At 37.7% G+C, this 144,179-nt stretch overlaps 1 protein-coding gene across 2 annotated transcripts; it reads left to right on the forward strand.

Annotated features, from left to right (window-relative positions):
• The first annotated feature begins 67,654 nt into the window (after positions 1-67,654).
• On the forward strand, positions 67,655-118,534 carry SMC2 (structural maintenance of chromosomes 2). 2 transcript variants are annotated; one of them, XM_024996295.2, is made up of 25 exons: positions 67,655-68,002; positions 69,421-69,639; positions 70,263-70,412; positions 72,351-72,473; positions 73,072-73,110; positions 76,329-76,439; positions 76,637-76,681; positions 77,937-78,170; positions 80,741-80,890; positions 83,976-84,209; positions 85,900-86,059; positions 86,449-86,566; positions 87,331-87,469; positions 88,034-88,153; positions 90,797-91,001; positions 93,109-93,244; positions 95,706-95,830; positions 99,952-100,145; positions 101,166-101,309; positions 104,403-104,597; positions 106,476-106,676; positions 109,181-109,297; positions 112,250-112,410; positions 115,561-115,708; positions 116,590-118,534. In XM_024996295.2, the coding sequence occupies exons 2-25, from the start codon at positions 69,472-69,474 to the stop codon at positions 116,746-116,748; spliced, it is 3,576 nt and encodes a 1,191-aa protein (XP_024852063.1). In that variant the 5' UTR covers positions 67,655-68,002; positions 69,421-69,471; the 3' UTR covers positions 116,749-118,534. The 2 variants fall into 2 exon arrangements, with proteins under 2 accessions (XP_024852063.1, XP_015328154.1); XM_015472668.3 differs by lacking the exon at positions 67,655-68,002 and adding an exon at positions 68,176-68,353.
• Positions 118,535-144,179: the final 25,645 nt, after the last annotated feature.

A 144,179-nucleotide genomic window follows, 5' to 3' on the forward strand; every position in this document is an offset into this window, starting at 1 on the left:
TGTAACTAACCAATTGTGTGAACCAGCCATGTTTTAGAACCTTCAGGAGAAATCTGAAGTAGAACAACCACTAACCGAGGACATTTAGAGCTAGAATTTATTTCTGCTTCACCTTATGCCTTTCCACTTCCATCTGCTAAATTATACTTCAGAATTACCAAAAAGCAACATCTTCATTTGAACACAATTCTAGCCAACTCCTGGCAGACAACCTATGGCTGTCTTGCTAAATGTTTTGTTTTTGAACTTGTCAGCTCTGAATTGTGTTGCCTCTTAGGTTCCTGTTGCCTCCATGGAAGTAATATTGATAGAATCATAGATGGGACTTCAGCCATTAGTTAACATGGCATTTCTCAGTAAGAATAATATTACCTTCCAGGAAACATTTTAGAAATTTAGGGTTAATTTTTGTGTTGCCATTACTGGGGATCTGACTGGTATTTTGTAGGTGGGAGTCAGAGGTGCTGGATGCCCTACAATGTGTGGGTCAGCTGTGAAAAATGAAAACATCGCTCATCATCTGTCACTTGCAAATATCCTTTAAAGCAGCGGGTCCCCACCCTTTTTGGCACCAGGGGCCAATTTCACGGAAGACAGATTTTTTACAGAACAGGGTAAGGGATAAGGGGATGGTTTCAGGATGATTCAAGCGCATTGCATTTATTGGGCACTTCATTTCTATTATTATTACAACAGCTCCACCTCAGATCATCAGGCGTTAGATCCTGGAGGTTGCAGACCCATGCTTTAGAGATCAGTGGTTCTCAAACACGGTTATTGTTGTTCGGTTGCTCAGTCATATCCGACACTTTACAATCTCACGGACTGCAGTGCTCCTGGCTTCCCTATCCTTCACCATCTCCTGGAGCTTGCTCAAACTCATGTCCACTGAGTCGGTGATGCCATCCAACCATCTTGTCCTCTGTCATCCCATTCTCCTCCTGCATTCAGGCTTTCCCAGATAGGGTCTTTTCCAATAAGATGGCTCTTTGCATCAAGTGGCCAAACATTTGAGCTTCAGCTTCAACATCAGCCCTTCAATGAATGTTTAGGGTTAATTGCCTTTAGGATTCATTGATTTGATCTCCTTGCAGTCCAAGAGACTCTCAAGAGTCTTCTCCAACACCACAGTTCAAAAGTATCAATTCTTTGGCACTCTGCCTTCTTTATGGTACAACTCACATACCTTACATGACTACTGGAAAAAGCATAGCTTTGACCTTTGTCAGCAAAGTAATGCCTCTGCTTTTTAATACACTGTCTAGGTTTGTCATAGCTTTTCTTCCAAGAAGCAAGCATCTTTTGACTTCATGTCTGCAGTCACCATTCACAGTGGTTTTGGAGTCCAAAAAAATAGTCTGTCACTGTTTCCATTGTTTCCCCATCTATTTACCATGAAGTGATTGGACCAGATACCATGATCTTCATTTTATAAATGCTGAGTTTTAAGCCAGCTTTTTCACTCTCTTCTATTACCTTTATCACGAGACTCTTTAGTTCCTTTTTATTTTCTGCCATAAGGATGGTGTCATCTTCATATCTGAGGTTTTTGAAGTCTCTCCTAGCAATCTTGATTCCAGTTTGTGCTTTATCCAGCCCAGCATTTTGATGATGTACTCTGCATATAAGTTAAATAAGCAGGGTGACAATATGCAGCCTTGACACATTCCTTTCCCAATTTTGAACCAGTCCATTTTTTCATATTCTGTTCTAACTGTTGCTTTTTGACCTGCATACAGGTTTCTCAGGATGCAGGTAAGGTGTTCTGGTATTCTCATCTCTTTAAGAATTTTCCACAGTTTGTTGTGATCAACACAGTCAAAGGCTTTAGCATAGTCAATGAAGCAGAAGTAGATGTTTTTCTGGAACTCTCTTTCTTTTTCTATGATCCAATGAATGTTGGCAATTTGAACTCTGGTTCTTCTGCCTTTTCTAAATCCATCTTGTACATCTGGAATTTCTCTATTCACACACTGTTGAAGCCTAGCTTGGAATATTTTGAATATGACCTTGCTAGCATGTGAAATGAGTGCAGTTGTACAGTACTTTGAACATTCTTTGGCATTGCCCTTCTTTAGTATTGGAATGAAAATTGACCTTTTCCAGTCCTGTGGCCACTACTGAGTTTTCCAAATTTGCTGGTATAACTAGTGTAGCACTTTAACAGTATCATCTTTTAGGACTTTTTTAGGACTAGAAATAGCTCAGGTGGAATTCCATCACCTCCTGTCTTTCTTTGTAGTGATGCTTCCTTCCTAAGGCCCACTTGATTTCACACTCCAGGATTTCTGGCTCTAGGTGAGTGATCACACCATCATGATTATCTGGGTAATTTTTTTGTGAATACACATTCTTCTGTGTATTCTTGCCAGCTCTTCTTTATATCTTCTGTTTCTGTTAGGTCCATCCCATTTCTGTCCTTTATTGTGTCCATCTTTGCATGACATGTTCCTTGATATTTCTAATTTTCTTGAAGAGATCTCTAGTCTTTTCCATTCTATTGTTGTCCTCTATTTCTCTGCATTGTTCATTTAGGAAGGCTTTCTTATCTCTCCAAACCTTAGCCTACATAAGAACGTTATCCTCAAAATCTTATCACCAAAAATTAGTCATTACCGGAGTCAGTGCCAGCACCAAATACTACACACCTCTACCTGGCTGCATTTACAGCTTTCACAAGTAAACATGTAACAGAAGAGATTTGAAACTTCTTTTAACATAGAACCAAATATTATTAAATTAGTAAAGAGATACAAAAATCAGAGACTTATATGCATTTCATTAATGTAAACTATTTCAAAATATTTATATATGCCGTATCACAGCAGAGATGTAAAAAGAATGTATTGAAATCATTAACTTGAGTATACTAGTTGGTTTTTAATCTTAACCTAATATTGTCCTCAGAGATCTGTCATGCATCTGTACGTCCTATATTATTGTTTATTTTTCCAGTCTGTTCGTTATGTCCACCACATGTCAAAATATATAGTTTCTAGGTCCTTTCAAGTATTAGAGGCCCATTGAAGGATTTCAAAATAGGGAATACTTTTTCTGTTAGTACCTTTATCCATACCATAAAATAAAGAATTATTTGGGTACTCACTAAAAAGATAAGGCCCATTTCATTTGCAATTATAAAACACACCCTCATTGTATTTATTTCTCCCTTTCTAATTTGTCTTGGCATGTTGACTTGTTTTCGGTTAACTTCGCTTCTCTCTTTTTTCTACCATGTACAGATAAGTCTGACCTGCTTTTACTGTCTAACTTATTTTTCTTATTTAAATGTGTACAGTTCTCTCTTACTTTTCTATATGTCTTCTATAAAATGGCTTCTGACTACCTGATAGATACCAGCTGTTTGGATAAATCCAAACATTTATTGTAAGCAAGTACAATTTTATAACCACCCCAATATGTCCTTCTGTAGAATCACACCTGAACATTTGCTGTTGAAATATATATGTTAATTTATTATAAGTTACTTTCTTAAATTTTATCTTTATTTAAAGATATTTCAACCTGTTTTGCTGGTAATCATATATGTAGTAAGTTCTTTTATATATGAATTTCTTTTCAGGGATCAAGAGGGCATCAGAAATATTTGTTATAAAAGGAGATGTTGGCTGTGATAAAGCTGAGAACACTGACCTAGTTCAATCTCTCCTGTTATTTTTGTGAAAATGCAGGTTCGTAGTAAAAAGCAAATATATTTACGTGAAAACCCAAAGCTATATAAAATCTGAGTTTACCAATTTTAAATCCAATGATCCTACAACTAGAATAAAAACAATGTAGTTGTTTTGTCCTTTTCCTCTTTCGTTGTAGAAGGTAAGAAGTTGAGTAAGAGATTTATGTAATTTCTGATCATGGATTATAACAGCTACTGAATTTTCTTCAGGGCTTCAGGTATTATATTTCTATGGAAAACTTTATGTGCTGATTTTCTCCATCTAAAACCTATAAATCCACAGGTTCTTGTTGAGCCAAAGAAATTGTGTTGTAGATGATCCTTTTTTTCATTATAGCATACCTTTGCTCTGCCTTCAAATGCTAAGAAATTGGTTCAGGCAACATTTTGAAAGGGATACACTTTCCGGGAAAAAGCACAGAAATGGAGGCAATCATCTTCAACTGACAGAAAAGTGTGGTGAACTCTGAAGGGCTGAGAACTTAATCAACACTGAATCAGACTAAGCGCAATGAACTACTAGATTATTAGATAGCAGCCTTCCAAAGGGCAATACTTACCATCCAGGAGCAGCCTGGGTGCTTTGAAAGCTTGGCTCAGCATTTATCATATATAAGCGCTCCCACTGCACACATCATTAATCGCCAACAGTTGGTCAAAAGTTTACTATCACAGGAGGCAATAATTGAATGTGTCTTTGTATATGACCTGGACAAATGAATCATTTTCAGCAGCTTATATATTTTAAACTTATTACCTTTGCCTTCCACAGAATCAGTGTCACTGTCTTAGTTTTATTGCTGTTATTGTTGTTGTTATTATTGTTTTATGGTTATAGCTTTTGTTGTTTGTAGTTTTATGTTGCTCTCTAAGCAACAGGGTCATTCTAAGAAAGAGTACCATGAAATTAGTGCAGGAAAAAGGCTTAATCATTCTAAGGAACCACAGAATTTTGTTTTCTTCTCTCTGATATTAAGAGAAGTGTAACACATGTAGGCTCTGCTTGCATCTTCTCTGCCAGAAAACTCAGAGCCCAATCTGGAATACAACTATAGGAAATAGCTGGGCCCTCATTGTAGCCATATCTACCTTTTGTTCTTCACTCCTCTAATTTTTTCCTCTTTTATTGTGATTTCATTGAATTAGTTATTTTTATTCTTGTTCAGTCACTCTGTGACCCCATGGAGTGCAGCACGCCAGGCATCCCTGTCCTTCATCATCTCCCAGAACTTGCTCAAACTCATGTCCATCGAGTCAGTGATGCCATCCAACCATCTCATCTTCTGTCACCTCTTTATCCTCCTGCCTTCACTCTTTCCCAATATCAGGGTCTTTTCTAGTGAGTCAGCTCTTCTCATCAAATGGCCAAAATATTGGAGCTTCAGCATCAATCCTTCCCTAGAATATTCAGTATTGATTTCCTTTAGGATTGAATGGTTTTATCTCCTTGCTGTCCAAGGGACTCTCAAGAGTATTCTCCAACACTACAATTCAAAAGCATCAGTCCTTCAGTGCTCACCCTTCTTTATGGTCCAACTCTCACATCCATACATGACTACTGGAAAAACCATAGCTTTGACTATACAGACCTTTGTTGGCAAAGTAATGTCTCTGCTTTTTAATATTATTATTATTGAATTGTAATAATATTAAGTTATTACAAGTTAAATAATATTAAGCTATTATTGTAGTCTACGTTCAGTTCAGTCGCTCAGTCGTGTCTGACTCTGCGACCCCATGAATCGCAGCACGCCAGGCCTCCCTGTCCATCACCAACTCCCAGAGTTCACTCAGACTCATGTCCATTGAGTCAGTGATGCCATCTAGCCATCTCATCCTCTGTCGTCCACTTCTCCTCCTGCCCCCAATCCCTCCCAGCATCAGAGTCTTTTCCAATGAGTCAACTCTTCACATGAGGTGGCCAAAGTACTGGAGTTTCAGCTTTAGCATCATTCCTTCCAAAGAAATCCCATGGCTGATCTCCTTCAGAATGGACTGGTTGGATCTCCTTGCAGTCCAAGGGACTCTCAAGAGTCTTCTCCAACACCACAGTTCAAAAGCATCAATTCTTCGGCATTCAGCTTTCTTCACAGTCCAACTCTCACATCCATACATGGCCACTGGAAAAACCACAGCCTTGACTAGACGGACCTTAGTTGGCAAAATAATGTCTTTGCTTTTCAATATGCTATCTAGGTTGGTCATAACTTTCTTCCAAGGAGTAAGCGTCTTTTAATTTCATGGCTGCAGTCACCATCTGCCATGATTTTGGAGCCCCAAAAAATAAAGTCTGACACTGTTTCCACTGTTTTCCCATCTATTTCCCATAAAGTGATGGGACCAGATGCCATGATCTTCGTTTTCTTTCTTTTTTTTTTAATAATATAAATGTGTGTTTAATAACTTCCTGCATATGTTGTGGTACACATCACACACACACATACACAGATGGAAGGCCATGACACATATTGCATTCCAAATGAATGAAGCAGACAAGTGGCACATAGTGGAGGAGACAGAACAGTGAGGATTATGGAGGCTGGACAGGCTTGACCAAGTATGTAGGAATTAAACCCGACACTGAGGAATGAGGCATCGCCAGTAATGAAAAGTCTAAGAGAGCTAGAAGTTCAGCCAAGTTGTGTCTGAATAGTATTTTCTTTTTTCTATGCAAAAATCTCCTCCCGAAGGGGCATGTGGAGGAATGGGCACAGCACATTCTAGAGAAAATACCAGGCTGTTCTGGTCCACAGGGTTAGTTTAGGTGAATAGTGGCACAGTTGTGGAGGTAGTGGGTTGCATTTTTTTTAAATTTTATTTTATTTTTAAACTTTACATAATTGTATTAGTTTTGCCAAATATCAAAATGAATCCACCACAGGTATACATGTGTTCCCCATCCTGAACCCTCCTCCCTCCTCCCTCCCCATACCATCCCTCTGGGTCGTCCCAGGGCACTAGCCCTAAATGTTGAGTTTTAAGCCAACTTTTTCATTCTCATCTTTCACTTTTATCAAGAGGCTTTTTAGTTCCTCTTCACTTTCTGCCATAAGGGTGGTGTCATCTGCATATCTGAGGTCATTGATGTTTCTCCTGGCAATCTTGATTCCAGCTTGTGCTTCTTCCAGCCCAGCGTTTCTCATGATGTACTCTGCATATAAGTTAAATAAGCAGGGTGACAATATATAGCCTTGACGTACTCCTTTTCCTATTTGGAACCAGTCTGTTATTCCATGTCCAGTTCTAACTGTTGCTTCCTGACCTGCATACAAATTTCTCAAGAGGCAGGTCAGGTGGTCTGGTATTCCCATCTCTTTAGGAATTTTCCACAGTTTATTGTGATCCACACAGTCAAAGGCTTTGGCATAGTCAATAAAGCAGAAATAGATGTTTTTATGGAACTCTCTTGCTTTATCAATGATCCAGGGGATGTTGGCAATTTGATCTCTGGTTCCTCTGCCTTTTCTAAAACCAGCTTGAACATCTGGAAGTTCACAGTTCACGTATTGCTGAAGCCTGGCCTGGAGAATTTGAGCATTACTTTACTAGCGTGTGAGATGAGTGCAATTGTGTGGTAGTTTGAGCATTCTTTGGCATTGCCTTTCTTTGGGATTGGAATGAAAACTGACCTTTTCCAGTCCCATGGCCACTGCTGAGTTTTTAAAATTTGCTGGCATATTGAGTACAGCACTTTCACAGCATCATCTTTCAGGATTTGAAATAGCTCAACTGGAATTCCATCACCTCCACTAGCTTTGTTTGTAGTGATGCTTTCTAAGGCCCACTTGACCTCACATTCCAGGATATCTGGCTCTAGGTCAGTGATCACACACCATCGTGATTATCTTGGTCATGAAGATCTTTTTTGTACAGTTCTGTGTATTCCTGCCACCTCTTCTTAATATCTTCTGCTTCTGTTAGTCCATACCATTTCTGTCCTTTATCAAGACCATCTTTGCATGAAATGTTCCCTTGGTATCTCTAATTTTCTTGAAGAGGTCTCTAGTCTTTCCCATTCTGTTGTTTTCCTCTATTTCTTTGCATTGATCATGACATTGTACAGTGGTCTACCTTAAATCCTCTATTAAAGGATATTGAGGATGGATGAATAGACTTGTGTAAATAAGATCATAACGCTTGTCTCATAGGCAACTATTTTGATTTCAATTATGTGAGAATTTGTTTCTCTTTCAAAAATTCTAGTTGCCTGGAACCAGGAAAAAAGATATGTTTTCTTAGGAAGAGTGAATACCCAAGAGTATTTGGTTGGAGCATTCAGTAAAGATAACTATGGAAGGAAACATTAGGTAACAGAATAGATTTTATATCTAATGAAAAATACTCTAGAATAAAATTATAATAAATTAACAGAAGTCTCAGTACTGAAATTTCATAACTCCTTTAGGGAAAACACAAAGGGTGTCATGAGAGAAAGGAAGAGGATTAGTAGTGGAACTGTCTTTGCAGAACATTCCAGACAGAGGATAAAGCTCTCAAGGTTAACGCACTTGAATAATAGACAAAATCAAGGTGGCAGAAATATAAGGCGCAAGAATAAAAGTAATAAAAGATTAAGTTAAAGACTCAGACACAGGGAGGGTTTAAACAAGGCAGTGGCATAATCTGATTTGTGTTTTAAAAATAGTACTTTGGCTTCCATGTATAGAGTAAACTCTGTATTGAGACAAGGAAGGTGGGCAAGAGAAGAAACATTTAGGAGTCAGTTGCAGCCCTCCAACTGAGAGAGCATGATGGTGAGGACTAAGGTGGTACCTACAAAGGTGGAGAGAGGGGGTTAGATTCTGGATGTCCTTTAAAGACAGAACTGACATATATCATGGGGACAGAATGAATATCATAGAATGTCTAAAAGTGATTCTCTGGTTTTTAGTAAGAATACCTGAATGGATTTTGTTATTTAATTTGATGGGAAGATGGAAGACATTGTGGGAATAGGGTAGGAAAAGTAGTGACTGGTTCTATTGGTGGTATACTAATACTGGTATGCCTAAGCAGAGATGCCAAGTAGTTCATTGGATAAGTAATCCTGAGGTTCACATAGGAAGTAAAGATATTCATTGTAGAGTCAATAGCGTGTACATGGTTTTTAAGGTCTTAGTAGTGAATGCTGTCACCTAATGAGAGAGTATAGAAAAAGAAAATTTAGAACAGAGTCCTGTCTTCTCCTCCTTTTATCCTTTTACTCCAAGAAGCAAGCTAAGGGGAAGAAAATATATAGAAATTCATCCCCCATTAGGTCCTGAGATTGTGACTGAGTGGGTTATAATTCCTCATCACTCACCTGTTAATTGAGTCAATGGTGGATGTGCTTGATAACTGGAGTTTAATCTTGTAAAATCTTATCTCATGGGGGGTTTTAGTTTTAATCTTGTTGTGGTTTTTGCTTTTGTATTTTTGCATTCCATTTCCTATTCATTTGAGCTGGGAAGTTACCCCAATTCCTAATTATAATTTTCCCATTATTACCATCATTGTCTTTGGACAAAATGAACAAAGATCATGGAGTCAGGAAAAAAAAAAAAAACAGCAGGACAAAGGTGTCACAACAATAGGAAGGAAATCCAGAGATAACAGGATTTTAATATGGGCTTTCAATATTTATAGAATATAGTCACCTATGCTTTTCCTATAGCAAATATTTGGAGTAGGGTTTTGACATGTTGGGCTTGCCCAAGGGCTCAGGGGTAAAGAATTTGCCTGCACTGCAGGAGATGTGGGTTAAATCCCTGGGTCAGAAAGACCCCTGGAGAAGGCAACAGCAACCTGCTCCAGTATTCTTGCCTGGGAAATTCCATGGACAGAGGAGCCTGGTGAGCTACAATCCATAGTGTTGTAAAGAATTGGATATGACTGAGTGACTGAGCATGCACATATCTGACATGTCCCAATATCCCAGGCATCAAGTGGACACTGAAGATTGGGATAAGCCTTCAAAGAGCTTAGAAGTGAAGTGAAGTGAAGTGAAGTCGCTCAGTCGTTTCCGACTCTTTGCGACCTCATGGACTGTAGCCTATCAGGCTCCTCCATATATGGGATATTCCAGGCAAGAGTGCTGGAGTGGATTGCCATTTCCTTCTCCAGGGGATCTTCCCGACCCAGGAATTGAACCTGGGTCTCCTGCATTGCAGGCAGATGCTTTACCATCTGAGCCACATTGTGTTATAATGTGTTGTACTTTATCTTTCAGAATGGCAGACACTTTTTTTAAACCTCCATTTAACAGGTACAATAATTAAGGCTAATCTGTCCTGTAACACACAAAAATTGGAATAATTAGTATAAAATTTTATAAATATCTAGGTTTAAGAGTTGAGTTATTAAGTGCTATCTACCTATCCACCTATCTATATCCTTAGTAGGCAAAATCTGGAGTTGTTTTATAGAATTAAACAGACTTCTCAATTACAAACTAAAATCTATAAGCATTTAGAAATAAGCCTGGAAGAATGAAGTACACCATACTTTCAATCTTTTCTAAATATAACAAAGAGTTTCATTTATGTCCTCAAAAAATGTTAAATGAGACTTTATACCAAATTAATTATTGAGGAAACAAAAAAGAACATTTTTTGAGAGTCGAGAGACAGCATAAATTCCTGTTCTATAAAGAGGTCCCTGTACATTAGGTTTAATACATCACCTGACTGTGTGGTTGGAGTCATCTTTTAATAAAGATGCAAAACAGGAATCTGGGCTAGTTCTAGGATAATGGCTAAGTGTTCAGCAGGGATGGATGTTAAGTAATCTGGTTTATTACATTCTGTTTATTGCATTTTGAATACTTTAAAATGACAATTTAATGTTGCTGAAATCACAAGGAGTGTATTTTCTGCCAACCACTTTTTACTGAAAACCTGTGAGATATGACCAGAGATCAGAGGCTAAATCTTTATAACATTATGGAAACTAGAATGAATTTCTAAAAATGAAAAGGCAACTCTCAGCTGTAAAGAGTTTTATGTTTGTTTTTAACAGACATTTTACTCCCAAGCCATGACTCATATTTAAGAGTTTCCCACTTCAGAACAGACCCTTGAGGCAGGAAGTTTTAAATCATAAACTTAAGAAAACATCAATTTGTTGCAACTTTTGAAATATAAGCTTTATGTGACCTTATTGATGATGCAGAAACACTGGTCAATCATGAAACACTGACTTATTGGAAGATAAAAACCTTCAATAGAATATCATGGCCAAGAAAAAAATTTCAGGTAATGAGGTGTTTTTATATTTGTTTGTAGGAAAAAGAAGTATAAAATATTATATTTTCTGGCTTATAAGAATAAGAACAGGAAATATATAACCTGTATCTTTTAACTCTCACTGTAAACAAATAAATACATTACTTTATTGACATTTAATGGAATGAGGGGAAACAGAGGCAAAAGAAAAAGAGAGATGAGTTAAACAGGAGGATGAAGGTCGAAGCAGAGGAGAGAATTCAACTGAGAAGCAGGAAAGAGAGAGAGGAAAGAACCATGTACTTAAAACACAAAAGAATATAGTTATCCTTAGGATTAGGTTTTACTGAAGATAACAGAAAATGCCAAAATAACAGTGACTTATACAAAATAGATATTCATTTCTCTCCCACATAAAGCCTACAGGCAGGACAGCTCTAGCCACAGCCATCAGTGACTCGGGCTCATTTGGTCATATTGCCCTACCCACCATAATATGGTGCCATATAGTCCAAGATGGATGCTCACATGTTCTTCAACCAAGTCCATATTCTAACCACTCTTTGGGAGCGTGGGATAAGGAAAAATGTACTTTCTTTCATTAGCTAGTTTCCCTGAAGTTGTACACTTTACTTAGTCATATGGCCAAACCTAGATGTAGATGTAAAGGAGTCCAAGAAATGTGAACATTATTTCAAGCTTAAAATTGGAGTTTCTGTTACTAAGGACAAAGAAGAGTATTATATTTCTATAGACAATTAATACTCAGTTTCCCCCAAACCCATCCTTTATTCATTTGTCTGGGATCACAAAAATTAGAGGGTTTTTTTGAAGCTATAAACAAAGTAATATTTTCCAGTTCTTGTGAAGAGTCAAATTGTTCTGTTTCTATACTTCCCCATGACATTTTGAAATTTTTCTTCAAGTGTGGAAAGGAATTACTTGAAATTTTAAAATTTATTTTGAGGTTGTACTTTATTTAGTTAATTTGCTATGCTCATATCCTTCATATTTTCTTCCTTACACAATTCCAATTTACAGTCCGAATCTAGTGATATCATTAGTTAAGGCATCCAAGTTTCATGTATTCTTTCAATAAAGGTCAATGATTAAATGTAATTAAATTGTTATTCCTTTGTAAGGCACTGCATGAAAAATAACTAAGGAGAAAATGTCATTTTAAATCCATAAGCCCCTATTTAGAATTAAGGAGCTAATACTATTCCTTCTATAGAGAATGATTCTAAAATAATATGTCAAAGAGAAAAATACACAAAAATTATATTTACTGTATGTAGTATTTACCAGTATTAAAATACATAATCACATTCTAACAAGTAGAATGCTACATGACTTCCAAGGCTGGATCTAAAAGTTGATATAGTTTCTACCTGGCGCTCTCTTTCTCCATGACATGAATGTTTGTAGCCCCGAGCTGCCCCATGAAAGTCCAACTAGTCATGCCACCATATTGGAGAGACTATGAAGAGATTCTGCATGGACACAGAGCAAGACACCCAAGAAGCCTGTCTTGGTTGTGGTAGTGACACAGAGGCTTGACATAACCATCTGTTGTTTTTCCAGAAACAGGTATGATCTAAGATGGAACCATATATGACATTTTATTAAATCCATTCACTGGCTAGTTATTTTTGCTGATTAACCTGATTAAAATCTATTCAGTAATGATCTGAGATCCATCTCAGGAAAACTTGACATATAGGTCAAAAACTGAAGACTTAAATGTCACAGGCAATATATGTTTCTTTAAAATAAAAATTTATAAAGAATTTTGTTCAATGAACAAAGACTTTTTGAGGCTTAATGCCTTAATTACTTAGCACAAAGTCCTACTCTCTTATGGAAGAGAAAGAAACATGACATACAGAGATTTAAATCCAGTGGAAATAATAACATGTAGTTCCAAAGGCCTTTCATAGATATGATCGTATTCAGACTCCACAGTAGTTCTCTATTTCTATGCTAGAGATGAACAAACTGATGTTCAGAGAAGCTAAGTGTATCTCTGTTCAAGCCCCACTTCCTCTGCAACCACCCTGGCTAAATCAAATCTCTCTAATATGAGTGTTTATGATACCATGTTCCTCTCCTTCATAGTGCTTATAACATTTACAATTTTCATTCATTCATGTGATTCAGTTCAGTTCAGTTCAGTCGCTCAGTTGTGTCTGACTCTTTGCAACCCCATGAATCACAGCACGCCAGGCCTCCCTGTCCATCACCAACTCCCGGAGTTCACTCAAACTCATGTCCAAGGAGTCGGTGATGCCATCCAGCCATCTCATCCTCTGTCATCCCCTTCTCCTCCTGCCCCCAATCCCTCCCAGCATCAGGGTCTTTTTCAATGAGTCAACTCTTTGCATGAGGTGGCCAAAGTATTGGAGTTTCAGCTTTAGCATCAGTCCTTCCAATGAACACCAAGGACTGATCTCCATCAGTCCAGGATGGACTGGTTGGATTTCCTTGCAGTCTAAGGGACTCTCAAGAGTCTTCTCCAACACCACAGTTCAAAAGCATCAATTCTTCGGCACTCAGCTTTCTTCACAGTCCAATTCTCACATCCATACATGATCACTAGAAAAACCATAGCCTTGACTAGCCGGACCTTTGTTGGCAAAGTAATGTCTCTGCTTTTGAATATGCTATCTAGGTTGGTCATAACTTTCCTTCCAAGGAATAAGTGTCTTTTAATTTCATGGCTGCAATCACCATCTGCAGTGATTTTGGAGCCCAAAAAAATAAAGTTTGACACTGTTTCCACTGTTTCCCCATCTATTTCCCATGAAGTGATGGGACCAGATGCCATGATCTTCATTTTCTGAATGTTGAGTTTTAAGCCAACTTTTTTACTCTCCTCTTTCACTTTCATCGAGAGGCTTTTTAGTTCCTTTTCACTTTCTGCCATAAGGGTGGTGTCATCTGCATATCTGAGGTTATTGATATTTCTCCTGGCAATCTTGATTCCAGCTTGTGCTTCTTTTTAGTTAGATATTAAATTTCTTTTCTCCACAAGGTTGTACATTTCACTGGAGCATGAACTGTTTCTTTTGCTCACCATTGTAACCTCTAGCACCTCTCACAGTCTAGTTTAGTACAAGGATTCAATGATAGCTTATGAATAAATGAATGAAGTGATACTCTCCATTACTGATGAAATAACATCCAAAAAGCACCAAACCTTTAAAGTGAATATGGACTTCCAAATCTGTAGCTCTTCTCATGTTTAAAGTACTTTATCTTGGGTCTATACATGATCAGAAAAATCATGCAGTCTCATCAGACTTTTAAAATGCTCTCCCACTGAGCCAGAATTCAAAATTTTAAACTCAGTCATCCAAAAGAAACAGATAATCACTAACAAATAATAAAAGTAAAGGTTTGTTTCAAATAAATTTTTTCATTTATTCAATTATTTATATATTTATTTTCCAACAAATACTTTTTGTATCTCCTACGTATTTAAAACCACATGAAAGAGGAGAGTGAAAAAGTTGGCTTAAAACTCAACATTCAGAAAATGAAGATTATGGTATCTGGTCCCATCACTTTATGGGAAATAGATGGGGAAACATTGGAAACAGTGTCAGACTTTATTTTGGGGGGCTCCAAAATCACTGCAGATGGTGACTGCAGCCATGAAATTAAAGGACGCTTACTCCTTGGAAGAAAAATTATGACCAACCTAGATAGCATATTCAAAAGCAGAGACATTACTTTGCCAACAAAGGTCCATCTAGTCAAGGCCATGGTTTCCAGTGGTCATGTATGGATGTGAGAGTTGGACTGTGAAGAAAGATGAGCACCAAAGAATTGGTGCTTTTGAACTGTGGTGTTGGAGAAGACTCTTGAGAGTCCCTTGGACTGCAAGGAGATCCAACCAGTCCATTCTGAAGGAGATCAGCCCTAGGATTTCTTTGGAAGGAATGATGCTCAAGCTGAAACTCCAGTACTTTGGCCACCTCATGCAAAGAGTTGGCTCATTGGAAAAGACTCTGATGCTGGGAGGGATTGGGGGCAGGAGGAGAAGTGGACGACAGAGGATGAGATGGCTGGATGGCATCACTGACTCGATGGACATGAGTCTGAGTGAACTCCAGGAGTTGGTGATGGACAGGGAGGCCTGGCGTGCTGCGATTCATGTTGTCTCAAGGAGTCTGACACAACTGAGCGACTGAACTGAACTGAAGTGCTACAAAAAATATAAAATTAAGCATAATATGCAGTCCCTATCTCAGGGTCCTCATAATCAATATTAAGAGACTAGAAAAACATGTCTCTTTTTAAAATGGAAGATGATAAGAAATGATTAGTTTCCAAGAGCAATGTGCAGGGAATTAGTCCTGCTAGGCATCCATTGAAGACTGAAGTTGTTAGATGTAGTTTCATGAGAAAGGCCAAACAGAAGCAGAATAAATCATTAATTAATTGTGGAAACCTCACATATGTCTGAGGCAACTAATGGGTGGATGGCAGTGCAGCTTGGAGTGGGAATTAGGCGACAGTGATGGAGAGGTAGGCAACGGCCAGATCATGAAGACCCTTACATTCTTATAATCTTGAAACCCATTGGAAGCCATGGCATAGTTTTCTAATTAGTAAGTCATCTTGGAAATAATGTAGATGTTAGAATGGGATAGATTAGGGTAGCAATGACTTATAGGAAATAAACTATGTGTATTCTAGATAATATAGCTATGAAACGTCAGAATATAGAAGTTACAGTTCTTGAGAATAGGGTGATTTGAGTGAATCCATGAGGTGGCAGGAGTTGAGTATGTTGTAGAAATAGAGTATAAGTCCTAGGATTCTTGTTTTAGAGGTTGGAAAGAGATGCTGCCATTTATTTGGAAATAAAAAAATAACGGTAAAACATGTAAATTTATAGAGTGGATAAACCATTCGGTTTATATAGATAGATAGATAGATGAAACAAGGTAGTAGGGAAAATGCAGTGGTAGATATCCTTGTGGCAACTGAATTTTAAAACATAAACTAAAATAGAAAAAAATATAGATAGACCATATAAGCAAAAGGATTGATACAAAGTAGGGCAAGAAGAGTGAAAATAAAATTTGAACATCATCAACACATCGGAAGGTATTCATTCAATGGAAACTTTAGAGTGTCATACAGGATCAGCACGTAGTTTGAGAAGATCAGAAAGATGAGGACAGAACTGAAAACTACCAAGGGTTATGGTTTGAACAGAACTAGAAGAGACTGAGAAGAATTGGCCCAAATATGTGAAGAAAAGCTGGTGAGACTAATGACACCCAAACTAAGGGAAGACAGAATGTGTGAAAGAGGAAATAGTTAACAGTGTCAGGTGCTGCTGTAAGTTCAAATAACATCAGCATGGAAAATAAAGAGGTTGAATTTGACAATTAGGAAAGTATTGGTAACCACTTTTAAAGCAGTTACAGTTGAGTGACGGATGCAGCAGGTAGATTTCAGTGGGTTGATATGGAATTGGCAGTGAGACAGCCAGTTCTTCAGTGAAAAAAGATTAATTTTCAAAAAGTTTGACTGTAAAGGCGAGGTGAGAAGTAAGCTATTGAGGACTGTGTGACAAAGGCAGGGGTCTTTTTGTTTTAATATGCCAGAACAGAGTGTGTGTATTTGCAGCAGAGATTGTGGTGAGCTGTGGGGAGGAGCTAACTGGAAGAAAGAAAACCATTGAATTAACAAGATCCGTAAAGAATTTGGAATGGATACAATCCAGATTACAGGTAGAGATATTTGTTTTGAGTAGAAAGACTGGGAAATTCAAGGAAAGTCACTGAATGTAGTACTCAATGTCATAAATCTGTTGGAGATAGCAGAGGAAATTCCTGCCTGGTGCTCTCAAAGTTCTCAGTAAAATTGAAGGTACGACAGAAAGGATTCAGCAGTAAGTAAAACAAGAAGGAAATGAATTGGTGGAAAAGAAGCACAGAGCTGTATAGAGTGGGTGGAATAAGGAGGTAGAGAAGATAAGGGTCTTCAATTTTGAATGTTGGCTGAGTTGATGTTAAAAATACCAGATACAGCATGGATCCTGTCAATTAGAGTGGACAGCCCTCAATTGAGATGTTGGAATTGGGTCCTAGAAACTCTCTGGGCTGAATTTTAACCCCTCCTTGTATCTTGAGGAGGTCCAGAGTAGCTTGGTTAGTTAAGCCAGTAGGCATTCGGGAGGCTTGAAATATTTATTTTTCAGATTATGTGCATTTATTTCATCAGTTTGACTGGTATGGTCATGGCTTCCACGGTAGTTCAAATGGTAAAGAATCTGCCTGCAATGCAGGAGACCCCAGTTCAATTCCTGGGTCAGGAAGATCCACTGGAAAAGGGATAGGCTACTCACTCCAGTATTCTTGGGCTTCCCCTCATGGCTCAGCTTGTAAAGAATCTACCTGTAATGCAGGAGACCTGGATTTGATCCCTGGGTTGGGAAGATCCCCTGGCAAAAGGAACAGCTACCCACTCCAGTATTCTGGCCTGGAGAATACCATGGACTGTACAGTCCATGGGGTTACAAAGAGTCGGACACCACTGAGTGACTCACTTTCACTTTCACAACTGTACAGTGGTCCCTTCATATCTGAGGGGTATTAATTCCAGGACTTTCAATGAATACTAAAGTTCTCAGATGTTCAGGTCCCTTATATAAAATGATGTAGCACAGGCAGCCCTCCACATCGCACAGGTTCTGCCTGCATGGGCAGAGGACCAGCTGTACAAACTGATTCAGTATCAGTCTTTGGTGTTGGCTAGGGGTAACAACGGAAAAGGCAATGGCACCCCACTCCAGTACTCTTGCCTGGGAAATCCCATGGACAGAGGGGCCTGGTAGGCTGCAGTCCATGGGGTTGCTAGGAGTCGGACACGACTGAGCGACTTCACTTTCACTTTTCACTTTCATGCATTGGAGAAGGAAATGGCAACCCACTCCAATGTTCTTGCCTGGAGAATCCCAGGGATGGGGAGCCTGGTGGGCTGCCGTCTATGGGGTCACACAGAGTCGGATACAACTGAAGTGACTTAGCAGCAGCAGCAGCAGGGGTAACAAAGACAGTCAGGCTGCGTATTTTGGGTTTTACCTGTTTTTTATGCCAGTGGGCAAAGAGGCACCAAACCCCATTGGTGGACAGTGTTGGTCTAGAAAAATTGTTTACTTGCAGTTCACTGCAAGTAAACAAGATCTTTGGTCCAGGTCAAGTAAACAAGATCTTTTGGTCCAAAATTCAAGATCTTTGCTCCAGATTTCAAATAGACAGTTGGTGAGAAAGGGTTTTTTTTTTTTTTTCTTTTTAATTTTATGACTCACCAGAGTTTATTTCTGGAGGGAGAAGATTAGAATAATAAAGTAATAGTCATAAGCATAGGCTTTTCTTATCTACCACAACTCAGCCAGACATTCCCATCATCATACTTTTGAAGTTGCTATTATCAATTATATCATCAGCACTGAAATTTTATTTTCTTGCATCCTAGTCTAGGACAAATATATCATGACTTCTTAGCATATTTCTTCTGTACTTCCACTCCAACATTATTTGACTACGTCAAGTCTTTCAACATACTATCATTTTTTCATTTTTCACTCTCCCAACCCATGTCCTCACTTATTTCTTACTCAGTTTAGATGCCATGGCCCAGCATTAAATAATCCTCTTTCAAGTATCTGCATTTTTTCCTCCTTCTTTCCCTCTGAAGAACTTACAGTGTAAAACCCCTACTCCTGTTAATCATAATTTACTTGCTTCTTCCTCTGTTCTTGAGCAGCTACATGTAATGAGAAAAAAGGCACAATCATGTTAATTGTTGTACTTTAAATTCAAAATAAAAAGCCCATGGGGATTTTTACCATTGCTGGACAAACCTGCTGCTGCTGCTGCTAAGTCACTTCAGTCGTGTCCGACTCTGTGTGACCCCATAGACGGCAACCCACCAGGCTCCTCCATCCCTGGGATTCTCCAGGCAAGAGCACTGGAGTGGGTTGCCATTTCCTTCTCCAAAGCATGAAAGTGAAAAGTGAAAGTGAAGTCACTCAGTCGTGTCTGACCCTTAGCGACCCCATGGACTGCAGCCTACCAGGCTCCTCCATCCATGGGATTTTCCAGGCAAGAGTACTGGAGTGGGGTGCCATTGACCTACATTTCCCTAATTCATTTACTCTCCCACTCTACCATACTTCTCTTTCCCATGCTTCCTTCCCTCTTTGCTCAAGATTTCTTCTTCTCCCTTTCAACAGATGCCCTTACTTATCACTTCATTGATAATACAGCACATACAGCAGAAACTGCATAGAGTTAAAATATCTTGGAAGGTTCCTCATTGGAGACTAAGACATCCTCTCATAAGAAGTCTAATAAAACCAGTTTTTCTCTCTGGCATTGAAACTTGCCTTAGTTTGGTATCAGAGAAAGTATATAGCCTATATTCACAGTCCATACTGTACCAAAAGATATGTCTTTAGATATAATCATCCTTTTCTGTAGCTAGATACCCACTCAGTGAGAGTTATATGGGAAATGACCTCAGCTGACTCTTGCTCTGGAGCATAAGCTCAAAGAATGAAATGACAGGACAAATGTTTATACTATATAGATGTTAATTTCTAGAACTATTTAAACCCTTATATTTTGAAGTGTGGGAAGCTACTGAGTGTGAGCTGTTAATTCACATTACATAACAGATGCATAATGTGGCCCCACTGAAAAATAAGATTCATTATCAATTTTTTGTTGAATTTGGTAATCTATTTAAAATGCTTAGCACAGTGACTGTCATACAGTAAACAATAAATGTTAGCTATTATTAGCAGTGTTAACATTCAAGAGTTTATGTTACACCCAGTGGAAAAGACATATGAATTTGAAGATAAATGGTGATGAATGATAAATACTAAATAACAATTATGGGTGCATAGAACAAAGTGATCACCATCAGATGCTTCCTCAATGATTAGATGTGAAATGTTATGCATAAAAATACATGAGATTATAAGAAGAAATCTAGCAGGTGCAAACCTACAGCTCAGATAAGATACAGGACAGCACCGGGAGATAATTTTCAGACCATTTCCAGAAAAAGAAGCTACAGAATCAAAGTTTACATGCATATGCTTTATGGTTTTCAAGAAATATTTACGTTCATTCTCTTTCTCATTTGATCTTCATGGAACTTAGTTAATAGAAAGACAGGTATTCCTATCTTCATTCTGCTAATGAAGAAACTGTTCATAAGAGAGTCTATGACTTGTGTAGCCTCCTTCCACTCAGTGGTAGGGCCAGAGCTACACGGTGGTCCTTCTGAATCTAAATCCAACACCTTAGCCATCGTGTTCTTCCTGTTTAGCCTGCAACAATAATTCAAAGAAAATACATATGTTATGATGGTAAGTGTCAGGCTTAATATATTGCTTAAAGTGCTTTGTTGTGTTGACAAAGTCCATTTAAGAAGAATGAGAAAATCTTTGAAAGTTGTGCAACCACCAATACTGTTATCCCATTAACTAGACACACTGGTATCATCTTAATTCAAATATTTGTAAACAGAAAAGATATGCTAATTTTTATTCACAGTGCCTTTCCTATCCCATCTGGCACAAGCAATTTCCTTTTTGTGTGCCTTTAAACTGTGTTATAAAGAAATCAATTTTACCCTGAGGGCTTTCACTATGAATCTCACAACTTTCATTCTGGTTATTTCTCAATTTCATCATCAGTAACAAATTGTTCTTGTGGGGGGGAATTGTGCTTGTCAATTTTCTAGTTTAGCCCATCAGATTTCTCATTAGTTCTTGCCACTAACAAATGCCTTTGTTTTCTTTCCAAAATTGTCAGCAGCTATTATAATTGTCTTATCATAAAAACAGTTTATATTAGTATATAAGTATTAATTGGAAAATTAACCTTTTAAACTAGTTTATAATGAGAATTACTATGTTTACTGACAGTGGCAAACAAAAAGAGTCAGTTTGACTAAATATATGTTATTAATAATTAAAATATAAATATCTGTCTTCAATTATTCAATTACATATTTCTTGCAGTTTTCTTGATGACTTCAACAGTTGATTAGAAAAAGCTGCTGATGCATAGCTTCAGCTTCCTAAAAGTCAGTGTTATCACTTTTATTAACTCCTTATTGATTCATTACTCTAAGCTGGGCTCAGGTTTGTTATCAGGGACATGGAGGTAGACAAGATATAACTCCTGACTTAAAGAAGTCAGTCTAAAAATGTGACAATATCAACAACTACCAGTTAGTCAACATTTTCTGAGTAGTAAACAGAATTTCAGCGTTTTTTTTACAAGGTACATAGCTATTTTTCCATTGAAATATCATATTAACCCTGGAAGGAAAACACATTGTAAATAATGTGAAATCCACAGAGCTCACTTATTAAAGGTTATATTCGACCTAGGGAGCGACAGGTAGATTTAGCTGTGAACCGTCTCTTGTCTCCTTCTCTCACTATGATGAGATAAGAGCTACAGTGCCGTGCAGCCACCATGCTACAGAAGCACAGAAGAATCGCTGTCTCACTTTTCTTGGCCAGTGCTGCTCAGAAAGACCTGTCCTCAAGTGTTAGTTAAAGGAAATCCCATACTCAATGGGCTCACCATTTTCCTAGCACTCACTGTCATTAGAACAAGCTGGGAGACAGTTGCCCACAGCATCCCTCTCCACAAATCAACAGGCATTACTGGGGCTTTAGGTCAAAGCTTCCAGACTTAATTCTGCTCTAAGCCCAGAGCCATGACCACTTGGCTCCCACTGCAGTATCATACCCAATTTTTAGTTCAGACAAACAAGCAGTTTTGAACCCTAACTCATGCGCCACTCTTCCTCACTGAGCCAGGAAGTTTGATAATAAATTAAATGTTAAAAATAAAGTTAATAAATGGAAGATTAATACATGATGTCCACCTTCAGAAATTCTAAAGCAGAATGCATTATAAGTTCATTTTTTATGAGGATGAAGAGTACAGTAGAATTTTTTTTTTTTGAGAGAAGTGGCAGAAATGTTTATCTTTATTAGAAACGTCCAAAGACTAAACATTTGTCATTTTCTTTGGTCAAGTTCATCAGTTACCTTTCATGTGGTCAATCCAATGATCATTTCTTAATATTCTTCTTGCTCATTCTGTCAGTAGCATTTGGCACAGTTTATCACTTCCTCTTCCATATAACATCTTACTATCCTTCAAGCAGTGGTACACTGGATCCATCTTGCAAAAGGTAACTGTTAATTTTTTTGGAATTTTGCAAGCTTATTACTAAATAGTTCATAGCTTAAATTTGGCCAAGGTAAAAGTATTTACATTTGTTAAATATTTACCATCACACCACTGACTCCACGACATTACACTTTTAGTTCTTCGTCTGCTACTGCTACTGCTAAGTCACTTCAGTGGTATCCGACTCTGTGCGACCCCATAGATGTCAGCTCACCAGGCTGCCCCATCCCTGGGATTCTCCAGGCAAGAACACTGGAGTGGGTTGCTGTTTCCTTCTCCAATGCATGAAAGTGAAAAGTGAAAGTGAAGTTGCTTAGTCGTGTCTGACTCTTAGCAATCCCATGGACTGCAGCCCACCTGGCTCCTCCATCCATGGGATTTTCCAGGCAAGAGTACTGGAGTGGGATGCCATTGCCTTCTCTGAGTTCTTCGCCTACCTTGCAACATTTTCCTGATCTTTCAACCAGTGACCCAGTGCTATCAGTTCTTGGACGTGTTCTCTCTCTCTCTCTCTCTTTTTTTTTTTAGCTATGCTCACTCTCCAGTGGATCTCATCCAGGTCCATAGTTGTTAATGATTACAAAACTTATATCTATTTTTTGTTGACTACAGAATGTTCATCTCTAACTTTGACTGTTCTGCAGAATCTCAAATTCCATCTATCCACTGGCATCTTCACTCCAGTGTCTAACCAAGCCTTCCAAACTTTTATTCCAGAAGCAAAGTATGCCAAAGTGAAAGTGAAAGTTGTTCAATCATGTTCAACTCTTTGTGACCCCATGGAGTATACAGTCCAAGAATTCTCTAGGCCAGAATACTGGAGTGGGTAGCCTTTCCCTTCTCCAGAGAATTTTCCCAGCCCAGAGATCTAACCCAGGTCTCCCACATTGCAGGCAGATTCTTTACCACTGAGCCACAAGGGAAGCCCAAGAATACTGGAGTGGGTACCCTACCCTTCTCCAGGGGATCTTCCCGACCCAGGAATCAAACCAGGATCTCCTGCATTACAGGCGGATTCTTTACCAGCTGAGCTACTAAGGAAGCCAAACTCTCCCTCAAATATGCTTCTCATGAGTCCTTCCCTGGCCAAAATCTTGGCATGATCTTGACTCTTTTCTTGATCTTATATCCTGTACCTATTCCATCAGCAACTCTTTCTACTTTCAAAATACACTCTGAATCTACTGCTCACCAGCTCCCCAGCTGTTTCCCTAGTTGAAAGTACTATAATTTCTTAAAAAAAAAAAAAATTCAGTAGCCTCCTAACTAGTATCCCTATTCCAACCTTGCCAGCCAACAATCTATTCTCCACTCCTCAGCATTAACTCCCATGGCTTTCTATTTCATTCAGTGCAAAATCTAAAGTGATCCCAATCATATCCAATGTGAACTCTGGCTATCTATCTAACCTTGTTAACCAGTCACTGGCCTCTCTTTCCTTAGAATCTAGACACATTCATCTCTTTACTATTCCTCTATGTTCTAAGAATCTTTAAGAGCCTTTGCTTTTCTATCAGGCTACAATATTCATTGCTAGGATGTCTGCAGGGTTCATTTCCTTCAGTTCTTTACTCAGACGTCACCTTATCAGAAAAGACTGGCATGATCACCCCCAAATACTTTTATTTTCCTTTTATAGTCTTTATCATAGTGTGCCTTAATATTACATTTATGTATTTAGTGTGATTCCCTCCTTTGGAATTTAAGCTCCAAGAAGGAAGAGACTTGGACTGCTTTGCTTACTGCTGATTCTTCAGCTTTTAGAACCATGCCTTGCACTTAGCAATATTTACTTAGTCAATAATGACTAAAATGCTTTTTGTGTAGTTGTTTACTTTTGTTGGGATATAAGCTCCAGCTCCATGAAAGGCTACCAAAAGATTATATACCTAATAAATTCTCAGAAGCTATTGATAAACCCCTTGATATTCTTACCCAATTTTCCCAACAGAACCAAACTCAACATGTCAAAAATGAATTCATCATTCTATCCACTGGAACAGCAGGTATGGTCCAGAACTGTTCAGGAAGACTGTGGTCACTGTAACTTTCACAGCGACTTTTGGTTGCCTACTCAATAATCATGCCTCCTTTCTTCTTTCTGAAAGAAAAACTTTTTTTTTTTTTTTTTCCTGGCATTCACTCCTCCTCAACATGTTTTCAGTTCAGTTCAGTTCAGTCACTCAGTCGTATCTGACTCTTTGCGACCCCGTGAATTGCAGCACGCCAGGCCTCCCTGTCCATCACCATCTCCTGGAGTTCACTCAGACTCACGGCCATCGAGTCAGTGATGCCATCCAGCCATCTCATCCTCTGTCGTCCCCTTCTCCTCCTGCCCCCAATCCCTCCTAGCATCAGAGTCTTTTCCAATGAGTCAACTCTTTGCATGAGGTGGCCAAAGTACTGGAGTTTCAGCTTCAGCATTATTCCCTCCAAAGAAATCCCAGGGCTGATCTCCTTCAGAATGGACTGGTTGGATCTCCTTGCAGTCCAAGGGACTCTCAAGAGTCTTCTCCAACACCACAGTTCAAAAGCATCATTCTTCAGCACTCAGCTTTCTTCACAGTCCAACTCTCACATCTATACATGACCACAGGAAAAACCATAGCCTTGACTAGATGGACCTTTGTTGGCAAAGTAATGTCTCTGCTTTTGAATATGCTATCTAGGTTGGTCATAATTTTTCTCCCAAGGAGTAAGCATGTTTTAGATGATACAAATTAAGTTATCTTAGCCAACATGATTTGTCAGTAATTGATTTGAAAGAAACATGTGATCTAATTTTAGCCTGTGAAATGTGAGAGGTAGTCTGTTCAGGGAAGGAGATTTCTGAAAGATGTGTCTATACACATATAAAGACAGTTCTTCTTCCTCTGATGGGTTATGTCTTACCTGTATTTGATGCCTGAAATTACAGTAGGTGACTTGTGATCACAAGATAGCTGGCAGAGGACAAAGCTGATATCCCTAGCTTTAGCAAAGAGAAAAATGAAAAGAACTTGGCTCTTTGATAATATTGGTGAGATACTTAATTAACCAAACCCAGGATACCCGGAATACAAAAGCAGAGTATTTTTCTGCTTATGTGAGATAACAAATTTTCCTTATTGTTTAAATGAATTAAGGCAGAGTTTTCAGTTACTTGCTGTTGAAAGCATTCCCATTTGATGCCAGCTAAATAGAAATCTTTCTTTCTGGCTTTCGAGATTCTTCACCTTATGTCTGTGTCCTCCCCCATCTATATCCTGTTTCAATACACTTCTTTGGGATACATTCTTTGATTCCCCATGACCATATCTTTGTATAGGCTGCCCCTCATTCCAGAAACACTCTCTGTTCATTTGTGCATATAAAAATCTTCAGGGCCCACTCATCTCAGAATATATCTCTTCTGAAAGATTTCCTGATTTCGGAAATAAACCTTATCCTTCACTGTTTTGAATCTATGTTGTCATAATGAGGTCCTACTTCTCTCATGACATAGATTTGATCCCATTCTATAGTATTATATACAATTCTAAATCTTACCCATACACTTACTCTTCTCTGTATGCTTTAAACACCTGACTACCTTAGTCAAACGGAATATGACTTGCCATCTGGTTCTACAAAGATTAAGTTATTAACCACTGTAGGCACTGACCTACAATACAAAATAAGGCCCTCAGATAGTTAGATATATTTCAGGAGAAATTTTTATGAACCCAGATTCTTGCTTCTCAACTTACAGCTCTTACATTGTATTTTTTTTCTTTTGACATTTCACAGAATTTTGCATATGCAGGAAATATTTCTTAAATTGAAGTCCTGAAAATATTTATCTCCAGTTATAATAAGTTAAATAATGTATTTAACTTATTTTTAACTTAATTTGAAAGGCACCACACTTAAATCATTATCTTGTGCTCAAATCACTATTTAAAAATAAAGAATAGTAAAAAAAAAATGGGTATTTAATGATCAACATATTTTGTTTTGTTTTTTTTCTTTTTTGATTGGCAAGTACATGCTACAGATAATGCAATACTTATTTTTCACACATCTGCCATAGCTAACCAGTTGGCCAAAGTAACTGTCTTATTGGCAGTGTATTTCTGCAATATATAGCAGATGCTTTAAAGAAATATAGGGAAGCTTGCCATATATGATGGCAAATTCTTCACTGAATTAAAAGTAATAGAGGGAAATATAGAAACATCTATCAGTTTATAGTTAAACTTTTTTTGGGGGGGAGTATCTTTTTATTTTTTTTAATTGTTTTAAAAAATTTATTTTAATTGGTGGCTAATTACTTTACAATATTGTATTGGTTTTGCCATACATCAACATGAATCTGCCACAGGTGTACACGTGTTCCCCATCCTGAACCCCCCTCCCACCTCCTTCCCCATACCATCCTTTTGGGTCATCCCAGTGTACAAGCCCCAAGCATCCTGTATCATGCATTGAACCTGGACTGGCAATTCATTTCATATATGATATTATACATGTTTCAATGCCATTCTCCCAGATCATCCCACCCTCGCCCTCTCCCACAGAGTCCAAAAGACTGTTCTATACATCTGTGTCTCTTTTGCTGTCTCGCATACATGGTTATCATTACCATCTATCTAAATTCCATATATATGTGTTAGTATACTGTATTGGTATTTTTCTTTCTGGCTTATTTCACTCTGTATAATAGGCTCCAGTTTCATCCACCTCATTAGAACTGATTCAAATGTATTCTTTTTAATGGCTGAGTAATACTCCATTGTGCATACGTACCACAGCTTTCTTATCCATTCATCTGCTGATGGGCATCTAGGTTGCTTCCATGTCCTGACTATTATAAACAGTGCTGTGATGAACATTGGGGTACACATGTCTCTTTCAATTCTGGTTTCCTCAGTGTGTATGCCCAGTAGTGGGATAGTTGGGTCATAAGGCAGTTCTATTTCCAGTTTTTTAAGGAATCGCCACACTGTTCTCCATAGTGGCTGTTTGCATTCCCACCAACAGTGTAAGACAGTTCCCTTTTCTCCACACCCTGTCCAGCATTTATTGCTTGTAGACTTTTGGATAGCAGCCATTCTGACTGGTGTGAAATGGTACCTCATTGTGGTTTTGATTTGCATTTCTCTGATAATTAGTGATGTTGAGCATTCATGTGTTTGTTAGCCATCTGTATGTCTTTGAAGAAATGTCTGTTTAGTTCTTTGGCCCATTTTTTGATTGAGTTGTTTATTTTCCTGGAATTGAGCTTCAGGAGTTGCTTGTATATTTTTGAGATTTTGTATGGAAATCCAAAAAACTTCAAATAGCCAAAGCAATCTTGAGAAAGAAGAATGGAACTGGAGGAATCAACCTGCCTGACTTCAGGCTCTACTACAAAGCCACAGTCATCAAGACAGTATGGTACTAACACAAAGACAGAAATATAGATCAATGGAACAAAATAGAAAGCCCAGAGATAAACCCACGCACCTATGGACACCTTATCTTTGACAAAGGAGGCAAGGCTATACAATGGAGAAAAGACAATCTCTTTAACAAGTGGTGCTGGGAAAACTGGTCAACATCTTGTAAAAGAATGAAACTAGAATACTTTCTAACACCATACACAAAAATAAACTCAAAATGGATTAAAGATCTAAATGTAAGACCAGAAACTATACAACTCCTAGAGGAGAACATAGGCAAAACACTCTCCAACATAAATCACAGCAGGATCCTCTATGACCCACCTCCCAGAATATTGGAAGTAAAGCAAAAATAAACAAATGGGACCTAATTAAAAGCTTCTGCACAACAAAGGAAACTATAAGCAAGGTGAAAAGACAGCCTTCAGAATGGGAGAAAATAATAGCAAATGAAACAACTGACAAAGAACTAATCTCAAAAATATAGTTAAACTTCTTATTCAGATGAAATGCCTCTAGTTTAGCATATTTCAAACAGACTTGAGATTCTGTTCCTGTTTTGGTTTTTTATTTTAAAAAATTGAACTTAGCAAGAAAGTGAAAGGCAGGGAGAGGCAGGAAAGGACTTATGTTGATTGAGTGCCTAATGTATGCCACATTCTATGTTATGAACTTTGGGTATATTCTTTTATTTTAGCCCTAGAAAAATCATCTAAGGAAGATTATTTTAATTTCCAGTTTACCAAAGAGAAACTGGAAGCACAGAATTCTGCCCATGAATACAGTTATTACATGATAGAATGAGGATTTAGAACCCAGGTAATTGATATACTAGATATATTGGTAACTTAATAATATTTTGAACTAAAAGTCAAAAGCTGCATTTAATAATATAGAATTTTTAAGATGTAAATTGAGGAACTAACAAGTTAGGATTAATAGATGAGACAAATGCCCATAAATAATGCAATATAAAGAAAAATCCAATAAGACCATGAGGAATTCAGAACTGAAATGCTGAACTCTCTGAATTTACATATCCCTAAAGGAATTGGATGTGGATAGTTATTTACAAAATTAGTATTGTGCGCACAGTGAGAGAGTACTGAGAGGGAAGCAAGGCTGGGCAAAACACCAGGAAATGGTGTGTTAATAAACAGATACTATGGGCAACTGATGCTTAACCCCATTGGTAGGCTCTGAGGAATTGCTGTTAGCTAATGGGGGAGCTGCAGTACTTATTATCTACCCATTCCCATCCCTTGAAGTTTGAAGATTATCCCTCAGATCAGATCAGACCAGTGGCTCAGTCGTGTCCACCTCTTTGCGACCCCATGAATCGCAGCACACCAGGCCTTCCCTGTCCATCACCAACTCCCAGAGTTCACTCAGACTCACGGCCATCAAGTCAGTGATGCCATCCAGCCATCTCATCCTCTGTCGTCCCCTTCTCCTCTTGCCCCCAATCCCTCCCAGCATCAGAGTTTTTCCCAATGAGTCAATTCTTCACATGAGGTGGCCAAAGTACTGGAATTTCAGCTTTAGCATCATTCCTTCCAAAGAAATCCCAGGGCTGATCTCCTTCAGAATGGACTGGTTGGATCTCCTTGCAGTCCAAGGGACTCTCAAGAGTCTTCTCCAACACCACAGTTCAAAAGCATCATTCTTTGGCGCTCAGCTTTCTTCACAGCCCAACTCTCACATCCATACATGACCACGGGAAAAACCATAGCCTTGACTAGACGAACCTTTGTTGGCAATGTCTCTGCTTTTGAATATGCTATCTAGGTTGGTCATAACTTTCCTTCCAAGGAGTAAACATCTTTTAATTTCATGGCTGCAATCACCATCTGCAGTGATTTTGGAGCCCAGAAAAATAAAGTCTGACATTGTTTCCACTGTTTCCCCATATATTTCCCATGAAGTGATGGGACTAGATGCCATGATCTTCGTTTTCTGAATGTTGAGCTTTAAGCCAACTTTTTACTCTCCACTTTCACTTTCATCAAGAGGCTTTTGAGTTCCTCTTCACTTTCTGCCATAAGGGTGGTGTCATCTGCATATCTGAGGTTATTGATATTTCTCCCGGCAATCTTGATTCCAGCTTGTGTTTCTTCCAGTCCAGCGTTTCTCATGATGTACTCTGCATGTAAGTTAAATAAGCAGGGTGACAATATACAGCCTTGATGTACTCCTTTTCCTATTTGGAATCAGTCTGTTGTTCCATGTCCAGTTCTAACTGTTGCTTCCTGAACTGCATACAAATTTCTCAAGAGGCAGATCAGGTGGTCTGGTATTCCCATCTCTTTAGGAATTTTTCACAATAAGTTTATTGTGATCCACATAGTCAAAGGCTTTGGCATAGTCAATAAAGAAGAAATAGATGCTTTTCTGGAACTCTATTGCTTTTTCAATGATCCAATGGATGTTGGCAATTTGATCTCTGGTTCCTCTGCCTTTTCTAAAACCAGCTTGAACATCTGGAAGTTCATGGTTCACATATTGCTGAAACCTGGCTTGGAGAATTTTGAGCATTACTTTGCTAGAGTGTGAGATGAGTGCAATTGTACCGTAGTTTGAGCATTCTTTGGCATTGCCTTTCTTTGAGATGAGAATGAAAACTGACCTTTTCCAGTCCTGTGGCCACTGCTGAGTTTTCCAAATTTGCTGGCATATTGAGTACAGCACTTTCACAGCATCATCTTTCAGGATTTGGAATAGCTTAACTGGAATTCTATCACCTCCACTAGCTTCGTTTGTAGTGATGCTTTCTAAGGCCCACTTGACTTCACATTCCAGGATGTCTGGCTCTAGGTCAGTGATCACACCATCGTGATTATCTGGGTCATGAAGATCTTTTTTGTACAGTTCTTCTGTGTATTCTTGCCATCTCTTCTTAATATCTTCTTCTTCTGTTAGGCCCATACCATTTCTGTCCTTTATTGAGCTCATCTTTGCATGAAATGTTCCTTTGATATCTCTGATTTTCTTGAAGAGATCTCTAGTCTTTCCCATTCTGTTGTTTTCCTCTATTTCTTTGCATTGATTGCTGAAGAAGGCTTTCTTATCTCTTCTTGCTATTCTTTGGAACTCTGCATTCAGATGTTTATATCTTTCCCTTTCTCCTTTGCTTTTTGCTTCTCTTCTTTTCACAGCTATTTGTAAGGCCTCCCCAGACAGCCATTTTTCGTTTTTGCATTTCTTTTCCATGGGGATGGTCTTGATCCCTGTCTCCTGTACAATGTCACGAAACTCATTCCATAGTTCATCAGGCACTCTATCAGATCTAGGCCCTTAAATCTATTTCTCACTTCCACTGTATAATCATAAGGGATTTGATTTAGGTCATACCTTAATGGTCTAGTGGTTTTCCCTACTTTCTTGAATTTAAGTCTGAATTTGGCAATAAGGAGTTCATGGTCTGAGCCACAGTCAGCTCCTGGTCTTGTTTTTTGCTGACTGTATAGAGCTTCTCCATCTTTGGCTGCAAAGAATATAATCAATCTGATTTCGGTGTTGACCATCTGGTGATGTCCATGTATAGAGTCTTCTCTTGTGTTGTTGGAAGAGGGTGTTTGTTATGACCAGTGCATTTTCTTGCCAAAACTCTGTTAGCCTTTGCCCTGCTTCATTCCGTATTCCAAGGTCAAATTTGCCTGTTATTCCAGGTGTTTCTTGACTCCCTTCTCTTGCATTTCAGTCCCCTATAATGAAAAGGACATCTTTTTTGGGTGTTAGTTCTAAAAGGTCTTGTAGGTCTTCATAGAACCGTTCAACTTCAGCTTCTTCAGCATTACTGGTTGGGGCATAGACTTGGATTACTGGGATATAGAATGGATTGCCTTGGAAACAAACAGAGATCATTCTGTCGTTTTTGAGATTGCATTCAAGTACTGCATTTTGGACTCTTTTGTTGACCATGATGGCTACTCCATTTCTTCTGAGGGATTCCTGCCCTCAGTAGTAGATATAATGGTCATCTGAGTTAAATTCACCCATTCCAGTCCATTTGAGTTCGCTGATTCCTAGAATGTCGACATTCACTCTTGCCATCTCTTGTTTGACCACTTCCAGTTTGCCTTGATTCATGGACCTGACATTCCAGGTTCCTATGCAATATTGCTCTTTACAGCATTGGACCTTGCTTCTATCACCAGTCACATCCACAACTGGGTATTGTTTTTGCTTTGGCTCCATCCCTTCATTCTTTCTGAAGTTATTTCTCCACTGATCTCCAGTAGCATATTGGGCACCTACTGACCTGGGGAGTTTCTCTTTCAGTATCCTATCATTTTGCCTTTTCATACTGATTATCCCTGGGAGGTGGTAAATCCCCAGGACTTTGGGGCTTGCTTGCACTCCAAGCACTCACACTGGGTTAAGAACGTGCCTAAGTCCTAAGGCAGAGAAGCAGAGATGCAAGTACTTGAGATGGGAACCTGTCAGATGCATATGCACAGGCACAGGATGTGTCTACAACTCAGGGGAGGTGAGGTGAGTAACAGTCAGCCACATAGGGGGATACAAAGGAGAAATGTTGAAGACATACTAAGCAAATCAGGGCAGGCTTCACAAAGGAGATGTCATTTGAACAGGGCATTGAAGAGTAATTAGAATCTAACTCAGCTAGGTCTGGCAAGAGGTAAGGAAGAAGAGCAGGAAGTAGAGTTGAGTTTTGTTCAGTTCAGTCTATCCTGCCCACTCAGTTTAAAATTGCAACCCATCCTTCCCACCATTCTTTCCCACAATTCTGATCCCCTTTATTTGACTTCCCATTGCATTTATTAAAACAGTACATAATTCAATTATTTCTTATTTACTCTTTACTGTCCAAACTATCTGGAGGAGGGCACGGAAATCCACTTCAGTATTCTTGCCTAGAAAATTCCATGGACAGGGGAGCCTGGCAGGCTACAGTCAGTAGGATTGCAAAGAGTTGAACACAAGCTACTTAGCATGCATGCATGCATGTCCATACTATTCATCTCATTAGAATACAAGTTCAAGGAAGGCAGGAATGTTTGTTTGTCTTGTTCACAAATGTATCCTAAATATTTCGAACAATGCTCAGATCTTCAGAGTAGTTTTGATTTGTTAAATGAAAGAATGAACCTGATCGTTCAGCTCTTGAGTTAAGGGATGGCTATCCCTAAATTTACTGAAGATGGAGAATCTGAAAAGAGAAAAAAATATGAGAAAAGAATTAATGAATTCAGATTGGAACCCCATTGAATTGAAGGTACCTGGGAGACATCCCAGCCTTATTTCAGTACCCTGTGGAGGAGGAAGGGCAGGAATCGATGCTCAGTTGGCACTCTGTGTCTTTGCTATTTAGCTTGATATTCAACATCATACATTTGATACATCTTCAAGGATCTTTTTCCTCAGGAAATTATCTATATTTACAGCATTAATATACTCTGGCAGGCACAATAATCTCACATTTTTCTGGCATCATCTATCCTCAAGGGCCTCTAGGATTTTGTGCTAAAAAGTTATTTCTCTTATGATTTTGCCTTTACTTCTTTAAACTAAGAGCATCTATCACAGGAGCTGATTCTACTTGGCAGCCAGTTACTCAGTATTCCTCTTACCATCACTGCGAAACTCAGGGATCCGCTTTCCCTTGGACTCACTCCTCTGCTCTAATATATCACAGGATTCTCCTCTGACCCTACATCCTGGGTGGAACTTGGGGATGCCAAGTTTTTAGAGGTGAACTCTGTTCTCTGACTCTGTGTGTTAGTCAGTCTTACAATCAAGATTATTCTACCCAGTACTGACACATTTTCTAGTTCTTGGGTGATCAGATATAAATAATAAAGGTTCAAGTGATAGCCAATGTCTGTTTCTGACATCTAAGTTTACACCTACTTTGCCCTGACAGTGAAATTTGCTTGTATGAATTACCATAATTTGGAAATATTCTTAATTGTGTTGAAGTTTATCTTCACTCTAATGATAAAGAAATGGTTTCTTAAGCAAATTAATAGAGAAAAAACCATTGTGAACAGAATGCTTAAACTTTATAACTAATTCAAAGATGAAATTACTTTCAAGCAAACTTGAATGCTTTAAAAGCATCATTTACATTTATATGTAATACCTATATGTAATAGGCTAATTACAGTTGTTTTTCTTTATTCATTGAGCCTATTTCCCAAAGCGTTCTCTTAAACTGTGCTCTCATATTCTATCATCTAGCTTCCCTGATAGTAAAACGAGTAGTTTTTAAAAATATACAATACTTTAGATTCTTCCCTAAATCTGCTTCCACCCAATCAATGAGGTTTGCCAAAAGTGAATTCACCAGCCAAGAAGCAACATCCCCAAATTAAAATGTCTAAAGCCCAATGCTGTAAGCTTCAACATGAAGAAATTTCAAGTTTTATAGCCTTGTTTGAAAAGAACAAATAAGCACTGAGAGAATATTATTTAAGCCAGAGGCTAAGAGCTTCCTCATTGGCCATAGCACAGTGAGGGGACCCATAGCCATGTAAAGCAATCCTTTGGAGGAACCTTATGCCTTTAGCGATAAAGGAGCAAACAGAAGAATGACTTTCTTGAAGGGTCTCGTTGTCTGACTATTGGTATTTCCATTTCTTATTTCATACTGCAAACACTAATGTATTTTTGTCTTGATAATTACTGGTGCTGAAAGGCATCTCTTCTGAATATTGTGTGGCTGTGTTCCTCCCTCAAAATATGATTCTGTTTCAGTGAGAAATTTTCCTTACTTATCTACTTTGTATGAGATTGTTTGAAGAAAGAACTTGAAAAAACATGTCTTTAGTTTTTGTCCTAGTAATTAGTGTGATGCCTTTAGTTTTTGTGTTTTAACTCTACAATGTAATTATATATGACATTACTCATTGGTGTATAGATTCACCGAATGAATTTTTCTACTAAAAATGGTTATTCATACTAATCTTTCTTTGCTCACATTTTTCTATTTATTCTACAAGGAAAATAGTTGCAAGCCAAAGACAGATGGGAAATAGAAGGGCATCTGTGGACAATCACTGACTGGCACCCTAGGGTGAAATTAGAGGAGGGCAAATGGGTCAGGCTTACACAAGGCTGAACAGCCGTGTCTATGCCAAAATTAGCTCCAGTATCTACTAAACACCTGAGGAAGGCAATTCATTTGATGATGCTTGGTTTAAACTCTCTTCTATGTTACACCCACCATTGAGACCCCCTACACTGACTGGCTCAGAGACTCTCTGGTTCTGTTTCTCTAGAAAAAAATTTCTTATTTCCTGCAGGATGTGGGGGCTTCCCAAGAGGCACTAATAGTAAAGATCCCACCTGCCAATGCAGGAGATATAAGAGATGTGGGTTTGAGCCCTGGGTAGGGAAGATCCCCTACCCAGGATCTACCCTACCCCATGCCCAGGAGTGCATAGCAACCCACTACAGTTTTCTAGCTTAGAGAATCCCATGGATGGAGGAGCCTGTTGGGCTACCGTCCATGGGGTCACAAACAGTTGGACAGGGGATGTAGAGGAAGGTTAGGTACCTGAAACACCACGGTCAGGTTGACACCCTAGAGTAGTAACTGGTCTTCATCAGTTCAGTTGAGTCACTCATTCATGTCTGACTCTTTGCAACCCCATGGACTACAGCACACCAGGCTTCCCTGTCCACCACCAACTCCCAGAGCTTGCTCAAACTCATGTCCATCGAAGTGGTGATGCCATCCAACCATCTCATCCTCTGTCATCCCCTCCACCTCCTGCCTTCAATCTTTCCCAGCATCAGGGTCTTTTCAAGTGAGTCAGTTCTTCACATCAGGTGGCCAATGTATTGGAGCTTCAGCTTCAGCATCACTCCTTCCAATGAATATTCAGGACTGATCTCCTTTAGGATGGACTAGTTGGATCTTTTTGCAGTCCAAGGGACTCTCAAGAGTCTTCTCCAACACCACAGTTCAAAAGCATCAGTTCTTCAGTGCTCAGCTTTATTTATGGTCCAACTCTCACATCCATACATGACTACTGGAAAAACCACAGCTTTGACTACACAGACCTTGGTCAGCAAAGTAATGTCTCTGCTTTTTAATATGCTGTCTAGGTTTGCACAGCTTTTCTTCCAAGGAGAAAGCATCTTTTAATTTCATTTAGTATTGCCCTTCTTGGGAATTGGGATGAAAATTGAGCTTTTCTAGTCCTTTTGCCACTACTGAGTCTTCCAAATTTGCTGGCATATTGAGTGCAGCACTCTGATAGCATCATCTCAGGATTTTCAATAGCTCTGCTGGAATTCCATCACCTCAACTAGCTTTGATGACAGCAGGGCTTCCTAAGGCCCACTTGACTTCACACTCCAGAATGTCTGGCTCCATGTGTGTGTGTTTCTGTACACGTATAGGAAAAATCAGAGACAGGAAAGGTGAGTGTGTAGTCAGGTGGAAAACAGTGAAGAGTTGGGATAACAAGGTAAGAAATTTGTTTTATCCTGGATAATATGATCATTGAGAGATTTTAAGCATGAGAGTTTCACAATTAATTTTACACTGTAAGTTTTCCACTGCAACAACAATTTGGATGGAGAGTAAATTGGAGAGGTCAAAACCAGAAGCACATAAGTCAAGTTGGAAACTATCTCTGTAATCCAGTCAATGAAATGCTATATTCACTAGCTAAAATCATCATAGGAATGGAGAAAAGATAATAAACTGAAGATATACTAGAATGTCAGATTATATATGAAATACTAATAAAAAGCAGGGTTCTAAATGACTCACTAATTCTGTGATAAGGAGGATAACTTCATTTTTATTTGTTTGAAAGTAAAGAATGGAAACACAGGATGGGGTTTGGTAAAGATAGGAGGTGGATTTTAGATATTCTGTCTCTGAGGTACCCACAAGTCTAACAAGTAAAAAGATATTCAATAGCAGTTGGATACATGGTAAACAGATTGGGCTTTTCAACACCCAAATAAATGATAAAAAGGGAAAAAATTACATAAAGAATAATTTAGAAAAACTTCCCACATCTTTTAACCTCATTTATACCTATGATTTTACATGATATTTATAAACTAATGGTTCTGAATACATAACGGGCTCTAATCCTTATAATTCACCTGAGCTGAATCCCTGCTCAACTGTTTTCTAGGCAATAGTACCTTGACATCTAAAGACATACTAAGCCTTATCCTTTATTTATCCTGGTTAATAGATTGATCACTCCTTAGTTTCCAAGGTAGAAACCTCATTTCATTTCAACAACTCCTGTTCTCTGACTCATTGTATCAAATCAATTATCAATTCCTTTCAATATTAATCAAGTAAATATTTCTGGAACCCCTTCTACCCATTCTACCCTCACTGATAATTCCTCGGTTCGGACTCATATAACAACCTTCAGTCCATCTATTGCACTGGCCCAGAAGAGACATGATAATATCATGGTTCCAATATGGCTTTAGCATCAGATACCCACGGAGTACTCAAGGCAGTAAAGTGCCTCTATGCAGTGAGCATTCTGAAGTATCTGGGTTTAGATGCTAAAAAAATATATGTATTGAAAACCCAATAATTATGTTTGCCAAAAAATATAGAGGCAGAGATATAGTAATGCATTCTTATGTTTAAATATGGGAAAGCACATGTATACATGTAGGGGTTTGATCTTAGCTCACCTAAATTGACATCAGTTAAGTTCAGTTCAGTTCAGTCGCCCAGTCGTGTCCGACTCTTTGCAACCCCATGAACTGAAACACACCAGGCCTCCCTGTCCATCACCAACTCCCGGAGTTCACCCAAACTCACGTCCATCGAGTCAGTGATCCCTTTTAGTCATCTCATCCTCTGTCATCCCCTTCTCCTCCTGCCCCCAATCCCTCCCAGCATCAGAGTCACAATTCATCTAATATCATGCAGCTTAAAGTCAGTCACAATGCACATAAATAATTTGATCTCTATGAGAAGGAAATGGCAACCATTCCAGTATTCTTGCCTGAAGAATCCCATGGACAGAGGAGCTTGGCGGGCTATAGTCCATAGGGTCACACAGAGTTGGACACAGCTGAAGGTACCTAGCATGCATCTGATTGGTCACTCATTTTGTGTTCATTTTAGAGGCATAATCTAACACGTTCTGACTATGTTTTCATATACAGCTACATCTGCCCATTTAATGGCAATACAATTATTTTTTTTAAGTAGTCAATGGTATCCAAAATAATAGACAGTTGGGGCCAAATGAAAAGGGAAGAGAATATCACAGCCTTTTAAAATGCAGGTTTCAAAATGCATCATCTCCATGGCACATCTGAATGTCAGCAGTCTGTATTATGGTTTCTTTACTTGGCCCTAAGCTAGATATCAATATCAGTTTCTCAATGATGTGTTATCTTTTTAATTATTTTACTTTCAGGTAAATTATTGAACATAGATATCCTTGCACGTAGACTGTAAATGGCAATAAACAACTAGGACATCAAAAAGCTTAAGTTACTTGTGGTAAGTAAGTTTACAGTACAACCCACCAAATGTCCATTACCCACATTTTTCTTCATAGACATTCCTTTGGAGTCTATTCTAGAATTCATGCTGATAATGAGTTTTTGAGCACTAATTTTATATGACACAGGGTCATATTTGAAACATTTTTATCAAAATAACTGGAGATGTAATCTTAAATACACTTCATCAATACAGCTGTCTTTAGTCTCTGGGGATAAATAGTGACAAATGAGGCTTAGTTTTTGACTTGTGTAGCTGCTGCTAAAACAAGAGTGGGTGTTTTAATGGAGCTCTTAAGTGGATAATAGGCATGCAGTGAGGTATGATAATGAGCTCTATGTATGGTTGCAGGATTATATTTTTCACTGTGTTTCTGCACAAGAAAGTGTTTGCAATTTATAAAAGAATCAGAAGCCTATTTACATGGCCACTGGGATGTGTGCTAAATTTCCTTATGCATTTAAATATCCCTATTTTCACACCCACTACAACCATTATTTAGTTTGCAGATTCATTTAACTGTATAATGTGTTCTTATTAACTGCCAAAGAAATCATGTCAAATTAGGTGTGGATTTTTATTATGTTAAAAAAAAATTACACAGTAATGCAACACGCTCAAAATGTTTGAATCACAAAATGGGTATGAGGAGAAAAAAAACTTTGGATAAAAATCTTTCATCCAAACCTTCACATTAATGAATTTGATGTTAATGTACTCCAATTACAGGAAAGCACTAGCTGTGATTTTGGGGACTGGTTTGATGAAACTACTAGAGAATCTAGATTCTCTAATTACTGAAATGTGATAGACCACAGAAATGACTACAAATGGGATACAGGGAGCCATGGAATCATGACAAAGCAGCAGAAACCCCTGCTTTTGCAAATCTCAATGTAGTTGGTGTAGAAGGAAGAGTAATCAAAGGTACAAGGAAAAGCTATGGTTCAGTTCAGTTCAGTTCAGTCGCTCAGTCCTGTCCGACTCTTTGCGACCCCATTAATGGCAGCATGCCAGGCCTCCCTGTCCATCACCATCTCCCGGAGTTCACTCAAACTCACGTCCATCAAGTCGGTGATGCCATCCAGCCATCTTATCCTCTGTCATCCCCTTTTCCTCCTGCCCCCAATCCCTCCCAGCCTCAGAGTCTTTTCCAATGAGTCAACTCTTTGCATGAGGTGGCCAAAATACTGGAGTTTCAGCTTTAGCATCATTCCTTCCAAAGAACACCCAGGGCTGATCTCCTTTAGAATGGACTGGTTGGATCTCCTTGCAGTCCAAGGGACTCTCAAGAGTCTTCTCCAACACCACAGTTCAAAAGCATCAATTCTTCGGCGCTCAGCTTTCTTCACAGTCCAACTCTCACATCCATACATGTTGGTACTCTGAAAATAACAAATTCTGATATCCTAATAAAATCAACAATTGATTTCCTGCAAATAAGATAATGTTAAAGCAAATAAAAAGGAATTTTATTAATATGATGCCTTATATTTCTGACTATATGTACCTACAGAGGGTGGGAATATGATTTGATAGGAACAGCATAGACTTTGGTGCAGACAAGTCTGGACTCCCATCCTACCTATGAAAATCTCTAGCTATAAAATGTGGGCAGATTATGTATCATCTTTATTGTTGGTTTTCTTCTTATTAAAGTTTGATGTGGGGGTGTACTTCTGATTCAGATGATGAGCTCAATTCCCTTTATGATCCTATAGTATATCCTATACTCTATAGGATCTGAAGTGAGTGAAGTGAAGTCGCTCAGTCATGTCTGACTCTTTGCGACCCCATGGACTGCAGCCTACCAGGCTCCTCCATCCATGGGATTTTCCAGGCAAGAGTACTGGAGTGGGGTGCCATCACCTTCTCTTGCCACACAACTAGATATTGTATTTATGTAATATATGCTTTTTAAAGCATTACTGGACTCACAAGAATTTTTTTTAAATTTAATATCCTTCCCTAATTTTTTTTAAATAGAACTAAAATCAAATGGTTTGGCCTTGACAATATCTGAATCAATCTTAGGCCCTTCCCTTTTCTTGAAAGATAGCACAAGTTCACAGACAAATAACTCTGTGGTCCAGTGGAGCAGGGTTTAAAAAGCCATCAATTTTCCTTCATTTCATTCTACATTCTCTGTCTTCTTTAGTACAAACTGGCAGTGTCTGCTGGTATCATTCCATCTTGATTCTTGCCCTCTGTTGAGATGGTTGATAGTATCCACGGTCATGTTGTTGTTTAGTCGCTGAGTTATGTCTGATACTTTTGCGACCCCATGGACTATAGCCGGCCAGGCTCCTCTGTCTACGGGATTTTCTAGAATACTAGAGTGGGTTGCCATTTCCTTCTTCAGGGCATCTTCCCCATCCAAGTATTGAACCCATGAATCCTACATCTCCTGCATTGGCAGGCGGATTCCTTACCATTGAGCCACTGGGAAGTGCATTCATGGTTCATACCCACACTTAATCCCCTTATCAAAAAGTCATTCAGACACACCCTAGATGTTCTTATTTCTTGTAATATGAGCAGGCCAAGAATTTTCGAAGTCTCCAAGTTCTGTTCTTTTTTGCTAAATGATTTCATTTTCCATTTATCACTCTTCTGTCATATTTTACTGTAAGTAGTGAGGAAGAACCAAGCCTTTCCTTCAATATTTTGCTTAGGAATCTCCTAGGCTAAAAGTCCAACTTCATTGCTTGTAAATGATATCCTCCAGAAAACATTAAAACACAAATATAATTCAGCCAAGTTCTTCACTGCCTTAGCAGAGATTGTCTTTTCTCCACTGCCAGGAATATATTCCTCATCTTGATCCAGTTCAGTTCAGTCACTCAGTCGTGTCTGACTCTTTGCAACCCCATGGACTGCAGCATGCCAGGCTTCCCTGTCCTTCACCATCTCCCAGAGCTTTCTCAAACTCATGTCCATCAAGTCAGTGATGCCATCCAACCACGTCATCCTCTGTTGTCCCCTTCTGCTCCCGCCTTCAATCTTCCCCAGCATCAGAGTCTTTTCTAATGAGTCAGCCCTTTGTATTAGGTGGCCAAAGTATTGGAACTTCAGAGTCAGCATCAGTCCTTTCAGTGAATATTCAGGACTGATTTCCTTTAGGATTGACTGGTTTGATCTCCTTGCAGTCCAAGGGACTCTCAAGAGTTGTCTCCAATGCCATAGTTGAAAGACCTCACCAGAATGGCCTCTACCATTCATATTTCTACCAACGTTCTGTACATCATTATTAATGCATTTTTTTTGTTTTGTTTTTTTTTTGTTTTTCAGTGAATCTTTTAATTCCATTTAAATGTTATAACATTTATTTATTTTTTTTCTAATTTTATTTTATTTTTAAACTTTACATAATTGTATTAGTTTTGCCAAATATCAAAATGAATCCGCCACAGGTATACATGTGTTCCCCATTCCGAACCTTCCTCCCTCCTCCCTCCCCATACCATCCCTCTGGGCCGTCCCAGTGCACCAGCCCCAAGCATCCAGCATCGTGCATCGAACCTGGACTGGCAACTCGTTTCCTACATGATATTTTACATGTTTCATTGCCATTCTCCCAAATCTTCCCACCCTCTCCCTCTCCCACAGAGTCCATAAGACTGTTCTATACATCAGTGTCTCTTTTGCTGTCTCATACACCGGGTTATTATTAATGCATTTTTAAAAGAAGATTAAACTTTGGCCAAGTTTAATTGGAAAAGACCCTGATGCTGGGAGGGATTGGAGGCAGGAGGAGAAGGGGACGACAGAGGATGAGATGGCTGGATGGCATCACCAAATCAATGCACATGAGTGTAGGTGAACTCCGGGAGATGGTGATGGACAGGGAGGCCTGGCGTGCTGCGATTCATGGGGTCGCAAAGAGTCGGACACAACTCAGCAACTGAACTGAACTGAAAGGAAGATTAGATCTTCCTCTACAGTTCTTTTCTTGTTCTGAGCCCTTACCAGATTGCCTTTAAAAGTCCCTTTACAGCAATGCTGAATTTTTCTGGTATGCACCTCAAAACTCTTGATCTAGTTCTAAAATCCACTTGCACATTTTTAGATATTTATTAGAGTGGAACTGTACTTCTTGATATAAATTTCTGTCTTAGCTCTGTCTCTCATTATGAGAGCTCCACACTCATGATCTCATTCAAAATTAACCACTCCCTAAAGGAAAGTGGAAAGTGAAGTCGCTCAGTCATGTCTGACTCTTTGCAACTCCATGGACTGTAGCCTACCAGGCTCCTCTGTCCATAGCATTTTCCAGGCAATAGTACTGGAGTGGATGGCCATTTCCTTCTCCAGCAGATCTTCCTGACCCAGGGATGGAACCCAGGTCTCCCACATTGTAGATAGACACTTTACCATCTGAGCCACCAGGGAAGTCCATACTCCCTAAAGGCTCCACCTTTAAATACCATCACATTGGGGATTAGGAATTCACCATATGAATTTGAGGTGGGGAGACAAACATTCAATCCATAGCATTGCCTTAGTACTCTACCATAAACTTTATTAAACTGTACTGTTATTGGCTGTTCATTTATCTGTTTTTTAAAATTAGACTTCATAACAAGATTTTTGCCATTTTTATGGTTGTATTCCATGCATCTAGCATAGTGGTTGTTGACTCCAAGTAAATATTTATTGAATTGCAGAGGGAATTAATATGTAGGAACAGGAGACATATCTCTCTTTTTTGTAATAGAATTTTTCAATATTTATTAATACTTCTCTGAAGGGTAGCGATTGAAATTTTATTATTTTACACATTTCCAATGAATTCATAGTTATTTTCATTAATTTATAGTTTTTTATACATTTCTTTTTTTCTGAGAAGCAGAGAAAAGAGAGAAGTTAGTATTAGTGTATGCTGCTGCTAAGTCACTTCAGTTGTGTCCGACTCTGTGCGACCCCATAGACTTCAGCCCACCAAGCTCCCCGCCCCTGGGATTCTCCAGTAAAGAACACTGGAGTGGGTTGCCATTTCCTTCTCCAATTCATGAAAGTGAAAAGTGAAAGTGAAGTTGCTCAGTCCTGTCTGACCCTCAGCGACCCCATGGGCCACAGCCCACCAGGCTCCTCCATCCATGGGATTTTCCAGGCAAGAGTACTGGAGTGGGGTGCCATATTAGTGTATAGATAAACTCAAATCGGGTACTGTCTCTTTCAGAAGTTAGTGCTAGCATTCGGATCAAAACATCCTAAAAATCAGCATTTGGTGCATAAAAATGATTCCTTAAAATGATCAGTATTATTATGGTTCTTTCTGTGATGTGATAGAAAAAAAGAACTCTATATTTTTAATAAAGAATTGTATAACTTCATGGGAAATGTGAATAATATAATTAGCTAAAATCCATGCAAGTGTTATCATTGGGGAAAAAAGTATTCTCTTTTTTCAAAAATGACCCACAAGACATTGAAAACACCATTTTCCAGAATCCATGTTTTTCTTTTACCCCATCTAAGATGTATTGAAGTGTTAAGGAACTGGCAAATAACAGTTTTATCATTCAATCTAAACTCTACCCAATGCACACTACATAAATTCAAGTCTGTTATCCTCATAGCATTTATTTCAAATTGATGTCAGTTTACTGATTCAAGAACATTTAATTGAATTTGTTGAATAAAGGAGATGAAGCATTTCAGGGGAAATAGGAAATAACACTGATATTGATAAACTGTGGAGAATCAACTTATAGGTGCCTCCAAAGTATGACTTGGGAGTAATTAGTTCCATTTTATTAATTTCTAATTCTGTCTTCTGTTTGTAGCACAAGCAGAATTATACCAATAATGAAAGACATAAATAAAAATAAAATCTCTCCCACCTCACTAACAAATGCTTTGTTTTTACTTTTTATATTTTCTTGATCATAAGAAAACAAATTTTATGCATTTGAAAGCATAGTGTACACTTTAATTTTTTTGTACTTGACAGTATGTTATAAACATTCTTATATGTTGCTATTCTTCACAACAATACATTTTAATGGGTAGTTTATAGTCTACAAATTGATACTGTGCTATTTACTGAACCATTTCTCAGTTTCAGATATTAAAGCTGCTTTCAGTTTTTCACTGTTATAATTAAGTTAGCAATGAGTACTATTGCATATGATTTTTCATTTTTCTTTCAAATAACATAGAGTCTCAACAATAGTAATAAGAGGTTCAAAAACTTTAAAATTTTCAAACTTTTTGCTATTTGGTTTTCTCAAAAAATGATGATTAATTCATCCTCAGGGCAATGTGCATTAGTGCTGTAGTTTCAACACAAACTTGCACAGATAAGCTAATTTACTAGTTGTAAAAAGATGCATCATATGATTTTACTTCTTTAACAAATACTCACATTCAACTTTGTTCCCTATGTGATTATTGGTGTGTAGACTCGTGATCCCCTTCTAGATTGCAGCTCCCTAATATAAGGACTATTAAGACCATGACAAGGTTTTAAGGGGAGCTGATAATCCTCTGAAGAGAAAATGATCCTATCCCTCTTTTAGCCTCTTCCCAATTTCCTGGCTTATTCTTCAACTACATCTGACAGGGATTTCTATTATACTTTATTCTTACCACAAAATCACTAACTCAATATTTTCTGATGTTGAAACATAATACGTATCATTCTGCATTTCTTCTTATAGAGTAAGTAGGGATACTAATTAAGATGAGAAGGAGGAGAGGTGAAAACTCTGTAATTACAGAACAGCATAAGTGTTTCTATTTGACATATAATCTAAGAAATAATATAAATAAATATAAGGACCCCTGAATTTAAGAGTACCACTGAGTTTATTCATGACTGTGCCACCTTAAGATCACTATTTACTCTTTGATTCTAAGCGAACTTTTTAAATGTATTAAATTCTAATTTTGTAAAAAAATAAAAAAAAATAGCTACTTTATTTCAAGTGCTTATTATGTGCCAGATGTTTATATATGGGCTTCTGATAGGTCAGTTGGTAAAGAATCCACCTGCAAATGCAGGAGACACAGGTTTGATTCCTGGGTCAGGAAGATCCCTGGAGAAGGGATAGGCTAACCTCTCCAGTATTCTTGGGCTTCCCTGGTGGCTCAGCCAATAAAGAATCTGCCTGCAATGTGGGAGACCTGGATTTGACCCCTGTGTTGGGAAGATCCCTGGAGAAGGGAAAGGCTACCCACTCCAGTATTTTGGTCTGGAGAATTCCATGAACTGTGAGTTCATGGGATCACAAAGAGTCAGACATGACTGATCAACTTTCACTTATATCTAATTTTGCCAACAGTCCTATTAAATAAATGTCCATTATCTCTATTCTACGGATTAGGAAACTAGGAATCAGAGAAGTTAAGTATCCTGTCTGGATCTGTGTTGTAAATGGCTAAGGTGAATTTCACATGCCAATATTATCTCTCTCTAAAGCTATGATATTTCACTTATACTGAGTCATTTGAAAGGATAAGTATATTTTCTTCTTTAAACCTTAATTTTCTATTACAAAGTATACTTAAACATCAGTATATTTTAAGACATGAATCAGTTATAATCCATGTAATCAAAACTCAATGAATTACTATTTCTACTTAAAACCAAGAAATATTTCTTTCCATATAAATTTTCACCTGAATTTAAAAATTCCAGTATGCATTTTATAAAGGGCTTCCCTAGTGACTCACACAGTAAAGAATCTGCCTGCAATACAGGAGACCTGGGTTTGATCCCTGGGTCAGGAAGATCCCTGGAGAAGGAAATGGCTGCCCACTAGAGTGTTCTTATTTGGAGAATTCCATGAGAGCCTGGTGGACATGGGGCTCCAAATAGTTGCACACAACTGAGAGACTAACACACACATGAATAGAAAATACTTACAGGGCCTTATCTCCCAAAGCTCTGTTATGTTACAGGCTCTATGCCATTTTTGACCATGATTTTCACCTTCTTGCTTTTGTACCTTAGCCTACTACAGCAGCAGACTTCCAGCAGACTTCAACAGCAAACTTCTTTCTTTAACTATTAGGGGCCTAATCCAAAGGATATCTTCCTTATGACAAATTTATTAATTACTTGAGTCAAAGTAACTTCTACCTCTTTGGAATAGCTATATGACTTTGTTCTATTCTTTTCTACTTTAGTTTTTTTATTCCATACAAAGTATGGAAAGAACATGGGCTTTGAAGTTGCACAGATGTGATTCAGTACTCTTCCCTAGTCTAAATTAGGTCACGTTTCTAAAGATCAGAGTGCTAATTAACTACTGCAAGCTAAGCGCTTCAGTTGTGTCAGACTCTTGGTGACCCCATGGGCTGTAGCCCACCATGGGGTCCATGGAATTTTCCAGGCAAGAATACTGGAGTGGGTTGTCATTTCCTACTCCAGGGGATCTTCCCCACCCAGGGATAGAACCTGCATGTCTTATGTCTCCTGCACTGGCAGGAGGGTTCTTTACCGCTAGCACCACCTATTGCTGTGTAAAAAAATCAACCCAAAACTCGGTGTCTTAATAAGGATTTCTTCTTGCTCTTTAGTCATGAGTGAGCTACGTGGTTCTTCTGGTCTTGGCTCCACTTACTTATGTATCTTTAATGAGACTTGTATCAAGAAGGCAGCTTTACTGGTGTTGGCTGGGTTCTTTCATGTATTTGGTTTTTTTTTTTTTTCAAGACAAGTCTTTTTGAAACTTTATTTTTTTTTTCCTTTTATTTGTATTTGTTAGTTGGCAGGCAATAGATGATGTAGGGAAGTCTCAGTTAGGATAACTAGACTCTTTCCACATAATTTCTCACCCCCCATTAAGGTAGACTGGGCTTTCTCACATGGCAGAGACAGTACCAAGAGAGAGAAAGTGAGTATCTTTGAGCCTAAGCTCAGAAATGACAGTCACTTCTATCATAGTCTGTTGGCCAAGAACTAATCACAATAGAAGTTCATATTCAAGTGGTGGGAAATAGAGTCCACCTCTTGAAGGGAGGAACTGCCAAAAACAGCATAATGGGAATACCTACATTTCAGAGCTCATAAAATATTTGAATAAATCCTTAGCAAATGCTTTAAATATATATTTATACTCAATACATGTTAAATTACATTTCTTTACACATCTCAGCCTAACAAATCCTGCACAAAGTAAGTCCACAAGAAATACCAAATGAATGGATTATAGAAACATATAATCTAGAAGACTTTCTGGAAAATAATTTTTTAATATTTTAATAAAATATGCAATTAAATAGATACATTATTGCCTCAAAATTATATTTAACTCAAATTATATACGATGTATAGCAAAATAAAAATTGATGCTAAAAGTCATGACAACTTTAACCATTTTCCTTCAAACTCCTATTTCCTAATTTATATTTTTATGTCATATAAAAAGTGGGAATTTTAAAAAGAGGTGTTTGATCATTTTCAATATATAATTTGTTCAGGACTATTATTTTTGACAATAGATTTTATTTTATGTGATCAAAATAGAGTATATAAATTCTGCATCACATGCTGGGAGAAAATCAGTATGGCTACACACTTCTCATGCCTCAAGGATTTTTACCATAAGAGAAATCTGCAGGAACATAACGCCTTCAGACTTCACTGTCTCAATGTATCTTAGATAGACATGGTGAGGATGCATTCTCAAGAGTTTTACTTGCCGAAATAAAGCACACAACATGTTTAGTAGCCAAACAGATATGCTGACATTATTATACTTACAGTTTTATAAATAGAAGCAACCTTATCTTGTCAGAGAGCTTTGGAACAATAATCTGAAAAAAAAAAAGCATTTCCAAGATAAAATTGAATATTTACATTTACATATGTAGTAAAATTCAGGATTGGGATTTGAATCATTTGAAAATCAATAAAATTTCTCTCATTCAATAAGAAAATGTAATTTGCTATAATGAAATTTCTCTAATTAATCTTCTGATACAGATTCACATATTTCTATAGAACTCTGAGCAGGCACTTCAGTATTTCTAATGTTTTTGATTGGCTTTTTTATTTTATAGTGTCAAAAGCAATTTTCATACATATAAGAAAAATGTCTAAGTTTGAATGTGCCATATACAATATTTAAGCTTTTAAAAGTATTGTTTCAAAGTTATGAAGTGGTTCAAAAAACACAGACAACAATGTAGAATAATACAAAAATCATGTGCCCAGCACCTAGCTTTATCATGTTCTCATAGTATTTCATATTTGCTTTGGAGTTTTCTCTAAAATCTTTCATTTTTCCATTACCTTCATTTCTTCCCACAGATAATCTACTCTCAATAACTCAGTGTGTTTATTTATAGTTAGGTTTTCTAATATTTCTATTTGTATTTATCTATAAACTATATGGCATCACCGACTTGATGCACGTGAGTTTGAGTGAACTCCGGGAGTTGGTGATGGACAGGGAGGCCTGGCGTGCTGCGATTCATAGGGTCGCAAAGAGTCGGACACGACTGAGGGACTGAACTGAACTGCACTGATAAACTATATACTACAATTTTGCAGAATTTTGAGCTATCTATCATGTTATAGGTATTATTTTTCAAATTGCTTTGTGATCTTTATCCATATTGATGTATGTGTTGCTCTGGTTTGTTTATTTTGACTGCGTTATTTTTGTAACATTCTGTTTTATGACTATATGACACTATTTATTCCCCTGTAGATGGATACTGCAATTGTTTCTTACTTTTCCCCTTTCAAACAATTCTGCCAGAAAGTCCAGGACATATCTCCTTTTGCACACATGGAAGAGTTTCTCTGCTAAAAACAAACAAACAAACAAAAAAATGGTGCTGAATTGTAGGGAATATACTTCTTAGATATTACCAGTTCACAATTCATTTGCCATTGTTGAGAGTTCCCTTTCTCCAAATTTTTCTTTTAGTAATAAGTTATGTACTTTCTTGTTATCATAAAATGACATCTGCATTGTGTCTCTTGACTCAGACCTCAGTGTAGTACTCAACTATGGTAACTGCCAGACTCTTCATCAAGATCATGAATCCTGATTAAACCTACCAGTTCCTCTACCATGGATCAAAGCAAGGAAGATGTTTATTTTGTGAGAGGAAGAAATCAAGAATGTTAAGAATGGGACCTCTCTCTGTTCCCATATAAAAGGTATGTATGATTTGTTAAAGGCAGACTATATCCAGATGAATCCTCTGCAAATAAGCATACAGATCTCACAGGGCACAGTTCTTGGTATTTTGCAGTCTGGGAATCAGTAGTTAAGCATTCTTACCTGTCCACTCCCAAATTCTCCTAGGAAGGCTATATATTGAGAAGCTTATTTGTCTTTGGAATGAGACACCTTTGGTATGTGTTGTGTTATACACCAGGAGCCTCCAAATTTTGCCCTCCTCCCTCCATTGCCTAGAAAGGAGGCTTTCTAGGAGAATTTGGGAGTGGAGAGGAAAGAATGCTTAACTACTGATAGTAGAGAGCTCACATCCACATGATTACTGATAGTTTTGCTTCCTATTCTAATTTTGATCTTTCAGGTAGCATCAGGTTTGTCTGATATTATAATGATATATTTCAATGATATATCATTATATTGATTAATTATATGTTAACCTCTTCAATTCCCAGTGGCCTCATTTATTCCAGGAGAAACAACTGGGAATAGGAAAGGAAAGTATTTTTTCCAGCACAGCCAGAAACTAGCAAACCATGGACTGTAACACAGTGCTTCTGTTTAGAAAAGTGTTGCTTCTCTTATATCATTCTTCCAAAATGACTCCCTTTAATTTATGTTGTTTTTCCTCTGAGACTTTACTGGCATTTGCTAGACAAAACTGAATTTTGTAATGAGTTCCTAGAAATAATATTGTGTAAATATAAGCTTTAGACTCAATGCTATATAGGTCCTCTGCATCTTATATTCTATCCCCTTTTGAGTCTCACAGCCACAGAATTTCATAGCAGGGGAAGATCCTCAAAAGTTGGTTCAACACTACTGACTTACAGATAAGATAAAAGTGAAAAACATAAAGGGGTTGGTTTCCCAGTGTCACACTGCTAGCAAGTGGCAAAACCACTATCATACTTTTTCTAATTGTAACTGAAAAGGACAAAATAAAATTCAATGATAAAATTCTATCAATATCTGTTTCTCCAATCTAAGTATCCATCAGAAAAATTTATGACAGAGAAATAAAGGGGTGCCTTCTCCATGTATGAATTGCTTATACCTAGTCATGTATGGATGTGAGAGTTGGATTGTAAAGAAAGCTGAGCACGGAAGAATTGATGCTTTTGAACTGTGGTGTTGGAGAAGACTCTTGAGAGTCCCTTGGACTGCAAGGAGATCCAACCAGTCCATCCTAAAGGAGATCAGCCCTGGGTGTTCTTTGGAAGGACTGATGCTAAAGCTGAAACTCCAGTACTTTGGCCACCTCATGGGAAGAGTTGACTCATTGGAAAAGACTCTGATGCTGGGAGGGATTGGAGGCAGGAGGAGAAGGGGAAGACAGAGGATGAGATGGCTGGATGGCATCACTGACTCGATGGACATGAGTCTGAGTGAACTCTGGGAGTTGGTGATGGATAGGGAGGCCTGGCATGCTGCAGTTCATGGGGTCACAAAGAGTCGGACATGACTGAGCAACTAAACTGAATTGAACTGAAACCATGGACAGAGAAGCCTGATGGGCAACAGTCCATGGGTTCGTGAAGAGTTGGACACGATCAGGCAGACATCCACATGTCATACATTTTTAATTGAAGACAAAGCCAAATCTTTGGGTGTCCAACTTAGGCTGACTTAACACATTATAGTTCGTCACAAGGTAAGCCACCCAACTGTGTTTTGCTCCCACTGCCTGTACCTGCTTTTCTCCTTTCACTTCCAACACTTCATTATTACCCTGAAGGGAAAAAACCCTAACCCTATTCCCAGACACGATTTGTTTCTCCTCTTGAATTAAGAATTCATTAATTGCTCACTAATAATTGACCTCTCCTATCTTTGTGACCCATTTTAGCTTGAAAATATACTTGTCATAAACCTGAAGCCTTTTCTTTTTTTTTTTGCATCTTTCCAAGCATATGTCTGTACCTTGGAATTATAGATGAATTCATCTTTCTTTCCTCAGTACATAGCAGATTAGGTGTTCTGTAACTATTTGTTAAGGAAGGAGAAAGAGAGAGAAGGAAGGAAAGAAGGATGGACGCTGATAAATTGAAGCCAGACTATGGTAAGGGACAATAGCATTTCAGCAAGAGAATTGTTTTTAAGAGTGAAAGGAATTGGTCTGAAATGAGATGGTTCCCTTTCAGTGTTAAGTTTTTATTTGTATCCATTCTAACCCAAGCTAGGATTGTGTATACATCCAGAGAGAATAAAAAGGGCTCTGTGTCAATTGAAAGGTCTGTTTCACTAGACTCAGTAATGATTTGGGACCCAAATAACTCTGCTGTGGAACACTTCTTTTTACAACTGAACATAACATACTTCACAAGTGCAGAGGTACTTGCATATTGGCAGCAGTAATACTGGCTCATGCCAGCATAGATCACTGGACACGGTGCTGTTAAAATAAGTGCAAAACAGTTTGGGAGCAGCAGCTAGGAAATCCCTATTATAGTAGCAACCTTGGCTGTGACATCAGGAAATCTTGAGAGTGGCTGGTTTTCAATAAATAGTGGTGATAAAAGATGGTCTGATTCTAAGGCCGGTGAGAGGTATCTCTGCTTAGAGCAGAGATGTGTCATCTTGGAGCAGCGTTTCTGTAGAATTTTTAAGGCTGGTGGTGGTGGAATCCTGAATTGGTTAACAGATATTAATTGACTAATTAAACTTTTTACAGATTCATCCATCATATATTTGCCTAGTGCCTTACCTCTATGTTAAGTCAGAGTCCTAAGTGTTTGTAAGTGCTGGACACACACTAGAGGACAAAACATATGGATTTTCTGATTTCATAGAACTGAAATTTTAGAAGGAGGAGATAGGAAATAAATAAGTAGATGAGTAAATAAGTAATTTAAGGTATTTGTATCTAGGATGGCTAACAAAGAAAGGAATCAAGAATGACATCTAGGTTTTAGAGAATGGTTATGCCATTTACTGAAATGTAGTCATTTAAAAATTTTTTTCATGAGAAAAACCAAGTGTTTTTTTTTGAACAAGTAAAATTTATGCTGCCTTGATATTAATGGAAATGTTGATTAAGAGGTAGGACATAGGAGTCTGGAGCTTGGTGTCCAGCTGTGAGTTTCCACTGCAACAAGCATGGAATTAGGTATAGGAGCATTGATAGTGCAGCCTGGAACATTACATGTAGGCTGACAGCAAGGGGCTGCCTCGACTGGTTCATAATCCACATGTCCCTATCTCTTGGGTGTTCCCACATATGTCTGAGGATGGTTACTGTAAGAATAAAGGAGCTCGAGTTGTTGGAGGAGTGGGTGGGAGCTTGAAGCAAGTAAGATTTGGGTGCTCGTGTGGATGTGAGCTCATGGAAACTTACAAATTACTGAGGAATAGCATGCTCCCATAATAGAAATACATGCAGAATGCTATATAATTGTTTAGTGAAGTGTCCCAATGTGATTACTTGTTTTCACTGTATAATTCACAGTTAACATGTAGTAATGTCTACAGACTAGTGCTGTTAAATCAGTGGAGACAATGCGAATGGCAGGGTACTGGATTTGGAACAAAAGTGAGGTCATCTTCCTTCCGTGAAGATTGTGTTGCCTCAGCTGCTGGTAGTCCTGTTGGCAGGCAGTCCATGGGTGCCATCATCTTCAGAGATGGCTTCAGCTGCAGAGAACCACACGTCCCCAGTTCACACCCCTTCCCAGGGTGGCCCACACCCAGTGTGGAGAGTCCATGTAGGGAGCCCATGGAGAGAGCTATGCCTGAAGAAGCCCAACCTGCTCTCATACTGGATGTTAGAGACTTCCCAGCCCAGGCATCAGACATGAGTCAAACCGCAGAGGTGACCCCAGCCCCAGCCATCACCTGATTGCCACTGCTTGAGAGACCCCAAGTATCACCCCTCAGGTGAGCAAAGAAATGAGTGCTATTATTTTAAGCCACTGTTTTAGGGCAGTTTGTTCATAGCTACAAATTATTGCTCTCATGATAAAATTATTTTAATTCTTTCAGCCTCAATCCCTCTATCTATGGTATGGGAGTAATTTTATTAAAACTCCCAGAACCTAACTCTTGAGCATATTGTGGAAATAACTTTAATAGTTATGTAAATTTGCTTTAGAGGCATTAGAGGAGCAATATATTATAATTATCAACATAAATCATCATTAACTTAGAAGGAATGTACAGAGTACCAAAAAAGCAGGGCTCCTAATTTCAAGGAGCAATGATATCACCTTTGAGTTCACAATCATTTATCCTAACCACACAAATATGGAAATTTTTAAATGTAAATTAAAGGGCCTGAACTGGTAGGGGGGAAACAGAAATCAAGAAGTACACTTAAAAGCGATAATATAATATATACTTTTGCTTATCTGTCCCTTTCGTATAGCCCAGATCAGCAGGGTATTTTCAAATACACGTACAGAAGGTCCATTCTAGCTTTAAACACAGAAATTCAGTATTTAACAATTCCCTCTTTTACACCCACTAAACACTGTCCACGCTTTCACATCCCCTCAACCCCCTATCCCTGCCATCTTCTCTTAATTCTCTTCTTCTGTATACTTTGAATTCCTATACATTGAAAGTCGCTCAGTCGTGTCTGACTCTTTGTGACCCTATGGGCTACACAGTCCATGGAATTCTCCAGGCCAAAATACTGGAGTGGGTAGCTTTTCCCTTCTCCAGGGGATCTTCCCAACTCAGGGATCAAACCTGGGTCTCTGGCATCGAAGGAAGATTCTTTACCAGCTGAGCCACAAGGGAAGCCCAAGAATACTGGAGTGGGTAGCTTGTCCCTTCTCCAGCAGATCTTCCCGATTCAGGAATCAAACCAGGGTCTCCTGTATTGCAGGCAGATTCTTTACCAACTGAGCCATCATGGAAGCCCTGTATCTCCAACTAAATATGTGTCTTTAAAGAAACAAATCCAGAGTTTTTTCCCTAAGAGTAACCATCACAGCACTTTGCAAATACTAGAAGATACTTAGTACATATTTTCAGAATAGATAAAATAAAAGCAATAGCACAAATAAAGGATCAATGATTACTTACTACTAAGATTCTTTTAAAGAAAGGAAGGAAAGTTATGACCAACCTAGATAGCATATTCAAAAGCTAGTCAAGGCTATGGTTTTTCCTGTGGTCATGTATGGATGTGAGAGTTGGACAGGGAGGTGTGGCGTGCTGCGATTCATGGGGTCGCAAAGAGTCGGACACGACTGAGAGACTGAACTGAACTGAACTGAACTGAAGATTTCTTTTTAATTGAAAATTCAACTACCAGTTTAACCTATTTCTTTTCCTTTTTGAGTTTCTAGACTCCAAGATCTTCCATTAGTCATTAATGAAGTCACTTCAGTTGTGTTCGACTTGTTGCAACCCTGTGGACTGTAACCCACCAGGCTCTTCTGTCCATGGGATTCTCCAGGCAAGAATACTGGAGTAGGTTGTCATTTCCTTTTTCAAAGGATATTTCCAACCCAGGGATCAAACCCAGGTCTCTCAAATCTTCTGTATTGGCGGATGGATTCTTTACCACTAGCACCACCTGGGAAACCCTGCCAAAGAGTTCAGTTCTCCCCTCTGACCCTGTGCCTTGCCAGGCACATTTTGATATTGCATTTCCTGAGCCCCTTGTGGAAACCGACTCCAGTGTTCTTACCTGAAGAATCCCATGGTCAGAGGAGACTGGAGGGCTATATGGTCCATAGGGTCTCAAAGAGTTAGACACAACTGAAGTGACTTGGCTTACATAGCTTGCATGCATGCATCATAATAAATAGCTGTGGTGAATTGTGAGTATAGGTGGTATGTGTCACTTTTGATGAAGTATTTTAAATTCTGGTTCTTGTCCCTTCCAGAGCTCTTGTTCCCTCTAGCAGGGATCCACAGGATTCTAGGTCATGGCTGCTTCCTTACTGACTATGAAAAGCAGAAATGTCTCCTGCCTCTGCAATGGATATATAGCATGAACAAGAAATAAACCATTGTTGCTTTTAAGGCACTTGGTAATTCTTTTTCTTTTTTCCTACAGCATAACTTCCTGATATAGCCCTTCTGATAGAGTCCCTAATACTTGGTGACCAGAACCTATTGATGGGTTTGGCAAAATCTGAGAACAGAAGGCTCATAGCTCAGGTATGATTTCTCTCCTTTCCAGTTGTCAGTAGAATATAAATTGGTTTAGTAATTCAGCACTTAACTTGAGATGTCAACTTGTTACCATAGAGACCATGAATCAGCACTTCTAATCACTAAATCATATGTACACTTTAGGCTTTCCGAGCTCTACATTAGATTCTGTTAAAATACCTGGTATATGTGTGTGTGTTGATTGCTCAGTCATGTCCAATTATTTGCAACCCCATGGACTGTACCCCACCAGGCTCCTCTGTCCATGGGATTCTCCAGGCAAGAATACTGGACTGGATAGCCATTCCCTTCTCCAGAGTATCTTCCTGACCCGGGGATTGAATCCAGGTCTCCTACATTGCAGGCAGATTCTTTACCTTCTGAGCCACCAGGGAATTCCCCTAAAATAGCCTATCTGGTATTATCTTAGGTGGGTTCCCCAAAGAGTAGACTGAAACAGAGATTTGTGTGCAGAAAGTTTATTTGGGAGCGCTGTCCAGAACACCCGTGCCCTAGTGCAGAAAACAGAATTGGCCAGAGGGAGAAGCCACACTATGGTTCAGTCACAAGGCTTCAGCTGATGGCCTGAGAAGCTGTTGAGATGGCCCTTTATAGTTATCCTGGTTGAAGCAAAGGGGCTTTTGTGTCCCTGAACCAACCAGTCACTGGATATGGCCCAACATCAAAGGGGAGATTAACTTCAGCCGGACAGCTTCCTTCTGTGGAGAGCCATGCTAGGGAAGAGGCTCAGCTGTGAGCCATCTGCAACCAGCTCTCCTGGGAACTGGAGGATCCCATGCCTTGGTCCCAAAGGGGGATTCTGTGTGGTGTGGTTCAGCACCCATTATAAGAGGAGTATAAATTTCTAGTAAACTTATTGGAAGGCTGTACCAGGTAATCTTCTACACTTGGACTGCTGATTCCCTTCTCCACCTGTCAAAGGCAAATTTTTCCTTAAGGATCCAGCTCAAATACTATCTAGGAAAATCCTCCAAGTATGTACCTCTTGATTAAGTTCCCAACTTTTACTTTTTTCTTTTTGTGGACTCCCTGGGCACCTGCACCAATCCTATGTTACATACTTGCCTCATATGAGGAAAAGGTCCTTTAAGTGAATGACTGAGGTTGCTTCTCGAACAGGGCAGAGAGAAACTAAGGTGGAAGATGGTGGGGCAGGGGGAATAAGAGGGGGAATTCTGATGGGACACTCCACTCTAGTGCCGTGTGTTTTTTCTGGCACAGAGGACATTACACCTGTCCTCTTGGTGTAATCTTCTTGACCCATGCTGTGTCTTGTAAGCTATATTCTTCTCTCTTTTCACCATGTTGTATCCTTTCTCTAGTATTATTCTTAACATTCTAGTCAAGGATTATTTGAATATTCCATTCTTGACTTGACTTTATTTCAGAGACTTAAAAGGAGAACAGATCATTTTCATTCCCTCTCAGGCTTTCTGTTGCCATTGCCCACCCCAGACTCCATCCCCATACACAACTGAATCCTGAATAGTGGTTGTACTTACTGAAGTATTTCTTGGAGGGAGAGGGATATGTCAGAGAATAAAGGTCTGGGCTGTAAGAGTCTGTTATTTTCCAAGTAAAGATCTCTGCTACATAGCCAACCTCTGATAATCTGTTTGAATTTTCATTTCACCAGAAAGCAATTTCTTTATATTTTGAAGTCATTCATACATATATTTTATTTCCTCAATAGACTTATTTGAGATAAAGAGTAAATTTAAGAAAATCATTAGAAGCCTTAATTTCCCCATTTGAAAAATGTGTGGTTATAATTCTTCAAAAGCTCTTCTATGTGCAGAAGCTGCTGATTTTATGAGTCAGCCTAAAATGATAGGATGTCACAATTCTAGAAGAGTTGAGAATACCTTATCTCTGGTTTCCATATTAGTTTGCTGGCAGATATGCTGGCTACATCTTTTTGTTACTGTCAAGTAAAATAACTGCTCTGGAATAAAGGGCAAGAATAACACAAAGAAACTAAAAGAAAGAAATTTCACAACAGCCATCATCAGGAACTCAGGAGTGATTCGACTTAAAGCAGCTTGAAATTTTAAGAGAAAAGCTGAAGATGCAATCTGCCTTTTCATTTACTTTCTGTTTCTTCTTTAAACAAGCACACTTTATCTCCCCGAAGATTTTCCCCTAAAAAGAAAACACATTGCACAGCTTGACCTGTAATTTAAATCACAATCAAGCTTCCAGTTAGGATATGTCTTCATCATAAATCTGCCCTCAATTCCCCAGTGTATAGTTAAATTCCCTTATCCTCTTAAACAGCATGACCCCCATTTTAATTCCCCTAGACATAAAATGCTGAATTATAGCTTATTTGTGAGTTTCATGAATAAGACTAATTTGATTGCCATTTGCAGACAAATTCTCACCAGGTTATTACACTCCTAGATCTCATTAACTAATAAAAAATATAGCAAATAAAAATTATTCTAAATTAGTCTTCCAAGAAGAATTGCTGGCAACATTTCTTTGTACAAAAAGAAGATTCCACCAACCAACCCTAACAACAGCAGTTCTTCCTGTTATACCTGCTCAAGACGTTTACCTATACTAAATCCAATCTATTTTTTATGAATATTTACAAGTCCACCCTTTAGCCTGTTACAGCATTTACTCTAGTGGAACATTGCTACTTCCCTAAGAATTCATTCCCTGTGAGCAGTGTTTAAAATGCTTCAGCTTTCATTCTTGACCTAAGCCTGAGTACCCACTATAAGTCTAAGCATGACTGAGAATGCCCACGCATCTGGTGAAATAGGCCAGCTGGGGTTTCTATGACTTGAGGGCTTCAGCAGTCACATGGAAAGAACAATTATTTGAGGCATTGAGACTGATAGCTACTACTAAGGCAGAATAAGAGTGCTGTAAAAAGTTACGCTTTACAATCAATAAAATAAGAACTGATATCCACCACGGTATAAGCTCTGTAAGGCAGAAATTCTTGCTGTACTGCTCACTGATATTGTGAGCGCTCAAGCATTTGCTGAATAACTAGATGGACTTTCGTCCCAGTGCTACTCTAATCTTTAGTTCTATGATCCACCTTCTTTGTCTATAAAACAGAGATGATAATAATATGGAATTTTTGACTAACATAAAGTAACATAACAAAAGTATATTAGGATTTTTTTTTCAAGCAACTACCCACAGATTGGGAGAGGAGATGTTGAAATGGCAGAAAAGACTTGGTGACATGGTCTTCCTTGTCCAGTGACAAAGGATATAAATAGAACTTGATCTGGATTGCTGAAGACCCCCTGAACTCTACTGTGAATGTCCTATAAATGCTGATGTTTTGAAGGGAAATGCCCTCAAACTCTTACAAATATATTGATGTTACACTGCCCTGGTCTGTCCCTTAGGAGCCCAAGGGCAAGATCCCACCCTTATGAGAATGAGTGGGATTTGAGGAAAATGGAGTAGAGGAAGGGTGGAGACTGAAAGGTAATAAACCAGGGATTTTCTATCTGCCATGTACCGGATGTGCAACAGAAGTGGGGTGGAAGTCAGTATTTGGAAACCAGGTGGGAATGAGAAGGAAAAGAGATATTAATCAAGGTAATTTCTAAGTTTCTGTGCATGTTAGTGTTTGAGTATCACACAAATCTCTAGGAATTTAAGTAAGGGCAAAAATAACAATCAAACAACCACCAACACTCATTTGAAAAATCTGAAAAACAGAGAATGAGTGTTCTCTGATTTAGAAAAAACAACCACCTTAATAATCTTTACAGGTTTGTGTAATAGTTCATGCATTTGATAATCATTTATGAAGAACAACTCTGTGTCAAGAACCGCACTGGAGGCGAGGTTTACAGACCCTGATAAAGTAAGACCACTGACATCATGGTGCTCACAGTGGGGAGAGACAACTATATAAATGAATAAATAGAATACCATGTAACATAAGTCTGTGTGTTTAATAAAGGAGTGGGAAGGAAGAGTGTGATTATACCTGGACAGAAGCTAGAAATGTGGTTATATCTGAATTGTATTCTTTCGACCTGAAACTTCAGCTATTCCAGCATCACTAGAAGCTTGTTTTTATTTTACAGGTCAAAAGAGCAAGGACAAGGAAAAGTATATGGCTGAGAGCTCTGAGAAGCCAGCAGCCGTCAATGCTCATTCCATGGCAGATTCTTTATGAATGTCACAGTGGCCCCTGGTTGTAGTTGTTGTTCAGTTGCTCAGTCGTATCCAACTCTGTGACCCCATGGACTGCAGCACACCAGGCTTCCCTATGTTCACTACCTCCTGGAGGTTGCTCAAACTCATGTCCATTGAGTCAGTGATGCCATCCAATCATATCATCCTCTATCATCCCCTTCTGCTCCTGCCCTCAATCTTTCCCAGCATCAGGGTCTTCCCCAATGAGTCTGCTCTTAGAATCAGGTGGCCAAAGTACTGGAGCTCAGCATCAGTCCTTCCAATGAATATTCAGGGTTGTTTTCCTTTAAGATTGACTGGTTTGATCTCCTTGCTGTTCAAGGGACCCTCAAGAGTCTTCTCCAGCACCACCGTTTAAAAGCATCAATTTTTTGGTGCTCAGTCTTCATTATGGTCTAACTCTTACATCTGTACATGACTACTGGAAGAACTATAGCTTTGACTGTACAGACCTTTGTAGGCAAAGTGATATTTCTGCTTTATAATACTCTGTCTAGGTCTGTCATACCTTTTCTTCCAAGGAGCAAGTGTCTTTTAATTTCATGGCTACAGTCACCATCTGCAATGATTTGGGAGCCCAGGAAAATAAAATCTGCCACTGTTTCCATTTTTTCCTCATCTATTTGCCATGAAGTGATGGGGCCAAATGCCATGATCTTAGTTTTCTGAATGTTGAGTTTTAAGGCAGCGTTTTCACTTTCCTCTTTCACTTTCATCAAGAGGTTCTTTAGTTCTTCACTTTCTTCCATTAGGGAGGTGTCATCTGCATCTCTGAGATTATTGATATTTCTCCCAGCGATCTTGATTCCAGCTTGTGATTCATCCAGCCTGGCATTTTGCATGAAGTACTCTGTATACAAGATAAGTAAAAAAAGTGACAATATACAGCTTTGACCTATACCTTTCCCAATTTTGAACCAGTCCTTTGTTCCATGTCCAGTTCTAACTGTTGCTTCTTGACCTGAATACAGGTTTCTCAGGAAGCAGGTAAGGTGGTCTGGTATTCTCATCTTTTTAAGAATTTTCTACAGTTTGTTGTGATCCACACAGTCAAAGGCTTTAGCAGAAATAGATGTTTTTTTCTGGAATTCTCTTGCTTTTTCTGTGATCCAATGTATTTTGGCAATTTGATTTCTGGTTCCTCTGCTATTTCTAAATCCAGCTTCTACATCTGGAAGTTCTCAGTTCACGTACTATTGAGGCCTATCTTGAAGGATTTTGAGAATCACCTTCCTAGCATGTGAAATGAATGCAATTGTAGGGTAATCTGAACATTCTTTGGTGTTACCCTTCTTAGGGATTGGAATGAAAACTGACTTTTTCCAGTCCTGTGGCCACTGCTGAGTTTTCCAAATTTGCTGGCATAGTGATTGCAGCACTTAAGCAGCATCTTCTTTTAGCATTTGAAATAGGTGGTTGCTGGTGGCATTACACAAATAGAACCTGCTAGCTGGTGTAAAAAATTTTTCAATGTCAGATCAATGAAATAATCACCACCATTAACTTGTTGAATCTTATAATGTTGAATAGTTTAATGATTATGTTGTATATTTCAATATTTTCCAAGTCCTTTGACTTTTTAAATCTATTCTTTTCCTTTACCTTAATCAGAAAGCAGCAGATAAATCTCCCAAATTTATTCATATTCAAACAATATTGTGCTAGGTACTGAGGAATGTCAGAAGGTATGTCACAGTAGGAATACAGGTTAGAAGTAAAGTCTAGATAAAGGGTTAAGGGATTACATAAGAACCTGAAAATAATTCTCCCAGAAATGGATCAAATTCAGGGTTTCAAATATATGTAGAAATACACATGGAAGTAGATATGGAGAGGGGATAAGTTCAGCATGTGCAAAGACGTAAAAACGTAGAAGAGAACATCATTATTTCAAAATAGACAACAAATTTTTCAAAATGGCACATAAAATGTTCCATAATCTGGCTTCAGCTCAGTTCAGTCTCTCAGTCATGTCCAACTCTTTGCTACCCCATGAATCACAGCATGCCAGGCCTCCCTGTCAATCACCAACTCCAGAGTTCACTCAAACTCATGTCCATCGAGTTGGTGATGCCATCCAGCCATCTCATTCTCTGTCGTCCCCTTCTCCTCCTGCCCTCAATCCCTCCCAGCATCAGTGAGTCAACTCTTCTCATGAGGTGGCCAAAGTATTGGAGTTTCAGCTTTAGCATCAGTCCTTCCAATGAACACCCAGGACTGATCTCCTTTATGATGGACTGGTTGGATCTCCTTGCAGTCCAAGGGACTCTCAAGAGTCTTCTCCAACACCACAGTTCAAAAGCATCAATTCTTCGGTGCTCAGCTTTCTTCACAGTCCAACTCTTACATCCATACATGATCACTGGAAAAACCATAGCTTTGACTAGATGGACCTTTGTTGGCAAAGTAATATCTCTGCTTTTGAATATGCTATCTAGGTTGGTCATAACTTTCCTTCCAAGGAGTAAGCATCTTTTAATTTCATGGCTGCAGTCACCATCTGCAATGATTTTGGAGCCCAAAAAAATAAAGTCTGACACTGATTCCACTGTTGTCCCATCTATTTCCCATGATGTGATGGGACCAGATGCCATGATCTTTGTTTTCTGAATGATGAGCTTTAAGCCAACTTTTTCACTCTCCTCTTTCACTTTAATCAAGAGGCTTTTTAGTTCCTCTTCACTTTCTGCCATAAGGGTGGTGTCATCTGCATATCTGAGGTTATTGATATTTCTCCCAGCACTCTTGATTCCAGCTTGCTTCTTCCAGCCTGTGCTTCTTCCAGCCCAGTGTTTCTCATGATGTACTGGCATATAAGTTAAATAAGCAGGGTGACAGTATACAGCCTTGACGTACTCCATCCTACACTAAATCTTGCTACTTCTTGCCTCTTACAATTGTGTTTATCGTCCATGCCCTTGCTTGTGCAATCTATCATTTATAATGCCTTTCACTCTTCCTCTGGTTAATTTCTTTATGCATGTCATCTCTATTCATCTATGGATTCCTTAGGGACAGGCCCACATCTTATCCATGTTTGTATTCCAGAACATAGTAGATTCTTAGAATAAGGTAGGCATTCTGTAACAGCCTATTGAATTCATCTATTCATTTTAAAAGTTGACACTTTTTTTTGTCATTGGTTGGTGCTTGGTTTATAGTAGTGAACAACAAATGACAAGGTAATCTAAGGAAGAAGTTACAGGACCTGAGTCCTAGGAAAGTAGATGGAGAATAAATTACAAAAGGCCAGGCATGCCATCTTAGAGAGGTTAGAATTAATTCTATAGGCAATTTTCACCAAGAGTTTATACAGAGTAAAGAGATGTCATATTTCTGATATAGAAACATATATTTTGTAGGACATTTAGAAAGAGCAGAGACTGGTGGCTAGTAAGTATTGCTGAGGTAGAAATTTAAGTAGGAATTTGAATAATGTAACAGAGAGAGAAAACGCTGGTTACTGAAGGGGCAGATCTTGTGGAAAATATCTAAGAGTGATATCTAGTACGAACTGAGCTGGTAATAAAAGGAAACCAACTGAAAGACGGTCAAGCAGATGTGCGTGGACTTGAAGTAAAAAGTAGTAAGGGACCACTGTGAAGGGGAGAACAATGAAATGAGAACGGTATTTGAGAAAGGGGAGTGAATAATCCACCCCGTAAAGGAAGGGCTGTGGCAAAGCAGAAGAGCAATGAGATGAGTAGTTTTGGCTGGTAACCAGTGTGGAAGTCATAAAAGCCAAGGAGAACAGGAAACACTGAAATAAGAAATACAAAATAAGTACCAAGAGACTGGATTTTATGAGTAGTGCATGAAAATATTTTCTTAAGACCCGATACCAGACATCTTTCTCTGTTTTCTAGGAAAAGCTCATTTGAATGTGGAATTGAAAATCTGAAAGCAAGGTTCAGCAGGAGCAAAACAAAGATCACTGATGTGCTTCATGAAAGGTAAGTGGAAGGGCCTCCTCTAACCTAGTTGACTGAAATTCTCTTCATAAAGTCATAGAACTACTTAAAATATAACTATTGTCATACAAACCATATACTATGCACAGTAACAAAACCCAGAAAATTCAAAATGCCAGAAACAAACTGAAAATGTCAAGAGCAGGCACTGACAGGCAGCCTTCCAACATTTATTTTATACTTGGCTATAGTGCTCAGGGGGCTTCCCATGTGGCTTTCCCTGTGGCTCAGTGGTAAAAAATCATCTTCCTATTCAGGAGACACAAGAGGTGTGGGTTCAATCCCTGGGTTGGGAAGATCCCCTGGAGAAAAGAATGGCAACCCACTCCAGTATTCTTGCCTGGGAAATCCTATGATCAGAGGAGCCTGGTGGGTACAATCTATGGGGTCTCAAAAGTCAGACACAACTGAATGATTAAACAACAGCAATAGGGCTCAGGAGCCAGTGGCTGGGTTCTGAGGTACAAGCAGTAGCCCTTGAGCTTCAGTGAGCCAGAGGAGCTGGAACTAGGCCCTTATATGAAACCTGCAGCCTTAAGATCTGCCAGTCATTGCGATTGGAAAAGCTCCACATACTAGACTCTGGAAGAGGTAAGAAGGTTTGTTTTTTGTTTGGAGCTTTGCATAGGGGGATAAAACAAAAGCTACTTGTGATAAATTAAAACCACAGACCTGCAACAGACATGAATTTATGATATCTGTATAATTCAGGAACCACAAACTGAGAAACAATCATTTACAAATGTTCCCAGATCTTTAAGAGCCAAAGAACCCTGGCAGAAACAAATGTGTAAGTGCTCTGAAGGGACCCTTTCACAACTTGGGAGATAAGAGACTCCCATAAACCAAACAACCCCATCCAAGAACAGCACCACAGGAGGAAACAAATCACTATGAGTAAGAGTCAGCAACTGTTGCAGAGTTAGGAACTCAAAAGCTTGAAATAGTAGAAGTAACTAAAAAAGAAGATAAAGATATTTAACTTGACTAAGAAGGCAAAATAATAGAAATCAGAAGGAAAATACAAGCAGATTTCACAAGGAACCAAACAGAACTCGTAGTACTGAAGACAGTGTGCTCAGCTGAATCTGCCTCTGCGGCCCATGGACCATAGCACGCCAGGCTGCTCTGTCCATGGTATTTTCCAGGTGAGAATACTAGAGTGGGTCACCACCCTCTACTCCAGAGGATCTTCCCAACTCAGGGACTGAACCCGCATTTCTCTTGTCTCCTGCATTGGCATGTGGATTCTTTACCACTGGCACCACTTGGGAAGCCCAATGAAAACAACATTGTCATTGAAATGAAAATAAATGTGTCTACGTGAAAGAATATAATCACCTCCTTTTTTAGTCTTCATTTTAAATTATGCTCAGCTGGCATTCTTTCCAAGCTTGCACATTGGTTTTATTTGGTGTATTCAAAATGTGCTGCTACTCAATACAACTTTGCAATATGAACTTCAGTTCTTCCCACTGAACCCAAAATTTAATCTCTCAACAAAATGAACCAAACTTTCATTATTTCTGCAATGAAGGTTAAAATTATCCCCGCCCCATTTCTGTCCTAAATTCCAGCAAAAGAGGATTGACTGTTACATAGAATTTTGTAGGACTCCAAAATTAGAAAAGTGAGGCTTTGGGAAGTGGGTCCCTCTCAATGCCCTGGAAGAGAAGATCAAGTCTTTTTCCTAGGTCCTGTTTTATTTATCGCTGGTACTACTGCCTTCTACATAAGGACAAAGACTCCACCTGCCCACCAGTGTTCAAGCTAATTTAGTTTTGGTTGTGCTGGGTCTTCATTGCTGCATGCCAGCCTTCTCTAGTTGCGGTGAGTGCGGGCTACTCTCTAGTTGTGGTGCATAGGCTTCTCATTGTGGTGGCTGCTCCTGTTGCAGGGCACAGGTCTACTGTGCACAGGCTTCAGTAGTTGCGGCACATGGGCTCAGTAGTTGTGATGCATGGATTAGTCGCCCTATGGCATGAGGAATCTTCCAGGACCAGGGACCAAACCTGTATCCCCTGCATTGACAGGCAGATTCTTAACCACTGGACCATAGGGAAGTATTCAAATGCTTTTGATTCACGGTGATGAAACAAGAACAGTGCCCTATTTATACTGTATCTACCCTATACTCCATGGGCTTGAGTTTGAACAAATTCTGGGTTTGGAAAGACACGGAAGCCTGGCGTGCTGCAGTCCACAGGACTGCAAAGAGTTTGACACTATTTAGCAACTGAACAGGGAGAAGGCAACGGCACCCCACTCCAGTACTCTTGCTGGGAAAATCCCATGGACGGAGGAGCCTGGTAGGCTGCAATCCATGGGGTTGCTGAGAGTCGGACAAGACTGCGCCCCTTCACTTTCACTTTTCACTTTCATGCATTGGAGGAGGAAATGGCAACCCACTCCAGTGTTCTTGCCTGGAGAATCCCAGGGACAGCGGGGCCTGGTGGGCTGCCATCTATGGGGTCGCACAGAGTCGGACATGGCTGAAGCGACTTAGCAGCAGCAGCAACTGAACAACAACCCTATAGTCTATCTTTACTTCCATTCCTAATCTCTCCACATTAGAGGGGTTTTAGTGGCTTCATGCCTTGGTGTTCACTTCTCTATGGTGATCTCAGGGGCCAGTTTTAACAGCAAGTTCATCTGTACTAACTGCAATTCGTTAGCGCTTTGGATATGCTCTAAGACTAAAACTACTGTAGACCTCTCCTTCTATAGGCAATTTTCACTATAATAATTACTTTTAGTGGAAGTAGTTAGATATATCTATGTGTATAACTATCCGGAAGTCCTTACACAGCATAAGTGCATTTGTGTGTATTTTTTCATCCACTTGACTTAAAAAATATCAGCTGGTTATTAATTTATTAAAATAGTGCAAAGGGTAACAATGTCTGTCCTAACACTTACATTTTCACCCCAAAGAACTATTTATTTCACAACTTTATAAAATTCACATTTGGGTCTGTTGGCAAATTAAAATTCTTCATTCTCAAAGAGATGAAATGAGGACACAGTTGAAAAGAAATGTATTTAAGACTGAAGAGAATCAATTCAATGAAGAGCTGTGACGTACAGGGGATGAAGGAATCACCATAGACAAAGCTAAGTGTTAGTCATTCAGTAGTGTCCCACTCTTTGCAACCCCATGGACTGTAGCCTGCCACGCTCCTCTGTCCATGTGATTTCCCAGGCAAGAATACTGAAGTGGGTAGCCATTCCCTTCTCTAGGAAATCTTTCCAATCCAGGGATCAAACCCTGGTCTCCTGCCTTGCAGGGACATTCTTTACTATCTCAACCACCATGAAATAGCAACAAGGCAAAAATAACTGGGTGACTAAATGTTGTTAGGCCTGTAACGACTGACTTACCTAAGTGGGTGAGATAAGAGTAAATAATTTTTCTTATACAAACAGAAAATCCCCACAAAACTTTTAATTCTCCCAAGTAGAAAAGATTTTCAAATCAATGGTTCATTCTTGGTAGCCTGACTGGTGTCCAATACTGCAAAGTCAATAGAGGCCAAGAAAGCAACTTTAAATATATAACCTAAAATAGCATGCTGGCCGCATCATCTCTTTTACACATCACCTAGGGAAAGCACTATAGAGCATTATGAAGCTATGTCCTTCCTAACTCATTAGTATCAACATGCTTAACTGTGAGTAAACTGCCTGTTTTTTTTTTTTTTTTTTTTAAGAAAAATACACACTGATAACAGCTTCTGTTATTACTAGCACTGGAGTCTGTACACGAAGAGAAGTAAACATACTAGCTCAGGAGCAAGACCGCGCGGAAACAAACCTCAGCTTCCCGGCTCACTACTTGGAATAAGTTGCTTAACCTGTGACTCAGTTTGCTCATTTGTAAAATGAGAACAATAACACGGATTTCATAGGGTTGCTAAGATTTTAACAAGCGCCTGAAACGCAACCTGGCACCCGAAATCAATAAATATCAGCTGTTATAAGGTGTTTCCCCTAAAATTCTCTGAAATTGTTAGTTCTGCTATTGCTTATCATTCTACAGCTTTTCAGAAAAACGAGGGGAACTCCTATTCGTCCAGCCTCTACTATCAGCCCCACTCAACTTCTCCCGCGGGCGCTGCACAACTCTGGTGACAGCCTTATCGGCCCTTTGGGACAGGAAACCCGAGCCCGCCAGGGTCCTTCGCCGGCGAGGGGCGGAGCCAGAACGCGATCCACAGTCCTCAGAAGTTCGTTCGGCGCCGCCCCAGCCGCAACAAGGTGCAGCTTCCATTTAGAGGACCCTGGCCCAGCCCAGAGGGATTCTGAGGCAGAACGAGGAGACCGACACGAAGCCATCCTGCTTCCGGTACTTGGAGACCACAGAGGCCTGCCCCACTGAATCCCGCCGGGCCTGAGAGGAGGCGGGGCTTCCCGGGCGCGATGACGGCCAGACCCGGCCTGCGGCAGGGCGGGGCCGGCGAGCGCGAGGCCCCCAGGCTGAGGTGCGGGGCTGCCCGAGGTGTGCCGGATACCGAGCTCAACAATTGCCGCCAGCTTCTTTAGTCCTCAGGTCCGACCCGTCGCTTTTCCTGAGCCGTCCTCTTTTCGACCTTCTTTTCTATCTCTTTGTCCCTTTAACTGCTTGATGGAAGAGAAAAATGGAACTTTTAAGTCAGGCATCTCTGAGGCACCAGCCAATGGAATAGGTAGTGGAGGTGGGGTCCTGTGCTCGCGCCGAAATTCAAAGGCAAAAATAGTTCCGCTTCGGTGCCGCGCGCGGTGCAAATGTAGGAGTAGCTTTGGTGGCTTTCGCCTCTTAGCGCCCGAAGCTGGGCAAGACTGGCGCACTCTCTGCCCTAGTGACTAGGAAGAGCTTCGGCTGCGCCTCAAGCCCAGGCGACCTGACGCAGCGGCGAGGCAGGTGCGTGCGCGCGGCCGGTTGGGCCTAGCCGGGCATTCTTGGCGGGAAATGGCGTCGGGGGCTAGGGAGCAGAGTAGCAAGGAACTTCAGAGTAAATTTAGTCCTAAAGGGATTCGTAGCAGAATGACTAGTTCCTGTCCAGCCTTGGAGTAGGGCGAGCAAGGGTTGACAGAAAGGCCTGGTGGGGCGAGGGAAGAGCCTGACTAAAAGCAAAAACCTTCAGCTGTTTATCTGGGGTATATCTACTGATGCTTAAACACTTACAGACCACCCGCCTATCCCGCGCCTTCGAGTCAGGCAGCATTCCGGCATACAACGGTGAACGTAGAAGAGCTACGGAAGATTACATTATGATAAGTTGGGTAGAGCAATAAATAAGTACTGATTAGTGTCAGCTGTAAGTCCGTGAAGGAAAAAGCAGAGGGAGGGAATGGGTAGAGGGTATTTTTTTATATACGAGAGTATGTGACTTTTGAGTAAAGACGTGAGTGATATAAAGGAGAGTGAGCCATATCAGTGTCCGGGATAAGTGCATTCTCGGCAAAGGGGATGCGATGGTAAATGATCAGTAATCTGTTAGCTGGAGTATGATAACGGTGGAAGATTATAAGCCTGGTGAAGTACGTGGTTGGCTTCCAGGTTCAATTAACTTCTGCGTATGTGCGTGCTGAGTCACTTTAGTCGTGTCTGACTCTTGGCGACCCCATGGACTGTAGCTCACTAGGGTCCTCTGTCCATGGGATTCTCCAGGAAAGAACCCTGGAGTGGGTTGCCCTGCCCTCCTCCAGGGGATCTTCCCGACCTAGGGATGGAACCCACATCTCCCGTGGCTCCTGCATTGCAAGAGATTTCCTTTATCGCTGAGCCACCAGGAAGCCCAGTTAACTTCTAAATAGAGGCTAATTCTTGTATATTTTTAAGTTAAAGAAAGATACCTTTACATCAGAGGAAATAGCTTAGCAAGTGGCTGTTTTATTTCTATTGCGCTGTCATTCTTATGGTCTAGTCTATATATTATGATTCCAGTTTTACATTCCACTTATGCGTTGTTTTTCTGTTTTGTACAGAACTGCTTTGTGGCTTGATTTCTAGCAGACCTGTCCAAGTCAGTAGTGAAAATGCACATTAAGTCAGTCATTCTTGAGGGATTCAAGTCCTATGCTCAGAGGACTGAAGTCAATGGCTTTGACCCTCTGTTCAATGCTATCACTGGTTTAAATGGTAGTGGAAAATCCAACATATTGGACTCCATCTGCTTTTTGCTGGGCATCTCCAACCTGTCTCAGGTAAAGTGTAAACTTTCTGATTTATGTGAATTTAAGTTTGAGGAACCTCAAGGGAATTTTTGCACTTGGAGAGTACCAGTATTACCAATATTCTCTTCATTTGCATTTTTATGTGAATTATCTTCTACCTCACTGCAGTCCTTTAAAGGTAGGTATTGTTACTCCATATTTTAGGTGAGAACGTAGAAACTTAGAGTTGCTTAAGGTTAATCCTCTAAAGATGTTTGAAGCAACACTGAAACACACACATTCTCATTCCAGAGTTTGTATACTTTCCACCTGCACCCACCCTCATTATAATGTCTTTTTAGGATCTACTATTGGAATTGAATGGATAGTGAAATTTTTAGACACTGTCTTTCCATAAATTTTTCAAATGAGCTCTTGTTAAGAAATGAGTAGAAAACAGTTTAGCTCAGGATTAAAAAAGTCCTATGGAGAGAGAGGCCCATTTCAGGTCGATGTCCATTTTCTTTGCTTTCCTTGTCTATGAATACCACTACCTGTTCTTGACTTATTAATGGATACTACATGGGTGGTTTTCCAACAGCAAGAAAGCTATTTTTAGTGCTATTTTGTGCAGTACTGAGTTTTGTAACTGATAAACTTTTCCTTTATTTTAGGTTCGGGCTTCTAACTTACAAGATTTAGTTTACAAAAACGGGCAAGCTGGTATTACAAAAGCCTTGGTGTCAATCACCTTTGATAATTCTGACAAAAAGCAGAGTCCTTTAGGATTTGAGGTTCATGATGAAATTACAGTAACAAGGCAGGTGAGTGACTACTAAATATTTGGTTACCTAAAAACTTGTCTCGTGCATTTTGGCAATACGATTACTGGAAAATTGATAAGCAAAACTGATGGATCAAATACTGACTAGATTCCTTAAGAATATCTTGTTTTGCTTAAGCAAATTCCACCATTTACCAAGTGGATTGAAAGGGATGTGAAATCCATCCGTACAAACACTCAGCCACACTTATTTAAACCATAAACCATGCACTTGAGTCTCTCTCTGTGCTGGAACACCTGTAGTTCTTGGGATTTCACTGTTTTCTGAGGTAACCCATTTTATGTTTGGAAATTAGAAAGTTAGTCTTATAAATTGAGCCATACCATAGTGTTTTTTTCAAGTTTTACACATAAATCCTAGTTATCTTGAGAGCACCAAGAGAACATGTAATTTATTCTTTATTTCAGTATATCTGTGTTCTTCTGTAAATCTGTTTTCTAAGCTAAATTCTCTAGGTCTTTCAATTGATATTTAGTTGTTTCTAGGTCTTCCACTTGTCTCATCACATGGAATGCAAATTTGCTCCAGTTTTATTTATACATGCACACATACACACACACATATTTTAATGGTTGGCACTTCAAATTGCATGTACCAGAACTGGTCTGGCTGGGACAGGATTAAGCAGAATTGTCACTTCTTTCATTTTAAGTACTCTACTTCTATTTTTCTCAATATGATGTTGAAGAGTTCATGATATATTATGAACTCATATCCGATTTACTTAAAATCACTCTTAAGTTGTTCATGTTATTACTTAGCCATATACTGCCATTTCTGCATCTAAGCAGGTTCTTGAAATCAGTGGAGGACCTTAACATTTGTCCCTTAAAATCTTTTTATCTTATTATAATCAGACCGTGTTTTCAGTTTGTCAGTTTTATCTTTAAAAATTCTGTTAATTCTCATTTACTCTTCATCTTAGCATTATGTAGCTTATAGATTTCCATCTCTATGTTAATGAAAACTCTGGTTGAAAAAAAAAAGATTGACTAGATTGGGACAAAATCCTGTTCTCTGTCTTTAAACATCTATCGAATAATTACCTTTCAGGATTTTAAGAAAATCTGCTACTAGTTTACTCAAAATTCCTGTCTTCTTGTGGTCCATATGACTGTTTCTTCACCAGAATTTTGTTATAAAAACTTCCTCGAATTTCTTTAGGATATATTAGGATTGTTGTTCAAATATTAAGAACTGATCTACTATCCTAATACTGTCAGGAAAAGAAGTGAATTCATATTTATTTAATATTTATTAAGTGCTTGATGTGTGCTGGGCATTCTCAAATGCATTGGGAAATACAGATAGAAAGAATGAGAAACAAATCTTGTCTTTAAGGACCTCAGCAAATGGATGAGGCAGTCATACTTCCAAAATGACGATGTACATGCTGTAGTAGACAGAACAAGCTGATATCTAGTATAAGTTGTTCTTATTAAACCCATGCTGCAGTTCCATGATTATTCTTTTTCTTTCAAATATTCATAAGGCTTATCTTTTATTAATCATTTTAGAGTCTTAACAAGAATTGTTACTAAAACTGTGTGTCTTTTGTTTTTGGTATTTGACTCCTTTGGAAATCAAAAAGTGGAGGAAGATGGGTCAGCCTCTGAGTATGGAAAGTTGTAGGAGAGGGTGATCAGGGATAGAAGCTACATTCTATACATCCTTGGAAACATAAAGGTGGAAGGCACCTTAAAGACCTAGTCCACTGCATGGGAGGTTAGGAGGCCCTAGATTAGAAGCCAGTCTCACATTGTTTTTGACCATGTTATACTTTCTTCACTATTTATCCTAGATTCATTTGATTTATCATTAGTTGGAAAAAACAAAAGATAATGTATTTGGGAATTTATCATCTTGGCTCAAGATATGTGTGTTCATTTATGTCTTTTAAAATTATTTCCTTTGCAGGTAGTTATTGGTGGCAGAAATAAATATTTAATCAATGGAGTAAATGCAAACAATACCAGAGTATACGATCTCTTCTGTTCTGTTGGCCTTAATGTTAACAACCCTCACTTTCTCATCATGCAGGTATTTTGTTTGTGGACTTTATATCTTTCATAATAGTTTTGGCATCTTTTTTTAACTTACAAGAGAAATACATCTCTTTGGATTTTTCATTTTTTAATTTGCTGTTAGGCTGATGTTTGGGCACCTGTTAATAAATGTGGGTTAGTTATTTGTACTTACGTGTTCTGGTATATTGCATACATTTGAATTTTGAAGAATATCTGGAATTAATTTTCTTTGACTTATCTTGGAGGGCCATTGTTCTAAAAAGTCAAGAGATGTTCAGTAATTATGCCAACATTTATGTACATGCTTACCCATTTTAGAGTTGGAGACTTACACGTCATTCCCTGTCTCAGAAATAACAGTCTTGAGTTGTCTTTGTATTATTTATGTAACTTATATCACTAGTAAGAAAGTAGCAAAACTCTAGAATTATAAGCTACCCTTGTTCTCAAATCTTAAAAAAGAAACATCTTTTCATGTAGGTGGGAGAAATAACTGCCCAAAGATTGGTGTATTAGGATATAACAGCTTTAGTACAGATAAACATGTATGCCTTTAGGTTATTCTTTCTGAATTTATTGTTATTACAGTAAGTTTGTCATTTTATTTTCAGGGCCGAATTACCAAAGTGATGAATATGAAACCTCCAGAGGTAAGAGCACTCTTTAAGCACCGTAAAAATAGTAATTGTAGATATTGCCTTAATGTTTTAGGTAATCAATTTTTAAACATAATTTTTCCATTATTAAAATTTTGGGGAACATTTATTTAAGAATGATTAGTGGAGAAAATAATTTTGTTTTTTAATATTTGACACCATGCCCTAGTTTTTTTAAGTGATATGATGTAAACTTTCAGAGCCTTAGTTTCCTCATCCATAATCTGAAGTCCATAACCTTTACCTCAAAATCTGCTCTGAGAATTAAATCAGAATCTTTAAAAGAAGCAAAAGGAAAGTCCTAGGACCTTGTTAAGCAGTTGTTTTTTTTTTTTTAATTGAGATATAATTGATAAAGTAGTTTCAGGTGTACACCAAAAAGATTTGATATATATACAATATTCAGTATATGTGTATATCACAAAATGATCACCACAGTTAGTCAACATTGATCACTGTATCAATGTGATACATTGATGTGATCATCTTTCAGAATTTTTTTTGAAGATGAGAACTTTTAAATTATACTCTCTACAATTTTCAAATATGCAGTTAAGTATTATCAACTGTAGTCACCATGCCATACATCACATCCCCAGGACCTTTTATTTTATAACTGGCACTTTTAACATTTGCTCACCACCTATCCCCCACCTCTGTCAGATTAGAAAACTAATCTGTTTTCTGTATCTATGAGTTCAGTTTTGGGTTTTTTTTTTTTTTTTTTTTTTAAAGATCCTACTTGTAAGTGAAATTATACTGTATTATCTTTCTGTCAGACTTATTTCACTTAGCATAATGCCCGTGTGTTCTATCCATGCTGTTGCAAATGGCAGGATTTCCTTTTTGTATGTGTAAATAACATTCGATTTAATTTATTTATATATATATATATATATATATATTATATTCTTTATCCATTCATCCATCAGCAAACACTTAGGTTGATTCCATGTTTTTACTGTAACAAATGATGTTGCAGTTAACACGGAAGTGCAGAAAGCTTTTCAAATTAGTGTCTTTGGTTCCGTCAGATAAATGTCCTGAAGTGGAATTATTGGATCATATGGTAGTTCTATTTTGAATTTTTTGAGGAACCTCCATGCTGTTTCCCATAATGGATACATCAGTTTACAGTCCCACAGACAGCATACAAGTTTTCCCTTTTCTCCACATATTCACCAGTCTTTGTTATTTTTTATCTTTTTGATAAAAGCCACTCCAACAGGTGATGCCTCATTGTGGCTTTGATTTGTATTTGCCTGATTTGTATTTGTGGATGGTTTCCTTTCCTATGCAGAAGCTTTTTAGTTTGATGTAGTCCTGCTTGTTTATTTTGGTTTATTTTGCTTTTGGTATCAAATCCAAGAAAAAAAAATCATCACTAACACAGATGTCGGGAGCTTACCACTTACTTTTTTTCTAGGAGTTTTACGTGCCCATACAGTATTAAAAGAAATTTTGGTTCTAAAGTAGCTTTTCTCAGCTGGTGTTCCATGTCAGAGTTAAACCCTATAGGAAGAGATTTGAGTGAAATTAATTCATTAGATATAATGGATTGCTTAAGACATTAAGACTTTGTTTTGGAGCCCCCTTGAGAAGAGTTGCTATGAAGGAATAAATGTTTTGTATCAGAACAAAGGCTCTTTTGGTATTTTTATCTATGGAGAAGAACTAAAAAGACAACTGATAATTGATGATATTCGTCTGGTTTAACCACAGGTCACACTTACTTTCTTCAGATAACGTCTTAAGGGAAACTTCTCATTCAAAATCTGCCCAGTATATGGAAATCAAACTGGTTTTCAGAGAAATAATCCTCTTGAGGTAGGGATTGATAGTGATTAGAAGCTTCTGATAAAGGAATGCTAAAAAATTATCCTTATAAAATAGTAATTAGTGTTTGCCTTTTTCAGTGTACTCACGTGAATTACTTCTCAATGACACTGAGATACTTTCAGTCCTCAGCAGATGAACAAAGAGAGGAACAGGGAAAACTAAATTACTTGCCCAAGTTCTCAAAGTATCTGCCACAGTTGGAATGGAAATGTTAGGCCATGTTTCATCCTTGTAGGAACAAAACAGCTAAAGTCTCACTTGGAACAGGTTTAAGTAGAAATTTATAAATTGAAATATTAGTTAGCTTTTACTTTCTTATATGGAGGAAAAGAGAAAGAAGGAATGAAAGGTTGTTGCTGAATGAAAAAAGGCGGCTGGGATTCTTGGCCTCCAGAGGAGAATTCAATCCGGGGCGAGAGACGAGGCTTGATCGCTCAGAGCTTTGTGTGATAAAGTTTTATTAAGGTGTAAAGGAGATAGAGAAAGCTTCTGACATAGGCATCAGAAGGGGGCAGAAAGAGTACCCCACTTCTAGTCTTCAGCTGGATGTTATATAGACACTAGCAGTCTGTTAATGAAAGAAAGGAATGTCTTAAAACTCAGAATGGCACCAAGCCCCTCACCCATAAGATGCATTTTGGGATAATCTTGGCACCAAATGGTTCATCCTGGGCCATAAAATGATTAACTTGAATCTTGCAGAAGGACAGATTGCCATACAAATAGTTACATTTACATAGGTTAGGGAAATAATATCTGAGTATAACATACTGGTTTGTCAAGTAGGTTCTGAGCCAAGAGGCGGAACCGACTTAAAGACAGAGTTTGGGGTAAGTGTATAGTACATTAGCATAGCTTAAGACAAACATTTCCATAAGAAAAATGCATTGGTTATCTCAAGGTTTGAAACTAGTTAACTTCAGGTGAAACCAGGTGTCATTATGACAACACAGTATTTTAAGAGAAACCTTTTAAATTTGTATAGAGAAGGAAAACAATATCGATAGTTTGTTTCCTCTTGCCAATTAAGAGAGATGACACTTGCAGGCTATTTCCTCCCTTGGGAGACCCCTGGCCTTTCTGCCTATTACCCTCTCAGGAATTACTGGCTTCAGTTTTCAAAGATATGTACTCTAGAAACTCAGTGTAGCATAAAGTTTGATTTTAGAATTGGAGTGAAGGCCAGAAATATTTGTTAAGTCTTAGGGTTATAGGTAATACGTACATTTTTTTTATGTACTTAAATGTTATGGTCCTTAACTATTTTGTTGAGTTGCTTCATGACGTTAAGGCCTTAAGTAATATCCTAATGTAAATTCCAATGAGACTCACTGGCTTTGATTCTTAAAACATTAATGCAATCATCTTTCCAGATTTTGTCCATGATAGAAGAAGCAGCTGGAACCAGGATGTATGAATACAAAAAACAAAATGCTCAGAGGACTATAGAAAAAAAGGAGGCTAAGCTGAGAGAAATTAAGACGGTAATTAAATTTATATAAAATATTTTTAGGAAAGAGAGTACTTTTCTTTTATTAGAGTTTCTCTGTTGTAAAAGAGGGAAATTTTACCACACCTATCTTCTCCCCAGCCTTTGTTCAGTTTTCTTTAGTCTTCTCCCTTTTAAATTTCTTTAATGGTACTTCACATACTCAAAAATAGTTTTTCCTTTATTTTCCAGATACTTGAAGAAGAAATTACTCCAACCATTCAAAAATTAAAAGAGGTGTGTATTGTATATGTGAGGACAGCCAGCTAGGATGTCTCTCAAAATTGGCGATGCATCCATGATGATACACATGGGGGCGACAGCTGTACCACTCCTCAGAAATGTTTCTTGGAGATGAGATAAGGAGTTAGAGTTGATAGTCCATGCTCAACCTTCTGCTTATAGAGGACAATGCACTTCATACCTGTTAAGTCATAATGGTTTTAGAGATTGACTGTCATAATCTCAGAAAACAACATGCCAGATTTTCATTCTTTGTTGAAGACAAGTATAAATCTAAATTTTCCTGGATAGTTAGAATTGAGTGGAATAAATATTTCTTAAAGGTATGGCATTCTTAGAAACTCTTGGTAGAATAAGTAACTTCTAGGGTAAGAGGGGCTCTCACTAAAATTACTGCTGTCAAGGCAGTTAGTAGACAATAGGTATTGAAACAGATGACTGTTTTCTCTATAATCTTTGTACTTCTGACATCATATCACTGTTTCAGTGAAAGTATTTTAAATCATGTATTTAGAAATTTCTTAAATGTTCATTAAAATTTGATACTTCTCAAGCTCTCTTCTGAATCTATAGAGTAGCATAGATGTAATTGGAAAAACTGAAAAATTGTGAACTTGAAGGTTCTGCTTTTGTATCTATGATTTAATAGAAAAACACTAGATCACGAGTTTAAACCTAAGTGTCATATTTGATTTTGCCAAATTCTGTATTTGATACTATGAAGAGCTCATTTAATCACCCTGAATTTGTTTCTTCATCTGCAGATTAGGAATTTTCATTGTTAACTTTGTCCTAGTAGGTCCCAGTGGGAATCAAGTTTAGTAATATGTGAGCAAATATTTATAAATAGTTATATGAATGAATGTAGAGTGGGCATCTTGGTAATAGTACCACAAACTACATTTAATAGTGTATCATTCATGGTTTTATAATTTTATAGACTTATTCCCACAAGTCTATGAATCTTATGTCCATATTTCTTTGTTAATCCCAACTGTGTGGTTATATTTGAGAAGAAATAGCCACAGAGAATTCATTAAGATGACATTACTATCTAAAAAGCCACAGTTCTAATGTTGTTTGAAGTTTCCTAAAATTAACAGTCCATAATTACTCAAATTTAAAACAAAATCCATTATGTTTATTGTGTAATGGGAAATTTTTTATGTATTGCTGTATTTAAATTCTTTCCAAATTTATTTAAAAATATTAATGTAGAGTTATACTTTATTGGTGATTTCTCTTTTAGGAAAGATCTTCCTACTTGGAGTACCAAAAGCTCTTGAGAGAAATAGAACATCTGAGTCGTTTATATATAGCTTATCAGTTTTTGCTGGCTGAAGATACTAAAGAACGCTCAGCTGAGGCATTAAAAGAAATGCAGGATAAAATTAAGAAGCTTCAAGAAGAAGTGTATGAGAATGATAAAAAAATAAAAGCACTTAGTCATGAAATAGAAGAGTTGGAAAAAAGAAAAGATAAGGTCAGACGTGTAAGAATAATAATAAACTGAAAAATATTAAATAATGTAACTTTTGGGTATACTGGGCATTGTGTTCTGAATTGAAAAAAATTTATTTTACTGTATGATAATGATATAGTTTCAATTCAGTTCAGTTGTGTCCGATTCTTTGAGACCCCATGGACTGCAGCACACCAGGCCTCCCTATCCATCACCAACACCTGGAGTTGACTCAGATTCATGTCCATCGAGTTGGTGATGCCATCTAATCATCTCATACTCTGTCGTCCCCTTCTCCTCCCGCCTTCAGTCTTTCCCAGCATCAGGGTCTTTTCAAATGAGTCCGTTCTTCAAATCAGTTGGCCAAAGTATTGGAGTTTCAGCATCAGTCCTTCCAGTGAATATTCAGGACTGAATTACTTTAGGGTGGACTACTTGGATCTCCTTGCAGTCCAAGGGACTCTCAAGAGTTTATTCAAAAGCATCAATTCTTTGGTGCTCAGCTTTCTTTATAGTCCAACACACATCCATAAATGACTCCTGGAAAAACCATTGCTTTGACTAGATGGACCTTTGTTGGCAAAGTAATGTCTCTGCTTTTGAATATGCTATCTAGGTTGGTCATAACTTTTCTTCCAAGGAGCAAGCATCTTTTAGTTTCATGGCTGCAATCACCATCTGCAGTGATTTTGGAGCCCAAAAGAATAAAGTCTGTCACTGTTTGCATTGTTTCCCCATCTGTTTGCCATGAAGTGATGGGACCAGATGCCATGATCTTAGTTTTCTGAATGTTGGGTTTTATTTTTCACTCTCCTCTTTCACTTTCATCAAGAGGCTCTTTAGTTCTTCTTCACTTTCTGCCATAAAGGATTGTGTCACCTGCATATCTGAGGTTATTGATATTTCTCCTGGCAGTCTTGATTCCAGCTTGTGCTTCATCCACCCCGGAATTTCTCATGATGTACTCTGCATAGACGTTAAATAAGCAGGGTGACAATAAACATGCTTGATGTATTCCATTTCCTATTTGGAACCAGTCTATTGTTCCGTGACCTGTTCCAACTGTTGCTTCTTGACCTACATACAGATTTCTCAAGAGGCAGATCAGGTTGTCTGGTATTCCAAACTCTCAGAATTTTCCACAGTTTGTTGTGATCCACATAGTCAAGGACTATGGCATAGTCATAAAAGCAGAAATAGATGTTTTTCTGGAACTCTCTTGCTTTTTTGATGATCCAGTGGATGTTGGCAATTCGATATTTGGTTCCTTTGCCTTTTCTAAATCCAACTTGAACATTGGGAAGTTCACAGTTCACGTACTGTTGAAGGCTGTCTTGGAGAATTTTGAGTATTTGCTAGTGTGTGCTGCTGCTGCTGCTGCTGCTAAGTCGCTTCAGTTGTGTCCGACTCTTCGCGACCCCATGGACTGCAGCCTACCAGGCTCCTCCGTCCATGGGATTTTCCAGGCAAGAGTACTGGAGTGGGGTGCCATTGCCTTCTCCAACTAGCATGTGAGATGAGTGCAATTGTGTGGTAGTTTGAGCATTTTTTGGCATTGCCGTTCTTTGGGATTGGAATGAAAATTGACCTTTCCAGTCCTGTGGCCATTGCTGAGTTTTCCAAATTTGTTGGCATATTGAGTGAAGCACTGTCACAGCATCATCTTTTAGGATTTGAAATAGCTCAACTGGAATTCCATCACTTCCGCTAGCTTTGTTAGTAGTGATGCTTCCTAAGGCCCAGTTGACTTCACATTCCAGATGTCTGACTCTAGGTGAGTGATCACACCATCGTGATTATCTGGATCTTGAATATCTTTTTCGTATAGTTCTTCTGTGTATTCTTGCCATCTCTTCTTAATATCTTCTGCTTCTGTTAGGTCCATACCATTTCTGTCCTTTATTGTGCCTATTTTTGCATGAAAAGTTCCCTTGGTATATCTAGTTTTCTTGAAGAGATCTCTAGTCTTTCCCATTCTTTTGTTTTCCTCTATTTCTTTGCATTGATCACTGAGGAAGGCTTTCTTATCTCTTCTTGCTATTTGGAACTCTGTATTCAAATGAGTATATCTTTCATTTCGCCTTTGCTTTTCGCTTCTCGTCTTTTCACAGCTATTTGTAAGGCCTCTGGAGACAACTTTTGTGCCTTTTTGCTTTTCTTTTCCATGAGGATGGTCTTGATCCCTGCCTCCTGTGCAATGTCACAAACCTCTATCCATAGTTCTTCAGGCACTCTGTCCATCAGATTTAATCCTTTGACTCTCTTTCTCACTTCCACTATATAATCATAAGGGATTTGATTTAGGTCATACCTGAATGGTCTAGTGGTTTTCCTTACTTTCTTCAATTTAGGTCTGAGTTTGACAATCAGGAGTTCATGATCTGAGCCACAGTCAGCTCCTGGTCTTGTTTTTGCTGTCTGTATAGAGCTTCTCCATCTTTGGCTGCAAAGAATATGATCAATCTGCTTCGGTATTAACTGTCTGGTGATGTCCATGTGTAGAGTCCATAGTTTATTAAAAATAAATACATATAAATTATACACTAACAAATTTTTAAGTACATGATTGAATTGGGTGCATTTGATTATAGGAAGTTGGAGGTATACTTCGATCTTTAGAAGATGCTCTTACAGAAGCTCAGCGAGTTAATACTAAATCTCAAAGTGCCTTTGATTTCAAGAAGAAAAATCTGGCGAGTGAAGAGAACAAACGCAAAGAACTGGAGAAAAATATGGTAGAGGTAAGCAAATGAGAAGTGTAATTTAATTCTAGTAATATACATTCCTCCATTCTGTTAATATTTATTACGTGCCTGCTGTGGACCCAGGGTAATTGTTTAGGCTAGGATGTAGCAACTGACAAAATGACAATAATGAACAAAATGCCTTGTGTGTCTTCATTCCAGTGAGGAAAATGATGATAAAATAAGTGAAATATGAAGTATGTTATATAGTGGTAACTGATGAGGAGAAAAAAAGCAGTGGATAGGGTTAGTATTGGGCAGGGAGGTACAATTTGGAATTTTCAATTGGGTAAACATTAAAGGTCTCATTGGGAGGCTTCTATTTCATTAGAGACCTGAAGGTGGTCAGAGAAGGGTGTAGATAGATTGGGAGGCTGTGGGGGGAGATGTTCCAGACAAAAGAGCAGCAGCAGCTCCAAGTGCCTAAGGTATTGGAAAAGCAGAGAGAAGTAAAGCTGGTTGCTACTGAGTAGTAGAGATGGGGTGTAGGATCACGTGTGGTTTTGCAAAATATGTGAAGGACTTTGCTGTTTATTCTGAGTGGCATGGGAAGCTGCTGGAGTTGGTTGAGCCCAAGGGTGACATTTTAATATTTTAGTAGTACTATTCTTGCTGTTTTGAGGATAAATTAAAGGGAAGAAGTAGAGAAACCAGGTAGTAATTGGTAGTGCCAGTGATAGTCCTTGGGTAGATGCAATAGAAGGTAGAATATTAGAGAAGTTGTGGGATTTTATGTGTACTTTAAGGGTAGGCCAACAGATATACCCAGCAGATTTTTTTTAAATTATAGTTCATTGGTTTAAAATGTTGTTTTCTGCTGTACAGCAAAGTGACTCAGTTATACATGTATTTTCTTTTTTTAATTTTCTTTTCCATTATGGTTTATCACAGGATATTGAATGTAGTTCCCTTTGTCATACAGTAAGACCTTATTGTTTATCCATCCTATACATAATAATTTGTACCTGCTAATCCCAAACTCCAAGTCCTTCCCTCCCCTTCCCACCCTTCCCCTTGAAAACAAGTCTGTTCTCTGTGTCTGTGAGTCTTTCTATTTTGTAGATAAGTTCATTTGTATCATATTTTTGATTCCACATATAAGTGATATCATGATGTTTGTCTTTCTCTTTCTGACTGACTTCACTCAGTATGATAACCTCTAGGTCCATTCCTTGGTATCCATTGGTCCAATGGCAGTTTTTCATTCTTTTTAATGTCTGAGTAATATTCCAGTGTGTGGGTATAACATCTTTATCGGTTCATCTGTCGATGGACATTTAGGTTGCTTCCATGTCTTTGCTACTATAAATAGTGCCCAGCAGATTGGTGTTTGAATATGAAAGAGGACTGAAGGATAACTCCAGAGTTCTGTTGTTGACAGTTTGAAATATGGTTACCATTTGTTGAATGGTGAATAATAGGCTTGAGGAGCTAGTTAGACATCTAAGTAGAGATATTGATTTGATAGTTGAAAATACGAACTTTGAATCCAGGTTAGAAATGCAAATCAAAATACATATTTTAGCATGCACCAGGGCTAATGGTCAGACTTCTTTATATATACTCATTTCTTTAGTGATCCCATCTAGCCGTGTACCCCTCAGTACCATCTACATGTTGATGCCTTTCAAACCTATAATCAACCTTGACTCCTTCTTTGAAAGACTCATTTGTCCAGCTATTTAATTGACATGTTTATATGGATGACTTTAAAAAATCTAAAACTTAACATATCCAAAATAGAACTCCTAAATTTTCCTCACCTACCCAAACCTAACTGAGCTACTGAATTTTCCTCATGTAAGTAATGATGCTGTTCACTCCAGAACCTGTAGTCCTGAATTTTCTTCTTTCTCCCAACCCTGTGGTATCTAATTCTTCGACAGATTTTGTTGATTTTAAAAGTATATCCAGAATATCCAGATATATGTGTATATCCAGAATACAGCCACCTTTCACTCCTCACGTGGTTCATGCCATCACCTCCCAGGAAGGTACTCAGTAGTATCCTCATTAGCTGCCTTTTTTTACTTACTGTGTTCCAGCCACAGTTCCTCTAATACCCAAGCATATTCCTCAGAGCTTGGCAAGTGTACCATCCCCCTAGTATTTGCACGGTCACACCTTTTGTTTCATTTAGGTTTCTGCTCAAAATGTCATCACAAAAAGGCCTTTTCTCATTATTCTTAAAGTAGTAGTTCCATCATTTTTTGCTTTATGTGTTTACTATGTTTTCCACCTTAAAAATGTAGGCTCCTGAGGACCCTGTGTCTTTAATATCTAGAATAATGCCTGGTCCATGGTAAATATCTAAGAAATACCCAGTGCATCATGAATTAAGTGAGCCAAATTTCTGATCACTTTCATGTAAATATGACTAGATTTTTTTTTTCTTTTAGTGCTGGTATCTTATATAGCATTAGATATTTGGTTATTAGAATTTAAGTGAGAGTGTTAGTCTTTCAGTTGTTCCATCTCTTTGTGATCCAAGGGACTGTAGCCTGCTAAGGCTCTGTCCATGGAATTCTCCAGGCAAGAAGACTGGAGTGGGTTACCATTTTCTTCTCCAGAGGATCTTCCTGACCCAGGGATCAAACCGGGGTCTCCTGCATTGCAGGCAGATTCTTTACTTACTATATGAACCACCAGGGAAGCTGTTCCCATAATAATTTAATACTTAAATTTTATGGCCTTTAATAGTTTATAAAAGCAGTTTCATATACATGCTGTTAATCCTAAAATTTCTTTTATTCTTGGGGTAGAGTGGATATTATTTCAATATTATAGTTTTAGAAAGTGATTTTTAGTTGTTTCAAGTGGTTTGTTTAAATTTGCAATAATATTTTAACTCATTCTCTCTCAGATTTGACTATAACATGGAATGAAGGTATTTCTATTAGGATAAGAGGTACATTTATCCTAAAAACTGAGAAATTTCAAAATGGGAATAAAATATTTAAAATTATGGTTAAATTACCATGTTCACTTCAAATTGGTATGAAATTTGATGACATTAAAGGTATGTATATTTCACTGGTTTTCTAAAATATAATAACTTTCCAATTTCAAACTCTTCCTAAAGGATTCTAAAACTTTAGCAGCAAAGGAAAAAGAGGTTAAAAAAATAACAGATGGACTAAGTGCCCTTCAAGAAGCAAGTAATAAAGATGCTGAAGCTTTGGCCGTTGCACAGCAGCACTTTAATGCTGTTTCCGCTGGTCTGTCCAGTAATGAAGATGGAGCAGAAGCAACTCTTGCTGGTCAGATGATGGCCTGTAAAAATGAAATAAGTAAAACTCAGACAGAAGCCAAACAGGTAAGTACAGACAGTAAGAACTATGTGATTGCAGTTTTTATTTCTTTATTATTATTTGATTTTTTGTGAAGCTCCTTCACACTACGCTTTGGCAGTTGTTAAACAAAATGTTGAAAATATTCAGATAACTATCAACTATTACATTCTGCTGCTGCTTAGCACCTAAAACAATGAAATTCAATATACTGATCTCTACCTATTGACAATATCAGTATAAGATGCCATAAAACATAAAATACCTTTATAGATTAATTGAAATTTTAAGTGCAATAAATGCTCTGTTCTGTTTTCAGCATTGTATGGAATGCTTGAGGTTAATGTATTTGTTTTCATCTTTTTGGTATTTTATTGACATTATAAAGTTGAAGTTTTAAGTTTTAATAGGAAAACAAAAACATCTTCATTTATATGCCTGCCACAGTTAAAACTATAGCATTTTAGTGTCATACTTATAGCATATACATTTTTCTGTCAGTTTAGCATCCTTTTTCTGTATACTTTTATTCCTCATCAATACAGTTAAGTGCACAGTTGGACAGCATAAATATTATATAAGTGCAAATATGCATACCTAAGTGAAAAAGAAGGAAGTGATTTCTAGCTTTTTATTTTGCTTTTAATTTGATCAGTTCAGTTCAGTAGCTCATTCGTGTCCGACTCTTTACGACCCCATGAACTGCAGCACTCCAGGCCGCCCTGTCCATCACCAACTCCCGGAGTTCACTCAAACTCACGTCTATCAAGTTGGTGATGCCATCCAGCCATCTCATCCTCTGTTATCCCCTTCTCCTCCTGCCCCCAATCCCTCCCAGCATCAGAGTCTTTTCCAGTGAATCACCTCTTCGCATGAGGTGGCCAAAGTATTGGAGTTTCAGCTTCAGCTACACTCCCTCCAAAGAACACCCAGGACTGATCTCCTTTAGAATGGACTGGTTGGATCTCCTTGCAGTCCAACGGACTCTCAGTCTTCTCCAACACCACAGTTCAAAAGCATCAATTCTTCGGCACTCAGCTTTCTTTATAGTGCAACTCTCACATCCATACATGACCACTGGAAAAACCATAGCCTTGACTAGACGGACCTTTGTTGGCAAAGTAATGTCTCTGCTTTTGAATATGCTATCTAGGTTGGTCATAACTTTCCTTCCAAGGAGTAAGCGTCTTTTAATTTCATGGCTGCAGTCACCATCTGCAGTAATTTTGGAGCCCCCAAAAATAAAGTCTGACACTGCTTCCACAGTTTCCCCATCTATTTCCCATAAAGTGATGGAACCAGATGCCATGATTTTAGTTTTCTGAATGTTGAGCTTTAAGCCAACTTTTTCACTCTCCACTTTCACTTTCATCAATAGGCTTTTTAGTTCCTCTTCACTTTCTGCCGTAAGGGTGGTGTCATCAGCTAATGACAGTTCTTTGATATTAATCTTTGAGCTCATTGATGTTAGTTTTATAAATATTAAAAATATAGACTTAAATTATAAGATATTTAATATTTGAGCATATATACATTTATATTCTGAGTAGTATTTTGAGGAGAATACATTGGGAAATGATTCCCTGTTGATATACTGATCCAAGTAGTCAGTTAAATTTTCAAGGCTGATGTCTCTTAAAACAATCTAAATATGTGGCTGTTTTATCACTAGCGCTATCTGCCTCGTATAGCCTGTTATATGTTTTTCTGTTACAGGCTCAGATGAAGTTGAAACATGCCCAACAAGAATTAAAGACTAAACAAACAGAAATTAAGAAGATGGATAGTGGCTATAGGAAGGATCAAGAAGCATTAGAAGCTGTGAAAAAACTTAAAGAAAAACTTGAAACTGAAATGAAAAGGCTAAATTATGAAGGTTTGCCTTTAAAGACATGATGTTAAATCATTAGGAAGTAGTGATTATTAATAGAAACTTAAAGGAAATAGCAAGTAGGAAATTTTTTTCACCTCATTAATGTTAATGTGAATTAGTATAAAAATTATTTATAAATATAATCAGAAAAATACCAGAGTATAAAACAGTCCTTTGAATTGAAAGGATGAAAATGGTTTTATGTGTTGAAAATATGTCTACTTGACACTTAATATAAATTCAAATGTAAAGTATGCTTTTCTTTAATATTATCAGGAGTTTGCATTTTACTTTTAGAAATGCTTTGGAAATAGAGATTACTAATATTTTCCTTAAAACAGTAGAATATTTGAGTTTTTAAAACTTGGTTTTACTTACGGCTTACTGTTCAGAAAACAAGGAGGAAAGCCTTCTGGAAAGGCGAAGGCAGCTATCTCGTGATATCAGTAGACTGAAAGAAACAGAAGAAGCTCTCTTGGCCAGATTTCCCAATCTTCGATTTGCCTATAGGTAAGAGTTAAATCTTGAAATTGAACATGGTAGTAACTAGGATATATTTTTGTGTGAAAGTTACCGTAAGCTGCTTTTCCTTAATTGTTTTTTCTTTTTTCCTTAAATCTTTATTGAATGTTTCAGAGTTGTAGACAAGGGAAATTCTTGTGAAATTTAAGGTTACTAATGCCACTAATGTCAAAACCAAAATGAGTGGAATTTAATCTTACCCCAAAAAGTTTCTTTAAGGTTATTTTATCATTAATGTTAAATAGCTGTGTTAACATTTTATAATTTGTTTTATTAATGCTATATGGTTTTTTTCTTGGAATACTTAATATATGTATTACAAAGATTAGAACATTAAAGTTATTTTTGTTACCTTGAAAACATTATGTATACTGAAAGATCTTTTGATTTTAAAACAATAGTCTTTTAAGGGTACAATAGAATACTGTATACATACTTTAAAAAACCAGGGTACGTTACTGTATAAAAGCTTTATTACTAAAGACTATTAGCTGACAATGCAAGTTTGCCACAGAACTTCAATTTGTAAAAAACAAAATGACAACGGAAAACATCAATATTTGTGAAACACAATAAAAGATGTGTCTGTAGCTGGACAGTCATGAGACATTTGAAATCTTTTAATTTTGTTAAAACTACTGATTATTGTGCTTTCAATTTAATGTATTGTCAGAAAGACCTCTTGACTAGTAAAATACAACTTTTTCTATTTTCTTGTCTAAGATTAATTTTTGTCCACTTTTCTATTTTAGGGATCCAGAGAAGAACTGGAATAGAAATTGTGTGAAAGGACTTGTAGCTTCACTGATCAGTGTAAAAGATAGTTCTGCAACCACTGCTTTAGAATTAGTGGCCGGAGACCGACTCTACAATGTTGTAGTAGACACAGAGGTAAACTGATTTTAATTAAAGAAAACAAATAATTGCTGTTAAAACTATAATAGCTGCTAGCTTGAAAAATCATGTGCTCTTAGAAGAATTGGGTACTTTATTGACGTTTTAAACTTCTTCTAAGACTAAATGTTGGGCTTCCCTGATGGCTCAGCTGGTAAAGAATCTGCCTACAATGTGGGAGACCTGGGTTTGATCCCTGGGTTGGGAAGATTCTCTGGAGAAGGGAACGGCTACTCACTCCAGTATCCTGGCCTGGAGAATTCCATGGACTGTATATAGTCCATGGGGTCGCAAAGAGTTGGACATGACTGAGCGACTTCACTTAAGGCTAAATGTTTATCTTTACAGGGTAAAATGATAGAGTTAATGATCTTTTATATTATATTTTATTAACATTATTCCACTCCAGAGTCCAGAATGCACATATCTATCTTAGAATTTTGATTGTTCGGGATAGTAGGCACTGAGCGTATTTATAAATTCCTAAACTTGTACTGTTAACCTTTAAATGTTTTTTGTTGTCATTAATATATTTTTCATTTATAATACACGATGTTTTAGGTTACTGGAAAAAAGCTACTAGAAAAGGGGGAATTGAAGCGTCGATACACTATAATTCCACTCAATAAAATTTCATCCAGATGTATTGCTCCAGAAACTCTGAGGATTGCTCAGAATCTTGTAAGTCTTTTTTGTATGCTTTGTCTGCATCTTACTGGTTTTTTTGTTGTTTTTTTTTTTAATTATAGGACATTAACTGTCCTCTGAAGTAAATTGGGATTTCAATCATATATCAAACCACAAAATTTTATTGTGTTACCATGCTTTAAAAAGTTAAGATACCAAAGAGAATAAAATCAGCTTTTGTGAAATTAGATGGAAAGAGAATAGAAATGTTGGAAGACTAAAATTCCCTTTGATATTTTAAAGTTGTATTAGAATGTCTTCTTTAAAAGATTTTTATTGGACTATAGTTGGATTAAATGTGTTTTAGGTATACTGCTAAATGATTCAATTATATATACATGTGTATATCCATTATTATTCAGATTTTTTTCCCATATAGATTATTACAGAATATTGAGTAGAGTTCCTTGTGCTATACAGTAGGTCCTTCTTAGTTATTTGTTTTATTTTTGTGTGTTATGTGTGTTAAGTCACTTTAATCATGCCTGACTCTTTGTGACCCTATGGACTGTAGCCTTCTAGGCTTCTCTGGCCCTGGGATTCTCCAGGTAAGAATACTGGAGTGGGTTGCCATGGCCTCCTCCAGGATCTTCCTGACCCAGGGATGGAAGCTTGTCTCTTATGCCTTCTGCATTGGCAGGTTGATTCTTTGCCATGGGCCACCTGGGCAGTAGAGTTTCCTGTGCTATGCAGTAGGAGGTCCTTGTTGGTTATCTGTTTTATTTATAGTAGTGTATAAATGTTTACCCCAATCTCCTAATTTATTACTTCCCCTACATTTCCCCTTTGGTAGCCATAAATATGATTTTTGAAATCTGTGAGTCTGTTTTATAAATAAGTTCATTTGTATCAACTGAATTCTCTTAGCATTTGCTTGTCTGTAAAGCTTTTGCTTTCTCTGTTGAATCTGAATGAGATCCTTCTGTGTAGAGTAATCTCTTGGTTGTAGGTTTTTCTCTTTCATCACCAGGGCTTGTGGCTCAACTGGTAAAGAATCACCTGCAACGTGGGAGACCTGGGTTCCATCCCTGGGTTGGGAAGATCCCCTGGAGAAGGGAATAGCTACCCATTCCAGTTTTCTGGCCTGGAGAATTCCATGGACTGTATAGTCCATGGAGTTGCAAAGAGTTGGACATGACTGAGCGACTCACTTTCACATTAAATATTAAACTTTTGATTTCTGATTAATGAGAATTATAGAACTTATAGAGGAATATAGGAATTCTGCAGGTTTTTTTCATGCCACGCACACTAAACCAGCTATAGTGATAACCGTTATGGAACGTAATCTGTCAGTCTTGCAGAGATGCTTCTCTACTAGAGTTCTTCTAGATTACCCATCAACCTGTGAACATACAAAGCAGGTAGCCAGGATATGTAGTCAGCTGCTGGGCTAGATCTAAAGTAGTATGGTTTCTAGTGAATAGATGAGTGCAAGGAAATATATTTAAAAGGCTACTGTGGTTGTATAATATTTGGTAAGAACATGAAACCAGTTTTAACTTTCAGTAGTGATATCAGTATTTGAGCAGGGATTCTAAGTTCATGAGTTGAAAAAACAATTCTATGAAACCTGAAACTGCATGTATAATTAAGATAATAAATGGATATTCAGTAAATTTCTGAAATTGAGAAGCCTTCAATGAAAATTATTTACTGTCAGGAGAAGAAAGATGAGTATAAAGTAAATAGGTGGTAATTTTGGTTAGTACTTCTTTTACTTAGAGTCTAGAAGGAAGTTATTCTCGTCTTAGGTCAAGTTCCAGTGTTAGAAGTAAGTTGGGGTTTTAAGTAACAACAAAAGTACTTTTACTCAGATCCCTTAGCCACATGCACTGAATGGTAACTGCTGTGTCAGAGGACATTGCTGAACATATGTTGCAGAGAGCTGCTTTCATTATGATTTCTGCTACTACTACACTCCATGAAGTATATTCAGTTCAGTCGCTCATTCGTGTCCTACTCTTTGCAACCCCATGAATTGCAGCACGCCAGGCCTCCCTGTCCATCACCAACTCCCGGAGTTCACTCAAACTCATGTCCATTGAGTCAGTGAAGCCATATTAGGTTGTTTTAAAAATGTAGGCTGAGGTAGATGTTATAAACAAAGGGTGAGAAAAGACAGTTGGATCAAAATAAAAGATTGAGAGATTTTTTAAATTACTTGTTTACTCTCAATTACTGTTTTCGTTTCTGTAACTGGAAGGTAGTTGCTCTAGCATGTTTTATTTGAATGGAAAAGTATTCACTTTGGGACAACCAAGTTGATAGTTGAAGGAAAACATGTAATTGTGTAACTGTGTTGATCTAGAAATTGTACTTTAAGAAAGTGTGTTCACAAATAATCCACTTTGAATTTAGAAACTTGATAGTGGCTTCTACTTGATTGAAACTCATGACTGGTATTTTTAGCTAAATGTTTTACTTAGATTTTTCAGTGTTTAAACTTGAATTTTTTTTCCTAAAAGTGAGTTTTCTATAGCATTTTAGAAAATTCAAAAGGCGTTGTAGTGCTGGGTATATATATTAAGTTACTGTTAGTATTTATACTAACAGTTGTGGGCATTATTAGTATTTTATAAAATAGTATTTGAAAGGAAAGGAGTAATATGTATTATGACATATGTTTTCCCACAGGTTGGCCCTAATAATGTTCATGTGGCTCTTTCCCTGGTTGAATACAAACCAGAACTTCAGAAAGCAATGGAATTTGTCTTTGGAATGACATTTGTTTGTGACAATATGGATAATGCAAAAAAAGTAGCTTTTGATAAAAGGATAATGACTAGAACTGTAACTCTAGGTGGCGATGTGTTTGATCCTCATGGGACGTTGAGTGGAGGTAGGATTTATATCATTTTGTCCTCCTACTCCCTTGTTCTAAATAGGATGGGGACTTTTTTTTTAATAGGAAATATTGGGGTTGGAATAATTCAGTGTTTTATTCCTAATCAAAGGATTGACTTTTCATTTGTGACAGTTACTTATTATTAATTGAGAAATTATACACTGTCATCATCCAGATGGAGCTCTAGTCTAGTAACCAGTACTATAGCTTTTCTTGCTCATCTTAAGTCTATTCTTGTTCTCTCTTTTTTGCCTTGTTAAGATATTCTAGTCACTGGGAAACGAAGTAGTTTTATTCAGTGCAATTGTAGCTTGACCACCAGTTTTCCTTTAGGAAACATGTTAACTTCTGATATGTGTATATGCTACTGCTCCTGTCAAAAGTAAAGCAAAACTTTAAATCTGCCCTTGAGATGGTGCCTTAAGAAAGGAATTCTTAAGTAGTGACCATGTATTTCCTGTCCTAATATTTGTGATACTGTTTCCATATCCATGTCGAGTGACCATGTAATAAATAACAAATACTGAACAGTACTTACTGTGTACTAGGCAGTGTTGTAAGCCTGTACTGTCCAATACAGTAGCTACTAGCCACATGTGACTTACCATTTAAATAAGGTAATTAAAATTAAATAGAATAATTTATTTAATTGCACTAGGCATATTTCAAGGGCTCAGTAACCACAGTATTTAGTGGGTAATTGGATAGTGCACATATGGAACATTTCTATCATTCTATAAAGCCCTCTCCCAAGGACTTTAATTAGTTCATTTAATCTTTATAGCAACCTTGAGGTAGACATTACTATCTTTTCTATATGTTTGTAGAAACTAAAGTATAAAACAGTTAAGAATTTGCTGATAAGTGGCAGAGCCAGGGGTCAGAGTTTAAACAGATAGCCTGATTTCACAGTTTGTGCTTTTAACCAAATCAAGAGACTTGGATGCCTCTTGAGTTAGGAAGTATCTTAATTTCTTTCTAGTCCAAGAAAACAGTAGCCAATGTAATGAGCTTCATGATCAAGTTCCCCAGTGTACATAATGACTAGTATCTACAGTTGGAAGATAGAAACCAAATATTTTAAAATATCTAGATTAGAAGGAACATTTTAGATTTCACTGAATTATATGTTCCTGAAATTCCTCCTTAAGTGATGGCAGATATGTAACCCCATGTCATATAAGCAAAGTGTTCATAATAGCATTATTGATTGACTTCACTTTCTTCCATCAAACCTGGAGTTTTCTTAACAGCTTAACACTTCAGCCTGTTACTGCCAGACAGTTATAAAGCATGTAAGGTAAAACCAGTTTACTATGCTATGTCGAGTTTAGACCACATTACAATATGGTAATAAATAGCTCCCAAATTTTAGTGGCTTACAGATTTATTCTATAATTATGCTACATCATGTTACTTGTCTCTGCTCCATGTTATTCTCATTATGGGACTTAGGCTGACTGAAAAATAAATCTTTTTTTTTGAACATACTTTACACATGGGAAAGGGAAAACAAGTGGTAAATTATGTGCTGCCTCTTAAAGCTTACTTTCAGAAGAGGCAGATTTCCCACTTCATCTGCTAGAGCAAAGCACATGGCTAAGCCTGATTTTAGTAGATCAGAAAATGGTCCTGAGAGGAATCCACCCAGTGAGTAAAGAAAGTGAAGTCGCTCAGTCGTGTCCGACTCTTTGCGACCCCATGGACTGTAGCCTATCAGGCTCCTCCATCCATGGGATTTTCCAGGCAAGAGTGCTGGAGTGGATTGCCATTTCCTTCTCCAGGGGATCTTCCTGACCCAGAAATCGAATCCGGGTCTCCTACATTGCAGGCAGACGCTTTACCGTCTGAGCCACCAGGGAAGCTTACCAGTGAGCAAAGGCAATGATTATTTTGAATAAATAATCCATCACATACAGAGTATTTGTTATCACATATGTATGCCCTAAGATTCAAATGATAAAATGGATTTTGTACCTTCATAAACCACTAAAGATTGGCTGTTGAATTATTTCAAGTGTAAATCTCTTAGAAAACTGTATTGTTTCCTAAATATGTGGCAACTCAGTGTTGAAGGCCTGTTTTAATTTGCCTATGTCAGGTGCTCGATCCCAGGCAGCTTCCATTTTAATGAAGTTTCAAGAACTCAAAGATGTTCAAGATGAGCTCAGAACCAAGGAGAATGAGCTACGGGCTCTAGAAGAGGAATTAGCCAATCTTAAAAACACTGCTGAAAAGTAAGACTTTGGTTGGATTAAGCTGTTATTAAAATTTTTTTTTGGTCAAAAATCTGCATTTGCATGGTAGAAGATTAAAAAAACTAATATTTAAAGAAATACTTAACAACTTAAATAATAACCTTAGTATTGAATAAGTTGTGAATTGATAACAGTTTTTTTTTTTTAAATATAAGTGATGTCTTTGTTTTACGAAATTATGGAAAGTTAATTAAAAGGAAGAAAGAAAAATCAGCCAAATATTCCTATTTTTCTACTGAGATATATACTCTGTTAACATTCTTTGGGGATTAGTGGGGAAACACACAGATACTCTGAAGGTTGATGCCAGAGGACACTTGAGTCCTTGATTTGAAATGATGTCATATGCGGTAGCACTGATTGGGTGTCTACACTAAGTTTTGCAGCCTTATGGCTGTCCTATACATGTTGAAGCTAGTTAGGTTGCCTGTGTCTTAAACAAGTTTATGTCAAAAGTCACTGCTAAAATTAAAGTGTTTACTTCCAGTGTTTTTTCTTTGTGGGTGTGGATATAGGTGTGTGTGTAAACTGTTCAACATTACTTCTGTTTGTGTATGATACATATTTATGTATGATGAAATATATGTATGCCACATTTTTTTTTTCATAATTGGGTTCATGCTATTCAATGTAACCCTTTTTGTCTCCTAACATTATTTACTATTGCATGCCTCATGTGCCAAGTACTCTTCAAAGAACTGGGAATATAGCAGTGAATCAAATAGATAAATCTCTTCCTTTATCTTACCTCCATATGTGGAGTTGGGGCAATAGACAATATAAAAAGTTAAATTGGTAAAAGGTATGTTAGATAATGCTAAGTTCTAAGAATAAAAATGTAAAATAGGAAAGAAGTGTTGAAAGTTTATATGGGGTGGGCAGGGAAAGCCTTACTGAGAAGATGACTTGAATAAACACCTGAACGATGTTGAGTGGACTCACTATGTGGTTATCTAGAAGAGTCCTTACGTGCTTTAAAAACTTCAGGAGTATAAATGCCACAAACTTAACAAAGTACAGTATTTGAGAGTTTAATTGTAATTTTTTTTTAATTCCTCTGAAGATGGCAAGTGGCAGATGAGATAAAATTAAACAATTTATTTAGAATTCACAATACTGAATAAAGGTAAGAGAAAATAAAAGATAAAAACTTAAATTTTTTTTGAGGGGTAAACTTTTGGCATTTATCTTCTGAAATTATCAAAGCTTAGAATAGTACCAAGACTTTTTTGGGACACAGTATATATGTGGAAAAGATTATTTACACTAAGTCACAGTGGCCATTCCACGATGTAAATTGTATCAAAATGCCCACTTTCAAACATTATATACATGTAAAGCCTGCCTTTTACCTTCATTGACATATGACATTAATCATAAAATGAAAGAACTTTCTCTGAGAAAGAGACAAAAAGATGTTTCTGAAATGTGGAAGCTCTGTCAAGGGAATGAATTACAGACTCAGTTGTAGTCACATTTGGCTTGGAACTGTTAAGTTTGTTGAGCAGTACTAGGTCGTTTATTCTGCAGAGTTGTTTTGTAAACTAATTGTGGCCCTGAGGTCCAGGAAGAAAAGTAGATTTTGAAAAATGAAAGTGGAAGGGTCACCTAAAGCCATTCTTTCATAGACCATATCAGGAAAATATGTTGCCTTTTTAAAAAAATTTCTTTACATTTTTAAATGAGTTGAAAAATGACTGAGTTAAAATCCTGTCTTTTTAATTGCTGTCAAGCAGTCTCAGACAAGAATACTCAAGGGAGTATTTATAAGTTGCTTGTTTTTTGCCCTCAAACCTTGTGATTTTCTAGTTACAAGCAACTTTTGAATTTACTATAATTTAAAATTTCACTGCAGCTGAATTAGCAAAATACCTTCCAAAGCCTTAATTTGAAGCTGCCAGAACTGGGGGACAATTACAGGATCTGCAAAAAAAAGTGCTTGGTGAATGTTTAAGTTTAGTACTGTGTCATTTTAAACCACCAGTCTCCTTACAAAATGGAGGGAATGATGTTATTTTTTAAAACATTTGAAACTGGGGATTGAGCTAACCAAATTTTTGAAATTTTATATAATTGTTATATATTCTATTTTTGTGATGGGGGCTATTATGGAGTTTTTCTTTTAGATAAGGATCAGTGAGAAGGATTATTTTTAAGATAACTTATTTATTCAGAGATTATTAATATTTTCTAAAATTAAGAATATTTCTGTGGATAGTTAACTATTGGTCTTGGTCATTTAGAGTATTTACCTTCAGTAACCAAGTCAAACTTGAGTTTACATTGATGCTTCAGAAGTGTGAAAGTCATCAAAATGAGTCTTGTAACCAGTGGCATCTTACATTATGTTGTATGAGTTTGTTTTAGGTAAGAGCTTGTTTAAATGCATGTCTCAAACATCAGAAAAATTATCATTTATTATAAACTTCTCTTCCTTAAGGTATCGCCACCTAAAACAGCAGTGGGAGATGAAAGCTGAGGAGGTAGATTTATTACAAACCAAGCTTCAGCAAAGCTCGTATCACAAGCAACAGGAAGAATTAGATGCTCTTAAAAAAATCATTGGTAAGATTTTGTTCTAATCTGTTTCAACTGATAACCATACTTTAGGTATTTGAAGCTCTCATGTTTATTGTATATTTTAATTATATGTAATAATTTTCTGTTAATTTGTGCTTTTTTATTGGGTTGCTCATAGCTTGTTTTTATTGTTCTCATGTACCACATTATAAATACCTTGTTATATGCTTGTCTTTTGGTTTTGTTTATGTTTATAGTATTTTTGTTATATGTGTATAACTATCTCTGTCCCTAATTTTAGGAACCTATCTTAACACCTTTAATCAGAATTTAATTGTATGTGGTAGTTTTAAATTTCTCTTATTCCTTAGGACTATTCACAGACCTATTTTACCCCACTAATATTTTTATTCTTTTTTTTCTCTTCTTTTATAAAATTTAAAATGTATTCATTTCATTCACCTTTCCCACCCACTGCCTCTAGCAACCACCAATCTTTTCTTTGTATCTGTGACCTAAGATATTTAAGATTCAACATATAAGTGAGATCATATGGTATTTATCTTTCTTTGACTTATTTCACTTCATGTAATGCCCTCAAGGTCCATCCATGTTATTGCAAATGGTAGGATTTCCTTCTTTTTTTATGGTTGAATAGTATGCCGTGGTGTGTTTATGCCACAGTTTCTTTACCTATTCATCCCTTAGTGGACTCAGGTTGTTTCCATGTCTTGGGTGTTGTAAATAATGAAGCAGTGAACACCACCTGTCTTTTGATAGCCAGTATAACAGTTGAGGTGATCGCTGTTTGTGGTTTTGATTTGAATTTCCCTTATGATTAATGTTGAGTATCTTTTCATTTACCTCTCGGCCGTTTGTACATCTTCTGTGGAAAATGTGTATTCAGGTCCTCTATTTTTTGATTTGATTGGTTTTCTTTGCTGTTGAATCATATGAGTTCTTAATAAGGTTTAGATATTAACCCCTTATCAGATAGATGATTTACAAATGCTTTCTCCTGTTCACTAGGTTGCCTTTTGGTTTGTTGATTTGTTTTGGTGTGCAGAAGCTTTTTGGTTTCATGTGGTCCCCCTTGTTCACTTTTGCTTTTGTTACCTTTGCTTTTGGTGTCAAATTCAAAAAATCATCAAAACCTATGTTATGGAGCTTGCTACCTGTTTTCTTCTAGGAGTTTCATGATTTCAGGTTTTACCTTCAAGTCTTTAATCCATTTTGACTTAATTTTTTTATGTGGTGTTAGAAAGTGGTCTGGTTTCATTCTTTTCTGACTGTCCAGCTTCCTTGCAACATTTACTGAAGAGACTGTCTTTTCCGCATAATATATTCTTGACTCCTTTGTCATAAATTAATTGATCATGTATGCATGGGCTTTGTTTTGGGGTTCTTTTATTCAGTAGTTCCATTGATCCTTGTGTCTATTTTCAGTAGAGTGCCACTAACTCTACTGCTTTAATTACTCTAGCTTTGTAATATAGTTTGAAATCAGGGAGTATGGTGCCTCCAGTTTTGTTGTTCTTTTTCAAGATTGCTTTGACTGTTCAGGGTCTTTTGTGGTTCCATACAAATTTTCCGATTGTTCTTTCTATTCCTATGAAATATGACATTGAAATTTTGATAGGATCTGACTTGAATCTGTAGCTTGCATTGGGTAATATGGACATTTTAACTATCCTTCCAATCTGTGAACAGAGAATATTTTTCCATTTGTTTCTGTCTTCAGTTTCTTTCATCAGTGTTTCATAGTTTTCAGTGTACATATCTTTCACCTCCTTGGTTAAATTTATTCTTAGGTATTTTCTTTTTGATACAATTGTGAATGGGATTGTTTTCTGTATAGAAACAACAGATTTTTGTAATTGATTTTGTATTCTGCAGCTTTGTTGACTTTGCTTATTATTTCTAACATCTTTTGATGGAGTCTTTACAGTTTTCTATTTATGATAGGGTTTTCTGTTTATGCCATCTACAAATAGTGAGAGTTTTACTTCTTTCTTTCCTGTTTGGATGCCCTTCTTTTCCTTGCCCTGTTGCTGTAGCACTTCCAACAGTGTGTTGAATAAAAGTGGTGTGGGCATCCTTATCTTTTTTTGGTCTTAGAGGAAATGCTTTCAGCTTTTTACCATTGAGTATGATGTTAGCTGGAGAAGGCAATGGCAACCCACTCCAGTACTCTTGCCTGGAAAATCCCATGGACGGAGGAGCCTGGTGGGCTGCAGTCCATGGGGTTGCTAAGAGTTGGACACGACTGAGCAACTTCACTTTCACTTTTCACCTTCATGCATTGGAGAAGGAAATGGCAACCCACTCCAGTGTTCTTGCCTGGAGAATCCCAGGGACAGGGGAGTCTGGTGGGCTGCCATCTGTGGGGTCGCACAGAGTTAGACAGGACTGAAGAAACTTAGCAGCAGCAGCAGCTGCAGCATGATGTTAGCTGTGAGCTTGTTATGTGTATAGCTTTATTCTCTCTATACTCACTTTATTGTGTTTTTATCATAAATGTTGGATTTTCTCAAGTGCTTTTTCTGCTGTTTAGATGACCATGACTTTTATCCTGAATTTGTTAATATAGTGTGTCATATTCACTAATTGGCAGATGTTAAACCATCATTGTATCCCTGGAGTAAATCCCACCTAGTCATGGTGTATTATTGAATTCGGTTTGCTGATGTTTTGTTGAGGATTTTTGCATTTATGTTCATCAGGGATGATAGCCTGTGATTTTTTTTGCTTGTGGTGTCCTTGTCTGATTTTAATATCAGGATGATGATGGCTTCACAAAATGCATTTGGAAGAATTTTCTTTTTGTTTGCTTTTTGGAAGAATTTGAAAAGGAAAGATTGGTATTAATTCTTTAAATGTTTGGTTTAATTCAACTGGACTTTTGTTTGTTGGGAGGTTTTTGATTCCTTATTAAGTTTCCATATTACTAATTACTAATCATGATTTAATCTTGATAGGTTGTCTTTTTCTAGGGATTTATTTCTTATGGGTTGTCTGATTTGTTGGTGTGAAATGTTTCATAGTTAACCTTTTATGATTCCTTATATTTCTGTGGTATCAGTTGTAGTATCTTTTATTTCTGATTTTGAGTCTTTTTTTCCCCTTAGGTCTAGCTGGAAGGTTGTTGGTTTTAAAGAACCAGATTTTAATTTCATGGATTTTTTTTTTTTTTCTATTTCTTTTTGGCCTCAATTTCATTTATTTCCACACTGATCTTTATTATTTTCTTCCTTCTACTAACTTTGGGTTTTGTTTTTTCTTCTTTTTGATGCAGTTCTAAATGGGACTGTTTAGTATATAGAAACACAACAGATTTTTGGTGTAAAGTTGTTTGAGATTTTTCTTGTTTCTTTAGGTAGGCATTTGTTGCTATGAACTTCACTCCTAGAACTGATTTTGCTACATCTAATGTACATTTGGTTTGTTGTATTTCTGTTTATCTTTGTGTTGGGTATTTTTTTTTTATTTCTCTTTTGATTTCTAGAATGATATTCTACAATGAAAACTAGTATAGGAAATTGCATAATCATGGCTTTCAAGGTTATGTTTGTACCTAGTCCTAACACTTAACAGTGTATGTTGATTGTGACCATAACATGCTCATTCTATCTTACTTTATTTTTTAATTTATAAATTCAGAGGTCATATGTTTCCTATGCTTTGTCCTATGTATATTCTCACAATATTTCTCTACTTTAGTAAGAGTTTCCTTGAATAAAAATAAGTGAGCAAGGAACACTAAGTTAAGCTTTTTTATGGGGTTAATTAAAAGTGTTCTTATAACTAAATAAAAGTACCATAGTTCTGTGCTCAGTTCTGGTTTTAGAAGCTTATGGTATATAAAATGGTCTGTGATCTTTTTATAAGTTAAATTGTAGGTAAAGTTTATGTTATTCAATTTCATGTGATTGGAAATAATTTCTTTACAGAATTTAGATAATTCAAGTATGGCTCTAAGATATGACCTGTGTTTTCAACATACTATTTCTAGAATAAGGTTAGAACAGTTAATTTTTTTTTTTAACTCTTGCCTCCAACTTTCTATACCTTTTCTTCTCTTAAAAGTTGAATTTGTAAGCCCTTACCTATAACTGTTACTAGTTGGAAGATCTCATTTAGTTGTATTTGCCTGCTTTATGATGCAGAGGAAAGTGAGGAGACCTTAAAAAACACCAAAGAAATTCAGAAAAAAGCCGAAGAAAAATATGAGGTGTTGGAGAATAAAATGAAAAATGCTGAAGCTGAAAGAGAGAGAGAACTGAAGGATGCACAGAAAAAACTAGATTGTGCCAAAACTAAAGCAGATGCTTCTAGCAAAAAAATGAAAGAAAAACAACAGGTAATTTTTTTTTAATAGAATTAATCTTTTAACATCAGCATAGAACTGAAGGGTGGTAGAGCACCATTGGTTGATTTGTCCTTCATCGATATTTGTCGTAAATCAAAAAGTGAGAGATAAGATTGCTTGATAAGGCTTGATTTTGATAATGTTTCATTCAGGAGTAGACCAAAGCTTGTATCATGTAAGCCAAGCTGTGTCATATCAGAGACTCACTGTTGACATTTCTGTTTGGTGATCATCTGTTTGAACAGACACTGTGAAAGAATAATGATGACAAAGCATGTTAAATTTGCAGTGTTATTCAATTGTAGACTATTATGGATAGTTTCAAGGCTGGAATTTGAACCTGTGTTTTACTGTTTACAAAGAAGGCTACATGCCCAGTCGCTATTCCATACAATTTCACTTAAATCTAACTTTCTTTCACAGTTCTTTTTAAACCCACCTTATGATTCTACTATTAAATATTTAGCTTACACAAAGCATTTTGTAAAGAACTAAAGGCTATAATGGGAAAGAAGAGAAACTAATTTTTTTTGTCATTAAATAATTGTTTTAAAAAAGGATTTTACCTCCTAATTTATCTGCTATATAGAATTCTGTATTATTTTTCCCTATAGGAATAAAAGGATGAAATAGTTTACGCAAAGTTCTTTGAACCCATAAAAATTGTATGTACATTTTTTAATATAGAAAAATAAATTTCTTTTCCCCTTTCTTCTTTGGAAGCAGCTTACATGTTTTCAGTAGTTGAGTAAGCCATGGTCCTTACTTGCTGAAGTGAAGTCGCTCAGTCGTGTCCGACTCTTTGCGACTCCATGGACTGTAGCCTACCAGGCTCCTCCATCCATGGGATTTTCCAGGCAAGAATACTGGAGTGGATTGCCATTTCCTTCTCCAGGGGAACTTCCCGACCCAGAAATTGAACCCAGGTCTCCTGTATTGTAGGCAGATGCTTTACTGTCTGAGCCACAGTAGTTGGTATGTTGAATGCCCAGATGCTCTGTTTTTTTATAGGAAGTTGAAGCTATCACCCTGGAGCTGGAGGAGCTCAGGAGAGAGCATGCATCCTATGAACAACAGCTTGAAGCTGTAAAGGAAGCTATCATATCCTACGAGGGTCAGATTGCAGTGATGGCCTCTGAGGTGGCTAAAAATGAGGTAAGAGTGATTTAACCACATTAGAGAAATACAAATGTAAATCTCCTTCTGAAATGGTAGCTTAAAGATGTTTGACTTCAAAGGTCTCAGTCTCTTCACCCTTGTCATGATGAGAGGGAAAATGATGATCACCGATCAGAAAGAGTCCTGAAATAATATCACTAATTGTTTTAGTCCACTAGGTCTACTAGAAAATGAAAACACCCAGTAATTTGACCTGGCAGAGTTTAAATAAAAATTATTAACTATAACAGGAATTTGGGATGATGTACAATTGATTGCTAAGGGCTAGAGAAAACTCTAAAGAATATATGAACAGCAGCTACAAGGAGCAGTCACTACCTATAAGCTGAAGCAGTGCACCCCCAGAAGGAATAAATCTGGAAAAGAGCCCCATTCTACCTGCAAGGCTGAGAACTACATGTAGTTGGAGAACACATGATTGTGGCCCTCTGGTGGTGGGGTTTGATGTAGTAGGGAAACCATGCGGAGGAAAGTGCTGCACAGGACATCTGGGAAAACAGCTTTTGGGGACGCCAGGGGGACTGGCCACAGGGAGGTGCCCAGCCTGGGGACAGGCTGAAAAGACTGCTGCTGGTTATGCCATGTAAGTGACAACCTTGCCTTTGAGAAAAGCACATCAGAAGCAAGAAGTAAAGCCCCTTCCTTCTCCAGTGTCCCTACAGCATCCTTTACTGATGAGGCTTCATACTGTTAAACTCGGCAAGGGAGAGTTGTTCCCATCTCAGAAGCAGGCAGTATAGGGTGGATTTGGGGTGTGAGGGTTTCATGTTGTGAAGATATTTCTATTTCCTACAAATATTAGAAATGCTCCCTCATGAATACTGGATACCTTCTTGACCCATTTTTTGATTTTGACCTTGAATTCTGTTTCATTATTTCTACTCCTAGTTTTTAAAACTCAGATATAATTGGCATAACATTTATATTAGTTTCAGGTGTACAATGTAATGGTTCACATTTTAATATATTGTGAAATGATCACCCCAATAAGTCTGGTAACCATATATGATTACAGATTTTTTTCTTGCGATGAGAACTTTTTAAGATGTGCTGTCTTAGCAACTTTGAAATATATAGTCGTAGTACCTACTGTCACTATGCCCTACAAAGTCTAACCACCTTTGGTTTTTGATACAACTTTTTTTTTTTGTAAGTTTTCTGTTCTGTATATACTTTTTGTAGGTCATGTTAACTGAAATGTAACAGCTTCTAACGGGAGTTCCATCCATTTAGCTACAATATAGTAAAGTGTGTTTTTGCCTTTTGTCCTCTACTTTTACATTTCCTGTTACATTTTTTCCTTGACATGATTGTTTTAACTGTTGTAGTGTGCATTGTTTTAGAAAGTAGTTCTTTTTTCTCTTCATTCTATTTGTGGTTAAACTCAAGGGTTTTTTTTAATTTTTAACACATTATCAAATCAATAGCAGAACAATTTTTTAACTATATTTTTGAAGATCAGGGTTCAAAATGCTTTTCAGCTTTGTGTTTTGTATTGCTGATTACCTTTTCTACAGTTTCTTTTTTGCCTTCTTACTTGCCTTATCATTCCTCCATATCTTTTACCATCTTTCATGGACATCATCTTGTGGAATTTTTTTTTAAAAAATAGATGTCATATTTTTAAAGAGAAATGTGGAAGTAAAATAAGCCCCTTCTTCCTTGATTTAAATAATGATAAAATCAAAGCATATACATATTTCGATAAAGAGAATATTTCTCTATGGAAAACTATAAAATGTATCTCTAATTAAGTTTGTAAACGTTGTTCTTTTAGTCTCTATATTTTAAATTGTTTCTATTTGCCCTCTTAGGGAGCCAAGAAGATAAATTGCCTTCAAATTAATTATGTTCAAACAAAACTAAAAACTTTGGCTCAGTCTGAAGTGATAGATATCCTTGTTTTTCTCTTAACCATTGTAGATTGAAATAATTATACCTGTGACACAGCATCTTCAATCTTTAGGTGTGAGAGAATCTTCTTCATAAACATGTTTTTGTCATGCGTTTTTGTTTTGGATTTTTTAGATGAATGCTGTGGTTTAACTTCCTCCTGCAAAGGACCTTTTGTGACACAAACATAAAGAAATTACTTATGTCATGTTCAGTAACTTAACCATAATGTCAGGTATTGTTTATTGTCAAAGTTATCTTGTTTTCTAATGAGTATGCCTTAAAGAATTCCTAAATTTTTACTGATGCTGGTCATCACTTCAAGATACCTGTTCTTCCTCAGAGTCTTTTAGCAAGTTGTTCTACTCTTTGTTTTCCCCTACCTAAATCTGAGTTGAGCTAGGTTCTTTTTTTCAGATGTTTATGTGAGTTTGTGACCATATCTTTACCAGAAAGACCTTCAAGATCTAGCAAAGAACTTTGAGGGGGAAGAGGTGAGAGTTGGTAGACTAAATCCCAGCTGTAATTTTCACTTGAGAGGGAAACCGATGGTAGTAAAAGAGTGAGAAGTTTTTCTTTGTGCCACAGATCTGTTTCTTCAAAAAGGTTTCTCTTCCTCTTCCATATCTCTGTTTTAACCCCTGTGCTAGAACCAAACACTCTGACCTTTTGTTGCACTGTCAGAGGCCTTATGGCTTACTTCTATAGAAGGGAAAGGAACCAATGCCAGCTTACCTTACTTCCACCCCCTTTCTTTGCCTTCATAATAAATGGCATTTGGGGTGTCTGTCATATTATTTTGTAACCACCACCAGAATCCCACTCTTTTGAGAGAGACCTTACAGGGCAAACCCCAGTAACCCCTCCTCCACCTGCTGCTGCTGCTGCTAATTCGCTTCAGTCATGTCCGACTCTGCACCTAGGTGATCCCAATTATACTGTGTCACAGGGACTTTGTTGCTTCCAGCATGAACAATGCATCTCATCCCTTTTTTCCTAGTGGTAATACAAGTTTTATTTGTAAATGTGTTAGTCATGTTCATGGAGATATAAAGTGTAGAAGGTTAGATGACACATTGCCATCTTGTCTAGAAGTCTGTTGGATGATCTTTCAGTAAACGAAAAAATGTCTCCGTCTTACCTTGCTGTATGTTGTCTTGTAATTCTTCATTTCAGGAGTTAGTAAATAAAGCTCAAGAAGAGGTAAGCAAGCAAAAAGAAGTGATAACAGCCCAAGACAACATAATTAAAGCTAAATATGCAGAAATAGCACAACACAAGGAGCAAAACAATGAATCTCAGCTTAAAATTAAGGAACTGGACCATAACATCAGCAAACATAAGCGGGAAGCTGAAGATGCTGCTGCAAAGGCATGTTTGTATTGTTCATTTTTATTCTTAATCACATTTTTGCCTCTGGGTTTTTGAAATGTTCTGGTAAAATGCTCAGTGAAGAACTTACTGTAAATGGCAGAACTACTGTGTAACAATTTTGAGGCATACAACTATGACTGCTTCTCAGCAGTCACCAAATGGCAAAAATGTTTTATTTTTATATTTAATTTCAGGGGCTTTATTCTCATCTCCAATATGTTTGAGTGGTCTCCCATGGAAATGACTTTTTTTAATCCCCAGTTGTTCATAGAACTAATTACTAATGTATTAATAGTAGTAATATATATTCTTTACCTAATTGTAAATTGAATTTAGGGAACTCACAGAGAAATATACACAAGGAACTTCTGAAGTAAGGACTTAGTTGGTTTAGGATATCCTTATGAGGATGAGTATAGTCAGTGTTTGAAGTCTCATTTGAAATCTGACGTTTTGCCTAGTAGTGTCTTGGAAGTTATCCCACAGTTTTTTGGTCATTCTTAATTAAAATTTCTTTCATGTATCTCAGTAACCTAAGTACTTTAAAGAAAATACATAGTTCTGCAGGAATTCGTTGCTTAGTTAAGGAGGCTTCATTTATGTGGTTTTAATAATTCACTCATCTTGTTTTCTTACTGGTCTGTAACAGTTTGGAGCCTTTTAAATCTTCTTTAGCATCATAAAAGTACAAGAGATTTAATTTCAAAAAGATGAGAACATACAAAACAGTCTTCCACCCTTTTCTGCAAGAGCCATGAGTGCCTGTTCAGGTTCATTACTTTGTTTAAAAAGCCTTTTTTTAATGACCACATGATAATATCCTAATATTTTATTAGTATTGATTTCCCATTTGCCTGGTAGCCTAGTATTAGTGAATTCACTGAACTATTACCAATGCTAATATTACTGTTAATAGGTTTTTTTTTAAACACAATTGAAAATACTAGTATTGGTGGTTGCTAGGGGATTCTATTTACAGTTAAGTGAAGAGGGTAGAAAGAGTGACTTGCAAGCAGAACTGCTAAAAAGTCAAGTATTCTTTAAAATACATAGTTTATCAAATATTTATTGTATACTTATACCAGGCACTAAAGATGCAAGAATGAGCAACATGCCACAGAATGTGTTCATGGAGCTCACAGATGGGCAGGAAAAAAAGATAGACTAGAAATGACCATATTACTTTGGAGTCTGGTGGTGTGATTGTACTCATGGAATTAATAAGGATGATTGACAAGGATTAGCTTTCAGCAGTCAATACCAATCTTAAACAGTTAGAGTAGAAGAAAGTCTTCCTTAAGCACTATAATTAAAAATCCTTAGTGGTTATATTATATGAGTATTTGACTGTGCCTCGTCAAAGAGGGTAGCGAGGGGATGGAGTCAATATTTAAGATAATGTTTTACTTAGGTTATAATTTCAAGAATTATTAGGTACCAGTCACAATTAGGCTTTCATGATTTTACAGTGTCTATGACTTAAATATTCATATAAGACTAAACTTTCACAAGTTGTTTTTTTGAAGTAATACATTGAATTTGGTAAAATCTGGAGCCTCATCTCATTATAATGGCAATGTTTACACACACACACACACACACACACACACTTCTTAACTATTTCTCTTGAGTTCACATTTATTTTGATGCTTAAGTAATATCTTTTTCTGTTTCTATTTTTTTTAGCCTATCCTCTAGATAAAAATATTCATACTTATAGGTTCACAATCAACAATGAGTCTCATTTTTTTTCAAATGAGTCATTGTGAGATTTTTCTCAAAAATGTTTGTAAAAATTAGTAAATATTTAAGAAACTAATTTTTAAATATAGGTTTGTGAGCAATGATATCATTCTATTATCATCTTGTGGCTAGGTATCCAAAATGTTGAAAGACTATGACTGGATTACTGTAGAAAAACACCTCTTTGGGCAACCCAATAGCACCTATGATTTCAAAGCTAACAATCCAAAAGAAGCTGGTGAGAGACTTCAGAAGTTGCAAGAAATGAAGGAGAAACTAGGAAGAAATGTCAACATGAGAGCCATGAATGTACTGACTGAAGCTGAAGAGCGTGTAAGTCACTTTGCTATGACTATGGCCACTTTAAAACATGAGTAGCCTTGATGGTTTTTATGACCCCTGGTGTGTGTGTGCTCAGTCTGCGGCCCATGGACTGTAGCCCGCTAGGCTCCTCTGTCCTTGGGATTCTCCAGGCAAGAATACTGGAGTGGGTTGCCATTCCTGTCTCCAGCAGATATGACCCCTGAGACAATTATTAGAGTCAGCCTAATAATTTAGACTTAAATTTTAGATTTAAAATCTTTGTTTTATGCTTTCGAAACTTTGTTTTGTGTTTTCCTTTTCTTCTTTTTTAGTTATTTCTTTTCTTATTTCATTCTTTTTGTTTCATCAGTTACATGTTCTGTTGTGCTTAAATGACTTTTCCACTGGCCTTTCCTTTTGCTGTGAACGTCTTCAGCCCCTTTCTTATTTTTGGTTTAAATAAAAACACTTTCGATCTTGTTAACTCCTCACATTTTTATCATTTCTTTCACTTGTCTTTTTGAAAGGCTTTGAAGAAGACTACAGGATTTCCCCACTATCCAAAAAGTAGGGCATTCCTTTGAAACCCTTCCTATGCCGAAATGGTATAAAGCAAAGAAGCAATTACCATAGGGCCCATCTTGCTAACAGATGCACAGAGCAAACTGAGATAAAGCACAGATGCTCACAGACACAGTTCAGAGCTCTCGGAGGAGGCTTGCTGCTGAGATGCTCAGTGTTGTTCCCAGGAGGAGCCTGATGGTGCCACTCTCACTGCTTAGGGTGTGTGCTGCTTCTGTAAGAAACGGCTCACTGCAGAACACATGCTGAACATTATTTGTGCTTTTTACCTTTTCTTGCAAAAGTAGTGATATAAAATGAACTTTGGAAAAGTGAGGGAATACCTGTCTGTTCTAACCAGTGTCTTCCTTTGATTACAGTGTATTGCAAGAACCATTACATAAGTAAACGACTAAAATTGTTATATACATTAACACTGTTTTACTAATCTGTAAATCCGGCAGCATCTTCTCTGTTTTAATGCTCTCAGTTACTTGATGGTGTTATCCATCTCCCTAACCTTTTACAGTCTGCATGTCACTAGAAAAACCCAAAGGGGAAAGCAGTTCTATTCTTTATGGCCCCACAGGAAATAGCAATCTGAGTAATTTTATATTTTGCCCTGTATCTTCTTTAATTCTGTAAAACTGAATTTGCATAACAGTTAATGAGAGTGCTGTAAAAGTGAGTACCTACCTATGAGCTCCATCACTTTTAACAAATTTTTTGGTAATGGGTTTCTTAAAGCTCTTACTGACATTAGTATCTACAAAGAATCTATATTATGTTAGATACTAAACAGATTAATAATGCACATACTGTAACCTTTCTGTTAAATATTCCTGCTGGTTTTCGTTTCTCCATTAAATCTTTGCAATATATGGCACCTTCGTGGAAGGGAAATATTTTGTCTGAATTTGAGCTGCTTAACATCGTGAAATTTGTTTCCTTATACTTGTTTGCTTTTATTATATAATAATAACTTGAGCTAGTTTTTTGTTGTTTTTTTTTTCTAATTTTACCAACTCCCATCTCCATATCAGAGAGGAAGGGCCTGTATTGTTGATCAGTGGTTCACCTTTTGTTTTTTTGTTATTGTATTTTGGGTCACCCCATGTAAGAAAATATATGGAATTATGCAAGGAACAGGATAAAAGTGTGACCAAGCTCCTAAAACCTTTTCTCCGCAAAGGAGAGGGGCAGCAAGGAAACTAGCAAGACTGGCTGGAGTTTTTCAGGGAGAATATGAAGCCACCTTGAAATGCGAGGCTGTGAGGAGAAATAAGTTAAAAGGGTTTTTAGAAAGTTCTGCTGCTCCTCATGATTTGATTATCCCTCTGTAGTCTCCCTCAAATTTTTTTTTCAATAAATTTCTTCATTAACCAGAGAAGGCCACTCTGAGAATGAGATGTTGGAGTGGAAACTTGAAGCGCCAGTTAATGTCTGAAGTAGAGGAAGAACAGTGCAGGGGCCACAGGGCTATGGTGAGCTTATGTTCAGGAAACTGCAAATAAGACCATATGGCTGGAGCCTGGGGAGGAGTGTGTCACCAAAAGTTCAGAGATAAACAGGAGCCAAATTATGTAGGACTTTATACATCGTGGTGAAGAGTTAAAAAGATTAAAACCTTTATGTGCTAACTTACTAACCTTGCATGCAAGGCTACTTTTGAGTTTACATGACAAATACTCCTTTTTTTGCCTTGGCTACTGGGTAGATAAGGGACTATAAGTGGAGTTAAAATGTTTCAAGAGTTTGTGCTATAAATTCTCAGCTGTAGTAATTGAATTTTACATATAGATGTGTTTACTTTCCTCAGTGGCTTACGTTGTAACTCAGTGTAGTGTATCTTTTTGGTAAGAAGGAGTTGTATGTATTGCATATAAAAATAGTAAAATCTCTTTATTCTTGACTGAATCCTAAAATACAAATTTTTTGGTTTTCTCAATGAAGTCTGCTTTTTATCTTACTAGTATAATGACTTGATGAAGAAGAAGAGAATTGTGGAAAACGACAAATCCAAAATCCTGGCAACTATAGAAGACCTTGACCAGAAGAAAAACCAAGCCATAAATATTGCTTGGCAAAAGGTATTTGAACCCCAAAATATTATCGTTTATTCTGTATGAGGCAAAGATGGAAGATGACATCATGTTAATAGCGTTGTACTCTAAGATAAATTTGAAGCAACAGCTTTGTGTTTGAATGAGGCACATGCTCATACCTTAAAACCTTGTAGACTTTTTAAAGCATTTTGTCCTTTTGGACTTAACTGCTGCTACTGCCATTATGGTCTCATCGTCTGCTTGTTTGGTTCTTATACTACATGAAGTTAACTTTGTAGATTTCTCTCCATCACTTGCTAATTCTGGTTTACCTTTAAAGGGGACAGTATTTGCCCTCTTTCTCATGAGATCATAGGTTCTAATATTGGACAGTATTCTAAAGTTTCTTCCAAATATCTGCCATACCCTTACTCATCCTCTGCTTAAAACTGGAAGCATTGTTTCACATTGCAAAAGTGCGAATTGTTGGAATGCTTCTCCAAAGGACCCCTTCAGTTGTAACCTCTGTCAAATATTAGTGCTAAGAATATTTCTATAGCAAGATTGTATTCCACTCACAAGTTATTGTGTTTCAGAATTCATAAGTATTATACATTCTTAGGTTTTTTAGCACATCATTTTTATAATGTTAGATTTATAATTATAAAATTATTTTTATGTAAGTATAATAATTTATTAACAGACCATTTGCTCTTGTTTTACATGAATTATCTTAAAATAATTCCATAATTTTGATGATTATTATCTCTATTTTATAAATGAAGAAACTAAAGCTTAGAAAGTTGAAATTAGCCTAAGATCATAATAGTCAAAAGGTAGGAAAACTGGAATTCTCTTTTCCTAAATTAGAATTTAAGTTAAAATTACCTTTTGTTGCTCTTTAGGAATTAGAACTGGTTAATTGGGAAGTCAGTATTTCCAGGATTCATATTCAACAAAATCCCAAATAACCATTTTGGTTCTGTTCTATGACAACTTCAGCAGATTTCAAGGTTCCTTACTGTTATTTCTACTTCTTTGGCTGCATAGATTTGTCTCCGTTAGCATAATCCTTAGCTTCTTCTGTAAAGTTTTCCTACCATAACAAAAGACTGCTAGTTAAAAGCTTTCATAGATACTGTGTTGTTTGGCACTTTAGTAAGCCTGGGCCTCTAGGATAAACTGGGCACTTTACCACTTTTTCTCTTTTTAATTTTGCAGGAACTTTATTTTTGATAATGGCAGAATCTTTTTCATTTGGATTATTTTTCCTGCTCTACAACTTATTTTCAGTGTTCCATCTCCCTGTAGTATTTCTGTCATTTAAAAAATGCTTGTACAACATTTGGATTTAACTCTAGATCTGAGATTCTGTCTCTTGGTTTCACCATGATTCCTGGATTTAATTCGAGTACAAATTTATATTTTAAACTGATTTTTCTTCAGTCTCCAAAGTTCTCCCGAACCAAGTAAATTTACTGAGTGCTTACTATATATGTCAGACACTATTCTTATATTAATTTTCCTATTTAATTCTCAACAGTAACCTAATGAGATAGGTATTATTATCAGCATTCCATACTTCCTTATGGCTTTAAGTGTACTTCCTTCACAACACCAGAGTATTTTAGAAACTGGTTTTATTTTTGTTTCCTTCTTAACCTGATTGGATTTTCAATATTCAACTTATTTCCTGTCTATGATAGGGCTGTATTCTTCTCTACCTGTTACCCGATAAGATTCTTTTTTCCCTTTTGAATAATCCACATGGGATCCCATGGTCATCTTTTGGATTTATTAGCATTCCACTGTCTTAATTTGAGCTGTCTTTCTCCTGTCTGGTCAAAAAATTTCAGGTGTTTATAGACACTATGTTATCTTCCATCTTTCCCCCATAAAAAGTGGACCTCTCCCCATTGTAATGAACCTTGTGTAGCTCTGGAAGTCTATCCTAGATAAAACTAGAATCTACTTTCTCTGTGTAGGCTATTAGCATGTATGCAGTTGTTCTTAAAATATGTGTTCCTTAGCAAATTTTTATTTAGGAGACTGTTTAAGTCTAGGAGATTTCCTTATTACTACAGATATTCATAAAATATATACTTGCATTTGAATTTTATACTTGAATAGAGAACTTGGCTGTCATATATCTTTGTTGGGGGGGCTGTGCATGCATGTATACACTCAATTTTGTCTGGTGAACCTCTAAGATTATTAGTCATGTCTGAAGACAGATGGCTGAATTCTCAAATGTGTATGAAATTACTCAGTTACAGCCTAGAATATTGGTCCTAAATCTCTGTGTAATCTCCTGCTGCAACTTTATGGGGATAGGCCAAATAGCTTCTTCAGCTTTTTTCTTTTGGGGCTCAGTCCTGTTCCTGTCCCTTGAAGATCTGTGAAAAGTATAGAAAAGAACCATTGAACACCTTTAACAGATCTGTTTTGATTTCATGCCTCTTTTTCTCCTAGACTTCACTCTGATCTTAAGCTTTTAAAGTTAGCTAATAATGACAGGCTTGTCTTACCATATCAGTCAACAGAAAACAAATTATACCAAAAAAAGTTTTTGTTTTTCTCCACCAGCTGAAAATTCAATCTCCTATATTATCCAATTGTGTGTCTCTGAGGATTCCTGCAACCATGGCCGCCTGTTGTATCAAACGTCATCTTAGTGTTAGAGGTACAGCCTGTAGTTTCCCCTCAAAGTTTGAGCAAGCTCAGTAAATGATTTCTGTGAAGAGACACATAAATTTATCACAGCCTTATACTCTTGTCGCAACCACTGGGCTCTAATGTTGCGATGTTGTATTGCTAGCAGCTATAGACAATACATGAATGAATGGGCATGACCAGATTTGTCATATGGACCATAATTTGCCAACCTCAAAACAAGAGTAACAGATAACAAAATTTCACCTGCTTGTTTACAAATACACATGTCATTTGATTTTTCTTGGAAAACCTTCTATGATATAAATCATTTTTTTCATCCAGGTGAACAAGGACTTTGGATCTATTTTTTCTACTCTTTTGCCTGGTGCTAATGCTATGCTTGCACCACCAGAAGGGCAGACTGTGTTGGATGGTCTGGAGTTTAAGGTTGCCTTAGGAAATACTTGGAAAGAAAACCTAACTGAACTTAGTGGTGGTCAGAGGTGAGTGAGTGTTCCCTTTGAAATAATTCCTCTTATTTTATTATAATCCATCAACTCTCTGCCTCCCAATTTTATTTCAGATTTGCTTTTCTATATTTGCATGTGAAATTTAAGGAGCCTTATCTGTGAGACTATGAATTCTGATTAGAACACTTGACTAAAATGATAGGCAACAAAGTAGAAATAAGGATTAGCATCTAGGAAACTAGACCAAATACATGAGAAACAATTATTTTCAGATACTGGAAAATGAATGATCCAGGAGTATGATCCTGAGAGGAAAGAAACAAAATGCTGAGTCCAGTGTTTACCCTAGCTTTCTCCCTAGGAGTAATTCTTGACTGCAGATGCAGGGAGGGAAACACACACAAAGACCATTAGTCTTACTAAATGAAGGAAACATTAGAATTTGGGGAGGTCCCAGGGAAATACATCACGGCATTACGTTTGCACCGTCCCTAAAGTGAAGGCTATTCTAGACACACCTTAGCAAAGGTTAATTGCAGGCCCAACACTATTTAAAGACAGACCACAAAGTTGAGACTGTAAACAACATAATCACAGTGTTCAGCATCTAATAAACACTACTAGGCAGAAATCAAGAAAATGTGATTTATAACTTAGAGGAGAAACAGCCCCAGAAGTGACAGATGATAAAACTAGCAGACAGGAAGTTAAAGAGAGTTACATTAAGTATTTCTAAAGATTACAAGGTGAGAGAAATGGAAACTATTAAAGAAGATGCCAGTGAAACTTCTAGAGATTTTTTAAAAAACAAACCTGAAAGGAAAAGTTCTCTGCCTGAGATTGATAACAAATTCAGCCTTAAAAGGAACATGAGTGAATTTGAAAACATAGCAATAAACTATTAAAGTTAAACTTAGAAAGAGCTTCAGTGACCTGTGGGGCGATATTGAGTACTCGGACATACATATTATTGGAATTTCAAAGAGAGGAAGAGGTAAAACAAGATACTTGAAGAAATAACAGCCCAGATTTTCCAGATTTGATGAGTTCTGTAAATCCACATACTTGATTTCTCTGAACCCCAGGTAGTATAAGGGATGGCCAGATGTTAAAGAATCTGCCTGTAATGCAGGAGAGCTGGGTTGATCACTGGGTCGATCACTGGGTCAGGAAAATCCCTTGGAAAAGGAATGGCTACCCACTGCAGTATTCTTGCTTGGAGAATTCCATGGACAGAGGAGCCTGGCGGGTTGCAGTCCATGGGGGTGGCAAAGAATCAGATACCACTGAGCAACTAACACTTAACACTTTGCTTTCACACGTAGGATAAATGTATGTACTCGCTTCCTACACATACAATAACACAGCAAAGCATGTTATACATAGTTGCTGAAAACCAGCATTAGGAGAAAAAAAAATCCTAAAAGCAGCCAGAGGTAAAAAGGCACATTAAATGCCAAGAAACAAAGATAAGAATGACTTTAGACTTCTTGTCAAAAACTATGCAAGCCAGAAGTCTGGAACAACATCTATAAAGTGCTAAAAGAAAAACGTGATAACCTAGAATTCTGTATATAGAAACATTTTCATATTGAAGGCAGTATATGTTTTCAGAAAAACAAAAGGTGGAAGCATTTAATTCCAGTAGAGCTCTATAAATTAAAGGAAGTTCTCTGGTGAAAGAAAAATAGTACCAAATGGAAACTTGGGTCTACATGACAATTAAGAGTACTGGAAATAATATGTTCTGGACTTCAGGAAAGTTTCTCCAGCCTTACACAGTGATTCAGACAGCATACTGAGAGAAACTTTAAAAGATCATTTGGCCTCACTCCTTACCTGCAGAGAGCCAAATGATTAAAAGCCCCTGAGAGAAAATTATGAATATTCATATAATTGAAGATGTGTATTAATTTTGTATTTTCCCCCTGCAGGATTTACAGTCCATACTACTTGATTGTTTTCATGTGCTCTTTGCTGTCATGGAACTCTCCTCCTTTGGATGTAGAAAATACTAAGATCTGTTCATTTTTATTATGAGATCTTTTGTCATTTTTGTGAATAGAATAGCAGTCCACTCTATTTTTCACTATTGATAAAATTCCTAAATGTTCTAAGAGTCAAAAAAGACAGCTTCTGCTTCCTGGTCAATCATAATTGAATTCCACAGTATAGATCCCAACATCTTTAATTGTTTTTGCTAAAGTCCTCGAAAAACTTTTTGAGGAAAATAGAGAATATTTGCTTATTTTCTTACTGGAACCTAAAAATTATTTCCATAATTAAGACAATATAAACTTATTTTCAGATATACCACAGTCTAGCATAGTAGTTTAACTCTTGGTGAGCCCTTTTTTTTTCTTCCTAAATGAATAAGTTGAAAGCTCAGTGCCTTAAATATTCGGCACAGAGAAAGCCATTGAAAAGTAGTTTTAGGTCGCTTTAATGACCGTAGCTACCCTGTTCAGCTTGCTTTTTATTGTACTGTTTCATTCCTTTCCTTTGCTAGAAAATTTTGTTTCACCTTCCTAGACCCCTCTTCTTCTACACAAATTTTTCCCCCACTTACATGTTTCTTAATAAATACCCTATTGGAATACAGTAAGCATTAGACTGTTTACTCTAGTGCTGCATGCTAGAAGATATTTGAAGTTATAGAGTTAAGTGTGTTATAGCTGTTACTGTAATTTTAATTCTATTTTTAAATAATTATAAATGTCTTACAGTAAATAAAGATTTTTTTAATGAAATGTTTAAGAAAAAATATTATGAGAAGTATTATATTTCTTCATACCAGATTAGAACAAAATCCGTTACAATTAAAAGGGATATAAAAGAACTGAAAAAGAGTTTTGGGGAAGGAAAGGAAAAACTATTAACACTAATATGATGTCTCTTAAGATTAGATGCTAAATTTAACATTCTAGTTATCTGACAAGAAAGAAGAACATATAACTTCTATTCAAAATAACACTCATTGAAGTGAGGGAAGAATGGAAAGCTAAACTATTTTAATACAGCAAAAGTTTTCAAGTTTGAAACTTAAGATTCTTTTTTCTATAACTATCTTCCAGCTAAATCAGCACTCTTCATAATAATAGGGTAGCAGATTTGCTTCAGCGCTTTGGCAAAAAGTGGTAAAATCAAGTTTTGATGGTATTTCTTTTGGCCTTCTTTTTTCAGGTCTTTAGTGGCTCTGTCATTAATCCTGTCCATGCTCCTTTTCAAACCTGCCCCAATCTACATCCTGGATGAGGTCGATGCAGCCCTGGATCTTTCTCATACTCAGAATATTGGACATATGCTACGTACTCATTTCACACATTCTCAGGTAAGAACCAAAAAGAGCCTCAGAATAGTTCTAGGATTTGTTTTTCTAAAACTATTCTTTAGTAATGGTCAGTATATATAAGGAATTTAGGATTGAAGAATACCAAGGTGTTGTATATCTCTTTAAATATATAATTCTATTCATATGGTTCCAGAAGGAAAGAGGCTTTCATCTCTTATTAAAGAAAGAGCCTGGAATTACAATAGCAGGTTATAGCATGAAGAGGAATCTATTTTTTTTTTTTTGTCACTTGAAATTATTTAGGTTAATTATTTTCTCTAGCTAGCTGAGAGAAGATGCACAATCAAAACAAGACTGTTTCAAAGATGTACCTGGAAAATATATCAGAAATGTGTCATGTGTTGCTTGATGGATACTCTTCATTCCTCCTAAAATGCAGAGAAAAACCCTTGAAGCTAAAAACAGTTTTTTATTGAACTGTTGCTGTAGTAACTAGGGCTACCATATAGATAAAGCATTGAACAGCTCTGGGGGGCTTCTGTTACAGTCATCATAGATTGTGTATTTATTATGGCAGGTTTTTAGCAGATAACAGTGGCATTTAGAGCTAGCCAGTTGATAGCCGATAAGACAGTTGATACTAACTGGAGAAGATAGCAACAAGCAGTCAACCAGCAGGAAATAGTAACTTGGGTAATGAAGCACTCACAGTAAAATTAAGCGACTCCTAAAACTGCATATGGAAAGAATTCATTTAGGTGCCTAATAATAACTATTTATTATGTGCATTTGCTTGGAGCCCAGCATTTAAAGAGATAGCAAAATCAAATTTTTTCCAAATGATTCTTAACCGCAGTACAAAAACAGCGAACGAACTTCAAGGATGCTACAAATTTTTCTGTTTTCCTTTTTCCCTTAAGTTCATTGTGGTATCCCTAAAAGAAGGTATGTTCAACAACGCAAACGTCCTTTTCAAAACCAAGTTTGTGGATGGTGTTTCTACAGTAGCCAGATTTACTCAGTGTCAAAACGGAAAAGTTCCAAAGGAAAACGAATCCAAGTCAAAAAGACCCAAATGATCACACATGAAGTTAAAAGTAAAGATTCACTCCTTCACCTTGACCTGTTTTTTAAATATACACTTTATAAGAACTTGGGATTCATGTTGTTTGTATAAAAATGTAATATTGTTACCTAACCCATTTTCTCTTCCTTATATAATCACTTATAACTGAGCATAAATTCCTCTTTTCTGAATCAGTGTTAACTATGGTCCAATTACTGTAATTGTGATTTCATGTATGTCACCAAGTGTTTTTTCTTACACAAGTCTTTTCTATATTAGGGAGCCTGAGATACATAGTTGGTGGTAAATTTTGTATGTAAGAGCAAAATTACCAAGAAGCAGATGAAATTAAATTACAGAATAAATATAGCTGATAATCAGCTTTTAATAGCTAATTCCTAAGGTAATATTAGTGTTTTCTGTTGCTAATAATGTCGTTCAGGTAAGGAAGAATCAAGTAGCAAGTAGCTGGACCAACAGAGGGAACACAAAGAAAGCTGTTAGGCATGCCCTGAGCTATTTGTGTTTAGTTCCTTGAGGACAGTGCCAGGTCTCTGATTTAGACTCAAATAGAAAGCAGATCTTAAGAAGATTCCTGTTATTTTAATGATGTTTGAATACCATATTATGCTTAGTAATTGGTCTGTGCAGTCTTCTTTTTTTTTTTTGATCTTTATGAGTATTTTAATAAGAGCTTAGGACAAAGGTATCCTCTGCGTGCTGCTCTCTGCTGCAGGTTTATCTGAAGTCTCCTAATATGGTCAGAGATTTTGTTAGCCTTTTCATAATTCAATCAATAACAGTCTGTTGGTGAGTGAGAATATAGGAGCCAGCAGACTAAACCAAATTAATCTTTTTCTTTTAGTCATATACATATGTAAATAGATTCATCTGTTTTACCAAAAGGACTTAAAATTTCATGACTATTTCTTAGTGTCCTGTTTTCCAATTCAAAACCATGAATTTCCTTTTAAGATTTCAAAAGATGGCGCTAACAATCAGCATAAGAATACTATTGATAAGATTCTTCATATCTCTTAGTTTATCTCTAGAACTATGTATTCCAAACTCCAAATCTTGAAAGTTCTGACGTGATTTAACCTGACCTCAGGTATGTTATTTTGGCCCCACATTTCTTCTTACTACTTGAGTTTTTCTTCCTTTTTGGTATCCTTTTCCTAGTATATGCTCATACTTCCTGGCCTTGGGTTTAATATTTCTCATCCTTCATCCTCATACATAGCTGAGGATGTCAGGTAACACCCAGGTAACTGATACTGTGGGGCACATTGGAAAGATTGAATATGGAATTAGTTCTGTCCTCTGTTGGAGGAGGAGACAAAGCTATAAATGCTGAGTTACAGGAAGGTCCAGTATTGTATACAGTAGACGTAAGTATGGTGGTGGTGATGGTTTAGTCACTAAGTTGTGTCCAACTCTTGTGACCCCACAAACTGTAGCCCGTCAATTTCATGAGATTTCTTTCCAAATGTATTGCAAATTGTTTGCCAGAAAGAATTAATTCACACTGTTAATATAGTATACCTGTTGACTTCAACCTGGTCGGCAGTGGCTATTAATTATAATGATTCTAATTTACTAGTTACAAAATGGTGTTTAATTTCTATATTAATTATAATTTTGTAAGTAATTAGTAGGATTGACTATTCTACCATATGTGCTAATTTTCTTTCCTCTGCCAACAAATTTTCTATTTGTTTGCTTTTCCAGTTTTTATCTATGTGTATAATCTTGCTTTGTGATGGAAATCCTCTAATATATTAAACTTTTGTGAGTAATGTTGTCATTATTCTTTCATTAGAGGGAACACATTAAGGGGAATGGGAACATTTGTTTCACAGTAATATAAGTAACTAGTATTTGAGCTTTTTCTATACATCAGACACTATTCATTCATGTTTTCACACTTAATTCTCATAATAGTCCAGTGAGGGAAATACTGTTATCATTAGCAGTATATAGAGGAAACTCAATTGAGCCGTGAGGTTAAGAAACTTGCCCACTGTGTTAATACAGTTAGTGACTAGCAGAGCCAAAATACAGATCTTACTGTTAGTCTCTATTTATACACTACCTCTCTGATAGCTTGAATATCTGCATTTGTTATACATAGTAGATTTACGAGATGTCTGGATGACTAATATATACCATGTGAAACTTAGGGGAAAACCTCAAACGTTTGAAGAAAGGATTCCTTGCATTTTTGTTATTGGAGTTTCAGGTATGCTAACAGCAAATTTCAAAGCAACGATGATAGAATCCCTCTTCTACAATATATGGTGGAGTAATTTAACCGGCCAGCCCTCCCACAGTCATGTCATTTGCAAATTAAGGAAGTTGCCTCTTTTTTAATCTGTTACCTGTTTTATTCTCCTGCCTTATTTCACTGGCTTGAACTTTCAGCTCCATGTTGCGTGTAAGAGTGATGTGAGCTGGCATATTTGCCTTTTTCTCAGAATTAGGAAATAGAGGGTAAAAAAATCAATAATTTATAAGAGAAAAATAAGAGAAAAATTGATGAAAACAACATTTGTTTCTCAAAAGAGCAACAGAATCAGTAGATCTCTAATTAGAGCAACCAAATAAACCAGAGAAACTACCAATCACTAATACCAGGAATGAAAGAAGAGTTGCCACTATGGATCTTAAATAAGGGTACAAATTATGAACATTTTTATGTCAGTAAATTTGACAACTTAGGACAAAATGGGAAAATTAGGAAAATAAAAATCACTGGAACTGCCACAAGAAGAGACAAAATCTGAAGAGCCTCAAATACTATGAGTACAGTTGAAGTTATTGTCTTCCCACAAAGAAAACTCTAGTCCCATATAGTTTCTCTTACAAATGTTTCCATTCAAGGAAGAAATACCACCAGTCATCATTACACAAAATTTTTCAGAAAATGGAGAGGGAAGAAATATTTCCAACTTATTTCATGAGGTCAGCCTTGTTCTGATATTAGAACTAGACCAAGACATTACAAAACAAGAAAATTACAGGACAATGGTCCTCATGAACAAAAATCCTGAAAATATTAGCAAACAATCTAACATCTATAAAAAATAAGTCATTTTCAGACTTTTTCAACAGATGGAGCTGACATATATGGAAAACAAGCACTCACCCTTTACAACATACATGAAAAATAACTAAAAATGAGTCATGGACCTAAAAGTAATATTCACAACACTTCTAGAAAACAATTTTAATGGTCACGGATTAAGCAAAGATTTCCTAAGACAAAAAACAAGCCATTAAAAAAACATTAAATTGAAAATCTCTTCAAAAGACAGGAAAACAAAAACCACAGATTAGAGAAATCATTTGCAGTGTACTGTGCTCAGTCGCTCAGTGTGTTCGACTCTGCAACCCCGCGGACTGTAGCCCGCCAGGCTCCTCTGTCCGTGGGGATTCTCCAGGCAAGAATACTGGAATGAGTTGCTGTGCCCTCCTCCAAGGGATCTTTTCAACCCAGGGATCAAACTTGTGTTTCCTGCATGGCAGGCAGATTCTTTACCAGCTGAGCTACCCGGGAAGCCCTTGTAATGTACAGTTAACAGAATCACATGCAAAATGAAGAAAGAACTTGTTATTCACATGTCCAGTATTTGCATGAATGGTGCAAAATGGTAGGTGAAACTGCTGTCACTTTAGTTTAAATCAAGGCCACGTGGTATAAGTAGTACCAACTGCATTCACTACCATGCATTTGAATTTTTTTACATGGCATTTTGAGTGTATTTAATGAAGCTGTAAGAGTTATTTTATATATCAACTTCCTGAGTACATGTCTAATAATCTCAATGATTAAATGTGAATTATGTATAAAGCACTTATGTTGCATACCAAAACATGATGGTTATTTTGCAGAAATTATTTCATTTTTGTGAAGAAACTTTTTTCATGGAATTCCATTTTTACTTGAAAAGATAAGACAAACTGTTTATTAAGTCTATGGCATTTGTTAGACATTTCTCAAAATGAACAAAGTGAGCCTGTCAGAAGAACCTAACATACATGTTGCAAATAATTGTAGCTTTGAAATGAAAATTAGAATATTGGCTACCGTGTATTCCTCATTGTGAGCCTGATATCAGTTCAATTACTAAGACTTTTCTGATAACACTGGTGGCAAAGTTAACATGGGGTTTTTAAGAATATTGCACTATGAAATGTATTAGCATTTTGAAGATTTGTGTAACTCAATGAATGGTATTTTTCAGTGACCAATATGTCCACGTTAAAAAATCATGGATGGGTAAAATAGCCATTCTAATTATAGGAAAGACTGGTGATCTTAATATTACAAGGTAGAACTTTTGGTTTCAGATTCCACATTGCAACTGCCTTAAGAAGCTGTCACTTTTTGTTGTTTGTATCAAGAAAGAATATCCACATTATCTAATATTCCTCCCGTTCCCAACTCCATGTTTATTCTCAACTCTAGACAGGAAACTTGAATAATTTGTTCAAAGTCATACAACTAGAAAGGCGTGGAGGCAGAATTTAGACTCACACTGTGTGGCCGAAGAGCCATATTCCTAGCCATTATGCTATAACAAACTGTGAGTTGGGTATACTTACTGCTTTGTACCTGGAGCTGAGAAAACATATTTTGCATTGGCAGGATTCTTATACTTGTCATGCATGGGTCAGAGCAAGGAGTGATATATTTAAATCCATCTTAGAGAACAGATTGCCGATTAGGTCTAAGGATCTAGTGAAATATTACGGTTACTAATCCCTAAAGCTATGATAGAATGGTAGGCAGAAGCTGTCCCTTTTCTTGTTAATCAGTTAAGGATCAGAGTTTTCTTCAGTGGCCTGAGAAAACACACAATTCTTTACAACTTTTATTATGCAGGTTATATAGGATGAGCTCTGTTTGTTGATGGTCATTAATTAAGCATCTAAAGTTCTATTAAACTTCAAGATTCACTCTTGTTCCATTCTGCATATTGGTCCTAGTGCACATTGCTACCCTATGTAAACATTTTGGCATTCTAAGCTCTCTAACGGAGAAGGCAATGGCACCCCACTCCAGTACTCTTGCCTGGAAAATCCCATGGATGGAGGAGCCTGGTGGGCTGCAGTCCACGGGGTCACTAAGAGTCAGACACGACTGAGCGACTTCACTTTCACTTTTCACTTTCATGCATTGGAGAAGGAAATGGCAACCCACTCCAGTGTTCTTGCCTGGAGAATCCCAGGAACGGGGGAGCCTGGTGGGCTGCCGTCTATGGGGTCGCGCAGAGTTGGACACGACTGAAGTGACTTAGCAGCAGCAAGCTCTCTAATCTCCCACTTAGAGGAGTTACAGCCTATCTTAAGCTAACTGCCTTTATGAAGGATCTCTACTCCACCCAGTCTGCAACAGTTGCCACTCCTGAACACCGCCCTCTTCATGTTTTGCTCATGCTCGTCTATGTGGAATAGTCACTACACCATCCTACCAACAGTGTACCCATTCCTCAAGATTCTGCTCAAAAGTCACCACCTTTCTTTTCTATTCCCATTCCCCTCAAATGGCATCCAAAAAAAAAAAAAAATCCAAAAGTGTAGTAATTGAACACAAGTCTTAGTTCTAGTAGATTATGAACAGCTGAGTGCATCTCTTTGGCGCTCATAACCTATTAATGTATTGATTGAAAAGATTATTTGCTAAATAAATGAATATCAGTCACTTCAGTCACTCAGTTGTTTCTCACTCTTTGCGACCCTATGAATTGCAGCACGCCAGGCCTCCCTGTCCATTACCAACTCCTGGAGTTCACTCAAACTCACGTCCATTGAGTCGGTGATGCCATCCAGCCATCTCATCCTCTGTCATCCCCTTCTCCTGCCCCCAATACCTCCCAGCATCAGAGTCTTTTCCAATGAGTCAACACTTCGCATGAGGTGGCCAAAGTATTGGAGTTCCAGCTTTAGCATCATTCCTTCCAAAGAACACCCAGGACTGATCTCCTTTAGAATGGACTGGTTGGATCTCCTTTCAGTCCAAGGGACTCTCAAGGGTCTTTTCCAACACCACAGTTCAAAAGCATCAATTCTCCAGCGCTCAGCTTTCTTCACAGTCCAACTCACATCCATACATGACTACTGGCAAAACCATAGCCTTGATGAGACGGACCTTTGTTGGCAAAATAATGTCTCTGCTTTTGAATATGCTATCTAGGTTGGTCATAACTTTGCTTCCAAATAAATGAGTATAAGGAATCATAAAAGTTAAAGATGGACCAGACCATGGTATTAATCATTACCACACTGTATGGATTATCAAACTAACTAGAATGAGATAGATTAACTCATATTCACTCTGAAAAGTTACTGTTAGATTTTGTCATGTAACCATGCAGGATTTTGTCATGTAACAATGAAGCCTCACAGCAAAATTTTATAAGTGAAAATTTCATGCTAGAGATTTTTCCTCCAAAGGAAAGAATTGATAATGTCAGTCCTTTTATTATCTATTACTTGCTATTCTGTTTCTGTAGGTGTGAAAAGTATATAAATTGTTTAAACCATTGTATTCCAAAGTTGAAAGGTTTTTATTTCATACCAACTTTAATCAAAAAGAATTTCAAATCTGTTAGTAACAGGTATAAAAGTTTGCTTTATTGCTAATTACTTAGTGTTAAAAATTCAAGGCAGATGTTAATTTGAAGAAAAAAGTCTAAAAGAGACTTTTATCCTTAGATTGCTTCCAGCTCAGCCTAAGGAGGCAGCTGTTAAGTACATCCTGATTACCTGTGCTTTTGGGGACTAGAAACAGCATGAGTAATTTATAAATAATTCCAGTGCATTAGCCATATCTTCCACTCCCTCTCTCAAGTAATTTCCACTAGGGCTAAATGGACCAAAAATGCACTCTGCTGCCAATCGATGGGCCATGCTCTTTCCTGGTGGGTTGCTATTGAAAAGGTTAGAAGGTGAAATGTAGATTCAGAATAAAGAGAGAAAAGGGAGGAGGAAAACAAGCATATATTGACTGCACATGGTTTCATCTCTTACGTATTTTAACAACAAAGTTCCTGTGATCAGTCTCAGGTGATAAAAACAGGCACAAAGAGAGAAGTTAATTTACCTCAATTACGGTGCCACAAAATCAGAATTTGAGAATGCCTTTACTTCCAAGGTTCATGATCTTTCAACTACACAACTGTTTCTAAAATATTATTTTAAAATATAAAATTATTTAAAAGAAAAACCTTTCCACACAAGACTTAAATATGAACATAACTTTGAGATGAACCCCTTTTGCCTTCCATTTTCATAAAACAGTAAAATAACAAAAAATACAAAATAAGCACAAACAACCACAAAACCAAGTTTAGCTCAATAACATCTAATTATGCAGGTAAAGGTGAAATAGTTACTGCTTAGGGTGAGACTGATGTTATCTGAAGAGCAGCATGTTAACATAAATCTTGTAATGAATCATATTCTCACACTTTCCTCACTCTTCACCACTATAAAACCTAGCAGAGAATGCTATAGTGTCATTTTCTCATCACCTACTAGGTGTCCATATTAAGAATACTTCCTTAATTTCATATCCTATTAAAATACCTCCAGTTCATGCTAAAGAGAATTACAGAAGTATTGGGTTGGACAAAAAGTTCGTTCAGGTTTTTCCCTAACGTGTTACAGGAAAATCCATTAAGGAAAAATTCAAATGAACTTTCTGGGCAACCCAATATAAATGAGATCACCATGCAATGCTTAATTAAGATGGAAATTGCTGAGATGAGCCCCAAATATGTCCTTATTTTTAAACTTACCAAAATAAAAGCACAAACATTTAACCAAGAAAGCATTACAGACCTGAGAATGTATCCCTAGAGATCTTCCAGTTGCAGTTTGAAAAAGACTGCAATCTAGTATATTGAAGACATACCTGCATAATTTGTACAGATGATCATTATTCTCTGACAAAGGCAAGGATCTTCTCACAGTAGCATTTTTTACTATCCACACCAGTGTTCCACTATATGTAGGATAAAGCTTCTCCACTCTGAATGGTAACAGTTTCAGAACACCCTTCCTGCCCATTATTTTGAGATGAAGGAAATTGAGCCAGAATAACTTTGCTATTTGGGGTCTAATTTTTAATTTCTCAAAATCCTATAAAAATGTCAAATATAACCTATTTATTATGCCTTTTTCATAATGTGAAATTAATAATACCAAACTGTTAGGATAGAAAAATTAGAACATGGTACATGCTTAACCTTTTTTAAAATATACAAGGTACAGAAGAAAAAAAAAAAACGTGTTAAACTGTATTCCCATTAGCATGTGGAGACAACATACGGAAACAACGTAGGTGTCTTGATGGATGAATGGATAAAGAAACCATCATACACACATACACTGAAATATTATTCAGCCATAAAAAGAAGGAAATCTTGCCATTTGCAATAATATGGATGGACTTTGAGGACCTTACACTAAGTGAAATAAGTCAAAGAGAGAGAGACAAATACCATATGATCTCACTTATACGTAGAATCTAAAACAAAACAGAAAATCTCCGCTCAAAGAGAACAAATTGGTGCTTTCCAGAGGTAAATGGGTGAAGAGGGTTGACAAGTGCAAACTTCAGTTACAAAATCAATCACGAGGATGTAATATACAGCATGGTGATTACAGTGAATCCCATATCAATATATTTGAAATTTGATAAGAGATCTTAAAAGTTACATAAGAAAATTGTGTAACTGTATGATGATGTTATACTAGGCTTACTGTGGTGGTCATTTTACAATATGTACAAATATGTTGTACAACTGAAACTGATGTTTTATGTTGTATAAGATGAAACTGTTTTGCCTCATTTTTAAAAAACTGAAGCTGGAAAGGTGGTCTAGGATTGGAATGAGGAAAGTCTGACTTTCAGCTGTCCTCAACAAATTGATTTGAATGGATTGAAGGGGAAAATGATGCTAGAAAATCTAATAAGATATCAAGAGAATAAAACTGAAACTTCCTCCTAAAATATATAAGGAAAATAGACAAAAAATATTCAAATGTGTTGCGACCCCATTTAGAAATTAGAAAATTTAGCACAAATCTAACAAGAGCAATGACCAGAGATATAATTAAAACGTTCCTGCATTTTAGGCAAAATTGTTGGAAAAGGAACCACACCTAATGCCGTCTAGGCTTTCTGATTTGCTTTTTATTACAAAGTCACCATCTATAGCTAGTTTATAGTTTGATAAATACAAACTCAAATTCATGGTGTGAAAACTGTCAATTCACTACCTTTTTAACTCCAGGCACATTAATGAAAACGCACTGTAACTTTTGGTCCCTTCTGCTGTCTAAACCACAGACATGATGACAAGCTTAACTCAGTAACCTGGGACAGAAATAAGGTTTGGCTTACATTAGGTGCTTAGGCCTTAGAGTCAGGGTAACAGAGCATCAAAATCAACAAGTCACTTTTTCTTTTCTCCCTGCCTCAGGCACTCTCCACTTTTTCCCTCCTGTCCCTACCTGCTCAAGTCTTCCTGACAAACCGAATTCTTCCATTTTTGCCTGGCCTTCTTTTAGTGTTTAATGGCATGCTTTTGCAGGTCTTTGCCAGAATTTCTACAGGACAGTTTTTCCCCCAATACTGTTTTTTCCCCCAAAGCCGTGTTCCCACTTCCCTCCCAGGTTCAGTCTCAGTGTCTAGAACTACAGCCCACACTATGCCTTTCATCAAGCTTTGCATCATCTGCATCTGCTTCCTTTGCATCATCTGCATCCTTCTGGGAAGGAAATCTGGACCTTTAGAATATTTTTAAGTACAAATAAACAAGCAATTGACTCATACATGCTTTCTTTCTCTAAAAGAACATCAAAAGTTTTTGAGAATAATGCCAACTAATCTAGTAATTGCAGAATCCCTTACATCATTGATGCTCTCCAACATGTCACAGGGAAAATTATCAAATAATCCAGATAAAAAGGCTTGTTGCACATTAAGTTTATAAATGTAGCAACTGCCACAATGGAAGAATTTCTCAGCACTGATTCTTCCAGGGTGATAACAAATTAACGGATTGGTGCAGGTTGTGACAGATTCCACTAAAATTGCCATTAACAGTCATGTTTTTAACATTTTCTTTCCTGAGAACACACGCTCAGAGATTTTCAGTTCTAGTTTTTAGCTTCTCACCCAAATTATCATTCTTAATACAAATTGCTGTTTGCACCTGAAAATACTCAATTACATCTGGTATTTTCTTATAGCAAGTATGTATTATTTAATGTTACAAGGTTTCAAAATGAGCTTATTAAAACCCACACCTTCTTTTTGGTCGATATGACTCAGAAAACAATGAATCAGCAGCAATTATTTGGAGAGAATGTGGCATCAGTTCATAGATCACTTTTGTTAGAAAATATGGCAGGAGAAGTTATCTATTGAATATAATGTTTATCCACTGGATCATAGAAAAAACAAGGGAATTTAAAAAAAAATCTACTTCTGCTTTATTGTCTACTCTAAAGCCTAAGACTGTGTGTGGATCACAACAAACTGGAAAATTCCTCAAGAGATGGAAATACCAGACCAACTTCCCTGTCTCCTGAGAAACCTGTATGCTGGTCAAGAAGTAAACAGAACCAGACATGGAACAACGCAGTGTTTCCAAATTGGGAAAGGAGTACAACAAGGCTATATATTGTCACCCTGGTTATTTAAATTATATGTGGAGTGCTGTGCTTAGTCACTCAGTCATGTCTGACTCATTGCGACTCTATGGACTGTAGCCCACTAGGCTCCTCTGTCCATGGGGATTCTCCAGGCAGGAATAATGGAGTGGGTTACCATGTCCTCCTCCAGGGATCTTCCCAACCTAGGGCTGAACCTAGGTCTCTCACATTGCAGGCAGATTCTTTACCATCTGAGCCACCAGGGGAGCCCTGGTGGGCTCTACATGTAGAGTACATCATGCAAAATGCTGAACTAGATGAAACAAGCTAGAATCAAAACAGGCAGAAGAAATATCAAAAACCTCAAATATGCAGATGGCATCACCCTTAAGGCAGGAAGTAAAGAGGAACTGAAGAGTCTCTTGATGAAGGTGAAAGAGGACAGTGAAAAAACTGGCTTAAAATTCAGCATTCAAAAAACTAAGATCATAGCTTCCAGTCCCATCACTTCATGGTAAATAGGTGGGTAAAAAGTGGAAACAATGACAGGCTTTATATTTCTTGGCTTTAAAATCACTGCAGACAGTGACAACAGCCATGAAATTAAAAGACATTTTCTCCTTGGAAGAAAAGCAATGACACACCTAGACAGCATATTAAAAAGCAGAGACATCACTTTGCTGACAAAGGTCCATCTAGTTAAAGCTATGGTTTCTCCAATAGTCATGTACAGATGTGAGAGTTAGACCATAAAGAAGGTTGAGCCCCGAAGAATTGATGCTTTCGAACTGTGGTGCTAAAGAAGACTCTTGAGAATCCCTTGGACAGCAAAGAGATCAAACCAGCCAATCCTAACAGAAACAAACCCTGAATATTCACTGGAAGGACTGATGCTGAAGCTCCAATATATTGGCCACCTGATGTGAAAAACTGACTCACTGGAAAAGACCCTAGTGCTGGAAAATATTGAGGATGAGATGAGGCTGAGAGGATGAGATGGTTGGATGGCATCATTGACTCGATGGACATGAGTTTGAGCAAACTCCAGGAGATAATGAAGGACAGGGAAGCCTGCCATGCTTCATTCCATGGGGTCACAAAGAATCGGTCATGACTTAGTGACTGAAAAACAACAACTTCTGCTATCTGCCATTTTCTAAGAAAGCAAAAATGCCCCAAACCACCTGTATCTTTTCTATTGTACATGCATATGAAACAGAATTAGAAAGCACTAACAGTAGTGTTCAGATCATGAACTCCTTATTACCAAATTCACACTGAAACTGAAGAAAGTAGGGAAAACCACTAGACCATTCAGGTATGACCTAAATCAAATCCCTTATGATTATACAGTGGAAGTGAGAAATAGATTTAAGGGACTAGATCTGATAGACAGAGTGCCTAATGAACTATGGACTGAGGTTCATGACACTGTACAGGAGACAGGGATCAAGACCATCCCCATGGAAAAGAAATGCAAAAAAGCAAAATGGCTGTCTGGGGAGGCCTTACAGCCGTGAAAAGAAGAGAAGTGAAAAGCAAAGGAGCAAAGGAAAGATATAAGCATCTGAATCTAGAGTTCCAAAGAATAGCAAGGAGAGATAAGAAAGCCTTCCTCAGTGATCAATGCAAAGAAATAGAGGAAAACAATAGAATGGGAAAGACTAGAGATCTCTTCAAGAAAATTAGAGATACCAAGGGAACATTTCATGCAAACATGGGCTCAAAAAAGGACAGAAATGGTATGGACCTAACAGAAGCAGAAGATATTAATAAGAGGTGGCAAGAATACACAAAAGAACTGTACAAAAAATATCTTCATGACCCAGATAATCACGATGGTGTGATCACTGACCTAGAGCCAGACATCCTGGAATGTGAAGTCAAGTGGGCCTTAGAAAGCATCACTACGAACAAAGCTAGTGGAGGTGATGGAATTCCAGTTGAGCTATGTCAAATCTTAAAAGATGACGCTGTGAAAGTGCTGCACTCAATATGCCAGCAAATTTGGAAAACTCAGCAGTGGCCACAGGACTGGAAAAGGTCAGTTTTCATTCCAATCTTGAAGAAAGGCAATGCCAAAGAATGTTCAAACTACCACACAATTGCACTCATCTCACATGCTAGTAAAGTAATGCTCAAAATTCTCCAAGCCAGGCTTCAGCAGTACATGAACCGTGAACTTCCTGATGTTCACGCTGGTTTTAGAAAAGGCAGAAGAACCAGAGATCAAATTGCCAACATCTGCCGGATCATGGAAAAAGCAAGAGAGTTCCAGAAAAACATCTGTTTCTGCTTTATTGACTTATGCCAAAGCCTTTGACTGTGTGGATCACAATAAACTGTGGAAAATTCTGAAAGAGATAGGAATACTAGACCACCTGACCTGCCTCTTGAGAAACTTGTATGCAGGTCAGAAAGCAACAGTTAGAACTGGACATGGAACAACAGACTGGTTCCAAACAGTAAAAGGAGGACGTCAAGGCTGTATATTGTCATCCTGCTTATTTAACTTGTATCCAGAGTACATCATGAGAAACGCTGGACTGGAAGAAACACAAGCTGGAATCAAGACTGCTGGGAGAAATATCAATAACCTCAGATGACACCTAATGCAGATGACACCACCCTTATGGCAGAAAGTGAAGAGGAACTCAAAAGCCTCTTGATGAAAGTGAAAGTGGAGAGTGAAAAAGTTGGCTTAAAGCTCAACATTCAGAAAACAAAGATCATGGCATCCGGTCCCATCACTTCATGGCAAATAGATGGGGAAACAGTGGAAACAGTGTCAGACTTTATTTTTTGGGGAGGCTCTAAAATCACCACAGATGGTGACTGCAGCCATGAAATTAAAAGACACTTACTCCTTGGAAGGAAAGTTATGAGCAACCTAGATAGTATATGCAAAACTAGAGACATTACTTTGCCAACAAAGATCTGTCTAGTCAAGGCTATGGTTTTTCCAGTGGTCATGTATGGATTGAGAGTTGGACTGTGAAGAGGGCTGAGTGCCGAAAAATTGATGCTTTTGAACTGTGGTGTTGGAGAAGATTCTTGAGGGTCCCTTGGACTGCAAGGAGATCCAACCAGTCCATTCTGAAGGAGATCAGCCCTGGGATTTCTTTGGAAGGAATGATGCTAAAGCTGAAACTCCAGTACTTTGGCCACCTCATGCGAAGAGCTGACTCATTGGAAAAGACTCTGATGCTGGGAGGGATTGGGGGCAGGAGGAGAAGGGGACGACAGAGGATGAGATGGCTGGATGGCATCACTGACTTGATGGACATGAGTCTGAGTGAACTCCAGGAGTTGGTGATGGACAGGGAGGCCTGGCGTGCTGTGATTCATGGGGTCGCAAAGAGTCGGACACGACTGAGCGGCTGAACTGAACTGAACTGAACAGTAGTGCTGGACTTCTAGAACCATACTTGGATATTCCCTCATCCTCAAACTTTAAATTACATCATTAAACTTATTTTAACTATTTTTATTTATTCTATATTATAATAAAAATGGATGTGCAGGGGAGAAGGAACTCCATTTATATTTATATGTAAACATTAAACAGAAAATTAGCCCTCCGCCTCTCCACCCGCATTCCTGTTTCTAGAATAATGCCTTTAGACCATTTCTGTTTCAGTCTTTCTTTCCTAAATAATATTAGCAATTATCTTTCCTTTGTGTCAGTATCATAAAGTTTCAAGGTTTTATTTGAGCAGGTTTCTTTTTTATTTAGACGATATGGAAGTGACCTTTCCATTTAATTGGTTTGAGAAGAAATTCCGTCATACATTCTACTTTGTATTTGCATCCTCATTAAAATATTGTAATCTCCCTATCCGTGTTGTATAGTGGACTTCTCACAAGTAGACAAGGCAAATCAACTTTGTTCTAAGACAAGACTCAGAACTGAATGATATAATGTTAATTGGTTCACACTTATTCTTCTCTCACTGGTGATATACTTATTATATCACCTTATATTGTTTATAATAATATCAATCTTACTGTAAACATAGAACATTAGTGTGTCTCTATTTTTACAAAAGAATTCAAGGCAGTGTTTTGTGTCAAGTTTTCTGCTGCTTTGCATACTAAATGGCATAGCTTCTGTATACTTTGCACTCTGTTTAGACAATACGGAATTAATTTTTCCGTGGTCCACTAACCTACCTCCCTCCCCTCTGGGTAGAAAGAAAGAAAATTATATCATGAGGGAGGAACACACTCTCTAGGTCCCAGCATCTTGGAAAAGCTTTCTTGATCAAAACACAAACTTGCATTTTTCCTTATTTGTGATTGCTTCTAGGAGAATACTACATATGTGTACTTTTTTCTTACTATGTAAAATTCTGAAAGATACATAAAAGGTTTGGAAGCTATTGTGCAAAACATGAATCACAGAGGATAGTGGTATTTAGGAGTGTTTTTATATTCAATTAACTCATCCATATTATTGATAAGTATATATATTATGTAGTATATTTCATGTTTTAGAAAGAATAAGGATAACATTGTTAAGAAGACTAGAAACAACCATAGTTTGTATCTGACCTGGATGCTGGAACACAAAGGAAATTATGTAAATAAAATTGATTCAGCTGAGAAGAAGACTAGTGAATAATATGTCATTTCCCTGCTTGAACTATCTGTGACTCAATTTCACAATCAGCCAAATGATCTGAGATGATCATACACATTTGTATAAATTTATTAACCATCCATCTGCAAATGAGAGTAAGACTCTAAGAGCAGTGAAAGTGTATATTGAGGATGTCCAATAAATACATATATATATGTCTAAGTCCCACTCCAGTATTCTTGCCTGGAGAATCCCATGGACTGAGGAGCCTCATAGGCTACAGTCCATGGGGTCACAAAGAGTCAGACACACTGAGTGACTAGGCAAAAAATATGTCCATGCACTAAGCTGTCAGACACTTCTAGTAGTTAAATTAACTCCCCCACCACCAAAATCACTTAACAGTATATTGTGTATAGCATGACTCTGCAACATAAAATATAAATAAAGTACTTACAATGTAGAGAAAATATACTTTAAAATATACTAGAATAAAATTGTACTGAGAAGCAGACAAATAAAAAGAAACTATGAGATTAAAAAAATCTAATGATACTAAAAAACAAAATTAAAATTTACATTAAAAGTTGTTAAGGTCATTCTGAAAAGCAAAATCAATATTATGGAAAACAAGTGTACTCTTTTAGTTACTGGGGGTGCGGGGGAAAGGGCATAAAGAGAAAAGTAACTTAAAATAACAGTTTAGCCAAAGGGACCTAATACTCTTCCTAAAGAAATCACAAACAAGTTTTCAAGAAAATATAGATGTAAAGGATTTTGTAGTTTTCCTGAAGTACAAAAAGGCTTGAGCTTAAAAGGTCTGAGTGTTTAATGCTTAATGAAGAGAAAAACATCTAGGTAAAACACTATGTATATAAGTAATACACAAATATATAATTTAAATGTAGGTAATATATAAACATATGTACTTCATTTATAAAGAATTGCACTGGTGAAGGAAAAAATCTCTGACTAGCCTTGATATCTCTTCACAATATTATATATGAAAAGATACATTTGAATAGAATCTACATGGGGAAAAGTTGTAATAGATGAACTCTATGTTCAGTCAAATTGATAATCATTTGAGAAAGCAATTAAAATTGCATATAGTATTGTATATATTAAATGCAATATATTGTATTCCAGTGGTGCCTAATTAAATGGTTTTCCTTCTTTCTGATTTTTTTAAATTGTTTGACAAATTACCTGAAAAGAATTCAAATTAGGTTAGGCTTACAAAGCACAGCTGTGTTCCATAAAATAAAGAAGGTATACAGCACAATAATGTTTACTACATTTCCACTAGAAGTGTACATTCTCATTATTAAGTGGTCACAAATCTGTATTTCATGCAAAATAAAATTTCTTTATAATCATAGTTTATTATAATTATAGTACTCTAAATTTATTGGGGCTCTAAATTTTATTAGAACTATTAAAATGAAATTAGAAACCATTTAGCTCCCAATTTACTGACATACTGTTAAAGAAAAAGTCAGCTCCACAGGCCAGATTAACTCTATGTGTGCGTTTAAACATTAAGTGCATACTATTTAGACTGGTGCAATCTGAATTTTGGATCAAATTTCTATGCCAAGAATTTGGAGATGAATTGATCTAGCCTGACATAAACCACTCTGGTCTATTGCTAAGGTAATATTCAGAAATGCAGAAATAATGTGGACAGAAGTATAATTCAGATATCGATAGTCAGCAGTTTCTCGGGTTCAAAATGTTTGTAAATAACCATCATGTACAGTCACCCATTCAAACACAAGCAAATATATTCAGATTTCACCTTGCATTCACAGGTCATAGAATAGTTTGTGTGAGTTCTATTGGCCTTTGCAAATTCACATAGAGGTGGAAAAGTTTTGACTATATCTGGTGTAACAAAAATTTTCTCTTTACAAAAATATGTAGTTCACTATTGAAAACACATATAAGACAATAAAAATCACAGTGGTATTACCCAGTTATAACCAATCCACATTGTCATGTATACATGTTTGATATTTCTTTCTGTAAGTAAGGAATATATCCTTTCTTTTTTAAAAAGGTATATATTTTTACACTGTCTTCTTTAAAAACATATGAACAATTTGCAGAAATTTTCTTGTGCTTTTACTATAAAATAAATTATGTGTATTACTTAATGGGCTTCTCTGGTGGCTCAGACTGTAAAGAATCTACCTTCAATGTGGGAGACCTAGGTTCTTCCCTGGATTGGGAAGATCCCCCTGGAGAAGCACATGGCAACCCACTCCAGTATTCTTGCCTGGAGAATCCTCATGGACAGAGGATTCTGCAGCCTGGCGGGCTGCAGTCCATGGGGTTGCAAAGAGTTGGACACAACTGAGGGACTAAGCACAGCACAGCACATATTAATATATTCATCATAATTACAGTACCTATGTTTTTATATGACCTCGCAATACTTACATATATATTACATGTATGTATGTATACATGCTATAACTACGATGGAATGCATTTATATTCAGATGGCAAATAGTTATGGAAGTTGTTCATAATTTTGTGTAAAATGGAAGAGAATGTACAAAACTCATGTGCCTTTTAAAAGAGAAATTGTATATATACATACTTATTGTTGTTATCGTTCAGTCACCCAATCGTGTCCAACTCTTTGCAACCCCATGGACTGCAGCATGCCAGGCTTCCGTGTCCATCACTATCTCCTGGAGTTTGCTCAAACTCATGTCTGTTGAGTCGATTATGCCATCCAACCATCTCAACCTCTGTTGTCCACTTCTCCTGCCCTCAATCTTTCTCAGCATCAGGTTCTTTTCCAATGAGTTGGCTCTTCATACAGGGGGTGTGTAAATATTTGGGTGTGTATAAAACAGAAAAACTGCTATTTTTAACCAGTCTAATAATTGTGGGTCTTTGATTGTTTCCAGGTTTTGTTGTAAGTACCCTTGTGATGAATATCATTATAGCTAAATATTTGCACACATCCTTATATATTTCTGGTTTTTCAATACCTGTTACACGTGCTAAATTGCTTCAGTCGTGTCCAACTCTTTGTGACCCCATGGACTATAGCCCACTAGGCTGCTGCCCATGGGATTCTCCAGACAAGAATACTGGAGAGGGTTGTCATTCCCTTCTCCAGAACCTGTTACATGACACATATCTAATAAGTGTTTATTAAATGAATAATTTTCAAAGCATTTATAAATCAAATTGCAAACATTCTAATTCTTTGTTTGTGGAGATTCCTTAAAAAACTGGAAATAGAACTGCCTTATGACCCAGCAATCCCACTACTGTGCATACACATCGAGGAAACCAGAATTCAAAGAGACACGTGTACCCCAGTGTTCATCACAGCACTGTTTATAATAGCCAGGACATGGAAGCAACCTAGATATCCATCAGCAAATGAATGGATAAGAAAGCTGTAGTACATATATACAATGGAGTATTACTCACCATTAAAAAGAATACATTTGAATCAGTTCTAATGAGGTGGATGAAACTGGAGCCTATTATACAGAATGAAGTAAGCCAGAAAGAAAAACACCAATACAGTATGCTGCTGCTAAGTCGCTTCAGTCGTGTCCGACTCTGTGCGACCCCAGAGACGGCAGCCCACCAGGCTCCACTGTCCCTGGGATTCTCCAGGCAAGAACATTGAAGTGGGTTGCCATTTCCTTCTCCAATGCATGAAGTGAAAAGTGAAAGTGAAGTCGCTCAGTCGTGTCTGACTCTTCGCGACCCCATGGACTGCGGCCTACCAGGCTCCTCTGTCCATGGGATTTTCCAGGCAAGAGTACTGGAGTGGGGTGCCATCACCTTCTCCGAATACAGTATACTAACGCATATATATGGAATTTAGAAAGATGATAACGATAACCCTGTATGCGAGACAGCAAAAGAGACACAGATGTATAGAACAGTCTTTTGGACTCTGTGGGAGAGGGAGAGGGTGGGATGATTTGGGAGAATGGCATTGAAACATGTATAATATAATATATGAAACGAATCGCCAGTCCAGGTTCAATGCAGGATTCAGGAGGCTTGGGGCTGGTGCACTGTGATGACCCAGAGGGATGGTATGGGGAGGGAGGTGGGAGGGGGGTTCAGGATGGGGAACATATGTACACCCATGGCAGATTCATGTTGATGTATGGCAAAACCAATACAATATTGTAAAGTAATTAGCCTCCAATTAAATACATTTATATTTTAAAAAAAAGAACTTTCCAATACTGAAAATATGTTAAATGTGATAGTAAATTTAACTACTTAGATTTATGGTTGATCCCTGGATTGGGAAGATCCCCTGGAGAAGGAAATGGCAACCCACTTCAGTATTCTTGCTTAGAGAATCCCATGGACAGAGGAGCCTGGCGGGCTACAGTCCAGGGGGTTGCAAAGAGTCGGACACGACTAAGTGACTGAGCACACACAGATTTTTGCTATAGCCTTGCAATGTGATACTGTAACTGTGTTCTCTGCTTCAGGTTTGATCTCCACCACACAACTGCCTCACTCCCAGGTGCATTTCTGCAGCCATAACATGATACACACATTCATTCATGACCTGTCACTAACGCAACTCTTCTTCCTGATCAGCTCTCATTCTTCAAAGCCCCACATAGGCATTACTTGCATTGTCATGGTTTTTTTCATGCTTCTAGGATTGTGATGGAGAAGGCAATGGCAACCCACTCCAGTACTCTTGCCTGGAAAGTCCCATGGACGGAGGAGCCTGGTAGGCTGCAGTCCATGGGGTTGGGAAGAGTCAGACACGACTGAGCTACTTCACTTTCACTTTTCACTTTCATGCATTGGAGAAGGAAATGGCAACTCACTCCACTGTTCTTGCCTGGAGAATCCCAAGGACGGAGGAGCCTGGTAGGCTGCCGTCTACGGGGTCGCACAGAGTCGGACACGACTGAAGCGACTTGGCAACAGCAGCAGCAGGATTGTGAACATTCTTCTAGTATAACCCTTATGAGTCTGAACTGTATTTATATTTCTAAATTCCAAAATTAGATCACTAACTACTTGAATTCAAGAATATTTTTATCTATGCTTCCCTAGAACCTTAACACAATTTGTGAATAATCCATTTTCTTTGGTATGGGTTTAGAATAAAGAGAGTAACTACAATGCTTAACAAACTTCTAACCAGTTTTAGAACACATTTTTTTATCAGAGCGTTCAAACAGTATTGCATTTTAAAGATTAGAACTGGAAGTCACAAGAATTTGGTGCTGACAAAGTCCATTTTTGGCAAAGATAAACAAGACACCATGAATATTTTAGGTAGTTCACCTGTCTCTAGTTTCAAATAAAATGAATTCAAAATGTAGCTTCTGTAATATGATTTCACTTTTTCTTGGCTCAAATTCTGTGTTCTTCTTTGTGTGACTAGGGCATAAGCCCATAAACAAACAAGTGAAATCCCACAATATTTAGGAAATATGGCTCATAATAACCTCAAAGTGTCTTTAAAGGAAAAACAATTACATTCTTTCCACAGTGGTATAGTTTATGCAGATTAGGGTTATTCAGGGCACCATCTTGCCATGATATAACTTATCTGTAGACAACTTTTACTCTTGTCCTCCAGATTTATCACTTAAATGAGCTTTCCTGATCCATAAAAACTACTAGTAACCTTTTTATCCTCAGAATTTTCTCACCCCAGGCTACCAGGGACTCAGGTCAAATTGAACTTTAAATAACAATACTAAATATGTTTTATGGCCTGCCTCAACATCAGAGAGCAGAAACATTTATATTGTGTGTGAAAACACTTGACATGGCTATAAAAGGCTACTGGTTTCGGCATATTGGGGTCAGTACAAGATAGGTGTTCAGGAGGGCACAGGAAGTGGGGCAGACAAACTGACCCTGAAAGGCTAATTTTTGAGAAGGAGATGGCATGCACAGTCCTTATTCTGTCACCTGCAGATGCCAATTAGTTGGGTATGGGCACAAAGGGAAATCCAGACATGACCGAACCTCTGGAGTCACAAGAGTGATATGGAAACTTATCATCAGAAAAGTACTGGGTAGCATTTTATAAAATTCATTGCAGGGTTTAACTAAAAGGCAAGACATCTCTGAGGGCTTTTCCAGCTTTTTGTCTTCTTTCTACACACACACACACACACACACACCCTTCCAATGCCAAACAGAACAATTTATCCAACTTCTTGAGCATCTCTTATCAGTCCCCATCAACCATGTAGATATTCTTGTCCCAAATGTTATTTCCTGTAAGATATAGAAATACTTTCTCCAAATTCTTGGTGTTTTGCACAGAACCCTTTTTCATTTAAATTTTTAATAAAAAAATTAATAAACACCTTATTAAGTATAACATAGTAAATAAGGGTACACAAGTTGTGAGAGTATAGCTTAATCAGAGTAAACACATCAACCCAGCACTGGGGACTGTGTCAGCTCCTGGAAACCTGTTCAGGAGGGGGAACATCTGGAAAGGGAGGTAGTTCTGGGCACACGACTTGCAGGTGCATTTATAGAACTCCATTCTCAGGAAAGCAGAACACGGATGAATAGAAAAAAAAAGGAAAACTGAGTCCCAGGAACTGAGCTGAGGGAAGATTGAATAAGGAAGGTCATGACTCAGAGTCTAAGGCATGACAGACTTTATCACTGAACTACTGGGTATTCAGGCACACCCTAGAGGAGCTACCCCATGCCCAAGGTGAGGAGCAGAGGCTGTGCATTGCTGGAGCAGCCGTAAAGAGACACCCCGCATCCAAGGTAAGAGAAACCCAAGGAAGACGGTAGGCACTGAGAGAGGGCATCAGAGGGCAGACAGACTGAAACCACAATCACAGACAATAGGCCAATCTGATCACACGGGCCATAGCCTTGTCTAACTCAGTGAAACTAAGCCATGCCATGTGGGGCCACTCAAGATGGACAGGTCACGGTGGAGAGGTCTGACAGAACGTGGTCCACTGGAGAAGGGAATGGCAAACCACTTCAGTATTCTTGCCTTGAGAACCCCATGAGCAGTATGAAAAGGCAAAAAAAACTATGACACTGAAAGATGAACTCCCCAGGTCAGTAGGTGCCCAATATGCTATTGGAAATCAGTGGATAAATAACTCCAGAAAGAATGAAGGGATGGGCCAAAGCAAAAACAACACCCAGTTGTGGATGTGACTGGTCATAGCAGAAAAGTTCGATGCTGTAAAGAGCAATATTGCATTGGAACCTGGAATGTTAGGTCCATGAATCAAGGCAAATTGCAAGTGGTCAAACAGGAGATGACAAGAGTGAACATCGACATTCTAGGAATCAGTGAACCAAGATGGACTGGAATGGGTGACTTTAACTCAGATGACCATTATGTCTACTACAGTGGGCAGGAATCCCTTAAAGAAATGGAGTAGCCATCATGGTCAACAAGAGAGTCCGAAATGCAGTATTTGGATGCAGTCTCAAAAACTACAGAATGATTTCTGTTCGTTTCCAAGGCAAACCATTCAGTATCATAGTAATCCAAGTCTATGCCCCAACAAGTAATGCTGAAGAAGCTGAAGTTGAACAGTTCTATGAAGACATACAAGACCTTCTAGAACTAACACCCAAAAAAGATGTCCTTTTCATTATAGGAGACTGGAATGCAAAAGTAGGAAGTCAAGAAACACCTGGAAGTGAAGTGAAGTGAAGTCACTCAGTCATGTCCGACTCTTTGCGACCCCATGGACTGTAGCCTACTACACTCCTCCGTCCACGGGATTTTCCAGGCAAGAGTACTGGAGTGGGTTGCCATTTCCTTCTCCAGGGGATCTTCCTGACCCAGGGATCGAACCCAGATCTCCCACACTGTAGGCAGACAGTTTACCCTCTGCACCACCAGGGAAGAGAAACACCTGGAATAACAGGCAAATTTGGCCTTGGAGTACAGAATGAAGCAGGGCAAAGGCTAACAGAGTTTTGCCAAGAGAATGCACTGGTCATAGCAAACACCCTCTTCCAACAACACAAGAGAAGACTCTATACATGGACATCACCAGATGGTGGATACCAAAATTAGATTGATTATATTCTTTGCAGCCAAAGATGGAGAAGCTCTATACAGTCAGCAAAAACAAGACTGGGAGCTGACTGTGGCTCAGATCATGAGTTCCTTATTACCAAATTCAGACTTAAATTGAACAAAGTGGGGAAAACCACTAGACCATTCAGGTATGACCTAAATCAAATCCCTTATGATTATACAGTGGAAGTGAGAAATAGATTTAAGGGACTAGATCTGATAGACAGAGTGCCTGATGAACTATGGATGGAGGTTCATGACAATGTACAGGAGACAGGGATCAAGACCATCCTCAAAAAAAGAAATGCAAAAAGGCAAAATGGCTGTTTGAGGAGGCCTTACAAATAGCTGTGAAAAGAAAGGAAGCAAAAAGCAAAGGAGAAAAGGAAAGATATAAGCATCTGAATGCAGAGTTCTAAAGAATAGCAAGGAGAGATAAGAAAGCCTTCCTCAGTGATCAGTGCAAAGAAATAGAGGAAAACAATAGAAAGGGAAAGACTAGAGATCTCTTCAAGAAAATTAGAGATACCAAGGGAATATTTCATGCAAAGATGGGCTTGATAAAGGACAGAAATGGTAGGGGCGTTGCAGAAGCAGAAGATATTAGGAAGAGGTGGCAAGAATACACAGAGGAACTATACAAAAAAGATCTTAATGACCCAGATAATCACTATGGTGTGATCACTCACCTAGAGCTGGACATCCTGGAATGTGGAGTCAAGTGGGCCTTAGGAAGCATCACTAGGAACAAAGCTAGTGGAGGTGATGGAATTCCAGTTGAGCTATTTCAAATCCTGAAAGATGATGCTGTGAAAGTGCTGCACTCAATATGCCAGCAAATTTGGAAAACTCAGCAGTGGCCACAGGACTGGAAAAGGTCAGTTTTCATTCCAATCTCGCAGAAAGGCAATGCAAGAATACTGGAGTGGGTTGCCATTTCCTCATTCAGGGGATTTTCCTGAATCAGGGATTGAACCCGTGTCTCCTACATTGCAGGCAGATTCTTTACAGCTGAGCTACTGGGCTTCCTCTGGTGATTTGATATACATATATATTGCAAAATGGTTATTACAATAAGGTTAGTTAACACATCCATCATCTCACATAATTATCATTTGTGTTGTGTGTATGTGTGTGTGTGTATAGTGAGACCACTTAATATCTGCTCTCTTAGCAGCTTTCAAATACATGATATTGTTAACTCTAGTCATCATGTTGGGCTTCCCTGGTAGCTCAGCTGGTAAAGAATCTGCCTGCAACTAAAGAGCCTCTTGATTAAAATGAAAGAGTAGAGAAGAAAAGCTGGCTTAAAACTAAACATTCAAAAAATAAAGATCATGGGCATCTGGTCCCATTACTCCACAGCAAATAGATGTGGAAACAGTGGGAGACTTTATTTTCTTGGGCTCCAAAATCACTGCAGATGGTGACTGCAGCCATAAAATTAAAAGATCTTGTTCCTTGGAAGAAAAGCTATGACAAACCTAGACAGCATATTAAAAATCAGAGACATCACTTTGCTGACAAAGTCTGTCTAGTCAAAGCTATGGCTTTTCCAGTTGTCATGTATGGATGTGAGAGTTAAACCATAAAGAAAGCTGAGCACCAAAGAATTGATGCATTGGAACTGTGGCATTGGAAAAGACTCTTCAGAGTCCCTTGGACAGCAAGGAGATCAAACCAGTCACTCCTACAGGAAATCAGTCCTGAATACTCAATGGAAGAACTGATGTGAAGCACCATTACTGTGGCCACCTGATGCAAAGAAGTGACTCATTGGAAAAGACCCTGATGCTGGGAAAGATTGAAGACAGGAGGAGAAGGGGATGACAGAGGATGAGATAGTTGGATGGCATCACCAACTCAATGGACATGGGTTTGAGTAAGCTCTGGGAGTTGGTGATGGACAGGGAAGTCTGGCGTGCTGCATTCCATGGGGTCACAAAGAGTTGGACACAACTGAGCAACTGAATTGAACTGATAATAGGAAATATGTATTTGGTCTTTGTCCCCATTCCTGGCACAGAGCTCCTAAACCCCTTTCAGCTAAGTGATGAGAAACTAAAGGTATCTTTTGTTATATTAATGAGGTGACTTTTAGAAAGCCCCTAGGTAACCTAGGAGAAGGCAATGGCAACCCACTCCAGTACTCTTGCCTGGCGAATCCCATGGACAGAGGAGCCTGGTAGGCTGCAGTCCATGGGGTCGCTAGGAGTCGGACACGACTGAACAACTTCACTTTTACTTTTCACTTTCATACATTGGAGAGGGAAATGGCAACCCACTCCAGTGTTCTTGCCTGGAGGATCCCAGGGATGGGAGCCTGGTGGGCTGCTGTCTATGGGGTCGCACAGAGTTGGACACAACTGAAGCAACTTAGCAGCAGCAGCAGCAGGTAACCTAAGGATAAGGGCTTCCAGGTGGCTCAGGGGTAAAGAATCTGCATCCCTGTATCAGGAAGATCCCCTGGAGAATGAAATCACAATGACTCCAGTATCCTTGCCTGAAAAGTCCCATGGACAGAGGAGCTGTACCCCATGGGGCTGCAAAGAGTTGGACAAGACTTAACTGACTGAAAGAACACCAACCAAAGGATGGGGAACTGGTTCCAAGGGAACCAAACTTGTGATGAGAGTGTTGGAACAGCCTCTCTGGGGAAGGGAGAAAGGCTGAAGACCGAGTTCAATCACCAAACAGTCATGTCTATGTAACTAAGCCTCCATAGAAACCCAGAAGGATGGATGTGGAAGAGCGTCCAGGCTGTTGAACAGAATGAGTATGAATGTAAGCTCTGTGCCCCTTTCACCCACACTTGGCCTTATGTAGCTCTTCATCTGGCTATTCATTTGTATCTTTTAATATCTTTTGTAATAAATCAGTAATCTAGTAAGTAAACTGGTTTCCTGAGTTCTGTGAGCTGCTCTGGCAAATTAATCAAATCTATGGAGGGGACTCTTGGGAACCTCTGATTTCTAACAAATCAATCAGAAGCACTGGTAATGAATGACTTGACCCTGTAATTGGCCTCTGAAGTGTGGTCAGTCTTGCGACTAAGATTCCTTAACCTGTGGAATCTCATGCTATCTGCAGGGAGACAGTGTCAGAATTAAGTTAAATTTGTGGGACATTGGGTAAGTGTCTACAGAGAACTGAGTTAATTGGTTTGTGCTTGGAAAAAAATAATGACTTGAAGTAGCGCCACAGACTGGGCTCTAAGGCTGCCTGTTCAGGCTCCTGGGTCAGGTAGAGCCAGGGTTCATGTTCCATGGTGGGGGTGGGAGCAGGACTGCAAGATGGACTCTTCACTGCCTGGACTCTCTGACCAGGCTTCCTTCTTAGGCAGAGTAGAAGCACTACTCAGCAATTTAAAATTCTTTGAATATGTAATATATTTTAATCCACATTCTCATTTCAAAGTCAATTATTTCTCACTACTCTCTCAGAGAATGGGCTTAATCTGCTCCCTCTCTCTGTATTTGTGTCTGTAGAACCCTTTGAGATGAGAAATCCGAGCTATATGGATTAAAACGAAGATGTGGAGAGAGAATAGATGTGACTGGGATTTCCCTATCTCACTGAAACATACGGAGGGAAACCATAATCAAGAGGGAGGCTTAAGCAAATCCTCCACAGATCTGTGCCCCGCCCTGGAGTCCATGAGACTTGGTGGAGCTGCTCGGAATAGGTTTGCTTTCAGGACACACAGGATCATGAATTCCTCTGTTGTATGGCAGGCCTCTGACTCTCACTATTTTAATGAAAATGTAACAAAGAATAGAATTTGTGATTTTTGCTCAGTGTAATGATTGTATATTGTTCTGACAAGATTTGTATGTAAGAGAAAATGGGAGGTACTGAAGAAAAAGTGGATTACGCAGATACCATTCAACAGGACATTCTTCACATCTGATGTAATAAATGGCAGTGCTTCTTTAGAAGGATGGTCTTCAAGTTAGGTCCCTTAAGTATACTGCCACAAGGTTGAGAGAAGCCAACCTTTGATATCCTGTTCTGAGTCTATCAAAACTGTTTCAGATTTTACTCCTGGCATTATACTTTATAGAAAGGGTATGATCCTGCATGCATGCTAAGTTGCTTCAGTCATGTCCAACTCTGCAACCCCATGGACTGT

This window comes from Bos taurus, chromosome 8 (genome assembly GCF_002263795.3).
Source record: "Bos taurus isolate L1 Dominette 01449 registration number 42190680 breed Hereford chromosome 8, ARS-UCD2.0, whole genome shotgun sequence".
Lineage (NCBI taxonomy): Eukaryota > Metazoa > Chordata > Mammalia > Artiodactyla > Bovidae > Bos > Bos taurus.

Bases quoted from the DNA above. Each gene is read 5' to 3' on its own strand.
- SMC2 (XM_024996295.2), top strand. From the start codon at position 69,472: ATGCACATTAAGTCAGTCATTCTTGAGGGATTCAAGTCCTATGCTCAG. The intron at 95,831-99,951 runs GTAAGATTTTGT...TTTATGATGCAG, and splicing joins TGCTCTTAAAAAAATCATTG to AGGAAAGTGAGGAGACCTTA. The intron at 106,677-109,180 runs GTAAGTCACTTT...TTATCTTACTAG, and splicing joins TGACTGAAGCTGAAGAGCGT to TATAATGACTTGATGAAGAA.